Source organism: Brachyhypopomus gauderio, chromosome 2, assembly GCF_052324685.1.
Source record: "Brachyhypopomus gauderio isolate BG-103 chromosome 2, BGAUD_0.2, whole genome shotgun sequence".
In the NCBI taxonomy this organism is placed as follows: Eukaryota; Metazoa; Chordata; class Actinopteri; order Gymnotiformes; family Hypopomidae; genus Brachyhypopomus; species Brachyhypopomus gauderio.
In genome coordinates, this window is record NC_135212.1 from 28,993,513 (window position 1) to 29,137,691 (window position 144,179).

At 41.5% G+C, this 144,179-nt stretch overlaps 5 protein-coding genes and 2 long non-coding RNA genes across 17 annotated transcripts in view; 3 read left to right on the forward strand and 4 right to left on the reverse strand.

The window, feature by feature from the left end:
* Positions 1 to 1,271, forward strand: part of srgap1a (SLIT-ROBO Rho GTPase activating protein 1a) — a 69,434-nt gene extending 68,163 nt beyond the window's left edge. For both annotated transcript variants that reach the window (XM_076993619.1, XM_076993629.1), the window contains exon 22: positions 1 to 1,271. This exon is cut by the window's left edge and continues 1,679 nt beyond it. The gene's annotated coding sequence lies outside the window, so the exon portion shown is untranslated.
* A 20,876-nt stretch (positions 1,272 to 22,147) lies between these two features.
* On the forward strand, positions 22,148 to 70,647 carry slc12a1 (solute carrier family 12 member 1). Its single transcript, XM_076993641.1, has 26 exons — positions 22,148 to 22,591; positions 23,418 to 23,555; positions 23,666 to 23,741; positions 28,913 to 29,008; positions 29,209 to 29,348; positions 29,638 to 29,748; positions 31,495 to 31,606; positions 31,862 to 31,989; positions 32,335 to 32,419; positions 40,531 to 40,682; positions 40,875 to 40,982; positions 42,152 to 42,275; positions 42,424 to 42,525; positions 42,683 to 42,838; positions 48,957 to 49,056; positions 49,317 to 49,428; positions 49,538 to 49,678; positions 50,249 to 50,355; positions 50,475 to 50,557; positions 50,831 to 50,962; positions 56,191 to 56,319; positions 67,620 to 67,731; positions 67,984 to 68,070; positions 68,171 to 68,306; positions 68,510 to 68,577; positions 68,954 to 70,647. Exons 1-26 carry the CDS (start codon positions 22,349 to 22,351, stop codon positions 69,087 to 69,089), a joined length of 3,114 nt encoding a protein of 1,037 aa, XP_076849756.1. The 5' UTR covers positions 22,148 to 22,348; the 3' UTR covers positions 69,090 to 70,647.
* Positions 63,753 to 65,657, reverse strand: LOC143497986 (uncharacterized). Its single transcript, XR_013125940.1, has 2 exons — positions 65,430 to 65,657; positions 63,753 to 64,901 (listed from the first exon to the last, which is right to left on the reverse strand). It is a non-coding gene; the product is annotated as an uncharacterized LOC143497986 (long non-coding RNA).
* Positions 70,648 to 87,678: 17,031 nt separating the features above from the next.
* On the reverse strand, positions 87,679 to 91,590 carry dut (deoxyuridine triphosphatase). Of its 3 annotated transcripts, none has more exons than XM_076993680.1 (7): positions 91,332 to 91,590; positions 90,353 to 90,515; positions 90,166 to 90,257; positions 89,988 to 90,032; positions 89,688 to 89,762; positions 89,528 to 89,598; positions 87,679 to 87,801 (listed from the first exon to the last, which is right to left on the reverse strand). In XM_076993680.1, the coding sequence occupies exons 2-7, from the start codon at positions 90,508 to 90,510 to the stop codon at positions 87,745 to 87,747; spliced, it is 498 nt and encodes a 165-aa protein (XP_076849795.1). In that variant the 5' UTR covers positions 90,511 to 90,515; positions 91,332 to 91,590; the 3' UTR covers positions 87,679 to 87,744. The 3 variants fall into 3 exon arrangements, with proteins under 3 accessions (XP_076849795.1, XP_076849792.1, XP_076849793.1); XM_076993677.1 differs by having other exon boundaries at positions 91,229 to 91,590; XM_076993678.1 differs by lacking the exon at positions 91,332 to 91,590 and having other exon boundaries at positions 90,353 to 91,158.
* Positions 91,591 to 93,024: 1,434 nt separating this feature from the next.
* On the reverse strand, positions 93,025 to 106,025 carry slc24a5 (solute carrier family 24 member 5). 3 transcript variants are annotated; one of them, XM_076993676.1, is made up of 9 exons: positions 105,814 to 106,025; positions 104,978 to 105,157; positions 104,806 to 104,889; positions 102,518 to 102,621; positions 102,257 to 102,357; positions 97,914 to 98,197; positions 96,689 to 96,895; positions 94,061 to 94,162; positions 93,025 to 93,842 (listed from the first exon to the last, which is right to left on the reverse strand). In XM_076993676.1, the coding sequence occupies exons 2-9, from the start codon at positions 105,042 to 105,044 to the stop codon at positions 93,520 to 93,522; spliced, it is 1,272 nt and encodes a 423-aa protein (XP_076849791.1). In that variant the 5' UTR covers positions 105,045 to 105,157; positions 105,814 to 106,025; the 3' UTR covers positions 93,025 to 93,519. The 3 variants fall into 3 exon arrangements, with proteins under 3 accessions (XP_076849791.1, XP_076849773.1, XP_076849782.1); XM_076993658.1 differs by lacking the exon at positions 105,814 to 106,025 and adding an exon at positions 105,496 to 105,791; XM_076993667.1 differs by lacking the exons at positions 96,689 to 96,895; positions 105,814 to 106,025 and adding an exon at positions 105,496 to 105,791.
* Positions 106,026 to 109,729: 3,704 nt separating this feature from the next.
* LOC143498046 (uncharacterized) lies at positions 109,730 to 114,480 on the forward strand. Its single transcript, XR_013125943.1, has 5 exons — positions 109,730 to 109,869; positions 111,217 to 111,357; positions 111,876 to 112,083; positions 112,279 to 112,357; positions 112,618 to 114,480. It is a non-coding gene; the product is annotated as an uncharacterized LOC143498046 (long non-coding RNA).
* A 2,821-nt stretch (positions 114,481 to 117,301) lies between these two features.
* On the reverse strand, positions 117,302 to 135,557 carry sema6d (semaphorin 6D). Of its 6 annotated transcripts, none has more exons than XM_076993682.1 (20): positions 135,405 to 135,548; positions 134,720 to 134,796; positions 129,669 to 129,830; positions 128,966 to 129,077; positions 128,643 to 128,703; positions 128,449 to 128,511; positions 128,087 to 128,188; positions 127,507 to 127,597; positions 127,087 to 127,206; positions 126,673 to 126,761; positions 125,760 to 125,977; positions 125,513 to 125,644; positions 125,121 to 125,276; positions 124,618 to 124,791; positions 123,936 to 124,076; positions 123,466 to 123,543; positions 123,236 to 123,294; positions 122,862 to 122,918; positions 122,111 to 122,281; positions 117,302 to 120,836 (listed from the first exon to the last, which is right to left on the reverse strand). In XM_076993682.1, exons 3-20 carry the CDS (start codon positions 129,778 to 129,780, stop codon positions 119,551 to 119,553), a joined length of 3,222 nt encoding a protein of 1,073 aa, XP_076849797.1. In that variant the 5' UTR covers positions 129,781 to 129,830; positions 134,720 to 134,796; positions 135,405 to 135,548; the 3' UTR covers positions 117,302 to 119,550. The 6 variants fall into 6 exon arrangements, with proteins under 6 accessions (XP_076849797.1, XP_076849798.1, XP_076849799.1 ...); XM_076993683.1 differs by having other exon boundaries at positions 134,720 to 134,793; positions 135,405 to 135,541; XM_076993684.1 differs by lacking the exon at positions 134,720 to 134,796 and having other exon boundaries at positions 135,405 to 135,557.
* Between the last annotated feature and the right edge of the window lie 8,622 nt (positions 135,558 to 144,179).

Consider the following 144,179-nt stretch of genomic DNA (forward strand, 5'->3'; position numbering starts at 1 on the left):
GTATGAACACCTGTCTGTCCACCCATGCATTCTGAAGTCTTGTAAAGTCAGTCTTGTGCACCTGTAGTCAAATATAACTACACTCAGCTGTACACATGCACCCCTTTAGATATATCAGTGATAGTATGTCAGAAATTCTTCTCTCTCTCTCTCTCTCTCTCTCTCTCTCTCTCTCTCTCTCTCTCTCTCTCTCTCTCTTTCTCTCTTGCAGACCTCTTAGCTTTAGAGCATGTAGAGCAATTATATAAAACTTTAGTTATGATATGCAAGTAACTTTTTAAGTCTTTAGAAAAGACTTCAAAAAGACTCAAGGCAATATTTCTATAGTTTCACCAAACAAAGGAATGATGCTAATAGCCATGGACACACTGACTGTTACTGTAGAAATTCTATGTCGTCATCAACTCTAAGCTTTTTGAAAATAACTTGTGTCTGAAGTGTTTTGTAAACAACATTTCACAATGCACACTTACCAAGTGTACATTTGGATAAATCATATTTGACATTCATGTTAAGATCTCTTTAAATATCAGTAGTACAAGTAAAGGTTAATTTGTTAATCACAGTGAATAAAATCAAACACTGTTGGCATAGATTGAGAACATCAGAGACTGCATGTGTGTGCTCATGTGTGTTTCCACTTTTTTCATTCATGTACAAGTGTGAATCATCTCTTGTTGAACTAATGTTGCAAGCTTAACAAGGGGAATTAAAATAATATCTTTTGCTTAAATTTCATAATGTATTTTATACATTACTATTATTTTCTCTTTTGAAATACTAACTATTACATTGTAATGATAACATTTTAATATAGGTTCCTTTTTGTAAGACGGTGTACTGTACAGTGCATTGCAGGCAGAAAAATGATTTATTATATTGCGTATTAGTTTCAGGGTTTCATATGGACCTTGGGAAATGATTTCTCCCTACATAACTGTACTTTGTAGCAGAGCCTCTACTTGACTGACGTTCTGTCAGTGTGTCCATGTACCTCTGTTGTATGGAGTTGTGAAAGTGCCTTTAAAATCTATTTTAGAGGAACTTCAAGCAAGGGCACTTCAGATCCAGGGCAGTGCTTAAGAAAAGATGGTGAATACATTATTAATTAGTAAGAATGATCAAATAAATAAACTGCTGATTCATAATGATGTTGCACTTTTATGTATAGGACTGTATATTTGGCATGTAACATCTAACAAGTAGTAGAGCTCTGTGGGGTGTTCTCCATGTATTGTGTCTTTCTAATAAAGAACATAGTTTGGTCAGTCTGTTGTTGTCAAGTGTAATATGATTTCACTTGCTCAATCCTCTCAATCACATTTAAACAGGAAAATGTGCCCATGCTTATCTAAAACAAAATTACTTGCTCTGAAAAATGTCCAACAAAGGTAAGAGATTCCAAATTGCAGTGAATTATGCAGTTTCCAGAGAAAGAAGATGTTTCAGACATCTTTCATCACCTGTGCAATGTGCTTCACCTCGGTGGTGAACCTGAGGGTAGAGAGGGATCCATACGGAGGTGTAATACACGTTGATTTTAATATAAATATAAGCAAAAAGCAGACCCCGTAGGGAAGGCAGGCAGCAGCACAAAAGGGCAAGGCAAAAAGGGAGAGTCAAAAACCAGGCAGAGAGTCAAAAACCAGAACAGTCCAAGAGCGGCAGGCAGAGGTACAAAAGGGCTAGGCAAACGGGAGAATAATCACAAAGGGCAGAGCAAGGATCAGTAACCAGGATATCAGACAGAGTATAATGAAACACGGCTTGGTACGCAACACAGGGAGGCAATACTTCACACTGGTGAGTTGTGAGAAGAGTCCTTATGTAGGGTGTGGTGAGTAGCTGATCAGGGTCAGGTGTGCAGGTCAGTATTCTGGTGATGGCACCCTCTGGCGGTCACGGGCGTGATTGCCATTCCTGACAGTGCTTCTGCATTAGTACTTGAAGGAACCTATTTATATTTAAAAAAGGCTTAGATCGTAGTTCCAAGAGGGTAAAAATTCTTTTTGAGTTTCCTAATGCCATCACTGCCATAGGAACAACTGGAAATGCCATTTCAGTGTTAAAATGTGATTAAAATGCCTTGCCAACAAGAAATTTCAACAAACAACAAATCCTTAATTCTGCTGGTCCAAATGTGTTCAGCAAACCGATATTGGCCTTGTGATGTTGGCTGGCAGGGGGCGACACAGGAGTGTGAATTTTTCCCATGATACAAAGGAACAATGAGTACAGTGTCGAACTGGCTACAAAACAACAAGTAAACCAAATATGCAGGCAATTACACTGTAATTGAATAGATTATAATTATCCACACATTATTTAAAACATACTCAAGTTCACTGTCAGGCCCGTGATACCTACCTGTCCGGTTATATCTGTGCCTGCCACATCGGACGAACTGAACTTCGCTACCCAGAATACCGCGGGGGCTCATGTGACCCCCCGGCGTTCAGACTCACCTTCATACTGATGGAATCACCTGTTCCACTCCCTATATATTTTGGGAACGAGTGGTCATTCTTTGCTGAGTATTTGTTGTGACGCATGCGTCTCTGCTTTACATTTGCCCGTCTCTGTTTATTCTGGATCTTAGTAGATTACGTCTTTAGTTTGGTGCTCTGGTGTTCCGATCCTATATTACATTTTCGTTCTGGATTGATTCTCGACCCTGTTGTTGGTAAGCCTGTTTAATAAATCCTGTCCAACATCTGAGATGTTGTCTGCTAATCTGTCTGGTCGTGACATTCACCCATTCATCCATTCATTTTCAACCGCTTATCTGGGTTCATGTACCATGGTCTCAGTTTTAAATGTACTGATTCTCATCCCAGCTGTCTCACACTCGGCTGCAAACTGATCCAGCGAGAATTGTAGGTCCTGGCCTGATGACACCTACAGGGCCACATCATCTGCAAAAAGGAGACGCAGAATACTGAGGCCACCAAACCGAACCCCCTCCACCACTTTCCTACACCAAGAAATTTTGTCCATAAAGGTTATGAACAGAATCTGTGACTAAAGGCAGCCCTGACAGATTCCAACCCCAACTGGATATCTGTCTGACTTACTGCCGGTTATACAAACCAAGCTCCTTCTCCATTTGTACAGAGATTAATTATCCTGTAGCAGCGGGCCCAGTACCCTATACTCCCAGAGCACCCCCCAGTGGAATCCCTGAGGGACAAAGTGGAATGCCTTTTCCAAATCCACAAAACACATGTGGACTGGTTGAACAAACTCCCATGCACCTTCTAGGATCACAAGGGTGAAAAGCTGGTCTAGTGTTCCCCAACTAGGATGGAACCCACATTGTTCCTCTTCCAACCTGAGACTGATACTATATAGCTGAACTATAGACTGAACTCTCTTCTCCAGTATCGCTGCATAGACCTTAAGGGGGATCTGAGAAATATGTTCCCCAAATAGTTGGAGCACACCCTCTGGTCCCATTTCTTAAAAAGGGGAACCACCACCCAGGTTGCCAATCCAGTGGCACTGCTCAGCCAGGACAGTCCGACAACATCCAGAGCCTTAAGGAACTTAGGGCAGATTTCATCCACCCCCAGAGCCTTGCTGCCAAGACAACTACCCTGGCCACAAGGCCCACTTGGACTTAATGTCTCCAGCCTCCCTCATGATGTGGTCAAAACTCTGCCAAATGTGGGAGTTAAAGATCTTTCTGACAGGTACCTCTTCCAGACATTCCCAGCAACCCATCACAATACATTTGGGTCTGCCAGGTCTGTCCGATATCCTCGCCCACCATCATATCCAACTCATCACTAAGTGGTGATCGGTTGACAGCTCAGCTACTCCCTTTACCCAAGTGTCCAAGACACATGGATGCAAGTCTGATGACACAATTACAAACCGGATTCCAAAAAAGTTGGGACACTAAACAAATTGTGCATAAAAACTGAATGCAATGATGTGGAGGTTCCAACTGAACTGAAAGGATGTATCATTTTAAGGGAAAAACATGTTTCAAAATTTCATGGCATCAACAAATCCCAATAAAGTTGGGGCAAGGCCATTTTTACCACTGTGTGGCATCCTTTCTTCTTACAATACTCAACAGACGTCTGGGGACAGAGCGGACCAGTTTGTCAAGTTTAGAAATAGGAATGCTCTCCTATTCATGTTTAATACAGGCCTCTAACTGTTCATCATCTTGGGCCTTCTTCGTCGCACCTTCGTCTTTATGATATGCCAAATGTTCTCTATAGGTGAAAGATCTGGACTGCAGGTTGGCCATTTCAGTAACCGGATCCTTTTCCTACTGTATGTAGCCATGATGTTGTGATTGCTGCAGAATGTGGTCTGGCATTGTCTTGTTGAAAAATGCAGGGTCTTCCCTGAATGAGATGACATCTAGATGGGAGCATATGTTGTTCTAGAACATGAACATAGTTCTCTGCATTAATGGTGCCTTTCCAGACATGCAAGCTGCCCATGCCACAAGCACTCATGCAACCCCATACTATCAGTGATGCAGGCTTCTGAACAGAGCGTTGATAACATCTTGGGTTATCCTTGTTCTCTCTGGTCCGGATGACATGGCGTCCCAGTAGTCCATAAAGAACTTCAAATCGTGACCACAGAACAGTCATCCATTTTGCCACACTCCATGACCCCTGGCCTAGTGCAAAGGTCTGAGCTTGTGGAGTTTGCTTAGAAATGGCTTCCTCTTTGCACTATTTCGGCTGGCAACAGCGGATGGCACGGTGGATTGTGTTCACTAACAATGCTTTCTGGAAGTATTCCTGAGCCCATTCTGTTATTTCCTTGACAGTTGCATTCCTGTTTGAAGTGCAGTGACATTTAAGGGCCCAGAGATTGTGAGCATCCAGTAGGGAGCATCCTGGTCCTCTTCTCAATATAGAAGATTGAGAAGAGGACCAGGTATGGGGAAAAAAACAAAAAACTAGGAAGTACACCAACGTGAACTAAACAATCACAACAGGAGAAGATGACTGATAACTGATAACGACGAACTGCAATAAACTACAATACAATAAAGTGAACACAACGTGACTAGGGAACATGCAAAACGAATACACAGAGTATAATGAAGCTAAAATACATAAGATATGGGCCAAAATGAGAAAAGTAACCAGGATATATAAATATACAGTAAGAGAAGAGGAAATGGGGAGATAACAGGGGAACTTATAATCACCGACAAAGAAATACAGGACTGGAGAAACTAAATACACTGAGACTGGGAACAAGGACGAGACACAGCTGGTGCGGGTAATCATGGGGGGCAGTGAACAGGGGTGTGACAGACAGAGGGAAACCATGACAACAGATAACAAGGCGGGATCAACAAGCAAGGGAAACACAGGCACATGGAACAGGGGACCGGAGTGACAGCTAGAAGAGGGGGGGCAGAGCCCTACGTGACATGATGAAACACCAGAACGCAACTCGGTGCCAGCAGGAGAAGGCTCAAAGCAAAATACTACCAACAACTCAGCAGTGATGGACTGCAACTGCGCTTCCTAAATAGGGAGAAAGGCAGCTGCAGCCCATCACCGCTGATTGCGCTGATGGGAAGCGACTCGCAAACTTCCCCTGGTGGCGACAGGGGGAGCCGTCCTGGAGTCAGACCTGACACCTCCCACCTTAGCTCCTCCAAGTATAATGAGTAAATGCAAATCGAATTCTGTCACCTGCATGTATAGGCCAGTTCCTTTTGTTTATGATGGTTGGTGATCGCTCACACAAAGCCCATTTAGGTTAATCACATCTTCTGGTTCCACAGCCAGAGCCATTGCGGCTCATTCTGCTTTGCATGTTCATGTGCTAAATAAGTGAAATGATTCATCAGAAGAAGCCAGTAATTATGTTAAAAGTTTGACTGGAAGGTAAACTCGAGGTGTTGCTGATCTGTGCTGTTATTTGAGTTTTAGGTCAAGTAGCTTTAACACTGCAGTGTTATATAGTTATATATTAGGGTGATCAGTTAATAATTGTACTGTTTATTCACAGCATTGTTTCTTTTTCTTGTTTTCTATTTCAGTTTATTTAATATTTATATATAATAAGACTCAGGTTTTGTATTTTTATTTTTATATATGGGTCGATAATTTATAATTTTGCTGGCTTTACTATAACTCTCTGATCACCGAGATAACCGGTTTTATTAGAAGTCTTATTTATTTTGAGGTGGTTTAATATCTAGGGTTTTGAAGTTTTAGGGAATGTATATATGCATATGCAGGCATATGTGTAGTTTATTATTGTGCGCATATTGTTTATTTATATTGAAGTCAGTGGGAGGGTCTTTTCTCTCCTTTTTCTTTTATTTTGCTTCGGATAGTTTTTGGGTGGGTCTGCATGAACGACCTTAGCTTATTGTGGGTAGCACTGCTGTCTCCTTTGTTTGTTTTTATGGAAACTTGGTGAATTTCTGTTTTGGGGTATATTAGGGGAGGGCATCCTGTCTCTGCTTTCTATGACCAATTACATTTTTGTCATTTTTTAAAATGTGTGTAATGATTCATAGCAATATAGATCCCAGGGGCCTCATGTACAAAGACTTGCGTGGATTTCTTACTAAAAATTGGCGTACGTACAAATCCAGAAAATGGTGTACGGAAAAAAATCTGGATGTATCAAACCGTGCATACGGTGGAATCCACGCACATTTCTTTTGTACATCCCAATCAATGTGGAATTAAGCACACACGAGAGAGTGGCTGACTCTTCCTGTGACACGCCCCCTATAAATATGCAAATTCATTTAAATTTGCCCTGCATCGGAGAAGTTTCCTCTCTGATCTATCATAAACCATGTCTAAACGGGGAAAGAAGAGGAACATCACCGAATGTGAAGTGGAGACGCTCCTGAATGAGGTTGAGGCGCGGAATTATTATTTTTTGGCACATTGTGGCATTACGGCAAAGCGCAAAAGTTCTGAGTGGGACAGCGTGTGTCAAGCTTTAAATGTTGTGGGGTGAGAACAATGCACACTGGCAGAATAATATAATGCACCTAAAAAATATCAGTCATGCGCTCACTAGCATCAGCGACTCAATAAAAGAATTGGTTAAAATTTGAATGCTGTCGCTTACCTTTTTATATTTTAACTATGATTTGTTGTCTTGCTTGTATGGAACCTGGCCACATGTCCTCACAATGCGACACACCTTCTCTGGCCGATACAGGAGCATTCCCTTGGTCCTGTCCAGCCAGCGCCATCGGCTTTTCAGCTGCCCAATTGCCCTCTCCACGTCTGACCGGGTGCGAGAATGGAGAGAATTGTATCTCCGTTCCCGGTCAGTCTGTGGATTACAAAGAGTCATCAGCCACGTCTTGAGCGTGTAGCCGCTGTTTCCTAAGTAATTTAACAATTACACATGTTTAAAATTAATTATTCTAAGCTGGAAATGTCAATGCTGTTATTTAAATGCTTTAAATTTGTTGCTTACCAAAAACACACCCATCACACACACTGCTAGCTTGTAATCTTATCCCAACCATGCTGTTTGTAAGGATGTACGAATCATTGGGTTGATCCAGGTCAATGTGCCACTACATTAGTAAGGCACATGTTTGCATCACAGATTATTTGGATGTTTATGAAATTAAAGTGCTTTTTATTCACATAAACAAATTCCTCCTCAGATGGTGCCTTTATAGAAATGTGTGTGCAGTCGATCGCTCCGATTACATTAGGGAAACCGGCTATTGCTGCAAATTGCACTTTCATGTTTGCCTGGTCAACCGCTTCATATGGGAACTTTATATACCTAGCTGACATGCAGATGATCCCATCCAAAACAGCTGGCATGGCCCGGCTCAAAGATGACTGGGATATCCCCGGTCTGCCAGTTCTCTTTGAAACGAGCCAGTTGCCAGGAAGCCGAGCGTTGTCGCTTGCAATGCGAGACTCCTCGCGTTTCTCTCTCCAAAACTGGACCCAACTCAGCACAAGAGGACAGTTCTTGGAAATCTGAAACGGCTTATAAGCCAATCATCATGGGCCAGAAAATCATGATGAAATAATGAAATAATGGTCACGGAAAACGCGCTCTCAGCGAATTCCGCCATTAGCAATATCTTCCATTATACCACAGTTAGTTCCGACCCTACAATGTGATTGGCTGAGAGGCGATCTAGGAGTGCCGATATTACATGTTATAGCACTGTAACCGAAGCTCTCCATGTATTACTCCGCCACATACAGGTAACCTAGCAACGAAGCGGCGTTTACAAGCCAAACCGCGCAACTACAAACAAGTATCAAAAGTATCAAAATGAATTACACGGATTTAATTAAATCTATTGGCTTCGAAACCATTTGTTTCGATCTGAAACTGGAGGATGACGTTATAAATGACCAGCCTGATTCCTCCAATGAGCCTCCAAGGTTTGTCATGCTTACAAATAATGATTTGGATGAGCTGGAAATGCAGAAAAACGAAATTAATACCGTTAAACAAACGTCCTGGGCTCTTAACGTATTTACATCCTGGTTAAAGAGCAACAACACTGCAGTCGATTTTAGTATTATCAACAAAAATGAAATGAATCAGCTTTTACGACGTTTTTATGGATCCGTCAGAAACGTGAAGGGAGAGTTATATGGCATCAGCAGCTTCGTTGATTTAGAGCTGGACTGAACATATACCTGAACGAATCAGCCGTGGATGGTCAATAATTGTACTTTATTTTTAATAAATACAACTTTATCAACAGTTGTTTTTGTGTATATTTACCTCTATAATATTTATTGGGTAAGGCTGTTCGAGTGTTGTGTAAGTTTAGCAGCGAGCCATTGAATGGAACTATTTTAACTGGCGGAGTGTTTTTAACCAAACAGGTCGTATTTTCTCGTCCTCTTTTACTCAAAATCTTTCAATAAACAGCGATAATGGAACTGTGGTATAATCGCAATAATACACTCGAGGTTCGTGCTATAACGGGTAATATCGGCACTGCTGTGCTGATCTACGGCACTCGGCCTGCGGCCTCGTGCCTACGACCGCAGCACAGCAGTGCCGATATTACCCGTTATAGCACTCCCTCTCGTGTATTATTGCGTCAGTAATGCCAACGCTGCCATCTCCCAAGAACTCCAGTGCAACATTTAATGCATGTTTATATAATCTAGGCTAAGTGGAAACACGTTGAATGATTATTTCAGTAAGGCAGTGAAATTGTCTGATTAATTTACTGTTTAATATTCTGAATAATTTACTTTATTTTACCCAATAATGGCTTGTAATTTCAATGCATCACCTCTAAGTGTCGCTAATTGACGAAAATACATTAGAAACATGCGTACGCCTGAAGTGAAAGTGTCGTGGGTATACGCACTTTCTCACTTTCAAATCACATTTCGTACATCTGACCGTTTGCGTGAAACATAGCGTACACAATGTTTTTGTGCGTACGCACCATTTGTACATGAGGCCCCAGCTCTGCTTGGTCAGGCACAGATGTCAGATTTACAGGTACATCATAGTTGCTGGTACTCTAATGCAAAGGAGGGTCTTGTTGTATGTATATGCCCCAAATTTTGATGATACTGAATTTGTTAACAAGTTGGTAAGTAAAATCCCATTCTTAAATGCACACCTGCTGATTTTCAGAGGGGATCTAAATTGTGTTTTTGACCCAGCTCTGGACCGGTCCAATCCACTTAGGTTGTCTCAATCTGCAATGTATACTGTATTCTCTGATTTCATGAAACAAAATAAATGGTCTTGTTGGCCCTTGGAGATTTCGTAACCCATCTTTAATTTTATTTTTTTTTCTCTCAAGTACACCATTCATATTCCAGGATTACTTTTTTATTGACAGTGCTCTCAATTCTCATGTAAAGTCTACTGAATATTCAGGTATTGTAATATCTGACCATTCACCTTTATTACTAGACATTCAAATTTCTACCTATAAACGTAGCCCACCACTCTGGAGATTTAATACTCGTCTTTGGGCAGACAAAGTATTTTGTAAATATATCTCAGATTCAATCAATGAGTTCTTGTCTTTCAATCAAAATGAATCTACGTCACATTCATTGCTGCTGGGAGACACTTAAGTACTACCTGAGAGGTCAGATTATTTCGTACTCTGCTCATTTAAACAAAAAGATTAATACTAGGCTTAATGAACTTACATGTGCGATTAGTGATCTAGATCAAAAATATCTCCTGAATTTGTTTCCATCTCCTGAATTACTTAAACAGTGTCTTGGTTTGCTAGCAGAATTTGATCTAATTTCTACTAGAGAGGCAGAGTGTCTGTTACTACATATTCATGGTTCATACTACGAATATGGTAATAAGTCGTCTGCTAGCTCATCAATTACGACGTCAGGCCACATCGTGTTTGATGCCTAGTATAAAAAACTCTGTGTACTATTATTACAGATACCATAGCAATTAATTATATTTTTAAATCATTTTACTCATCATTATATAAATCTGAATCTCAAACAAACAAGACAAATTTACAAATTTGTCAAATTTACAAATTTGTTTGACAAACAAATTTCTTCAAAATCTTTCAAATCCTGTAGTAGACACTGATACTGTCGGGCAACTAGATTCCCCACTTTCCCTTGTAGAAATATTAAATGCAATTAAATCCATGCAATCCAACAAAGCACCAGGCCCAGAATTGAATTTTTCAAGACATCTGTCGGCAAATTGGCTACATTATTATTTTCCGTTTTCAATGAATCCTTGGATGTGGGTTCATTGCCACCAACTTTGCACTTTGCCAAGCCACTATTGGTCTTCTTCTCAAAACATACAAAGATCCTACTTTCATTCCAAATATTCAGACTTTCATTCCATGTTCTCAGGTTTCATTTCATAATATTCAGACTTTCATTCCATATTCTCAGGTTTTCATTCCATATATTCAGACTTTTGTTCCACATTCTCAGGTTTCATTCCATATATTCAGGTTTCATTCCATATATTCAGACTCATTCCATATTCTCAGGTTTTCATTCCATATATTCAGACTTTCGTTCCATATTCTCAGGTTTCATTCCATATATTCAGACTTCATTCCATATATTCAGACTTCATTCCATATTCTTAGCAGTCATTCTATATATATATATATTTCCTGAACGGCTTGCCATAATATATATATATATATATATATATATATATATATATATATATATATATATATATATATATATATTAGGGGTGGGCATAGATTAATTTTTTTAATCTAGATTAATCTCACTGAAATCTTGAAATTAATCTAGATTAATCTATATTAAAATGGCTCATATGCGTGCTACCCAAGTAATGACTAAAAATCAGTTTTTGAGATAGGGTTTCTTAATACAGAGGGTGCATTAGACCAGGGGCTCATCTCCTTCCAAAATGCATCAATGACTGCTTGAGAAAGCTGTTCTACTTTGATATTTGAAGAAAAACATGCTCAATAAAATGTAGGCTACTTGTGTTCAACGGTTTATTCAGTTAAACATGAATTTGTAAACCTACATACTGTACATTAAAAGGGGTTGATAACATGTTTATTCAGCTAAACATGATATTTGAAATGTAAGCCAACATGTAGTACATTTAACCTCACAGACGTAATTTGGGGGGGACTTTTTCAAAAGCCGGTTTTGATCCTCTGCAGTTTTAATGGTTAAATATAAATATTTAAATAGCGACGAATCTAGCGCTAGAACCATGCAGAAAACGACCGCTCCGAGCTCCGCTCCGGTAACACTTTACATTCCTAAAAATGAATTTTCCATGAAGCAAACCTGGCGACTTCGTGGCTGCATCCATACAAACACACGTACGATTTGTAATTCACAGGTTTGAAAACTCGTTCTCGCCCCTACCGTGCAATCTGGTTAGGAATACAGCCGAGCTAAACTATCAAGTTGAAAGTCATCATAGTTTGCTTACCCATTTTGACCCAGTTCCCAACCCAACTTTAAGAATAGATTAACGGCGATAATTTTTATATCACCCAATAAGATTATCAAATTAACGACCGCCGTTAACGCCGTTAATGGCCCACCACTAATATATATATATATATATATATATATATATATATATATATATATATATATATATATATATATATATATATATATATAATTCGTTCATGGAAAATCAGTAATGAAAAGGTTGAAGGTGGCACAAAATTGAGTTACTAATTGTATTTCATTTGTACATTTGTAGCTCTTACGATGTGTTTACGACCAAGGCATGATAATAAAGCGTTGTGAACCATCCGTTTGAGAGACCATCTTTTCAACCGGGATGCTATATAACTCAAAAGACGCGGAGTACTCAACGTATAAAAACAGAACAAAGGATGCCAGGGGAAGTACCGTATTTTCTGGACCTCAAAATGAGCCGCACCTACCAAGTTTTTATTTTTTTTTATGAAAATTGTTGTATAAGCCGCACTGGGCTATAAGCCACATATATCTACTGAACTGAATACAGTGAGTCTCCGCTTAACAACGGGTCTGGTTAACGACGGATCGGAGTCTTTTTTTAATTTTGCACGGTGCGCGGAGGAGCAGTGGCAGAACAGTTGAGTGTTGTGTACGATAAGCTGAGGCAGCACAGCCTCCACCACAGGGATCTCGGCAACGTGATCGCTCTCTCACGCTGTACACACGCACAAGAACATTGTTAGTTTTTTCTACACTGTATTTACAATCAAAGCGTATTGTCACGTATGGCCTCGCCCCTCCCTCAGCTGTCACTCCGGGTTCCCTCGTGTCTGTGTTCCCTGCTTGTTTATCCCGCCCTGCTCGTTGTCTCCGTGATTCCTCGTTTGTTACCACGCCCCCGTGTCATTGTTATCACCTGTTCCTTGTTTCAGTTCTATGTATATAAGTCCCGGTATTCCCCAGTCTAGTCATCCGTGGTTTTGTGCTTTGTGCTTCGTTCATGCTGTTGGTTCGTGTTTGTGATTCTCCTGCTTTCGTGTTGCTTTGTTCATGCCAGTTATATCCCGTTTGTAAGTACGTTTTGTTATCGCTGCCCGGTCGCCCTGTGTTATCTGTTTGTTTCAGTTGTTCTACGTTTTACCCGTGTTTTGTTTTCCAAGTCTTTAGTCATGTCGCTCAGTGTTTCATGTTCGGACTCCCTCTCAGATCTGGCCTCCGCCTTCTTGTTTGACCCTGATTTTGGTATTCCCTTTATTAAATCTCGCTCATCTCAGCAATTGTGCGCGTCCTCTCGCTCCGCTCCGCTGCGCGTATCTAAATCTAGGGTCACGCTTAACGTTATGACAGACTTTTCAGTCTCTAACCAGAAAAAAAGTAGCGGCTTATAGTAGAGGTCTGCGTGGGACTGCTTTTTTAAACCCGGTCCTGCCCGTTCCCGCTTGTTTTAGTCCCGTTACCGCCCGCTCCTGCCAAAAAATGGCTTGTTTTAATCCCGCACCCACCCGCCACATACACATTTCTGTTGCTCCTGCACGCAATCCTAATATGAATGGAATTAATTAAATTTTGTACTTGAAATTTTCTTATGTATTTATTAAAACAGCAATAGCGATGGATTGCGCTGTCCCATTTCTTACCACGGTCCAAATGCATGCCATCAGGTGAATTGAAGATGCTGAAATTGTCCCATCGGTGTCTGTGTCGGTCCTTCGCATTGGTATTTATCAGTACTATCTTGAGACTATTTGTTAATTTGCGGGATTTTTCTACATGTTTATGTGTTCCCGCTCCCGCCAATAACAAGGAGGCGGATACAAATGCGGAGGAGAGCCAGATTTCACAATCGTGGTCAAAATCACAGGCAGGGGTCAAAACGGGAGAGCCATCCAGGTGAGACAAATACAGAGGCATGACAAAACAGATGGTAATGAAACAAAGCAGGGTACCACAGAACAAAGCACAAACAACGGAGATAGCAATTTACCACAAGGCAGCAATGGCAGAACAGATCCACAAATCGAACAAACAACCAACAACGGGCTAGGGAAACATAGGGATCTAAATAACTAGGACTAAACCAGACACAGCTGAAGACACTGACGATATGGGCGTGGCAGATCGGGAGGAAACCATAGAAACAGACCAGGCGGGATCAATGAGCAAGGAACAACAGACACGAGGAGCAGGAAAACTGTAGTGACAGCTAGGAGAGGGGGGCGTAGCCCTACGTGACAGTACTCCCCCCTCTAAGCATGCATGCAAAGGCAGACAGGACAGGGGACCAGACTAGGACAGGGAACTACAGGACACGGCGAGTGACAGGGACAGCAGACATGGAACAGGACACTACAGGACAGACCGGAGGGACAGGACCGGGCAAAGCAGGGCATGGAGAACAGGGCATGGCAGGGACAGGAGACGCAGAGACTGCCAGAAGCTGGGTGTGGACATGACATGACAAGGGACAAGGGGAGACCTGACAGGGCCAGGGTGAAGCACAGGAGTAGGGCTGGACGAGACAGGACTGGGAGCGGACACAGGAGTGGGGCCAGGTAACAGGGCTGAGGCAAACACAGAGGCAAATATACTATGAACAACAGAGACAGGTACGTGCACAAAGTGGGTCACAATCTGGGAAACAGACACGGGGACAGGAATAGAGATGAGACCACCGGACACGGACACGGGAGCAGGAACACGAACTTGGACAGACACAACTACGGGAACAGGGACCAACACAAAACCAGGAATGGGACAGGGGACCAAGGAGAACATGGGCACAGAGACAGAACAACCATAGGGAGGAGCAAACAGTACATGAAGTCCATGCCCACAAGTGGGCAACACAGTCTCCGGTGAAACAGGATGGACGGGGACCAGCTGACGTGCTGCGGCGGGACAGGCTGGCGGGCAGCAGGAACAGGCGGGGCCGGCAGGCAGGCAGTGGGAACAGGCAGGGCCGGCTGGTGGGCAGCGGGGACAGGCGACGACCCCCTCCAGGTTGCGGGGGCAGGAGGCTGAAGTGACCCCTTCCGGGTCGCAGGGACAGGAGGCTGAAGTGACCCCCTCCAGGTCGCAGGGACAGGAGGCTAAAGTGGTGAGATGTCCTCGGGGGGCGGGACTGCCGAGCTGATGTCCTCAGGGGGCGGGACTGCCGAACTGATGTCATCGGGGGCGGAGCCGCCAAGCTCACATCATCGGGGGCAGAGCCGCCAAGCTGATGCCCTCGGGGGGCGAAGCCGCCAAGCTGATGCCCTCGGGGGGTGGAGCCGCCAAGCTCACATCATAAGGGTTTCGAGTCAGCCACTCTTGAGGAGAGTGGCTACTACTCCCCCCCCGAAATTTTTTTTGGCATCTCTAGGGGAGAGGCTGGCAGGATCAGAGGATGGAGGTCTTCATCAGTCCAGGGACTGACCTTTTGAGGCACTAGGGCGGCAGGGCTCAGCTTTGGGGGCGTGGTCTTCTCAGTTTGGTTTGAGCCTGGAAGAACATACAGACACAACCGCTTCTCTGTGGCTTATCGGAGGCAACGGGAGTTCACAATGACTTTTGAAAGCCAACAGAGAGCCAAGCCAACGCTCGTCTGCATATTCATTTCGCCTGTCTGAATCTTGCAATACAGGTCGCTCTTCCCTGTAGGGGAAGACGGGCAGACACATAACACTTATCAGGGAGCTCGTCATTAAAGCTAGTTGAAACCGAAAGTATCTTCGCTTTGTTCTTAGAGCAACAACACTCCCCTGTATCCACAGCGCAAGGGGAATTCCTGTCTCTGGTTCATTCGCTCTGTAATATTGGAGAGTTAAACTGAATTGAAGTAGCCAACATCTCATTACAGCCAGAGTTTGAAAGCCAAACTTACCAGAGTCTCGCTCCCTCGCTGTGTTCTTGCTTGGTCGGTTCTTATGTAACGCAGCTCGCGCTGCGGAGCGAGGAGGTGGACACAAATGCTGAGGAGAGCGAAATTTAATAAGGGGAATTCCATAATTGTGGTCAAACTCACAGGCAGGGGTCAAAACGCGAGAGCCATCCAGGTGATACAAATACAGAGGCATGACAAAACAGACGGTAATGAAACAAAGCAGGGTAATACAGAACAAAGCGCAAATAACAGAGATAGCAATTTACCACAAGGCAGCGATGGCACAACAGATCCACAAATAGAACAAAACAACCGACAATGGGCTAGGCAAACACAGGGATATAAATACACAAGACTAAACAATACACAGCTGAAGACACTGACGACACGGGCGTGGCAGACGGGGAGGAAACCATAGAAACAGACAACAAGGCGGGATCAACAAGCAAGGAACAACAGACACGAGGAGCAGGAAAACTAGGAGGAGTAATAGCTAGGACAGGGGGGCGTAGCCCTATGTGACAATTTTCCAACATTACAGGCTTAAACTACTATGCAAACCTAGTTTGAACGCGTAAACCAAACCTTAATACTTGCTTGGAAATGCATTTGTATCATTGCAAACATGATAAAACAACTTGTTTTCACATGAAAACACTGTTTTATAACAAAATGTGGGTTTTCAAGTCATTCCACAAAAGTTGCACTATAGTATTAATTAGTTTTGTGTTGAAACGTACAGTCATGGCCAAAGGTTTTGAGAATTACACAAATATTATATTTTCACATGATCTGCTGCCCTCTGGTTTTTATGTGTGTTTGTCAGATGTTTTTATCACATACAGAAATATAATTGCAAACATATTATGAGTAACAAGCTTTTATTGAGTTAATGCAGCAAATCAATATTTGCAGTGTTGACCCTTCTTCTTCAGGACCTCTGCAATTCTCCATGGCATGCTCTCAATCGACTTCTGGACCAAATCCTGACTGATAGCAGTCCATTCTTGCACAATCAATGCTTGCATTTTGTCAGAATGTGTAGGTTTTCGTTTGTCCACCCGTCTCTTGATGTTTGACCACAAGTTCTCAATGGGATTAAGATCTGGGGAGTTTCCAGGGCATGGACCCAAAATCTCTATGTTTTGTTCCCTGAGCTATTTAGTTATCACCTTGGCTTTATGGCAAGGTGCTCCATCATGCTGGAAAAGGCATTGTTGATCACCAAACTACTCTTGGATGGTTGGGAGAAGTTGCTCTCGGAGGACATTCTGGTACCATTCTTTATTCTTGGCTGTGTTTTTAGGCAAGACTGTGAGAGAGCCGATTCCCTTGGCTGAGAAGCAACCCCACACATAAATGGTTTCAGGATGCAGGATGCTTTACTACTGGTGGTAGTGCTCACCTCGTCTTCTCCAAACAAACTGTTTTCCAGATGTCCCAAACAATCTTTACCCCAGTCCTCAGCATTCCACTCCCTGTACCTCTTGCAGATTATTAGTCTGTCCCTGATGCTGCCCTCCTTGAGACCAGGCCTTGCTCCAAGAGTCTCCGCCTCACAGTGCGTGCAGGTGTACTCACACCTGCCTGCTGCCATGCCTGAGCAAGCTCTGCACTGCTGGTAGCCCGATCCCGCAGCTGAAACACTTTTAAGAGACGGTCCTGGCGCTTCCTGGAGCTTTTTTGGCAACAATGGAACCTCTCTGCTTGAAGTTCTTGATGATGCGATAGATTATTGACTGAGGTGCATTCTTTCTAGCTGTGATACTCTTCCCTGTTAGGTTATTTTTGTGCAGTGCAATGATGACTGCACGTGTTTCTTTAGAGATAACCATGGTTAACAGAAGAGAAACAATGATGCCAAGCACCAGCCTCCTTTTAAAGTGTCCAGTGGTGTCATTCTTACTTAATCATGACAGATTGATCTCCAGCCCTGTCCTCATCAACACCCACACCTGTGTTAATGGAGCAATAACTGAAACAATGTTAGCTGGTCCTTTTAAGGCAGGGTTGCAATGAAGTTGAAATGTGTTTTGGGGGATAAAGTTCATTTTCTAGGCAAATATTGACTTTGCAATTAATTGCTGTTAAGCTGATCACCTTTTATAACATTCTGGATTATATGCAAATTGCCATTATAAAAACTGAAGCAGTAGACTTTGTAAAAATTAATATTTGTATCATTCTCAAAACTTTTGGCCATGACTGTAGCTAACAGTGTTATGCTCAGAAACACTGTTTTGGATGCTTACAAGGCCAAAAAACTGATTTGAATGCTTAAATTCAGAACTTACTACTGGCTTGGAAATGCAATTGTAACATAGCAAACATGATAAAACAGCTCGTTTTCAACTCATTCTGCAAAAGTTGCTCTGAAACACCATGTTAAGCTGAGAAATGCTGTTTTAGTCATTTAGATGGTCAGAAATGTTGTTATTACTTGCTTGTAAATGCATTGGAAACTTTGCAAACATGATAAAACAGCATGTTTTCACACGAAAACACATGTTTTCAAATGAAGTATGTTTTCAAGTAATTCTACAAAAGCTGGTCTATAGCACTAACCTATGTGCTATAACTTAGCTATAACAACGTTATCCTCAGATACCAGTGTTGCGAATAACGCCGTTAAAAATAACAGCGTTAGGTAAAGGCGTCATTTTGTCAGTAACGGGATAATATAATTAATTTCTTTTCCTGTTGTTACAATGCCATTGACGTTACTGGTCATTAAAAGCGGTGGATTACTATATATTGATATACTAACAGTAATCCTAGCGGACCGCTGCCCAGACTAGTGAGGAGTAACAGATCTCAATAGGTCACAGTTCTCAGTGTAACACCTGTTTAACTTAACAAGTCAGTAAGCGATTGGCTAAGGCAGCGTTATGGTAGCCAATCAGAGCCAGTGTTTTTACACGCGTGCCGAAGCACACCAGTGACACCAAACGGAGAAGAGGCAGAAATGGTGAGTCAGGAGCAAGCTGAAGAAAAGTGAGCATTTTCAAGGTGGTGATATAAACATTATTTAAGAAAATACTTAAATAATAGAGGTTTTATTGTTAAGTTTACTTCTGTTGTGAACAAACCAGTTGTCTCAGGTTGAGAGAATTCAATTTAATTTGATAGATGTAAATGCACTTTATATAGTGTAACTGTAACTGACTGTGAAAACTGCTTTTTCAAAAAATCCTTATTCATTGGCATATAACTTTTTTTTCTTTTACTGTAATGCAAATAGTTACTTTCCCTGGTAACGAGTTACTTTTATTAGAGTAATTCAGTTACTAACTGTCACGTTGAGGACCCCGGCCCCTCCCTTTTGGGCGTGTGTAAACGTTGTCCACGGGCTCTGTCTGCGTTTTCGGAACTCCGTGGTGATAGCTTTGTTGTGTGAATAATGTGTCTCACCTGTGAATCGTCTCGTAATCACATGGGGCTAATGTGGTCTGTCTTATTTAATGTGCGCTCGCGCAGTGTCCTGTGCTCGTCGTTGTCTAAGTCTGCACGTAGTGCACGTTTTGTGTGTATGTTTCTGTTTACTGTTGCGTTATTGCGCAACACTTGTGTATTAAAAGTGACGTTTGTGACGCAAAGACGGGATTCTGTGTCTCATCCTTCGTCCAGCCGACAGCGTCACACTAACTCAGTTACTTTTTTTGAACAAGTAGTGAGTAGGGGTGTATTCAACTAAGTATTTTCATAGTCGAATCTGATTCGTCAGCTTTTCCCTTTAGTCGACTAATAGTCGAATCAGGTTTTTTAAATTTTTTTTATTTAGAGCATCTTTAACGGGATCCTGTTCTCATTCAGGACTTTTTTCCTCTTCAAAGTAAAAACCTAAAACACTCAGATAAATGAATAAACACGATAGGGTGGCTTTATTCAGCTTTTATTTATTTACTTGTTTATTTTTTATGAAACGTTAGAGAACATTAACCGTCAGTGCGCATTGCGCATATCGAACTGTCAGACAGGCACTCTGCAAAATGTCAAAAATATTTTAAATAAAATATGCCTGCCTGAAAATATTAACAAATTGACACACAACAGCAAAAAATATATAAGGAAAGGTTCAAGTAACGGGGTTTAAAAGCAAACAACAAAAAATGTCTATAGGCCTACTTGTCAAGACGCACCGCGACGAGACGAGACGACACGACACGACACGACCGAAACGACAAACGGCTGAACTGTTTTTTCCGCCTTACGCGTTTTAAATGGTATGCCATGTTGGTTGTTGTCGTGCGAAATGAAAGACGTTGATGACATAACTTGCACTTTACCTTGTTTGATTCATCTTTATCTTTTTCAAAATACTTTTGAAGTTTTTTAGTAGATGCTGACTATCGTGTAGCGTGTTCAGCTCCGCTCATTTGGATTGTGCAACAGCAGGGTGTGATTTATTAATGTCTAGTAAGGAATATGCCTATTGTTAATGCGCAGACATAATTTTTAAATATTTATTAACAGAAATTAGGATGATTTTATTTGACAAAAGGCTATATATAACGAAAACAAAGACATTTCATGTAACAACTAATGCTTAGCAGCAGGAACCTCCATGCAGTTAGAATGGTACATTCGACTATGACGTTCATAGTCGACTAGGGGGTATAGTCGACTATAGTCGAATCAGCGACTATTGCAGGTCACCCCTAGTAGTGAGTAACTATAACTAATTACTTTTTTAAAGTAACGTTCCCAACACTGTCAGATACACTGTTTTAGGTGCTTAGAAGCCTAGAAAACCCTGTTTTTTGAATGCCTAAATGCAAAACTTACTATGTGCTTGGAAATGCATTTGTAACATTGCAAACATCATGATACAGCTTGTTTTCACATGAAAACACTGTTTTCTAACAAAATGTGTTTTCAAGTCTGTGCAAAAGTTGCACTATAGAACTAAGTTATGTACTATAACTTGGCTATAACAATGTCATGCTCAGAAGCACTGTTTTAGGTACTTGGAAGGCTAATAAACACGGTTTTATATACTTAAATGCAAAACTACGTGCTTGGAAATCCATTTTACCATTGCAAACCTCATAAAACAACTAGTTTTCACATGAAAACACTGTTTTCTAACGATATGTTTTCAAGTAATTCTGCAAAAGTTGCTCTGAAACAGTTATGCTCAGAAATGCTGTTTTAGGTGCTTAGAAGGCAAGAAAATGTTGCTTTCAATGCCTAATTGCAAAACTTGCTTAGAAATGCTTTGAAAATGCTTTAGAAACATTGGAAACAATGATAAAACTTCACAAAACAACGTTTTCACATGAAAATACTGTTTTGTAATGAAATGTGTGTTTTCAAGCCATTCTTAGCATAACACCAAGTTTTAGGTGGTTAAAAGGTGAGAAAGTTTTCTAGGCTTAAATGCAAAACTTCTTCTCTCCCACATGTGCATTTTCTTTCTCACACACTTTTGTGCTTTGATACTTACTTCCATCCTATTTTTCATATACAACAAACACCATTATTGCTGCATCACTCTTACCTATTCATTCTTCTTTAACATATTGCTAATTCTGTTAAGTACATTCTCAAGGTCAGCTCAAGGGCCACAGTTGCTTCTCAGTGACACCCTGCACCAACAAGCAATAAGGAAAAGGTTCTACATAGTTCTGGGTGAACAGCAAGTGCCCAGAGCATGTTCCCGTTATTAGTGGCTTCACATTAACTTGGCTCCAGCGGGAAGTTTCACATGACTCACATTCAGTTCAACACCTTACAGTGCCAACGCCACACCTGTTACAAGGACCATTAACTTCAATGAGAAAGCATTCTCATTCAAACATGTAAAATGTTACTTTGCAAATTTAAATTTATATATATATATATATATATATATATATATATATATATATATAAATATATATATATATAGTCCTATCATATTGAGGTATGATATTGTCCCCATCATGCAGTTGTCTAGAAAGCTCTGAACACTAGAACTGAATGAAATTTTCCCAGAATTAAGCTTGATCAAGTCATTAGCTCAAACCCACGTGATTTTAACTACTCTTGTTTTATGATTCAGCAGGATATTGTTAGATATAGAATCATAAAACAACACAAGACATCATGAACTTTCTCTAGCCGCAAAACTTCACACAATGCTATTAATAATCAATGTTTTTCACCTCAGCTCAGAGCCTCATTATCTTCCCTTGCCGTTTATGGCCAGGTTAAACTTTAAGCACATCTCCTTTGATGGAGCAAGGACATTTCTGTGCCCCTTGCTTAAGCAATTAGGCCAGCAGGTACAACCAATAGCCTCTCACCTGGGGCTCCCGAAAGATACAGTATATATAAATACCTACAGCTATGTCATAAAATTCAATGTTATTGTTCGGGTATAAGACCAATTTCTGAAACAATCTCATCTCAGACAGAACTGGCAAAAGCTTTTCACCAAGTGTTTTTGGAGCCTGTTGAACTGCAGATTCTAGACTGGACTTTTTGCAGCATTGTTTAATGGATCTTTGTGTGCTGTAGGATTAACAGAACTTTGTATCAGTTATTTTGCTACTGATCTGAAGCAAGACCTGTCAAACAGTTCCAGATGGAGAACCCAGCTTTTGAGAAGTCCAAAGATGATCCTCCTCTGTACGAAGAAACTCCATTCTCTAGTAATGGTTATAGTAATGGAGAACACCGGTCACTCAGGCCATCAGTTGTTAGTGCATTTGGCCATGACACACTGGACCGCGTACCTAATATTGACTTCTACCGTAACGCGGGGAGTGTGAGTGGGCAGCGTGCTATCAGACCCTCACTGCAGGAGCTGCATGAGGTCTTTGAGAAGGTCAGTGTCAGACAGTAACAGCACAAAGGTTATTAAGGGATCATGTTTCAGAGTTTTAAGTTTTTTCTTTTTATAAAATATACAAGAGAAGCTGAGTAAATTAGATCACTGAATGTTACAATGAAGAAACACTCAGTAATTCTTAATATGATTTTTAGGATATTTGTTGAATATTTCTTCTAAGAAAATCAAAGAAAAAAGGAACTAAAACATTCTAATTGGAACAGGAAAAATTCACATAAATATGTAGGCATTGTGAGAGAATGAGAAGTCAACATTCAGTGCATTTCTGCTATGTATTCCAGAGGAAGATGTTAATTTTAACATTCATTTGCATATTCTGTGCATAGACTAATTATATAAGAAGTTGATGGAATTGGCTTCCTGCTATTTTGAGTGGTATTCTTGAGAGCATTGTGAGGAGCCACCATTCTGCTGCCTAACCAAAAAAAGTGGTGAGGAATAACCAAATGGTTATGATGAGATCAATACCTCAACCCATCACAATTAGAACGTGAATGCCACAGATAAACATTTAGTTAATAAGTAACAACGGAATAATGTATTGATCTGTTCACTCTGAATGACATTATTAATGCAAACGAAACCTGAAGGTGGTACTGATTCCAGAGAGTATGGACATGTTTTAATACTGCAGTGTTCTTGCAGTTCTTGCAACTTGGTTTGATTAAGTACACACAAGAATTTGTCCTGTTTGTGCTAAAAGTAATGTTCATGTAATTGGATTGCATCTTCCTTGTCCACCTTTGAGAGTCCTAAAAGCCTCAAATGTGTTAAAATTTTAACATTGCTTATTTACTGTCAGAATGGAGATCTGGATGTTCCTGATACAATGGATGATGGAGAGGGAAGTGATGTCTTACCAAATGATGATCTCGAGGCCATCACTTGTCCAGAGGACAATGGAGGGGTGGTTAAATTTGGCTGGATTAAAGGAGTTCTGGTGAGTGTTACACACTCTTACATTAAGTCAAAACTAGTTTCAAACTGTCACCCATCATTTGATCATGTTTGAGCCATGGCTAATTCACTTGTGTTGCTTTTTCTCCAAAGGTGAGGTGTATGTTGAACATCTGGGGGGTGATGCTCTTTATTCGTCTGTCTTGGGTTTTTGGGCAGGCAGGATCAGGTGATCATGCACACATACCACATTTTTCTTATAGTTGCATTCTTTTTTAGGGCTGTTTTATTTTGTTCCTCTCTTTGTCAAAGCTTACCACAAGTTGAATGCCGTGATCCCTGTGCCAACTATGACACCAATGAACCACCAATGATTATGCTCTGCTGATGAGCTTATCTCTCAATTTAATTTTACACTGTGATAACTTAGTATTTTTCATCATATCCCCTTAAATTATTTGTGGCTATGTCACTGTCCCCCAATAATACATGGCAAGGTCAGCATAGTCTCAGGGACAGAGCCTTCCTGTAAAAGCTATAATAACCCAGCCCTTCAGCATATGGTCAAGGTGCTGGCTGAAAGAAAGAGCAAGATCAGCCCGCAGGGAACAAACATACCACACCTCAGGTGATGAGGAAACAGTTAGTAGCAGCAGCAAGCATAGAGAGAGGTGCTGTTCTTCAGAGGCCATTGGTTCAGGAAGGCATTCTTTTGCACTAACGTGCACATGTAGGCAGCCTGTCTATAGCTGCAGGGCACTTAGGCATTTATACCTAACGGTAGAGATAGAGTCACTCTTGCAGGTAATTATTCCAAGGCTCTATGTGAGGATCAGGATCAGGAGCCTCACAATGATCAGATTCCACTTGGATTTATGTGGTGTTTGAAGAGACTAATGACTGTATAATCACAATATAATAAATTCTGAACATAAAATAGGCCCAACACCATTATATTGACAAACTGGAGCTGCAGTGTAAATTGGAGCTCACTCAGACCATCAATGTAGCTAACTGTGATAACTGTACCTAAACAATTGTACAATTATCATAAAAATAGCATCCGTGAAACCTAATGTTTAAAAATTGAAATTATATTCATATCCATTGTGTGACATATTCAAACTGATAATGGTTATTTGGATGAAGCACAGATATATTACATATTTTTTACACATCATTCAAGGATAGTTTATGAGTTAATATTTATTGCTTTAGTTATTGCATGCTTGATTTTCAGCTGTTTTTTACCCCCAGCATGAGTACACACACACACACACACACACACACACACACACACACACACACACACACACACACACACACACACACACACACACACACACACACACACACACACACACACACAGTCTCTTTCTCTCTCTCTCTCTCTCTCTCTCTCTCTCTCACACAGACACACACACACACACACACACTCCTCACTGTGTGTACACTTGTACTATGTGTTTCTTCACACTAGTAGGAATTAAATCTGATAACAATTACAAGATCGCTATTCTTGCTATTAAGAACAGGGTTAGCTGGAGTTTGCTGATTCTTCAGGTTCTTATTCAGATTTTCCAGAACACCTTAGGGAGTTTTTCCTAGGGATCTGGACCCTTACGATTGTAAAGCTGCTTTGTGAAAACATGTGTTGTAAAAAGTGCTATATAAATAAATTTGATTTTGAATTTGACTTTGACCTTAAAACTCAACAGCTCTTACACTTCATCATGCAGTTTGAATATTCAAAAGCCATAAAGAAATTAATGTAATGAATGTAGAAGAGAGTGCTTTCAGGTTTTCTTAAGAATGTTTATCCCAATAACCAAATCAGCATATTTGGTTAATATCAGTGCAATGTGGTGTCAGTCCCACCTTTAGTATTACTGAAAAGTATGTGCAGAATGCCAAGGAAAACATTATGAAACAAAATGAAAGCAAAAACAGAATTAGTACAACCTCTAAGAATTATACAGGCAAGGACTTCATGGCCTGATCCTTTGCCGCAGGTCACATTTAACCGTAAAGCACATAAAAACAGTAATCTTTTTTAGCATGTGATTGACATGGAAGTGTTGAAATGTACTAAACAATTTTGGAGAAGAATGTTATCACGTGGTCAATTGCATGGAAAATCTTTGGACTTCAAACCAATGGCAGCATGGAAGTCAACGTGGTTCGAAATGTTTGATTGCAACTATAGTTAGATTTGCATTTCCTGAAGGAAATACGAGAGGGCTCCTAAGTGAGGAAGTAAAAGGTCAGTGCCCTGCCTGGGACCAAGATTTAAGCCGCTGGTTGCGAGAGGATTACAGTGTAATGTGTGTGGAGTCTAGTGTGTATTAACCTATGTATGGTGTGTGGTGTGTATATGGTGTGTATGAAGGTGTGTAGTGTGTATGGTCTAAATGTTCTTTATTATGTATGAAGGTGTGTAGTGTGTATTATGTCTGAAAGTATGTATGGTGTGTGTGTGTGTGAGAGAGAGAGAGAGTGATTGTGTGTAAATGATGTTGTGTATATGGCATGAATGAAGGTGAGTGTGTGTGGGTGTACAATGATGTGTGCATTGTGTTTGAAGGTGTGTACAATGTGTGTGCAGTTTGTGTATATTGTGTGTGTGTGTGTGTGGGTGTGAAAGTGATTGTGAATGAAGTTGCATATATGGCATGAAATAAGGTGAGTGTGAGTGTGTGAATGTCTCTGTGTGTGCAGTGTGTATGAAAGTGTGTACAGTCTGTGCAAAGTGTGTGTGTTTCTGTGCAGGTGAACACCTCCAGGTATGTGTCTGTGTGGTGTATGTGAGAGACAGAGATGTCTGTGAGTGGGTGGGAGGAGGGAGCTGCTGGTTGTAAGAGGATTAGAGTGTAGTGTGTGTAGAGTCTAGTGTGTGTTATGATGTGTGGGAATGTATGTGGTGTGTATGAAGGTGTGCAGCATGTATATGGTGCATATTGTGTGTTATTTGTTTGTGAAGTTGTGTAGTGTGTCTGATGTCTATGAAGGTGTGTATTGTGTGTGGTGTGTATGACGGTGTGTGCAGTGTGTATAAAAATGTGTACAGTGTGTGTGTGTGTGTCTGTGTGCAGGTGAAGAACACCTTAGGTATATGTCTGTGTGTTTATGTGTGGTGTGTGTGAGGGACAGTGATGTATGTGTGTGTCTTTGTGTGTGGGGGGGCTGCTGGCTGTGAGAGGATTAGAGTGTAATGTGTGTAGAGTCTAGTGTGTGTGGAAATGTATGTGGTGTACATGACGTTGTGGAGTGTGTATGTGGCATATATGATGCATATGTTGTGTGTATGAAGGTGTGCAGTGTGTATTGTATGTATGACAACACCTCCTTAGGTATGTGTCTATCTGTGTGTGTCTGTGTGTGAAAGAGAGTGGGTATGAGAGAAATGTATGTGTGTCCGTGTGTGTGTGTGTGTGTGTGTGTGTGTGTGTGTGTGTGTGTGTGTGTGTGTGTGTGTGAGTGAGAGAGAGAGAGAGAGAGAGATATGTACTGCATGTGTGTGGGGGAGAGTCATTCAAAATAATTCATTCTGTCACTGCTTCTCTTAGTGGAGAAGCATTGTTTTGGTCCAGTTTGGTCCAAGTCATAGTTCAGGACATATTTAACTTATTACTTGTTGCTATATTGCTTAACTGAAGATATGGTGTGGGAGAGGACCCCTTGATGATGATTTTGGTGTAACTGTGTGTGGTTTGACATAAAAATCTCTTAGGGCGTACTCACACTAGGCACGGTTTGCTGGTTCCGTGCTCGGGCCCGGTTATCCCCCCTCCCCACTCCCCCTCTGGCCTGCACTCACACTGCCTTCATCAAGCCGGCCCGAGCACGCTTACATCATCACAACGCCACTTTATTTGGAAAAAAGCGCACTCGCACAACACTATGAAGTTCCCAATTCTCTTTTTATTGTATTTTTGGAGTCGTTTTGGGAGTGCAGAAACACGGTGCAAGCACAGATTTATCGACCATTTGTCATTTGCCGCCATGACTGTTTAACGTGAGCGTCGCATCATTGACGTCATGTTTGAGTTCCGGCAAAATGAACCAATCAGACGAGGCACCAAGCGGGGCCGGGCACGGATAGCACTCACACTAGAAGCGAACCGTGCCCGAGTCCACGCGAATCCGGTTAACTGGGCCGGGCCCGGGCATGGTTCGGAGCGATCACACTAGTCAAACGAACCGTGCTTCGGCAGGGAACCGTGCCTGGGCCCGGATCACAGACCCTAGTGTGAGTACGCCCTTATTCATGTCAATTTAAACACAATGACAAATTGTGAAAAGCCAATTCTGATTTTGTGAAATCTAAATCAATCAATCAATCAATCAATCAATGAATCAATCAAAATTTATTTGTATAGCGCTTTTCACAACACATGTTGTCACAAAGCAGCTTTACAGGATTTACAAGGTTAACAATACTATGGGTCCAAATCCCTAATGAGCAAGCCAAATGGGAGCCAATGGGGCAGTTTTTGGTGCCAATGGCCAAACAAATGCTCATAACTCTGAAAGGAATGGATAAAATGATGAGATATTTTGGCGTGCCACTGCCATTTATATTTAAATGGAACTTCTAGGTGAAGATTTAAGGATTTTACAGCAGTTAATCCAGGAGGTTATTTGATTCATGACAGCATGCTCTAACTGGCAGTTATAATTTGAAATTCTATCATTCATTTCTATTGAGCTTTTAAATTATTTAAACTTAAATTTATTAAAAACTACAAATCCTATCTACTCAAAAAATACGCACAAGAAGAAAAAGAAGCAGCATTGAGATAACAATAATTAGATTAGAAAAAGAAGAAGTAGCGGAATAATAAGTAGTAGTATGGGAGGGCTTTTCAAACCCTCTAATAAAAAGTATGAGGGATAACAATAGAGGGCTTTCAAACCCTCTAATAAAGCTAACTAAAGAAAACACTAGCAAACACTGGTAATAACATAATGTATCCTTGTATGAACCTATATTTCTAAATTTTACTGAAGTTGAACTAGATGTTTTTTCTAATCTGTTAATGAATATTGTAATGTGCAAGAAAGGCAGGATGCAGAGATCAGTATCATGAAATATGTAGAACATTTAATGAGTTGCGGTATTGTAGATAGCACATAAAGCACATGAAACACACAAAGGTGCAGACTCTAACAAAGACAAGCACGGGACACTGTGTAAATGCACATTGTTTAGGTCAACTAAACAAGACCCAAGTGATGACAAGACTAGCCACAGGTCAGATGGATGAACACATGCACATAGAACCACACCAAAGAAAATACACATATGGACATAACCAGACATAGACTACACCAAAGAGAGGGGTCCGGGGCTGTATTGTGAAAAATATATCAATGTTAATAATGTTCTTTGTGTTTTAGGACTAGGGATTATCATTATTCTTCTGAGTATGGTGGTGACCACTCTCACCTGTTTGTCTATGTCAGCTATCTGCACAAATGGTGTAGTCCGAGGAGGTATGCAGGCATATACAAACACACACACACCTAAATATATAAATTGATAAATACTGAGAACAAAAATACAGAAATATTACCTACTGCATACTAGAATATTAACAGGCACAACACCTGCTGGTTGTGTATGTCTCATTGTGTACTCTGTATTCTCATAATGTTGCTTTGTTTAACTTGTTCCTGCATTGCTGCTTTTCCAGGAGGGGCATACTACTTAATCTCCCGTAGTTTGGGGCCTGAGTTTGGAGGTTCAATTGGTTTGATCTTTGCTTTTGCTAATGCTGTGGCTGTAGCCATGTATGTGGTCGGATTTTCTGAGACTGTGGTGGATCTTCTCAAGGTACAAGCTCTAAAACAGCAGTATTGTCTCTTGTTTGTTTTTCTTTAGGTTTGAAAGCTTCTTTTAATTACATAAATAGGAAGAGCTCAGTCTGACTATGCTGACACCTCTAATGGGCCTCTTATACTAATTTTTTATGCTCTAAATCACTAGAAAAAAGTTCTCAGATTCTCATTTGTAGAATGTGAAAAAGGAACATGTTAAATTTGTTCATGAACAATGATTTCTTTATTCTGTAAATTGGTGTCAGTTTATTAGTGCTGCGTTTGTTTTTTTATTTATTTTTTAGGCAAATAATGCCATCATGGTGGACGAAATGAATGATATCAGGATTATTGGCTGCATAACTGTGGTGCTCCTGCTTGGGATCTCAGTGGCTGGGATGGAGTGGGAGGCCAAAGTGAGGTCCCCACATATGCTGGCTGTACAACCACCATTATTTAGATTCATTCTTAAGGATAATTGTTGTGTAATCTATAAGGAGTAGATTGGTCTTGTATTGGTCTTGACTGTCTAGGATGTCAGGTTCAAGATTTTTATATACTCTAGTGATATTTTTAGATGTACAGTGAGGAAAATAAGTATTTAAAACACCCTGCAATTTTGCAAATTCTCTCATTAGAAATCATGGAGGGGTCTGAAATTTTCATCTCTGTTGTATATCTACTGTGAGAGACAATCACAAAAAAAATCCAGAAATCACATTGTATGATTTTTTAATAATTTATTTGTTACTTCTGCAAATAAGTATTTGAACATCTGTGAAAATCAATGTTAAAACTTGGTACAGTAGCCTTTTTTTGCAATTACAGAGGTCAAACGTTTCCTGCACTTTTTCACCAGATTTGCATACACTGCAGCAGGGATTTTGGCCCGTTCCTCTACACAGATCTTATCCAGATCAGCCAGGATTCTGGGCTGTGGCTGAGAAACACGGAGTTTGAGCTCCCTACAAAGGTTTTCTATAGGGTTTAGGTCTGAAGACTGGCTAGGCCACTCCAAAACCTTGATATGTTTCTTACAGAGCCACTCCTTGGTTATCCTGGCTGTGTGCTTTGGGTCATTGTCATGTTGAAAGACCCAGCCACAGCCAATCTTCAATGCTCTAACTGAGGGAAGGAGGTTGTTCCCCAAAATCTCACAATACATGACCCAGTCATCCTCTCCTTAATACAGTGCAGTTGTCCTGGTCTGTGCAGAAGAACACCCCCAAATCAAGATGCTTCACAGTAGGGATAGTGTTTTTGGGATGGTATTCATCATTCTTTAACCTCCAACCATGGCAAGTGGAATTAAGACCAAAAAGTTCTATTTAGGTCTCATCTGACCACAGAACTTTCTCCCATGACTCCTCTGGATCATCCAAATGGTCATGGGCAAACTTAAGATGGGTCTGGATGTGTGCTCATTTAAGCAGGGGAACCTTATGTGCCATGCATGACTTTAAACTATGACGTCTTAGTGTATTTCCCACAGTCACCTTCGAAATAGTGGTGCCAGCTCTCTTCAGGTCATTGACCAGTTCCTCCCTTGTAGTTCTGGGCTGATTCCTCACCTTTCTTAGGATCATTGCTACACCACGAGGTGAGATCTTGCATGGAGCCCCAGTCTGACAGAGATTGACAGTCATGTTTTGCTTCTTCCATTTTCTAATAATTGCTCAAAAAGTGGACAGGAGGTAGACTTTTTAGAAGTGGATTAACAGGTCTTTGGAGGCCAAAAGTTTTGCTCATTGGCAGGTGTTCAAATACTTATTTGCAGCAGTAACACGCAGATACATTATTAAAAAATCATACATTGTGATTTCTGGATTTTTTTTTAGATTATATCTCTCACAGTTGACATGTACCTAAGAAGAAACATTTCAGTCCTCTCCATGATTTCTAAGTGGAAGAACTTGCAAAGTCGCAGGGTGTTCAAATACTAATATTTTCCTCACTGTATTCATTGCTCATTTTAAGAAGCACCAGGAAAATATATTTAATGTTAATTTCACGAAGTAATACTGATCCCACCTGATAATAAAAACTAGAATTTGACATATGTACATAATTGACATGGGTAAAACATAAGTAAATATTTCCCCCTCAGTGGGTGCTCTTAAAATTGTATTGACAGGTGTCTCTTGCGCTGTCTTTCTCTGTAGGCTCAGATTGTGCTTCTAGTGATTCTCTTGGTGGCAATAGCAAATGTATTTGTCGGCACAGCTATCCCTGCTACTGAAGACAAGCGTGCCAAAGGCTTCTATAGTTACCAAGGTGACTGAAGTTGCTGTAAAACCATATTATCCAATGTTAGTAGTTAGTTTCACATTTCTGTGCATGTGCCCAGATTTTCTGACACACCATATATAAAATTATTTTTATGTAAAGTTTGCCCTAAGTAGTTAAACAATAACAAAATAAGTAGAAATAAGTAGAAATGTATATTTATATAAATAAATTTAAATGCAAATATATATAAAAGTACTGCATATAGACCAATATAAACTGTATTCTGTGTCTTCATTGCAGCATCAATAATGGCAGAAAACTTCACACCAAGCTTCCGAGATGGGGAGACATTTTTCTCTGTTTTTGCCATCTTTTTCCCTGCAGCAACAGGCATCTTAGCAGGAGCCAACATCTCTGGAGACCTAAGGGTAGGATACAAACACACATTCCTTAATATTCTCCAAATTAAATGTCATCAGAAAACATTCCACAGTTGAATGAATCCGGTTTTAAAGGAAGCCATACCAACAAAACACAGGTTCCAAGGCAGCAGATGGCACTCAGTGTCTAAAGTGGTATTTGTGACAGTTATAGCAGGAGAAACAGATGACTGTAAGAGTGTGGGAGAGGGTAAGTAAACTTTGGACTAGAGTGCTGTGCAGGTTCCATAGGTGAGAGAAGTGCAGGCTCCATAGGTGGGAGAAACCAGACCTGTTCTCACTTTTGCCTGTTCTGATACTGTTTTAGTAAAACTAATATGTATATGATTACAGGATCCTCAAGGGGCTATACCCATCGGCACTTTGCTGGCCATATTTATTACAGGAATTACTTACCTTGGAATCGCTCTGTGTGTCAGTAAGTACAGACCCACAAAACCTCAGACACCAGTCATAGCTAACCATGAAATAATCAGCTGGGCTAATCATACAGAATGTCAACAGGTGCTGGTTATAAAATTAGAATATCATGAAAAAGTTCATTTATTTCAGTAATTCCATTCAAAAAGTGAAACTTTTATATTATACTCATTCATTACACACATACTGATATAGTTCAAGTGTTTATTTATTTTATTTGATGATTATAACCTAACCAACAAATAATGAAAACCCCAAATAAGTGCTGGGCGGTATGGCCAAAATTCTATAATCACGGTATTTTTCAAAATGATATCGGTTTCACGGTATTTGACGGTTTTTCCCCCCATGCATGATGTGTTAACTGCATTGATTACGAAAAGAATTACTGCAGTAGAGTGGTTAAGAGTACCCTATTCCACCGTTAGAAAAATGTCTCCACCTAAGTATTACATGTAATACAGATGTGCATGGCCCCACATGATCAGTTTTCAAATGTTAGCACTAAAGTAGTGAATGAATCATATAGCATGACAGTTGCAGTAAAAATACAAAACCTTTTATTTTTTAAATCTCTTTTAATGTGATAAAAAGCGAATTATTTTGAATCATTTCGACCACATGTGTATTTGTATAAATATGTAACTTAATTAAGCTGAATGTGCTGGAAAATATTGAAAATGGACCTTGAAAGTTCCGTACAAGTGCTTGAATTCCACCTTGTAAAGGTGGATGAACCCTGCAAACATAACAGCGCAAAACACAGCGCTGAAGAGCGGAATGCGACCTCGACACTCCACAGCGGAGCTCCTGCGATTGCGATTGCTACCCGTATTTTCCGGACTATAAGCCGCTACTTATTCCCTCACGCTTTGAACCATTCGACTTACAATGAGGTGCGGCTTTTCTGTAGATGTTTCTTCACCCATCAGGGGTGTAGCAGAAAGTTAATCAGGTGGTAGGACAAAGTTGTAAATCAAAGAATAAAGTGCTCATCTTCATTTAGCACATGCAAGCAGCAGGCACGATGGAGAATTTTTTCCAAACGAACGTGTTGTGCCGAATTCCGACTCCCCTCGTTTGCACACTGTGACAGAAATTATATAAAGACGCTACAGATGATATTAGGGAGTTACAGTGACTATAACTTAGTTCATTGAGCACTCTAGTTTTGTCCTAACTAGATATTTAGACATAATACTGCTTTAATACTGCTAAGTCATGTGGTCAGAGGTGAACTTCGGTATAGCCAGTGTGTATTTTATTTAAAATAATTAACACCCTTGAGCCAGTGTGTCTTTGGACATAGATAATGCCGTTTGCTGTAATGGATAATTAAAGTCTACCTCTTATTTATGCATAGAAACGTAAATCGAAAATATCATCTGTAGCGTCATTATGCATGGATAAACGAGGGGAGTCAGAATTCGGCACAACACCGGCTGAAAGCCAAAACTGTCACACATGAAATGCACCGTTCAGAAACTGATCAGTTCAGTTATGTTATAACCCAGTGTGGCTTATAAAACATTTTCCATTTTTTAAAAAGCATTGTAGGTGCAGCTTATATTGAAGTGCACTGTATAGTCGAGAAAATACGGTACTTCCTGACAACAGACACGGCTCCTTTCTTTGGCAAAAGTTCCTTTGGGGCATCATCTTTTACTTCAATGTTTGGGATAATTTGTGGTTCAGAACGTCCTTCGTTTTCAGCAAGCTAGATTTGTGCTCTGTTGCATGTGTGCTTAGTGGTGTAGCACTAAAAAGCATCCCTTGAGAAACAATTAACAACCGTGCAGTGTTCCGGACATGGTGCTGCGTTAAGAACAGGGATACCATGGTCCTTAACAACAGAAGCATCAAGCGCTGTTTTTTTTACCACCGTGAGATCTTACTAGAAGCGTTGCATCTGTTTGACATATACTTCTAGCGCTGAGTGCCGGTCATTTGACTGCAGCAGCGCTATATATATTCATATATATATTGAAAGGAGGGTTATGAAGTTGGATCCAGTGCAAAGATATATTTGCACTGGATCCAATCCCTCCTTTCATTTCAAAATTGTCCTTTTGATAAATTAGCATTATTACATTGTTAACATAAACCCTGTACAGTCTAATCGATTTCGCTCATATCTCTGTAATTTTGCCGTAATCACCTGCAATTCAAGACTGTGACACCAGTGGGTGTCACAAAAATTCATGTCATTTAATATTTAACATAAATAAATAAAGTCAAAGTCGACACATGTTGTCACATAGCAGCTTTACAATAGTATGGGTCCAGATCCCTAATGAGCAAGCCCAGTGGAGAACCGTCAGGGCCCTCTACGCCCTCTCAGAGAGCCTAAAATATTCTTAAAACATAAATATATATAATATAATTTATCCAATTTTATTTTATCTACTTACAGTTTGACAATCGACATCTAAACAATTACAAAAATATAAGCAAATAAATTATTCACCCGTGTCTATTCAATCTGTGTTGGAAGGTGAGGGGTTAAGTGGAAGCCTGTGAGCCTGTGTCTCCCCCTATCAGGACTGTGATGCCCGCTGTTCGTTTCCAGAGGGCCTGGTAGTTATAATTCAGTGCAATACCAGTTTCAAATGACAGTAAAATTGACCAATCATATCTTCCTTCTTAGTGGGCGGGCTTAACTGTATGATAATTTCCACCTGCTGTGGTGCCGCTAGCTGTCGTTAGCGTACCACCGCTAGCTAGTTTTGAATAATTCCTTTGATGTCCTCATGCGCGTTGTTTACATATTCCGCTTCCGAGGAACACGGAGCTGTGAACCTTATTTTGTTGGAACCTTATTTTGTTTTGCTTAAGAAGTAATCTAGTACAGATGTTATTGTTTATTGCGTTTCTAAAGCTGTACTGTCATCTCAGCTTTTTTTAAAAATTGCAGTTAATTAGGAGAGGAAACTTTTTTTTCGATGGGGGGGGGGGGGGGGTGTGGATGGGAGCGAGCCCAGGTTTAATGGTCACGGTTCGCTACTGAGCAAGCCAGAGGCAACAGCGGCAAAGGAAAAGTCACTGTAACGCAGCTCGCGAGATTTAATGAAGGTAATTCCAAACTTGTCGTCAAACAGAAAAGCATAGGTCAGATTATCCAGAGAATCAGAACATGAAACACGGAGTGACATACTGAACAAACAGGGCAGGGTAACACAGAACAGGTGAGAGCAAAACAAGTGGACGGAACAATGGAGATAGCAAATGACAAAATAGCCGTGATCACAAAAAACACCAATCCACAAAACAACCGACAACTGACTAGAGAAAAACAGGGATTATAAATACACAGAACTAACAAGACACAGGTGGAGACACTGATAAGACGGGCATGGCAGATGGAGGGAAACCATGGGAACAGACAAGCAGGGAACAACACAGACACGAGGAGCAGGAATCCGAAGCGACAGCTAGAGAGGGGGGGGCGTAGCCCTATGTGACAGTCCCTAAGATGACAGGGATTAGGAAGAAACTTTCAGTGGACCTTCAGTGGACCAAGACCACATCCACTGGCAAGCCAGACCATCTCTAGGTGCTTGTATAGAATTGTCTTTGGTAGAAGCATGCAACCATGATATAAAATACAGGTTGAGTATGTGAACATCAATTTAAACAATGATTGATTTAAACAGACATACATAGCTCACATGCCAGTGAATAGCATGTGTATCTATAACAACATAACTAAAGGGAGGGGCCTGGATGTGACCACAGTCATGACGGCTCACTGAGACATTGCTTTCCACCTAAGTCATTGTCGCAACTAGTGATCACATGACATAGCGAGAGGACAGCATCAACATTCCAGATTACCAGAAGACTCAATGACTGCCCCCCCCCAAGCTCCACATCTTCACATGTAGAATATTAACTGAAGGCTTGATGCCTTATATGTCAACAGAAGAATGTTTAAATCACTGACTGAAATCTTTACACTGGACCTCAAGCAATGTAGATTCTGTGTCTGTCCTCTCTTCCTCCAGACTCTGGAAACTTGATTTCCAAAGTATATCAAAATTTAGATTCATCAGAGAACTTAACTTTTGACCACTCAGCAGCAGTCCAGTCCTTTTTTGTCTTTAACCCAGGCGAGATGCTTCTGACACTTTCTCTTGTTCAAGAGTGGCTTGACACAAGATATGCGACAGCTGAAACCCATGTCTTGCATACGTCTGTGTGGTGGTTCTTGAAGCACTGACTCCAGCAGCCGTCCAGTCTTTGCGAATCCCCTCACATTTTTGTTTCACAATCCTCTCCAGGGTGCGATTATCCCTATTGCTTGTATTTTTTTCTACCACATCTTTTCCTTTCTTTTGCCACTCTATTAATGTGCTTGGACACAGAGCACTGTGAACAGCATACAAATATCTGACCAGGGCAATGGAGGTGGGGTGAAGAAGGGGGGGGGGGGGGGGGGGGGGGGGTTATCGGGGGTGTTGGGAGGTGCCATAGCAGCTGAGACATGTTGAGACGAGTAACAGCAGCACATCAGGAGTAGGATTAGGTGTCGTTCATCCTAGCCCCACCTTGTTTTGTCGTTTCCTTGGTTTCCCCTCAGTCTGTCAATCCCTATTATTATCGTTCCCAGCTGTGTCTTGTTTAATTCCCATTTAGTCTGTGTTTATATTCCCTGCGTTTCCCCTGTCTCCCTGTCGGTCATTGTATGTAAGTTGATCTTTTGTCCAGCCCTGTTCTCCCTCGTTAGTTAAGCTAGGTTTATACTTGATGCGTCATGACTGGCGCGAGGGTCCGCGCGCCGAAAATGACGTAAACGTGGTGATTTTGCTGTGTAGCTCTTGTTTTCCTTGTCTCTGGTTTGTGTAGCATTTGTCATTGTAGTGCTCGTTGTCTCTGTTTCCCCGCAATTCCCGTTCCTAGCTCGTTCTGTGTTTCTTCGGTGTTTGCAGTTGTTTCCCTGTCAATGTAGTTCGTTTCACCACTGCCTGTGTGTCTCTTGGTTTGTTCTTAGTTTTTCATTGCCCTTGTTCGTTCTGCTGTTTCATTTATCGTTTGGTTTTTGTCGCATTTTCTTCTTGTTATGTGTACGTTTTGTATGCATTCGAGTTTGTCACTTTGTCAATTGCTTGTTCTCACCGTTTAAGTTTATTATCACCCCATTGTCTGCATTCCCCTGTACTTCGTTCTTTGCTTCTGTTTAGTGTTCTGTTGTGTGTTTTAATAAATATTCAAAAACCTGCACCTGCATCACCCCTGCCGGTATGAAACGTTACAGAACGTCTTATTCCGGGTATATGCAGAAATACTGAAGTTCATTTCCAATACATTTTTTAAAACTTTCAAAAGACCTTCCTCATTGCCACTTTAAGTTGTAATCAGAATGTGACATGCGGAGGAGGCAGGCACGATGAACGAAGATCTGGTGCAACACACAACTTTATTCACACAAAACGTGAAGCTCAGCGCGGCAGCGCAAGCACTTTGAAATGACACTCACACAGGCACGAAGCTTGGGCAAAGACGAGCACAAGACATTGGGCGAACGCACATTATATAGGTGATGAACACATACCCTCGTGATCACGAGACAAGGCACAGGTGAGACTACGAACACGCTCACAGACGACCCACACCCACAGAACTATAAACATGGACATAACTGCACGCAGACAACGTAGCAACACACCCACATGGAGGGGTCCGGAGCTGTCACTGTGACACAGAAGCACAGCTGTAAGGGAGGAGCCAGAAGATTGCATGGGTATGAGGTCTCCCTGGGGCATCAGAACTCTGTCAACAAACATGAGTGACAAAAGAGGTGAATTGACAGCATAATATCCCACTTTTGTAATATCCCACAAAACTCTTAATGCCCATGAACCCATAGATTACCAAACATTGACAGGGAAGTTATTCCATAGCATGAGAGCTTTTATAGGAAAAGGTTCTGGCCCCTGCAGTTTTCCTTATTCTAGGTTATAATAAAGAGCCTGCACCTTTTGATCTAAGCAGATGGGTTGGGTCATAGTGCAGCAGGAATTCGCTGAGATGCTGTGGGGCAAGACCGTTCAGTGCGTTGTAGGTCATTAGAAGTATTTTATGATCAGTAGAAAATTTGAATGGGAGCCAAAGTAATGTAGCTAAGATAGGGTAATGTGATCAATAGAAGCACCTCTCTTTACTCTTAAGTACTTTGATCAGCACTTTCTCTGTACTTTAATGAGGCCTCAACCCAGACAGAAAGAATTTGTGTATCTGGATCAGATTCTGGTGTGAGCTTAGTTGCTGAGCTAGAGTTTGTTCAAAGATCTTGGAAAAAAGGGAAGGTTGGAGATCAGCCTATAGTTTGTAATCTGACATATACAAGGTTAGCCTTTTTGATAAGTGATCTGATTACTCCTAATATCGGTGACTTAGGTACATAGCCAGTGTTCATGGAAAAGTTATTTAAATGTAGTCAATTGCTACAGGGAATTTTTTTTGAGAAAGTGTGTGGGCAGTGAATCTAGTAAGCAAGTTGAAGAGTGTAGGATCAGAAATGCAAGTTCTGGCAAATGAAAAGGAGTAAATTATACTATTGCCTTTATTGGAATGCTTGTTTTGGGTTCAGTATAACTTCCAAATGCTACACCAATACTCCTGTATTTCTGGACTACCTCGATGGCATTTACCCTTTTGATGGTAAATAATATAGAATCCCTTAAAAAAACACTGAACCACATTATACCCATATGGACAGAAACACTGGAGCTATTGATTAAACTATTTTAACACAAATAAAACAAAAATAAATAATTACAAATTAGTCCTCAGTAGTTTCCTAATATTTCTCAGAAAAACTACCATTTCAATACAGAAACTAATCCAGCTCCTCCCATAAGAAAGTTCCTATACTAACCCTCTCAAAATTAGTAATCGCTCTACCAATTGCTTTTACATCAAGTAAAATATCGTCAAATTCACAAACATAAAAAAAAAAACAATAACATCCAAACACATTCAAATCCCCTTAGGAAAACACCAGACAGTACTAGCCGAGTGTGTGAAAGTGCTTATAACGTTGGGGCCCATTTCGTTGGTGCACTTGCGCAAATCCCGTGACGTAAAGTGATTCAATGTGTCAGAAAAGTCCTTTGGAGAGATACTCAAAGGTTCAAACTTCACTTGCGTTTGGCTGAAGCAGCAGTTCGGGCTATCCAGTAGGTCAACAGCTCACTTGTAGCGGACGAAGTTCTGGATGCACTTGTCTCCAACTTTGTAGCGGATGCACTTCTGGATGCACTTGTTTCCAACTGGTGCACAAAGCTAGGTGGAGTTCATGAAACTTGTTCCGATGCTACACCGCTCACAGTTCAGTATCCTGCTCCCCCTCTATAGCAGGTATAGGCTACACTAATGAAGTAAATCTTGCAGCACAAGCTGGTTGCTACATAAACAGTTTGGTAAGAAACTGACTGACTGAAATGGTGCTATTTGGGTAAATATACAAGGTATATGAAGTTGCCAAACTTTGCTTGAGTGTAGCAAAGTGCTAAGAAAAAATGGACACAAATTAAGTATTATATCGTGATAGATTGTTTGCCAGTGGTTGGCGCCAGAGCGAACTAGTAACTTATTGGATCATAGATGTAGATCGGAGATAAATAAACTAGATTTTTTTTTCGGCGTGAGAAATCGGATGTGTGGCGTGTGAGCGTGTGTAGACAGTCAAATGCGTGTGTCTCACGCTCATTGCATGAGAGTTGGCAACCCTGACATTATACTAACATTATTCATAATTATTCAGATGCTTTTATCCAGAGCAGTTTACACATCACTGTGTCCTCTACCAGTTTTCCTATCAAAGTACATTACCATCAACAAATGAACCCACTCCATAGACAAACACTTAATAAACACACACACAAAGAGCACAGCACAAGAATGATCCTACAACACACACATTCTCAGGCACCCGTGTGCCTGTGGAATAGACCTGGTATCAGTGGACTCCTTTCTATTCTTAGAATATTAGGAATTACAACATTTATGTATTGGGATATTTCTAAGCAGTTATAACAGGATCATGATAGGGTGGAATTTTCAGATGCAGGTTCTTAGTGACATGAATTTCTGACCATCCTACACCAGGTGGTACAGTTGTCCGTGATGCGACTGGAAACTTGAATGACACCATCGCACCAGGGGCCTCATGCAACTTCTCCACTGCATGCAATTTTGGCTATGATTTCTCCATCTGCAGAACCATGAAATGCAAGTACGGTCTCATGAACAACTTTCAGGTGAGGGGTCAAGCAGTCATAATATAAAAAAAGTCCAGATGGTTTAACCTGGAACAGTAACTGGGTGTGTCTGAAGAGGATAACCATGAGAAGAGATCTGATGACATTGGGTTGTAATTGTAGATGTTGCAGGTATTGATATTGAAGAAATTGACATAAATTTCTGTTTCTTTGTATGTGGGATGTGTGTAGGTTATGACAATGGTATCTGGGTTTGGACCCCTCATCACAGCAGGAACATTCTCGGCTACTATCTCCTCAGCCCTTGCTTCTCTTGTCAGTGCTCCTAAAGTCTTCCAGGTAAAAGAGCAGTACACCACTGCACAATGACATCTTCACACACTAGCAAACTTTGTTAAGCAGCAGTACTCGTGCACTGCAAACTAGGGATTTGCATTTGAAATGGTCGAGTATCCAAAAAAGTAAAAACTACAAATGGCCCCAAAACATGGCTAAAATTGATAATGGAGACTTTACATGACAGCACTGGTGTTAAGAGGCTATAAATCTAGAAGCTTATTTGAAAGCACATTATTCAAAATTACCCCATATCCGTTTTCTAGAGATTTCTCATTGTAGTATAGACAGTATTTATTTTGTGTGCACAATGTACTACATTGTGTATATTAATTACTTTAACATGTTTATGATGTACTAAATAGAAGTCATGAAATAACAAAGAAAATCACGTACATTTTTTGTGTGCTCATTTTTTGGTATTTTGAGTTCTCAAATGGCATCAATTTTGGCTCATGTGTTCACTAATTTCATCACATACCTGATACATAACAAGCTCCCAGTATGACACATTATGATAATGAGACAAATGTGTGTTACGCACACATAACCACACCCACAGGAAATACAGTACATGTATGGACACAAACAGAAGCAAACTACACATACACATGCCCAAAGGGAGAGGTCTTGAGCTGTAATGTGACACATTTGGCATACATATATACTTTTCCTGATATGCAGAAATGCAACTATGCATAAACTCAAAGTTATCACAGAATAGTTGGCCTGCATATTTGCTCTGTTGTCCTGTGATAAAATGTAACAATATCCTAATAGTTTTCAGTATTCAAATCCTGTCAACTTGAATGGTTGACTTGGCCTGATTACATAGTTAAATGGAAATTGTGTAAATGAGATTTTTTGCCATATCTTTTTAAAAACTTTATTACACACACTATATTACCACAACATCAGTTTTTCACTACTACTCTGAGAACTTTACTAGCATGTTGGAAAGTTAGTATCCAATCCTCACACACTGCTAGCCAGTCCACTGGCACAATTGTGGTCCTACAGCTGGAGTAGGATAAAAGGATGTGGAGAGATTAGAGATCTGTGTGGACTGGGCAATGATCCATGAAGTAATATATACGAGGTAGGTAGATTAAATAGGGTCCAGTTCACAGCACAAGTTTTAAAAATGTGCATGTCTGCTACTCTGTTTCTAGGCTCTGTGTAAGGACAACATTTACAAGGCCCTCCACTTTTTTGCCAAGGGTCATGGCAAAAATAATGAGCCTATTCGCGGTTATGTGCTCACCTTCATCATTGCTGTGGCCTTCATCCTCATTGGTGAGCCTCATAACACACTACTAAAACCATCTGACAGTTCTCAGTCTGCTCACAAGGGGCTTGATAATGTCTTTTTGTGTGTTTTTAAGTTTTAGAAGATAATTAAATGATTGATCACTGCTGTGTTGCTCTCGGTTTCTCTTTCTAGCGGAGTTAAATATTATTGCTCCCATCATTTCCAACTTCTTCCTGGCCTCATATGCTCTAATCAACTTCTCCTGCTTCCATGCCTCATACGCTAAGTCTCCAGGTCTGTATCCTCCAGCCTACACCAACCTTTCACTGACATTAATGTGAGCACTGTTTTGTTTAACACAACTAGACGTATTAGTGTAAAATGCAATTTGTTAAAGACCTTTTGTGTATTATGTGTGATGATTTCAAGTGTAACATGTATGTTTGTACAGGTTGGAGGCCGGCGTATAAATACTACAACATGTGGCTTTCTCTGTTTGGGGCTGTGCTGTGCTGTGCTGTCATGTTTGTCATTAACTGGTGGGCTGCACTTCTCACCTATGGTATAGAGTTGTTCCTCTACCTCTATGTTACCGTGAAGAAGCCAGGTAGGAATTTAAGACATGTTTTCATTCTAAGTATATACCGGTAATAATGTCTGTAAAAATGTATTAATAATAACTAGATTTGCATTTCCTGAAGGAAATACAAGAGGGCTTGAAAAGATGTGCCCTGTCCTGACTAAGTTTATGGCCAATACCCCTAAGTGAGGAAGCTTAATGTCAATGCCCTGTCTGGAAAGTTTTGAGTTGCATGTTGTGTGAGGATTACAGTGTAATGTGTGTAGAGTCTAATGTGTATTAAGCTGTGTATGATGTAGGGGAATGGATGTGGTGTGTATGAAGATGTGTTGGAAAAATGTATGAGGTAGTGTAGTATGTATGGTGTGTATGTTGCATATGTTGTGTGTATGAAGGTGTGCAGTGTGTATGACAACAACTCCTTAGGTATGTGTATGTGTGTGTGGAGTGGGTATGGCAACTCCTTAGGTACCTTTATGTCTGTGTGGAGTGGGTATGAGAGAGATGTATGTATGTTTGTGTCTTTTGTAGGGGTTTCACCTACTAATCCTATAATTTGTTAATCAGTCACATTAATTTATAATCGGTCTCATTCTAATTATACCAGAACCACAACATTTAGTTATCAACTAAGGGTAATTAATGGTTTGGTATCTGAAGGATTTAACTGTGAATTGTTTGGAGGTTTTGACAACAACCACTTTTGAATGATATTACAGACAATTTGGTGAAAATAAATGATACATTTATTTACAACCAACTATTCTAAAACACAAACAGCATCAACAAGGATCAGTATATTTACAGTGAAGACTCAGTATCTAGTGTGTGTGAATGTGTAAAAAGGGGAGGAGAGTAAATGTGTGTGTGTGCGCGCTTGTGCGGGCGTGCATGTTTGAGGAGACAGGAGTTGTAGTCTCAGTTCTCCTATGGAGAACAAAGCAACTGAAATGGCGCCAACTTTGAACAGTAGAGCAGCGCGGCTGTATGTGAATGTAGGGTGACCAAATGTCCGTATTTCCCGGGACATGTCCGTATTTCACGTCCTGTCCTGTTTTTTTAAGTGAGGAAATGTCCTGTTTTTTAAATTACCTACATTGGACCATTACAATTTAAATGTACATGCACTAGGGCACTGCGCACGGCGATGCGTGTGACGTGTCAGCGAGGGCAGCCCTGTTCTTAATCACAATGTAGGGTTTCCTCAACCCCCCCCCTCCATTTGCTGTTAGTCGTACCAAAGTTTGTGTGCTCTTACAGTTTTTCTCGATTGTTTACACACATTGTCTGAAAGCATGCCTCATACTCTCAAAACTCTACACACAAATCAGAAAAACACACACACAATGGGCAAAACCCCTCAGTTCTCTTTCAAAATGAAACTTTACAGTCAGAACAATATTATATCTTCTCAAAATGGTATTTTGTTCTCAGATGACACACACAAACCATCATATGAATAGACATTTATAACAACTGGTTGAACACTGATGTGCTCAATGTAAAACACTATGATGAATGGAAAACACTTCTTCTCCATTCATCATAATGACTTTGGCCTTTTTTGTGCAGTGTTACACTTACTACAGACAGGAAATACATAAGTGCATTGTAAAATATTTTAGAATAGTGTTTTTATACTCAGAACACACATATACAGTAACAAATATATTTTATTTTTTCCCACAAAAGCAATGTACACAGTGTACATCCCACCCAACACAAAGTTGCACATACAGTGGCCTTCATACAAAACAGAAGAATTTACTGTATACAGTTACAGTAAAAAAAAAAAAAAACTATGTTGCATCCTCTCTTGTGTTTCGGTCTGGCCACAGCACCTCATCCACATCACAAGCAATGTTTTCTCTGGCCAAGCAGCGGGGGAAATATCGCCTAGCATGGCGAATCCAGCCATGAAAAGCATCAACTGCTATATCTCCACATGCGTCTTCCATAGCTTGGTGAAGGGGTATACGTGTTTGTGAATGTAAGTCATACACTTTCCATCTCCAGGCAGAAAAAAATTCCTCAATAGGATTGAGGAATGGAGAATATGGAGGGAGATAAACAACTGAAAAGCGTGGGTGGGCAGTGAACCAATTATGAACCAGAGCAGCCCGGTGGAAACTTACATTGTCCCAAACGACAACGTACCTGAGCTGCTCTGGACCGTCTATCTGATCTGGTGGAATGAGTGTGTTGTGTAGGGTGTCGAGGAATGTGATTAGATGGGCAGTGTTGTAGGGGCCAAGGGTAGCATGGTGATGGATGACGCCGTGGTGGGTAATCGCTGCACACATAGTGATGTTCCCTCCGCGCTGGCCAGGAACTTCAACAATGGCACGCTGGCCGATGATATTCCTTCCCCTCCTTCGTCTTTTTGTGAGGTTGAATCCAGCCTCATCAATGAATATGAATTGGTGCTCCACTGCAACCACCTCTAGCTCAAGGATTCTCTGCAACACACATGACAGTATCAGAAATAGACATGGAGGAGTCACTATTGTGAAGCACAATCATTATGATTACAATACTGAAATATGTATAATTTATACAGTGTTGAGTGTATACATCAGTTGTGAGATTGTATAGGACTTACTTGCACATAGTTATATCTCAGTTCTTTGACTCTTTCTGAATTGCGTTCAAAAGGCACCCTGTAGACCTGCTTCATCCTCAGGTTATTTCTGCGCAAGACACAGTCCAGCGTTGATAAGCTTACCCTATCAATATTTTGAAAGATCTCGGTGTCTTCTATTATTTTTCTTTGTATTTGCCGTAATGTTATGGCATTATTTACTAGGACCATGTTCAGGATTTCAGTTTCCTGTTCAGGAGACAAAAGACGTTCCCGTCCACCTCGTGGTGGTAACCTTTCAGTTCTGCAATACAAATAGTAAAATACTGTAAATAATGTGCAGGAATACATTTCCCAAATACTTGAAACATTTATATTTATATTTACAGTCCTACAAAACAGTCCACAGGCAATACTGTACTCATTGAGTACTGTATTGATATGCAGTCCTGCAGTTTCCTACTGAGTGCTGATTTCTTACCTGTTCTCATTACGGAAAGTCCGGATGATGGATGCTACAGTGTACCTACTCAAATTTGGCTGTACTCTTTGCCCAGCCTCCCTCATTGTTAGACCATGGTTGACCACATGGTCAACCAAAGTGGCTCGGATCTCATCAGAGATTACGGTCCTTGGCCTTCCTCGTCCTCGTCCTCCTCGTCCTCCTCCTCTTACTCTCACTCCTCTGGCTCTGCCTCTGTTTCCAATGTTGGCATCCATTGCTCCAAAACAGAAGAGCTCACCTTTTGCCATTTTATGCTAAAGCTCTGATTGCTGATTGTAAACATGTGAGACAGGTGTTTGCTGATGTGATGAGTCAGTGTGCATAATAGGACAATTAACTTTAGAATTTTGAATAGCAGTGTGTTCCTTGTGAAAACAAGAGATTTTCTTCATGAAAATTATGCCAAATGCAGAAAATTGTGTGTAGTATTTGGAAAAAAGTGTGTTTTAGAACTGCAATTTGAGTGTAAAACAGGAATTGTGCTTGTAGTTTAGTAGAATTGGTTCAGGGGGTTGGTGCAATAGTTACATGTTGTGGTCATTGTGTCTCAATTACCAGTATTAGTGTGTAAACAATCGAGAAAAACTGTAATAAGGAAAACCGGAGAGAGAGAAATGGCGGAACCTCTCTTAAATCAGTCTAGCCTCCGTGACGGGCAAACCAGAGAGAGAGAAATGGATGGCTGATCAGGCTCTTTAAACTTCTGGATACCACATACTTTAGCCACACCCTGACTGAATCTGAAATGCCGTACTTAAGCAGTAGGCATTAGATTTCAGTGCAGTACATTCTGCTCAAACGTTAAAGCAGTGCATTCTTTCAGTAGGCGACTGGGCACTTTTCATAACCTCGAACATACTACTAACATAATAAATAATTAATCATGCCTGTTTTTAACATATTGTGTCTAATCTAAATCTTTAGGTTACAGCATTTTCTCAGAATATTAATAGAAATTAGTTTTTTATTTCACTATAATGATTACCTGACTTATTTATTATTAATTAATTTAAAGATTAATTATTAAATATTCTAAATATGGTACACTAACACTCCACCCCCACCCCCCCGCTCAGAAAAAGTTCAGGCTCAGGAATTTTTCCCACTATCACCCCTGCATACTGAACAGGAGGGAAGTATGGCATTTCGGACGGAGCCCCTTTCTTCCGTCAAAGCAAACTTGTTCAATGTGTTGCCATTGGTACTGCCACTTGCTGGTTCAGCATGGTGCCTACACTGTGGTGGGTGTGTGCAGTGGGTATGACAACAACTCCTTAGGTATGTGTATGTATGTGTGTGTCTGTGGTGTGTGTGTGTGAGAAAGATGTATGTATGTGTGTGGTGTGTATGGAGTGGGTATGAGAGATGTATGTGTGTGTCTGAGTGGTGTGTGTGTGAGAGTGTGTGGGGGGAGCGTGCACTGGTTGTGTGAGGGTTAGAGTGTATGTTTGTAGAGTCTAGTGTGTGTTATGGTGTCTGGGAATGTATGTATGTCTGTCTGTGTAAATGTGTGTTGTGTGTATGAGAGAGATGTGTGTGTGTGTGTGGAGTGGGTATGAGAGAGATATATGTGCGTGTGTGTGTGTGGGGGGGGGGGGTAGAGACATTCAAAAATAGCTGTCACTCTGATACTGCTTCTCTCAATAGAAAAGCTGTGTTTTAGTCTGATTTACACCCTCCAAACAATCCTTAGTAGTTTTAACCTATCACTTAATTGAAGAGATGGTCGGAGAGAGGACACCTTGTTGATGGTTTTGGTGTAATTGTGTGTCGTTTTACCAGGTACATTCTGATTTATGACAAGTTACAGAGCCAAATTGTAAAAAAGCCAGTTTTGATTTTGAGAAATTTACATGGGAGCCAATGGGGCAGTTTTCTGTGCCTATGGACAAACACATGCTCATAACTCTAAAACTACCATTAAAAATTTTAATGGAGCTCCTAGGTGAAGGTTTAAGGATTTAACAACAGTATTACAGCAGTTTTATAGATTTTTGCTTGACTGCACACACTCTAACTTGTAGTTATTCCTATGGGGATTTTCAACATTTTAAAGTTAAATTAATAAAAAACTACAAATCTTATCGATTTTAAAAAAGCACAAGTCACAGCGTCGAGACCTTTGAAACACAGTTTGAACAGTGTCCATATGTTAAGCGGTTCAGGCTGTATTAAATGCACAAATGTGTGGAAGAAGAAGAAGTATGAGGAATAACAACAGCGCTTTTCAAGCCCTCTAATAAATAATGTCCATACCGTGACAGACCAAAAAAGTCAAACCAATTTCTGATCAAGGCAGTTTCCAATAAACTGAAAAGCAGCTTACATTTTACAGGGCACTGGACAAAGTGGAAATTTTTAAGCATTAATACACTCCCAGAGCCCACACATATACATTTTTGATTAACAGAAACTTTTAATCACATATACATATAATACATTAGTGTAAACTAGTACTAGTGTAAACACTAAATAGTGAAGTTGTCACGTTGTGGGGGGCCCCCTGCCGGTCGCCCCCGGTTACAGCGGCAGCGGTCCTGTTTTTGGTCATGTGATGTTCGTCCCTCAGGTGGGCGGGACCCGTGATCCGTCTCACCTGAGGGTCGTTTGTTCGTCTATATATGTCTTGTCTTCGTACCAGTTGACTGCTGGTTATTATTTCCTTCATTCGTAACAATGCACGGGTTTTTGGTTTGCACACTTTCTATTAAACCATCCTATTTCCCTGAGACTTGGCGTGATCGCTTCCTTTTTTAGTTGCTCACCCTGCCCGTTACAGAAGTAATGTTGTAAAGTACTATTTACTAATGATTAATGACACACTGATGGGTTTTTGATTCAAGGTTATTTCTAATTGTGTTAAGATAAATGTAGATAAAATAATTATAAATTAAATTAAATAATTAGAATATTACAAAATTCTGTCTTTTCTACATGTGTAGGAACAGTCTCTGGAGAGTACAAAAAAAACATTTGCAAAGTAACATTTTTGTCAGATGTGCAGGTGGTGCAAAAGAGATCTCACGTAATGTTTAAAATTAATGTTTAATTTTCTGTAGATGTGAACTGGGGTTCCTCAACTCAGGCTGTGACCTTTGTGAATGCTGTGAAGAATGCTCTAACATTATCAGGAGTGGATGATCATGTCAAAAACTTCAGGTAGCTGATACTTCATTAGCCTAATACATTTACTCAGATTAAAAGCAACAAGTTTTGGACTTTTATTTTGTCTGAAATACAAACATGTGACGCAATATAATCACTTATAGTTAATTCAGAATATGGCTACATGACTTAAAATGACCTTTAAATGTGATGATAAATTAATTTCTACATTATTCTACTTTTTTTTGGCATGTTTATACTTTTGTTCCTTATGGTGTTGTTCATATAATACTATGATTTGTCCTGTTCCTCAGACCTCAGTGCATGGTGTTGACTGGACCTCCCAAAACACGCCCAGCTCTGTTGGACCTGGCTCACTCCATTACTAAGAACTATGGCCTCTGCATCACGTGTGATATACATTTGGTGAGAAACAAAATAGCTTTCATATGATATGAATAATATAAATGTAATATGTGCTAAATATGTTACGATCTTTTACCCACATGACCAAGACAGTGTTTTGGTTCACCAGGGTTCCCGCCTGGAGCAGCAGCAGACACTCACTGCAGCCATGGAGCAGAATCAAATGTGGCTGAATCAGCAGAAGAGGAAAGCATTCTATGCTGCCGTGACATCTAGCAACTTCCGTGAAGGTGCAGATAGCATGCTGCAGGTTAGACCAACAGTACCATAAAATAAATTGTAGTGGAGATCAGACAGACTTACAGAATAATGTATATAAAAATGACAATGTCTAGTACTGCAAACACAGACTCAAAATACGATAAGAAACCATAATCTTGTAAGATCAGACAGAGCATCACTAAAGCCGAGGCAGCTTGGTGAGAGATCATTTCATTATCATGCTATCCACCAGTACCACATCAGTCAGGATGCCATATCACAGTCCTCATGGGGCCACTGACAAAAATAATTAAAGAGTTGACTGAACCTCTCATTGGAACACAGTGTTCATTTAGCTTGTCTGACTTTGCTCTGTGTTTTACATTACATGAAAAGGCATGGCAGCACAGTAAAGGGTTAATGTTTGCATTTACAACCACTTGTGTTATCAGCAGAGATACCACTGCATCAGGACTTAAGACTGAGGTGAGATTAGGAGCTGCAGCTGGCTGATGGCCTGAACAAGAAATCAGGATAAAGAATGTAAACTGCAATCTGGCCAGTGACTGTTTTAAGGCCCTATAAAAAGTGTTCAGACATGTGCCTGTTCCTACTGCAGGCTGCAGGACTGGGCCGACTCCGACCCAACACAGTGATACTGGGGTTTAAGAAGGACTGGAGGACTGTGCACACAGTCAGCGTGCAGGAATACGTAGGAGTGCTGCAGTATGTTACGCACACACACACACACACACACACACACACACACACACACACAGATCTTGTGTTCAGTCAGTGACAGCATTGCATAAAGATGACAATTCATCTTAATTTTTTGTCACCAGTGATGCCTTTGATTTTGAGTATGGTATGGTGATGCTGAGGATCAGTCAGGGACTAGACATCTCCCACATCCTTGCAGCGGAAGGTACACAAGAACAACAAGTACTACACTTGGAGGGCAAAACTAACACAAACACACCTGGGAACACAGAACATATGCTAAAGTAAATCTGACATACTTATATTAGTAAGTAATATAATCAGAGCCTCATTGACCTGAACAGTGAGTCTAATGTGTTCTAGCTCATCAAGCCCCTCATGGGTGGATCAGCTGTGTTTACAGCAGAAAATCTTTTGAACATCATAAACATTCACTGTCACAGTGCTTTACAAAATGTGTTTGTGCTTGTTTGCTCAGAGGAGATGGAGAGGGTGCTTGTGGAGCAGCAGACCTTGGAGAACGAGATAGAGGAGAATGGCTTCCAGGATGGAGGAAAATACTTTTTTAAAAGATCAAAAAAAACATCGCAACAAACGCACACCACTAGAGGTATTGCTGGAATATGACAAATTATGTCACTGTTGTTTTTGCCTGTTAATTTTGTGTGTGTGTGTGTTTGTGTGTGTTTGCCAGAGGTGGAGATTCCAGGTTCAGAAAGTAAAAGTCCTCACCAAGATTTTGCTCAGGCTTCCAGGATTGTGTTGACTCCACTAATTGTACCTGGCTTGCACTAATTAGAAAATCCAGCAAGCTTGAGTAAAATCCTGGGAAGGAGTTTTACTTTCTGAACCTGGAATGTCCATCTCTGGTGTTTGCATCTGGGTCTGTTTATGACTCGGTTCATGATAAAATGATCCTCAGACTATGAGCTTTCATTGAAAAAATAATGACCCAAAATGATATTCTTCTTACTGTAATTTTTATCACAGTAATAGGGTGCTGTATAAATATATTTGATTTGTTGTATTTTCTATTACAGTAATTATTAAACTACTGTAAGAGATTTACAGCTTAAAATTACTGTATTCATTTTAATATAGTAAATTAATTACTGTAAAAAGGATCATATACTGTAAAATGAAAACAACATTGTTGTCCCACAAAATTCAATTTATTGTTAATTTTTTTTAATTAATTTAATTTATTCATGTGTGTTCAGAGTCTCCAAAAGTCTCCAATAACACCACAAAAAGTTGCTAGATTTGTCGCTAGTCACTCTAGACGGTCTGAAAAGTCGCTAAATATAGCGACAAAGTCGCTAAGTTGGCAACACTGGTCTTCCGTACTTGGTACTCACAGCTAGCAAAAAAACGAGTGACGAGCATCACAAAATGCAGCTAGCTGGCACACCAACACATACATGCTTGCAAACACTAACGTTTATGCAGTAACGTTACTCCTACAGCAAACTGATGATGTTATCCACTAAATGTCACAAAATAACAAATTCTATCAAAATGTCATATAAAATGAGTAAGTTTTGGTCATTTAACTCACAATAGCATGCAGCAGCTAAGGAAGGTGCCTCTCTAACATTTCCCTCTCCCAGTGCAGTGTAGGATTATGTAGCAGAGCAGTATCTTAGAATGGTGGAAGTGAGAGCTGATAAACACTGGGTTCATGTTCATTTACATTATACTGGAATAAACTGATGAAAGCAAAGCTTTCAATGTTATTTATCTCGCTTAGTACCAGTTACTACCTCGACACAGACTGACTGTTTATTAGCTGAAAGATGCGAGCTAAAAAGGGCTCGGCTAATAGCGTTAGCTGAGCTAACCATTAGTACTAGAAGACTGGCTGCTAGTGTTGCCACCTGTCCCGGTTTTCAGGTGCCTGTCCCGGTTTTCATGTGCCTGTCCCGGTTTTACCGGGCTGTCCCGGTTTTTCTTCTTTTTAATATTCGGTCCCGGCAAAAAAACTAGGTTAGTTCAAACCACGATTCAGACTGTTTCTGCACACTTCAAATCTGTTTTTTTTCCCGCTGTGTCCATTTTAAACCCGTCCGGTAACATTTTACGCCACCCCCCCGTCAACAGATTACACTCGCCACCCTGTGTCAGTATGACAGTGTCCTTGTTTTTTGTCAGACCTAGGTGGCAACCCTACTGGCTGCTGGTGTACGTGCATAAATAAAAAACACGCGGTTTAATATAAACCAGCGTTAATTTTCATTGTGGATTTATATATATATATAGTTATACAGCGAACTACACAGCATGTATCAGCTATGAAGGCTATAAAGACATTATCCTCTGTCTATGTGAATGTTGCCTACCATTAGCAAAAGTGGATTTCTGTTTAAATTGCTGAATAAATCCCGCTCAAAATTACTGCATTATGATTCACAGGAAAATTATATTTACTGTAGAATTCACCCGCCACTGAATTTTGACCATCATGCTTTGCAGATATACAGTAACATGCTGTATACAGGTTCTACAGCAGACCTGGGCAAACTACGGCCCGCGGGCCACATCCGGCCCGCTGTGCGTCCCTGTCCGGCCCGCGAGAGGCCAATCATAAATGAAACAAAAATATCTATCTGCTTGCAATACAACTGTGACGCTTTTATTTTGAAAGCGCTACGTTTGTGTTAATTCCGTGTGGACGTACCTGCATGTGTGTGTGAGCTGTGCGAGAAACACTGTAGGTGATCAGCGACAACTTTCAGGAGTGAACGTTGCACCTCGCACGAACCTCCGCAAACGGCGGAAAATTTACGTGACGAATTTTAATTGTGCATTGTGTTCCAGATTTGAAAAGTGCTGGAATTTAAGCTAAAGTACTTGAAAATGCTTGAAATTGTAACTGTATTTCGATTCACAACAAATAGCGGACTGAACAGGGGGGTATTCCAGAAAGCGTGTAAGTAAACTCAGAGTTAACGAAAGCTCAGGTTTTTCGTTCCAGAAACCGAGCTTAGAGAGAACCTGAGTCAGCTGGGAAATATTGAAATGGACCTTGAAAGTGCCGTAGAAGTGCTTTAAAGCTAGGTTTAAGCCTGGTTTATACTTGACGCGGTGCGAGCAGCGAAAATTATGTAATCGCGGTGGCGGAGGGCCTCGCGCTGTCGATTCGAAAGGTTGTGTGCACCTCTCGAATTTTGTAACTTCGCGCGCATGCCGCGCTTCAGCGCAATGAACAAAGTCATGTTTGCAGGGTTCATACACCTTTACAAGGTGGAATTAAAGCATTTATACGTCACTTTCAAGGTCCATTTCAATATTTCCTAGCACGTTAAACTTAAGTTAAATATTTATACATATATTCGAAATTATCCGAAATAATTCGCTTTTTTTATCACATTATTTAATTGTTGTTTATTTTCAAAACGCCCAATCTTAACGTCTTCACGTTCTCTCATGTTTCGTCCTGGAATTACAAGAGGCTCATATTTGTTAACGTAATACAAGAAAACTGTTCATTCAGATGACTATTTGTTGTGAAACGAAGTAGTTACAATTTCAAACATTTTCAAGTATTTAGCCTAAATTCCAGCACTTTTCAAATCTGAAACAAAAAGCAACATTAAAATTCGTCAGGTAAATATTCCTGCCCCTGTTTTTGAGGGGTGTTTCTTTATACCAACACACATTGTTTCGGAGAACACTGCACAGAATGTGACGCGGCAAGTATAAACGCCTTCGCCATTCGCGGAAGTTTGCATGAGGTGGGTGGAGCCACTGTGATGACATCATTATTGTTTGTGTGGCCCTCTGACACAATTCAGGTTTCTCATGTGGCCCCTTGTAAAAATTAATTGCCCACCCCTGTTCTACAGTAAGATTTTGATCATTTTACAGCAATAATGCTGTGAAAACTACAGAAATTGATTACAGTGTGGCCTTCAGAAGATCCAACTGATGCAACTTTCTCTTGAACATGTGATGTGTTTTCAGATGTGTTAGGGTTTTCAGATGTTTTTTTTTTCAGATGTGTTAGTTTTTATGTTTAAGTTTTCAGATGTGTTAGGGCAGGGCTATTCAACTATATTTTTCTGCGGGCCGCATTTGCCAGAGAGCTCTGACCTGTGGACCAGACAAATTTCAGACCTATACCAATACTTTCATAGTGGATGTAAAATTGAAGCGAACATAAGTTGTTGACGAGTGGGGTGGGGGTGGCGAATGTAATTTGTTGACGGGGAGGCGTTGTCAGGTGGCGAACGTAATTTGTTGGGCCAGTACAAGTTCATTATAGGGCCGCCAGTCGAATAGCCCTGTGTTAGGGTAACAAAACTTGGTGAAAACCTAGGGACACAATTAAAATGTGTATTTTTACTTAAATACTATGTATTTCTTATGAAAAAAATATTTTAGAATTTAGATAGGATTGAGTCACACAATAATGCAAAAGAATTACATCTCTGAAAATTTTTCAAAAGGTCTAACCAGTTAAATAATGTTCCTCCATAAAACCATTTGTGCTGCTATAATCTAATAGCACACTCATTATCCCTTAGAGACAGGGAGGAGCCAGCAGATTCTGTGTGATGTATTAGATATATGATCAGTAGGCCTGTGTTGAAAAAATCGATTTTCCTATTCAGAATCGATTCGCATATGATGATCTGATAATCGATTCGTACGTCCAAAGATCGATTTTTTAGTGAACTTTTACCCCTGCCTCGTCACTGAATTCACGCAGGCGTGCTCGGTTTAAATAACTGTAAAACAACATGGCGTCGGATAGTGACGGTAACGACGATAGTCAAATCGGAAATCTAAAAGCAGAAGGACAGTTTATCCAGTGTCAGTGACTATTTACAGTTAGTCCATGTCACTGACAGTTTACCCAGTGTTTTTACAGTTTAAAAAAGTTAAAAATGTTCTTGTAACGTTGGGCGCAATGCGATGGACGAGACAGAATCCTTTGCACTTTCCAAATCGTTACGTTTATTACATTTACCGAAGCGCAGACAGCGCACATAAAACACGTTTACATAGAACGTGTGTGACTCAAACAACGACGAGCACAGGATGCTGCGCGAACACACAAACCCCACGTGACGAGACGAGCCACAGGTGAGACGGACTATCACAAGAGGCACCCGCACCCACGGAGATCTACAGACGCAGACAACGTTAACACACGCCCAAAAGGGAGGGGTCGGGGACCGTAACGTGACAGATCTGTTCTTATATTCGCACTTTAAAGAAAAATACACGTTTACATTTTATACTTTCAGTTTATTAAGTGTGAGCACTTTTAAAATAAAAATGCATTTGGTAGCAACAGCTTTTGGGTGAATTCTTAATTATTTCAATCATAATAATAATGCACTGGTTAGTGTCCCAGTAGGAGTCCACTGTTGCAGACATAAACACCTCAAAGATGTCCTCTGTTTATTGTCCTGTTTATTACCTTTCTTGAAGGTAGATTTATGATGACCCTTTTCACCAGTCTTCCAGCCATCAGTAACTACCAACTACCAGTAACTATTTGCTGATTAATATCGATATAATATTAGTTTTAACATGTTGCTTCTGTACATAGTCAGGAAACAGCTCAAATACATTTTTAATAACACTAAACCCCGAATTGGATCGAATCGGATCGAATCGATTAAAACGGATTAAATCGAAATAAATCGATTCTTAATCTTCGGAATTGGATCGATTCTTGGAATTTGAATCGATACCCAGCCCTAATGATCAGCATGGTGCTATGAACAACCTAATATACTGAGCTACTGCCCATCATTCACCTTTATTTCTCTAATTTTGTGCCTGGGTTACTGTCAATGATCTCAGTTTCTCTCATTCTCCCCCAAGTTGCCATGGAAATGCCCCACTCCTCTGATGTGGCAAAGATAAACCAACGCTTGGTGGAAGCCAGCTCCCAGTTCAAGAGGAAGCAAGGCAAAGGCACCATTGATGTGTGGTGGCTGTTCGATGATGGAGGTATGAGGGGAAGACATTTGCTGCTGTTTTGTAAGCAACTGTGTCTTGAGCTAACCAAATGCATATTGTCCACTTTGGCTTATGGAACACAGTCATTTATAATAAACACTGTACTTATAATACAGCCCCTGCATCCCTCCTGAACCACTACTGTAAGCCTAATGTTACAGCTGTTATGTTTTGCATGCCAAATTTTACTGGTTTTGTTTAACAAATATAGATAGGTAGTTCAAACCTGTTTGCGCATTACCATGACAAACATTTTTTAGCTCAAAGTAAATAAAGTCAAAGTCAAATGTATTTATATAGCACTTTTTACAACATATGTCACAAAGCAGCTTTACAATCGTAAGGATTCAGATCCCTAATGAGCAAGCCAGGGGCAACAGTGGCAAGGAAAATCTCCCTATTTTGGCAGGGTTTAGGAAGAAACCTTGGGAGGACCAAGACCAAAAAAGGAACCCATACTCCATAGGGTGGCCCGCTAGTTGAAGTCCACATTTATAGTTCTATATTCCTAATTCTAGTTCTAATTTCAGATAGTGAAGATGCCCAGTGTAATTTGTGAATGAGGGGTGCTGTATAACATAGTCTGAGGGCAGCAGAAAGACAGAGAGATGGGGGTGGCTACTGGATTTATACATTGCTGTTACATTTTGGTCTTACAATTAATCCACATGTGGGAGCTATACCTGGTAACAAGTACAAAACACTGGTGGATGAAATGTTATTAAATAATATTGGGAGCTTGAAAATAAGCATGAAATGACCTAACATATTTACTAACAATGCAACATTCTCACAATGTTTAAAATAACTTCTACCAAATGGTGTCAGAATCTACTGATGTATCTAACAGTGCCTAACAGACAATGTGGTATATGGGGACACCTGAGCCTTTGGGCTTTTTCTGGGGGCAAGCATCCAAATATCGACTCTTTGTGGTACATAGGGTCGTGGAAATTTCCTGAAGTACAAGACATGGTTAAAAGAGAAATAACTGAAATATCAGTTGTACACAGAAATAGCTGATGGCTCAGTTTCTACCAGATGGATGACAGCCAGATAACATAGTGCTTTCTGTCTCTGCACATTCCTCTGATGCAGGTTACAATATATACACACACTTACACAAGTACATGATTACATACTGAATTACACTATTCACAGTCTTTCTGATTAGCATATAGACATTTACTAAATCATATTGTTCTTTTGTAATCTTAAATGACATAAGCAAAATGGCATAATTTCTCTCACAATAGACACATGTACACAACCCATAGACACAGCCTCCATTTTGCTAACAAGCTGGCCAGAGTTGAACTGTGGTTTGCAGTTGCTCTCTGAGATAGTGAGATGGAAGGGATTCACAATACTACGACTTACTTGAGCTGTATGAAACATTCTGTCTGTGCACCTGTGCTGTCTTTAGACCAGTCAAAGGGTTCTATGTATGTATTTGTGACTCTCAGTTCACATTGACAAAAGACTATTCAAATTCTGTCACAAAGCAGCATTCTTTTGCACAACAATTAGACTAATAATAATTATAACAATAGACTTACATGGTGCTTTTCAATAATCCAAAGATGCTTAAATATGAGCCAGTAAAAATACAACAAGAGGATAGAACACAACAAGGGTACAGTACTGGGCAAGACCAGATATACGATAATTTAACATTAAAAGGAAGCCAGACCACATGGGGATCCAAATGCAGAAATTAAACTTTATTTATGAGTCTTGTAGGACGAGGAAACTCAGCCATTAGGGGCGTACTTTAGAAGGCAGTGAGAGAGAAGGAAAGGTGTGGTGCTTGGAGTATAGGGACTCTGAACGTGGGGACAATGACTGGTAAAGGCAGAGAGCTTGCAGACACGATGGAGAGAAGAAAGGTATAGATATCCTGTGTGTTCAGGAGGCCAGATGGAAAGGAAGCAAGGCCAAGGACATGAGGTGGATTAAAACTGTTCTGTCATGGTGATGATAGGAAGAGAAATGGAGTAGGGATAATTTTAAAGGAACAGTTTGTGAAAAGTGTTCTGGATGTAAAGAGAGTGTCAGAAAGGATCATGTGCTTGAAGTTGGAAGTGGATGGTGTAATCTTGATTATTGTCAGTTCATATGCACCACAGGTTGGTTGTCAGAGGAGAAAGAGAAATGTTGGTGTATGATGAATGAAGTGGTAGAAGGTGTCCCTAGAGATGAGAGATTGGTGATTGGCGCAGACTTTAATGGACATGTTGGTGAAGGAAACAGAGGAGAGGAAGAGGTGCTGGGTATGTATGGTGTGAAGGTCAGATGCAGAAGGTCAGATGGTTGTAGATTTTGCAAAGAGAATGGAATATTTTCATATTTTCAGAAGAGTGAAGAACACAGGGTGACATACAAGAGTGGAGGGAGGTGCACACAGGTGGATTATATCCTTAGCAGGAGATGCCACCCAAAAGAGATTGGAGATTGTAAAGTAGTGTTAGGGGTAAGTGTAGGAAGGCAGCATAGAGTGGTTGTCTGTAAAATGAGATTAGAAACAAAGAAGAGGAAGAGAGTGAAGACAGCCAAAGATTAGATGGTAGAAGCTGAAGGAGAAGGATGGTTGCATGCAGTTCAGGGCAAAATTGCAACAGGCCCTTGGGGGCAGTGAGGACTGGGAAAGTAAAGCTAATGTGGTGAGAGAAACTGGCAATAATGTGCTGGGTGTTTCGTCTGGCCAGAGGAAAGAAGACAAGGAAAGTTGGTTGTGGAATGAGGAAGTCAGTGGAAAGCAAGGCAAGGCAAGGCAAGTTTATTTAGATATAGCACCCTTCATACACACTGGCAATTCAAAGTGCTTTACAGAGGAAAAGAAAGAGGATTATTACGACCCGAGGTCTATCACCTTGGGAAGGTGTTGCCCATAATAGAAGAAGAAGAAGTGAAGAAGAAGAAGAAGAAGAAGGCAGCAAAGTAAAGAAAGTCTAAAGGACATGTATCATTGGGCTAAAAGAATGATATAGCTAGAAACAGCAGCTTAGGCTGATAAAGTATAGAGAGGGAATTGTACTAGTGTGTGAACAGAGAGTGTTGAGTAGATGGAAGGAATACTCAAGAATTAATGAATGAGGAAAATGAGAGAGAGGAGGACAACAGGGGGGAGAGATTGTGGACCAGTAAGTGCAGAAAATTAGTAAGAGGTGAGGGCAGCTTTAAAAATGATGAAGAATGGAAAGGCAGTTGGTCCAGATGACATACCCATGGAGGTATGGAGATGTTTAGGAGAGAATGCAGTGGACTTTTTGACCAGGTTGTTGGAGAGTGAGAGGATGCCTGATGAGTGGAGAAGTAGTGTACTGGTCCCCATTTTTAAGAACAGGGGTGATATGCAGAGCTGCAGTAACTGCAGAGGTATAAAGTTGATGAACCACACCATGAAGGTATGGGAAAGAGTTGTTGAAGCAAGGCTAAGGCAAGAGGTTCAGATCAGTTACCAGCAGTTTGTTTTCATGCCCAGAAAGAATACCACAGATGCAATTTTTGCATCGAGAGTGTTGGTAGAGAAGTACAGAGAAGGTCAGAAGGAGCTACATTGTGTATTTGTGGATATGGAGAAGGCATATGATAGGGTGCCAAGAGAGGAGCTGTGGTACTGTATGAGGAAGTCAGGTGTGGCTGAAAGGTATGTGAGGGTGGTACAGGACATGTATGAGGATAGTGAGACAGTGGTGAGGTGTGCAGTTGGAGTGACAAAAGGTTTCAAAGTGAAAGTAGGGTTACATTACAGATGGGCTTTGAGATGGTGATAGACAAGCTGACAGATGAGGTCAGGCAGGAGGCTCTGTGGACCATGATGTTCACAGATGACATTGTAATCTGTGGTGAGAGTAGAGAGCAGGTGGAAGAGAACCTGGAGAGATGGACGTTTGCACTGGAGTGGAGAGGCATGAAGGTCAGTAGAGAAAAGACAGAATACATGTGTGTGAATGAGAGGGAGGTAGGTGGAAAGGTGAAGATGCAAGGAGTAGAGGTCATAAAGGTGGATGACTTCAAATATCGTGGGGCAACCATCCAGAGCACGGGTGCCCATTACGTCGATTGCGATCGACCGGTCGATCGAGAAGGAAGTGTCGGTCGGTCGCGAAGGAATGTGCGTAGATCGCGTGACATTAAAAAGTAGTGGATGAATCGCCCATCTGCACTGACGGTTGTATTTTGATTGACATTGATGGTAGCCAATCTGCAATCCGCTCATCAAATTATGTTCGCCACCCCCAACCCCCCCCGGACAAAATATTACGTTCGCCACCTCACAACCCCCAACCCCCCAGTAGATCTTTCTGACTTGGTCATCTTATAAGTAGCTCGCAAGCTGAAAACTTGTGGGCACCCCTGATCCAGAGCAATGGACATTACAGAAAAGAGGTGAAGAAGAGGGTGCAGGCAGGATGGAGTGGGTGGAGATCGGTGTCAGGGCTGATGTGTGACAGAAGGATAGCAGCAAGAGTGAAAGGGAAGGTTTACAAGACAGTACTGAGACCTGCTAGGATGTATGGTTTGGTGACTGGAGCTCTGTGTAAAAGACAGGAGGCTGAGCTGGAAGTAATGAAGATGAAGATGCTGAGATTTTCAGTGGGAGTGACAAGGATGGGCAAGATTAGAAATGAGCAGATCAGAGGGACAATGAAGGTGGAGCAGTTTGGAGATAAAACTAGAAAGGCCAGGCTGAGGGGAGGAATACTGAATATATTAGACAAAGAATATTGGAAATGGAGAGAAGCTTCAAATGAAAGCTGAAACATGGATGACACACAGATTACGAACCAGATTAAAAAGAGAAACTGTTGGGCAAGTTATTGAAACAGTTAATATACGAGTTGAATGAGCTCAGTATTTGTTTAACATGGAAAAAAAATCCACCCAGACTTTTTTTTTCTGATATACAAGATTCCAGTGTGAAATGGAGGATATTAGCAGCACTTAAACTCATGTAGGGATAGATACTGGAAAGAGCACCAGTATCAGCATACAATAACAGGTCGTTAGAAAAAAGAATGTGGGCAGTTTTGGGGAGAACTGTGCAGAAAAATGGAAAATGGAGATGGGATGATAGCGAATTAAATTAGGGATGATGAAATTATTAGGGTCTAGGCTATAATTTTATTTTATTATTTTATTAATTCAATTCTTATTTGATATGTTGCCACAACAGAATAATTAAGCTAAAATTTAAATACAAAATCACAATGCCTCTGGTTTTCATACTAATATCCTTATTGTGGTTAACACCATTTCTAACCTGGGATTTTTTACTTTCCTGTATTTCTGTATTTTGTGAGCATCTTTTGTAAAGTTGCGAGACTTTAGTCAGGTTTAAGTAGTCAGCTGTAACATTGTGCAAACAAACCAGATGCTTGCAGATTATAAAACATGTTTGGTTTGTACTTTCGTGTTCAGCGCAGTCACAAAAGATTGGGCCAAGGACAAACCCACCATCCAGTGCTCAGTGTCAAAAACACTCCTAAGCAAAAAAACAAAAAAATCAAAAACATACTAACTGACAAAGAGAAGAGGTCAAAAGAGAAGGTCAAAAATAGGTAATACTGCTAATACATGACTGCTAAAAGGTTGAAAGATAATGCTCAATGTACAACAAGAATAACTGGCAATACTTTACAATGACAAACTGAACTCCAGGTTGTAATACTTTTAAGAAATTAGATTCACATGTGGACTCCAGTCCTAACAACCTTGGACATGTGTTCAGTTCTTTTTTAAATGTTGAACATTCAGTCGATTTAGTACATTTCTCACAACATGGTTTACATTGGCATCACAACAAGTGCATTTCTCAAAACAGTTAGTGCAAACATCAAAACTCAATTAAATACCTGCAAAAGCACATACTTTACTCAGAATTCTTTGTTTTTGCTTCAAAAGAAAATATTTAGGTCAATTAATTTGTCATTGCCAACAGAATATCTAGTCTGTGTGTCATTGAACAAGGCAGTCAAAATACTTAGTCAATGTTGCCAGTGCAACTGTAATTCAGTCAGTGCAGTACACTAGCTAAGCTTTTGATTTCAAGATTACTGTACATTCTGTGGTATATCAAATGAAACAATACATGTTACTCACAAAATACAAACTTACACAGAATGCAAAGTTACACATGACCAGGGGCGGACTGGGGAGAAAAAGTGGCCCGGGAGTTCCTGACAGACTGGCCCACTATATATATATATATATATATATATATATATAGCCTATATATGTGTGTGTGTGTGTGTGTGTGGTGTGTGTGTATATATATATATATACTGTATATGAATCTAGTGTGTGTATATATACTGTATATGAATCTATACATGGCACATAGTGTATATGATGGCGTTTGTCATATGGACAATATTAATTCCAGCAATATTATGATTACAAAGGCTTTTAAATAGTCCATCATAAGACCACCAAACAAGTTGTTTTACGCAAAGTGCATCCTAAAGAACAACCTACAACTCTAACGTGGGTATTTCTTCCTCTTACCTATTTGTGGTGGTTAGTTTTAATCTAAGAATTTCAATAGCTTAAAAAAACAGTGCACAGTGCTCTGGAACCTTTAAGACCGCCACTTGCGTCCGTGTTAACCGTGTTAAGGTAATTTGCACATGGTGCCTTAGACGTTGCAGAGGCGACAGCAGTACATTTAAAATAACATGTTATCTACCATTTAAACTGCTGTATGTTTTCGTAGTCCGGCCCGGATTTTCTGGGACAAGTTGGATTTTTTTCTGATCTCCGCTGCATACCGTCAGCCCGCATCAGCTGGCCCAGTCCGCGGCCGCTGTCCAACTCGTTCATGTGTTTACAGGCTCAGTCCGCGGTCGCGCTGAGCAGGTTAGTCTGACTGGAGCGGGGGAGGTAATAGGCACCGTTAAACAGCAGCGTGACTACGGGCCGGGGCCGCAGTGCGCGGCAGTGGCTCCTCCACGGGCTGGGTTAAACCCAGAGCCGTAGAAAGAGAGAGTTGCGACACTCTGTGATCTCGCCGCTCAGAGGTCACGTGGTTCATGGAGGCCCGTATAGTTCCAATCAAACACGAGCACTGAATGGTTTTAAGCGTGAAAGACATCAGCGGTTACCGTATTTCTGGTAAATATTACAACACAATATGCATTAATTATCATTTTCCACATACGAACAACTTGATAATATAATTTGATAATTTATAACTTGATAATAATAATTTTAATATATATATTAAAAAATATATATATTTTTTATTGATAATATATATATATATATATATATATATATATATATATATATATATATATATATATATATATTATAGTATCTTTGAACAAAACTAGAGTTACAAATAGCCTGTTGAAGCAGCCTGCACTATTAAAGGTTCAGGCATAGATTTATTTAGTCCACAAAACAACACTAAAAACACATTTAACATTTAATACATAGATTTATTCTGTAGTCTACACTACAACACTAAAATAACATCATTAAATACATAAATTAATTCATTAGCCACATTACAACACTAAAATAACATCATTATGGCAACATCCACAATATTGTCAATCCAAGAAGACATGCTGGCCCAGGGACACTTTTTTTTGTGTTGACAAGCAGGTGTACACAAGACTGTCTTGAAAACCTGTTTAGCTGCATAAGACAGAGGAATCCAGTCCCAACTCCTGTAGAGTTTCACCGGGCACTAAGATCAATATCAGTTGGACAGTTTCTTATTACACTAAAATCAGGAAGCTATCAGGAGGATGACAGTAGCCTATTGGCAGACTTCCTGGATGCTAAAGAGGAATTTCCCAGTCCTGGCATCAGAGTGGATGACCTGTTGGAGCACAACCCTGTGCCTACACCCTCACCTGACTACACAAAAATGGAGACCTGTGCTCTCTATCATCTGACAGGCTACATTGTGAATCAAGTAATCAAATATTCCAAAATTTGTAATGAATGTCAAATTGCAATTAAGCACAGAAACGAGAGCCCTGAAGAAGAGCACAGTATTTTACTAAAGTTGAAGGAATTCAAGTCAGGTGCACTTTGTCGACCATCACAGGAGGCTTTTGATCTAGTTTGGAAAATCGAGCAATTGTTTCAAACTAGGACCAGTGCCTCACTTATGGCACTCCCTAATGCAAAACATTTAATGGAGATAGAGGCTAGGCTCTTAGACAGTAGGCTTACCTCATGCCATGATGTTAAACAAAAAATAACTAACAGATACATCAGGCTGAGGTTGAGAATCGCAGCAAAGCACATCCAGGCTGAGAGGAAAAAACACACACTGTCCAAAACTGGGCATTTTGGAAGTAAAAGCCAGATGAAAATGGCTAAGAAAAGCCAGCAAAACCATGTAACACCTGGAAATACACCCCCATCAAATACTTTCATTGTTACCATGAATGTGCTTGGTCTGTCTTTAACTCCTACAAATGTCCTGCCACCCAGTGGTACTTAAACTTCAGTAGGTATGGAGGATCTGTTTTTCTCATCCCCACTCCACCAGTTACTGCAGTAATCACCAATCTACATTGCTCCACTGGTCTGGTCATCACACCACCGGCCTAAAAAAAATATTTTAAATGTTATGATGGTAATGACAATCCTAAGCATCATACGTAATTAAATAAAAATTTGTTACTAAATTGTGTTGAGATTATATATAGACCTGTTGATTGTTGCATCCTGTATAAATAGTGGTCATCCATGTACAAGCTGCTGGTTATATCACCTGTCACTGAAACACTAGCTAATTAATTAATCAACTAAAGAGCAACTTCACTACAATCCAACCATCTTTTCTACTTCAGATAGTTACCATTAATTACAATATGATCAAATCTATATAGGTATTACTGAATTTAACAATTATCCTAATGACTGAATACTCTGAGGCTAATGCACCGCTAAGCGATTCCTGCTTTTAATAACATAGCTAATGCTAGCGAAGTGTAATTTAAGCTAAAGGTATTTAAAATGCAGAAATAAACTAACAACAAGACTAACAACAAGTGACCACTTAACTATAACAGTAATACTAATCACATTTATGGAGGATTATATAGGAAACGATGAATAATTCATTAACTTACCAGAAAAACAGCCGCGGAAATGCTTCAAATATACGCAGTTCAATGCTGGAACTATAGCATGTTTGGAACTATTGGTCTCCCCATGGCACGTTTACTTCCGCATTCCTGAATTACAATAGGAGTCTATGGGAGTGTCGCAACTCTCTCTTTCTACGGCTCTGGTTAAACCACCGGCGGCCCACCGGCCCACCGGGGAAATCCCCGGTAGCAATGTATGCCAGTCCGCCCCTGCACATGATTGTATGTGGGAGACTGGAATTGGACTGGAATCAAATATATACAGCAATATTGTTTGACTGTTGTTCGCGATGTAATTTGACAAAAACAAATCTGATTGAAATTCAGAAAAAACAGACAACTGTTTGACTGGACTGCAAAAACTGCAAAATTAGAAACTTACTCTACATATTCAATACAACCTGAGTACATACAGCCTACTCTTGTTGAGGTGTGAAAATGGGACCTTTGTCCTATATGGTATAAGAATGCAAAAATGCAAAACATAAAATTGAATAACATTTCAGAATTTGTCAATGTACAGCATTACTGCAGAGAGCACATTTCTGAATTACATACATTTTCTCTATGAAATATTTGTACGATTGAAGACACAGTTATTCTTCCAATATTTGGTTGCACACAACGACCAGCTTCAGCCATTGTACGACCATGACTTACATGTAAAACATGGTCCACAATTGTTGCCTTTATTTCACCTGGGACAAACCTCTTCCTGTTTTGTCCCCTCAGCCTTACAGCACACAGTCTTATCCATCTACACCACAGTCTTACCCCTCTACACCACACAGTCTTACCCCTCTTCTTGGCTCTTCACCCTGTACTTGGACTTGTCTTTCCATTATGAGACTGATACTGCAGTGTTTAGCTTCTATAAATGTTTGCCAAAAACAGTAAAGGTTCATGAGATGCACCTCTGAACTATGGTTGATACCATTGGTTCATCTAAATCTTCACAAATTCCCTGTCTTACAGTAACAAAATGTTCACCTGCAAACAATTTAATCAATTTAAGATAAATTACCAAAATGTAACAAAAAAAGAAATGTAAAATGATGCCTGAGAGATTTACATGTTCAGCACTTTTGCATGTAATGACCTAGGCAATAAATATATTGCCTAAATATTTTGGACGGTAAGACAATTCAACAGACAATCTGTAGAACACATTTGATAAACATGACATAAGCAATTGATAATGTAAAAAACAACAGACAATTGTCCATGACCATTTGTAAAATGTACAAAAGCATTTGCAAAATGTGAAACACAATGAGAAATGCAATTATGATGTGACAAGGAGATGTGGGGGTTGAATCAACAGAGAAATGAGCCAAATCAACTGAGAAAAACTATAATTGTGTTAACTCTGCAATGCCACATTGCTGCAAGTAGCCTACATAAAAATAGAAGAAAATGCAAAAACAATTTTGTCAGCAGTTCTGTCAACAGTTCCTTCTCAAACCACCAGATGTCCTCCTCCACAGAGTATTAGGCTCAGATTGCTGGTAATTACTGCCCTATGTCACCATGTCAAACTGAACAACAAACTTGATTCAAGTAATTTATGAAGCAAGTTAAAGGAAGGATGCCGTGTCAAGAGCGCTTTTGATTAATGGTAATTGAATCATTTTCTTAACACTTAGTACATGGAGACACACGGGCGGGGCTTAGTTAAAACATAGTCTCTCATAATTTTTGTGTTTTTCTTTTTTATATTCTGCATTTTTTTTACTGCTCAATTCTTGTTTAGGATGACACATGTTTGGGTAATTGCAGAAGCCAAGTTTGCTGAAGCAAGCAATTGAAAGTTTGCAAAAAGCAAAGCCCCTTGCATTATCCTTACATCAGGCCCGTTGACAGTCTTGCTGGGGCCCAGGACAAGAAAGTTTGTTTAAAAATTATAGACTTTAAATAAAAAATAAATTGCTGGGCTCTTTGATAAGCCCCCCTGGCCCTGGGGCCCGGGACAACAGACCCGGTTGTCCCCCCCTGTCGACGGGGCTGCCTTACATCAGTGTAATGTATTTTATTTGTTTTCCTTTATGTGCTGGTGTCAACTTAATGCTGATGAGGCGATCTATACATTTTTGCATTCTTGTGGTTGGTTTCTAATTTCTGTTCTGCTCTGTAATTGCTGCAGTAATAAGGGAATCTCTGTGCTATTCACAGGTTTGACTTTGCTCCTGCCATACATTCTCACCACAAGGAAGAAGTGGAGGGAGTGTAAACTGCGTATATTTACAGCAGGCCAGTCTGGACGCTTAGAGCAGGACAAGGAAGAGTATGTCAATCCAGAATCAACTGTGATGCAAACAGAGCTGCCACGTCAACAGTTGCCTTGTATATACCACTGCAAACAAATTTAAATACTTTAACCTGAATAAAGACACAAAACCAACACCAGCCCCAGCTAATACAATAAAACATAATTTGTGAAAACAGCAATGCTAATGACGTGAATTATTGGTCTTATTATTGTGTTTGTCTTAGGTGCAGACATGGCTGCCTGATCCTCTGTATTTGTATGTTTCAGAATGCAATCTCTGCTGAAGCGATTCAGAATAAGATGTACTGACATCAGTGTCATTGCAGACCTCAACATTCGACCAACCTCAGAAAAGTAATCAGTTAAAACAAGGAGGCATCCATATGATGAGAGACTAGTATCAATATAACTTTTCTCTCCATCTAATTTACTGTGTGTGCATGATATTTCACAGCTGGAAACTGTTTGAGGACATGATTGAGCCTTTCCGTTTGCATGAGGGCTCCAAGGACACTGTACAGGCAGAAGCACTGAGGAAAGAACAACCCTGGAAGATCACAGATGCTGAGTTAGATCGATTTGAGGACAAGGTAGAAGAAGAAAACAATTATTCAATGAATAAATCAGTTAACCAATTGGATAGATTGGTGGATAGATAAGTGAATGGATGAATGAATAAGTGTAAGTGTAATGAGTAAGTGGATGGGCTGATCAATGAATGCACAAATAAATGAACAGTCATATATGTATATATTGTAGTGAAGGTGACGTGAGCTGCAATCTCTTCTTGCAGACGAATCTTCAGGTACGACTGAATGAGCTGTTGCAGGAGACTTCTAGAGCAGCTAAACTCATCATAGTGTAAGTGAAAGCATGTTCCTTACCCATCACATTACCCTTTACATCTTCTCATTATGCACCTGCCTCACCACACCCTTACTCTTGTTTCACTATCACTTGAATCATGCCTGCACACATACATACACACAAAATACTCTATAAAGATGGCCCTGTTCTTGAGCAGGGCGCTGGCAGCATGGTTCAATTCTCACATACACCGTTATAAATAAAGTCACTCTGGATAAGATCAGTTGACAAATGCTGTAAATAAGTGTGTCCCCTGGTCTACATGGTCTAACATCATGGTCTGTGGTCACTTTTAAACTGTGGTTATGGCAGACATTTGCAGTGTTTTGTAGAGTCCAGAGGATTATGTAGTCTTATGTGTGTTTTGCAGGAGTATGCCCATTGCTCGGAAGGGCTCTGTTTCAGACCACCTGTATATGGCTTGGCTGGAGGCCCTCACCAAAAATCTTCCTCCCACTCTGTTGGTCCGTGGGAACCACAAGAGTGTGCTGACCTTCTACTCCTAATCTTGCTCTGTTGGCACACCCATCCACACATAAAAATGAACAGATATTTTGATATGTGCATATTTTGTATATGACCACAATATCCAATAGTAAATAACAGCCAGGATGTGAGAACACAGTGTAATGTTCATTAATACCTATCAGTAAGGCTGTTAGTTCATCTGAATTATGTAAAATATAAATGTGGGCAAGAACACTGTCACTTAAATCATGTAGAAAATATAACAAAGGAATGTGGGGTAAAACCAATTAAAAGCAAAGGAGTGTTAGTGTGTTTTATAGTTGGTACTATACAGCTTGTATATAATGTGTTCATTTCCATCATCGGTTTGGTCAACACAATATAGCTAGTAAAATACAGTAAGGAAAATAGACCAGCTGTGCAAGCAAAGTAAATATTTAAATCAGAAAATTCATTCCATGTAGTTCTAAAATTCAAAGAGTGTAGATGATTAAATTGACAAAATTAAATCTTCTTCCATAGCAAAAACCAGTAATAACAACAGACACATCATTAATATAGTGAGGAATTTGAAAATCCTGCTACTTTGCATGTTCTCCCACTTAGAAATCATGGAGGGGTCTGAAATGTTCATCTTAGGTGCATGTCCACTGTGAGAGATATAATCTATAAAAAAAAATCTGGAAATCACAATGTAGGATTTTAAAAATAATTTATTTGTGTGTTACTGCTGCAAATACGTATTTGAACACCTGTGAAAATCAATGTTAATATTTGGTACAGTAGCTTTTGTTCGCAAAATTTGAAACACAATGAGAAATGCAATTATGATGTGCACAAGTGACAAGGAGAAGTGTAGATTGAATGAACAGTTTTGAGAATTTCAATTCTGATATGAGAAATGAACCAAATCGACTGAGAAACTATAATAACAGTTGATCTTTTTCCACCAAGCTGCTTGGCAATTGTCCTGTAGCCCGTTCCAGCCTTGTGGAGGTCTACAATTGGCAACTCTTTGGTCTTAGCCATGTTAGTAGTTGGAGTTTTACTGATTGTGTGGGGTGGACAGGTGACAGCTAACAACCTCAAACAGGTGCTTCTAATTTAGAATAATAAGTGGAGTGGAGGTGGACTTTTTAGAGGTGGACTAACAGGTCTTTGAGGGCCAGAATTTTTGCTGATTGGCAGGTGTTCGAATACTTATTTTACTTATTAAAATCCTACATTGTGATTTCTGGATGTTTTTTTTTTAGATTACCAGTAGGCCTATATCTCTCACAGTGGACATGCACCTAAGCAAACAATTTCAGACCCCTCCATGATTTCTAAGTGGGAGAAGTTGCAAAGTCACAGGGTGTTCAAATACTTATCTTCCTCACTGTATATTAGTATTAAAATTCTTGCCAGAGAAAATTACAAATCCATCATGCTGATTGTACAACAGAATTTAATAAAACAGTGGAATGTTTTTTTTCCATGTATCTTGCAGGAGATAGTAGTATAGAGTTATTATGACAGAAATACACACACATTGCTTTAATTAAACAATGATTGAACTAATATGTACGGGCTATTATATTTATAGTGAATATATTGTTATTTTGGTGTAATTTACACAATAAAAATGTAGATCCAACTAACGGTGTGAATATGTGGGATTTTAGAAGCAGTGTATATTCTTTTCATTACTCTATGCTTTTAAACTCATGCTGTCCACAGCTATCAACAGCAGAGATAATAAATAGAAATAGGATAGTGCTAATGTAATATAGGTGCTGTTTGCTAAAGGCACAGAACAGTGACAGGTTTGTGACAGTGCGATGAGGGGTAGGGAGGATGCTGAGACCGAGGCGATGGTTTCAACACACTCTGTTTATTAACAACAGCATGTTAATGCTTATCAACAGAGAACATGAAAAACACTCAACCAGGATTGAACTCAAATAAAGACGAGCAATAGGCACAACATTGACACCCATTAAATACTATTACATAAATGACACCCAAGTGCAACACTCACACTATCGGTGCGACGACTGAATACACACATATTCATACAGACTCTCTTGGGGGTCGACTACCTTTCATGCTCAGAATTACAAGAACACTTTACATATATTTTAATTCTCAGGCCAGGAGCATACTTACTGTATTGAAGTTCACCTCTAACCATGGGACTTTGCAGTAATACTTTGTTGCTCGTCGTTACTGACAACCAGTGGCGTGCACAGACATTTTGGGGGGCAAGTGCTCAGGGGGGAAAAAGGCGCTTTTAGCACACGTGAAACACTTCATTATAAAAAAATTACACACATATATTGAATGAAATTTGACTTTTATTTGTAACATTCTCTAAACGTGAGTTTTCAATGGAAAAACGTCACACCACCAACTGATAAAATCATTGTTAAGTCCTTCTAGGGCTGGGTATCGATTCAAATTCCAAGAATCGATCCGATTCCGATTCTGAAGATTAAGAATCGATTTATTTCGATTTAATCCGTTTTAATCGATTCGATCCGATTCGATCCAATTCGGGGTTTAGTGTTATTAAAAATGTATTTGAGCTGTTTCCTGACTATGTACAGAAGCAACATGTTAAAACTATTATTATATCGATATTAATCAGCAAATAGTTACTGGTAGTTGGTAGTTACTGATAGCTGGAAGACTGGGGAAAAGGGTCATCATAAATCTACCTTTAAGAAAGGTAATAAACAGGACAATAAACAGAGGACATCTTTGAGGTGTCTATGTCTGCAACAGTGGACTCCTACTGGGACACTAACCAGTGCGTTATTATTATGATTGAAATAATTAAGAATTCACCCAAAAGCTGTTGCTACCAAATGCATTTTTATTTTAAAAGTGCTCACACTTAATAAACTGAAAGTATAAAATGTAAACGTGTATTTTTCTTTAAAGTGCGAATATAAGAACAGAACTGTCACGTTACGGTCCCCGACCCCTCCCTTTTGGGCATGTGTTAACGTTGTCTGCGTCTAGTCTGCGTCTGTAGATCTCCGTGGGTGCGGGTGCCTCTTGTGATAGTCCGTCTCACCTGTGGCTCATCTCGTCACGTGGGGTTTGTGTGTTTGCGCAGCATCCTGTGCTCGTCGTTGTTTGAGTCACACACGTTCTATGTAAACGTGTTTTATGTGCGCTGTCTGCGCTTCGGTAAATGTAATAAACGTAACGATTTGGAAAGTGCAAAGGATTCTGTCTCGTCCATCGCCAGAGGTGGGCAGTAACGAAGTACATTTACTTAAGTACTGTACTTAAGTACAGTTCTTGAGTATTTGTACTTTACTTAAGTTGATTTTTAAAAAAATACTTATGACTTTCACTTCACTACAGTTGAATAACAAATACAGTACTTATCACTCCACTACATTTCTGTCCAGCTCTCGTTACTCGTTACTTCCACACACAACTCTCCTCTCCTCCCCCGATAGTATTTTCACAGGTGACAGCCTATCAGCAATCAAGGATGTGTCTGTGAGGTGTAAAATCAAGTTCGGTATCGCTAGTCGTTCTTTTCCTAAATAACAGCAACATGAGCGGAGACGGCGGTGATGGAGCATGCCAGGGTTGCCAACTTTTCAAGATCGCTTGGAGGGAGATTTGAACCTGGACTTGGTGGCGAGTGTAAATTGTTGATCGGGGGGTGGCGAACGTTATCGGGCGGTGAAAAATGGACACAAATTAAGGAGGAGTTTTTCCTCGCCACTGTCGCCTTTGGCTTGCTCATTAGGGTTCTGGACCCATAGAATTGTTAACCTTGTAAACCCTGTAAAGCTGCTTTGCGACAACTTGAGTTGTTAAAAGCGCTATACAAATAAACTTTGATTGATTGATATTATATCGCGATCGCCGGTGGTTGATAGATATAGATCAGAGGTAAATAAACTAGATTTTTTTTCGGCGTGAGATATCGGAACTGTGCCGTGAGAGCGTGTGAAAACGGTCAAATGCGCGTGTCTCACGCTCAATGCGTGAGAGCTGGCAACCCTGGCATGCTCTTTTGCACCCATGGCCGTATCTCGACAAAATGTTCCAGTTTTCTGAACGGATGAATCATTCCTATCGTTTTAAATGCATGCTTTGTTTGCCAAAAACAAACTATATCACTGCATACCAAAATTCACCGTCCCACCTGAGGAAGTATATTACGGTATGCAGCCTAAATGTTTTGTTAAGTGACTATGTAGTCAGAGGAGCTTTGCAGTAAGGCTAGTGAAATGACTTTGCCTGCTCACTCCACTGCTAGGTCTGCTAGGATCACTATAAATAATGTTAACATTATATTGGCAAGTAATTCAAACTACGCAAACATCAATAAGGGAAACCGTGTGGGTTAATCGAATCTTGTCAAATAATGTTTCCATTCTAATGTCAGTGTAGAATTAATGTCAATAATTCTAATGTGGCTGTGATTTCTAGTTTGAAAAGAGTTAGCGTGTTGGGTGGCATGGAGTTGGTGGGCTTTAGCCATACTGCAAAAGGTTGTAGCAAGGTTAGACTACCAAGATGTCACACTGCTAATTTTACTTTGTCTTTGTTTATATTGACTGTAGAATAATGTTGTATTGGATGACTGAATACCTAACTAGCAAAGAGAGAAAATCGTCATTTTATTATTGACTTTTAATATGGTAACATAATTTGCTTAAACAGGTTAGGCTAGGCTAATCAGTGAATTGTGGTTTTAGAAAATGTTTTTGTTCCTTAAACTAAAGTGTAGGTTAAACTTTTCTGCTACCACTACCTGAATGATGTACATCATTGGAATATGCCTTATGGATTATTATCAAAAACTGTATGAATATTATGCCCAAAGAGGATTTGGTAGGATGTATAATACTTTTAAACTATAACTTTTTTACAAATGTGACGGAAGGTGTACTTTAATACTTAAGTATTTTTAAAAGCAAGTACTTCAGTACTTTCACTTAAGTAAGATTTTGAACATGCAACTTTCACTTGTATCGGAGTAGCATTTGACCAGTGGTATCTGTACTTTGACTCAAGTAATGAAATTGAGTACTTCGTCCGCCTCTGTCCATCGCATTGCGCCCAATGTTACAAGAACATTTTTAACTTTTTTAAACTGTAAAAACACTGGGTAAACTGTCAGTGACATGGACTAAGTGTAAATAGTCACTGACACTGGATAAACTGTCCTTCTGCTTTTAGATTGCCGATTTGACTATCGTCGTTACCGTCACTGTCCAACGCCATGTTGTTTTACAGTTAGTTAGACCGAGCACGCCTGCGTGAATTCAGTGACGAGGCGGGGGTAAAAATTCACTAAAAAATCGATCTTTGGACACAATTATAAAACAAAGTCATTAAAGCGGCGCGGTTTGACCCTGTGCCGTCGCGGCCGCTCGCCCAGTCCTACCTCTCGAACGTGGAGATCTTCCCCTTGTGTCCCGCAAGTCCTTGGGCAAAGACGCCGCCGGCGCCAAGCGGTCCCTGTGGACCACCACAAGGCGCTGTCTAGTGCGGACCCGGTACACAACATCGCTTAGCCGCTGAAAAATTGGAAAAGGCCCCTCCCAGTCACTCTGAAGTTTCGGGCTCTTTCCTTTCTTGCGCTTGGGGTTAAAGAGCCACACCACTGACCCCGCAGCGAGTGGTTCCCCCCTAGCGCGTGAGTCATATGCCCGCTTTTGTCGAACGCTGGCGACTGCCATCTGCCGCTGAAGCTCGTTGATGTAGCCTGGCGCGTCGTGTTCAGGTCGTTCGTCCAGTGCCGTCCCGAACACCAGCTGTGTCGGAGTCCGGAGCTCCCGCCCGAGCATGAAGTGTGCTGGCGTAAACCCACTGGACTCCTGCACCGCCGTCCGACATGCCCAGAGTACAAGCGGCAGCTGTAAGTCCCAGTCGCTCTGATCAGCTTCCACTGTCATCGCCAACTGCGTTGCCAGCGTCCGGTTGAAACGTTCAACCAACCCGTCACTCTGCGGATGGAGGGGAGTCGTGCGTGTCTTCTGGATGCCCAGTAGTTGGCAGACCTCGTGCATGACGTCGGCCTCAAAGTTCCGCCCCTGATCGCTGTGCAGCTCTTCCAGTGCCCCGAACCGGCTGAAGAACTGGTCGACCAGGCAGCGGGCTGTGGTGACGGCGCTCTGGTCAGGGACCACGTACGCCTCGAGCCACTTTGTGAAGTAGTCGACCGCCACCAAGATGTATCTGTTCCCGCGCTCCATAGCGGGAAACGGCCCCAGCACATCCACGCACACTCTCTCCATGGGCATGCCAGAGCGCAGTGACTGCAACGGGGCGCGGGAACGTTCCGGCGGCCCCTTCTTCGCAGCGCAGACAGGACAACAGCGCACAAATAGCTCCACGTCCCGATGACAGCCGGGCCAATAAAACGCCTGCCTCAACTTGCCCAGAGTCTTTGCGATGCCGAAGTGCCCCACGCCAGTTTGACCATGCACAGAGTCGAACACCGCCTGCCGTAGTTCTCTCGGTACTACCAGCTGTAGCACTGACGCTCCCGGTGTCGGACTCTCCCACCGGCGGTAGAGGACGCCGCCCTGCTCTTTTAGGAGGGACCACTGTGACACTAACGCTTTCGCCACCGGACCGACCGGTGTCACAGCGGTCCACTCTGGGCGGACGCCACTCACCAGCCACTGGAGAACAGGTTGGATCTCGGGATCGCTCTCCTGGGCGGTTCGGAGCTGATCGGGACTCCACGGCGTCACTGGATCCGGACGTATGGCAGCACAGTCTAGTCTAGTCTGTCGCAGTAAGCGCACGACAGCTCAAGGCAAGGGCGGCGGGACATCGCGTCGGCGTTTAAGTGTTTCTTGCCGTCTCAATGTATGGCCGTGAACTGATATTCTTGTAGCGCCGTCAGCCAGCGGGCTACCTGACCCTCAGGTTCTTTAAACCTCATTAGCCAGGTCAGGGAGGAGTGATCTGTACGTAGCATGAAGGGGACGCCGTACAGGTAGGGTTGAAAGTGTTTCAACTCCGCTACCACCGCCAACAGTTCTCGCTGCGTCACACAGTAGTTGTGCTCAGGTTTCGTCAGACCGCGGCTGAAGAAGGCTATCACCCGTTCTTGTCCCTCCTGCACCTGGGACAACACCGCTCCGATGCCGAAGCCGCTCGCGTCGGTGTCTAGGATGAACGGGCAGCCAAACTGTGGGAGCGTCAGTACCGGTGCAGAAACCAGCGCTGCGCGAAGAGATTCGAACGCGGATTCCTGTTCCTCACTCCACACAAACTTCACCTTCTTTTCCGTCAGCCGGTGGAGTGGGGCTGCCTGTGTTGCGAAGCCACGAATGAAACGTCTGTAGTATGAGGCTAGTCCTAAGAAGCTTCTCAGTTGTTCCAAGTTCGCCGGAGTCGGCCAGCGTTGAACAGCGTCGACTTTCGCTGGGTCTGTAGTCACGCCGTCTGCCGTGACGACATGACCGAGGAACGTTACCCTCCGCTGCATGAGGTTACACTTCTTGGGGTGCAGTTTTAACTTTGCAGCACGGACAGCCTCAAACACTTATCTCAGACGTTTAAGAGCTTCGTCAAAATCCGGGGCATGCACTAACACATCGTCTAGGTACACCACACACCGGTCTTTCTGCACCTCTGCGAGCATGCGTTCCATGAGCCGTTCGAATGTCGCTGGAGCGTTGCACAGACCGAACGGCATGACTCGGAACTGCCACAAACCTCCTCCCATGGTGAATGCCGTCTTCTCCCGCGCCTCAGCCGCCAGCGCTACTTGCCAGTAGCTGCTGCGGAGGTCTAGCGAGCTGAACCATCGCGCACCCGCAAGCCAGTCAAATGTGTCGTCGATGCGGGGCAGCGGGTACGAGTCCACCTTTGTCACGGCGTTAAGTCGCCGATAGTCTACACAGAACTGCCAGTCACCAGTCTTCTTTTTCACAAGCACCACTGGTGCAGCCCACGGACTACTGGACGGTTCGATGACAGCCGATGTGGTCGCAGTTTGATTGGCGCAGCGTTGCCTGTGTCGATGCGGTGTTCTATCATGTTCGTTCTGGTGCACTCGGATTTGTCTGCTGCGAAGATGTCTGCGAACTCGTGGAGAAGTCCCCACAGATGTCGCCGTTGTACAGTGTCTAGTCCCTCACAGCTCGTCGACCACAGCTCATGTATTGCTTTTAGTTGAGCTGTGGTCGTCGCTTCGTCGCTCGGGTGCGCTGCCGTCAGCATCTCGAGCCTTCTCCCGCTCACTCAGTGCTGCGTGTTCAGCTCCTCTGAGCGAGCGGAGTCCAGCCCGAGAGTGCTGCCGTGTTGCTCGGCTCGCATCGGGGTCCTCGCCACCACCCGGCGCTGCGTGTTCAGCTCCTCCGGACGGTGAGACTTCCCCTTTGCGAGCCGTGCATTGACACCGGCCGGTGTCATCGCTCAGTTGGTCCGACGCCTCGTCGCGTCGCCCCCGCAGTGGTACCGTCTCAGCTCCAATCTTGAGGGCTGGACATAGCGTGCACACCTTGGCTCGACCGCCAGCACACCTAGCCTTTTGCCGCGATGTCGCTTCCTCGCTCTCAATGCTAGTCGCTGCTGCTCGGTGGGTGGTGTCTGGCTGAATCGCCGGCGGAGCGCTGCCTTCAGCGCGACTAGGTTGCCGTGTTGATATGCCGGGAGATCAATCAGCACCTGGAGTGCTTTGCCCTCCAGGGCGAGGCTTAGTTGTAATGCCGTCTCATCCGCCGGCCATCGGTAATGCCATGCCGCTGCGTTGAGTTGCGCCTCGTAGCACTCCCACTGCACATCGCCGTTGAAACGAGGGAGGCGTGCTGGGGGTGGGGTAGCATAGACTTGGTTGCTGCCGTCGCTGTCGCCGCCGCGAGCGAACCGGGGAGGGCTGTCTTCTTCGCGCCGACTGTCGTGCTGGGTCTCGGGGGCCACACCGGCAGGTTCGCGAGATCTCTTCACCCGGGGGGTGCCGCCTTGCCTCCGGCGCTCTTCCGCTTTGATCTCCTCCGCGACTTCGTCTAGGGCGCGTTGGATCTCTCCGGCCGGAGAGGTGTGCCTATCCCACTTCTGACACCAATGTGACGAAGCCAAGAAGGAGGTCAGATACGGGTAGCTCATTTTCGTGTAGTTTATTTGGGAAAATCAACAGTGCAGTCTTTTTGCTCTTTTAGGCTGCACTAACCACACACTACAGTACACATATACGCACTCGCGTCCACACTCCTACTGAACATCAGGGACAGAGTGTCCGAACATGTAACTCACAGAACATCATGGGAGTCGTGGATACTCCGCCAACTTACTATACCCGCCCAATCACAGAACAACAATAACACCCTTGCGACGCTACAATATATTTAAATTATGGAATGGAATTATTAAATCAATAGGCCTACAATTAAGACAATAAAAAGACCAAAAAGTACGAGAAGGAGTTATAGGCTACTGAGTGTTGTCATTACATGAATGCAGATGGGCATTTTTCACAGGTAATGGGGAACTTCCCGTTTCTTCTTTCACAAATGAATGTGTTAATTTATGTTGCCTAACAAAATCTATACAACAGAAAATGTTCAGCTTGACACATAGATTTACAAACTCTACCTTAATTATTTGTAGGCCTATGTGGTCGTCCTCACGTTATCTATCATTGATTTAGGCTAGAGCAACTAGTTTATCAGGTGACTAGTCGGCTAAAAATGCTTAGTAGTTTGGTGCTGTATGGGACATTTAACTGCACAACAAAATGATAAGTTGGGCTTAGAGGGCAAACGGTGCGATTTTACTTGATGTGTATGTTACCTGGCTGGTGGGGCACGGGAGAAGAAGCCTATCTGTGACTGTGCATGCTGTGCTGAAGACGCTTCCTTCCATTTGCTGAACTGAACTGCTGCAGCGCATCTGGTGTAACAAAGGAAGATAGAGGTTGGGTGTGTGCGAGGTGGTGGCTCATTTCAGGGCATTGTTTTTAAAAGAGATAGATTAAACAAACGAGTGTAGGAGCATACATTTAAGAGGTTATTGTTTCCCATACTGATTTTGTGAATGTAAATATATATATATATACAGTTGTGATCAAATTTATTCAACCCCCACTGAAATAAAGTGTTTTGGCCAGTTTGACATTGATTTTGATCATTTCAGTCATCTTATTTACAATTATATCAAAGAGGCACTTATAAATTAGACAAACATAACATAATATTTATGATGGAATAACCACAAATGTCTTTACTGTGCTCACATCATTATCAGTTTTATTCAACCCCCTAGTGACATTATTTTTTAGTACTTAGTACAACATCCTTTTCCAGTTATGACAGCTTTCAAGCGTGAAACATAGCTTGACACAAGTGTCTTGCAGCGACCTATGGGTATCTTAGCCCATTCTTCATGGGCAAAAGCCTCCAGTTCAGTCACATTCTTAGGCTTGCGCACTGCAACTGCCTTCTTTAGGTCCCACCAGAGGTTCTCAATTGGATTTAAGTCTGGTGATTGCGATGGCCACTCTAGAATGTTCCAGCCTTTCATGTTCAACCATGCTCTAGTGGACTTGGATGTGTGCTTCGGATCATTGTCCTGTTGGAAGGTCCAACGTCTCCCAAGCCGCAGGTTTGTGACTGACTCCATCACATTTTCCTCCAAGATCTCCTGGTACTGAAGGGAATTCATGGTACCCTGCACACGTTGAAGCTTTCCTGTACCATTAGAAGCAAAACAGCCCCAAAGCATAATTGACCCCCCGCCATGCTTCACAGTAGGCAAGGTGTTCTTTTGTTCATAAGCCTGGTTCTTCCTTCTCCAAACATAGCGCTGGTCCATTGTCCCAAACAGTTCTAATTTAGTTTCATCTGACCACAGTACACTGTTCCAAAACCTTTGTGGCTTGTCCACATGACTTTTGGCATACTGCAGTCGACTTTTCTTGTTCTTTGGAGTCAGCAAGGGGGTGCGTCTGGGCGTTCTGGCATGGAGGTCTTCGTTATGCAGTGCGCGCCTTATTGTCTGAGCTGAAACTTCAGTGCCCACATCTGACAGGTCTTTTTTCAGTTCCTTAGCAGTCACGCGGGGATTTTTCTCCACATTACGCTTCAGGTAGCGCACAGCAGTCGCTGTCAGGATCTTCTTTCTGCCACGACCAGGTAACGTTTCCACTGTGCCCTTTAACTTGAACTTGCGAATGATACTTCCGATAGTGTCTCTTGGAATATTTAACAACTTCGCAATCTTTTTATATCCATTGCCATTCTTGTGAAGAGCAATAACCTCTTCTCTTGTCTTCTGGAACCATTCTCTTGCCTTCACCATGCTTGGAAACACACCAGTAGATGTCTAGAAGGAGCTGAGTATCACAGTCCTTTTAAATCTGCCTAATTGGTGCTTATCATGCTTGATTGCTGCTCATTGACATCCACAGATGTTTTCAATACCTGATGGAAAACACTGGAATGAACCTCTGTTCTTAGGAGTGGTAGTCGTAAAGGGGTTGAATAATTGTGTCAATGAAGAAATCACAAAAAAGCCATTTAATACTTTATGACAAAAAAAATTGATGCTATCTTAGTTGCATTTAGTTCTTTAACAAGTCCTTGTAAGATTTCATTATGAACACAATTACAAATGTGCACTGAATTCCATAAAACCCTTCGCAGCATTGGGGGTTGAATAAATTTGATCACAACTGTATATTGCCAGTTAGATCTGTTGGGCCAGGCTAAAATCAGGTTTGTCGTACACCTGTTATGTATGATTCATATGAGTTTTGTCTGGCCCGACACCTTTGAGGCATACAGCAAGCCTCTGAATTTGACCTCCTGAATCATGCAACCTGGGCGCAACAATATACAATAGGCCATATTGCCAGTTAGATCTGAGGGCTAAAGTGATGTCGGGTCAGTCTCAAACCAGGTTTCTCTTACATATAGAAACTATTTGTGTATGATGAGTTTTGCCTGGCCCAAGACCTTACAGGCATACAGTAGGCCTCTGAACTTGCCCCTCTGAACCATTACACCTGTGCGCTTAACTACTCAATATGTCATGTTTCCAGTTAGATTCAAGGCATAAAATGATGCTGGGCCAGACCAAAATCAGGTTTCTCTTACATATAGGAACTAGTTATGTATGATGAATTTTGAGATTTGCCTGGCCCAAGACCTTACAGGCATACAGCAGGCCTCTGAAATTGCCCCTCTGAACCATTTCACCTGTGCGCTTTACTCAATATGCCGTGTTTCCAGTTAGATTTGAGGCATAAAATGATGCTGGGCCAGGCCAAAGTCAGGTTTCTCATACATATAGGAACTAGTTATGTATGATGAATTTGAGATTTGCCTGGCCCAAGACCTTACAGGCATACAGCAGGCCTCTGAAATTGCCCCTCTGAACCATTTCACCTGTGCGCTTTACTCATTATGCCGTGTTTCCAGTTAGATTTGAGGCATAAAATGATGCTGGGCCAGGCCAAAGTCAGATTTCTCATACATATAGAAACTATTTATGTATGATGCATTTGAGATTTGCCTGGCCCAAGACCTTACAGGCATACAGCAGGCCTCTGAAATTGCCCCTCTGAACCATTTCACCTGTGCGCTTTACTCAATATGCCGTGTTTCCAGTTAGATTTGAGGCATAAAATGATGCTGGGCCAGGCCAAAGTCAGGTTTCTCATACATATAGGAACTAGTTATGTATGATGAATTTGAGATTTGCCTGGCCCAAGACCTTACAGGCATACAGCAGGCCTCTGAAATTGCCCCTCTGAACCATTTCACCTGTGCGCTTTACTCAATATGCCGTGTTTCCAGTTAGATTTGAGGCATAAAATGATGCTGGGCCAGGCCAAAGTCAGGTTTCTCATACATATAGAAACTATTTATGTATGATGCATTTGAGATTTGCCTGGCCCAAGACCTTACAGGCATACAGCAGGCCTCTGAAATTGCCCCTCTGAACCATTTCACCTGTGCGCTTAACTACTCAATATGTCATGTTTCCAGTTAGATTCAAGGCATAAAATGATGCTGGGCCAGACCAAAATCAGGTTTCTCTTACATATAGGAACTAGTTATGTATGATGAATTTTGAGTTTTGCCTGGCCCAAGACCTTACAGGCATACAGTAGGCCTCTGAACTTGCCCCTCTGAACCATTACACCTGTGCGCTTAACTACTCAATATGTCATGTTTCCAGTTAGATTCAAGGCATAAAATGATGCTGGGCCAGACCAAAATCAGGTTTCTCTTACATATAGGAACTAGTTATGAATTTTGAGATTTGCCTGGCCCAAGACCTTACAGGCATACAGCAGGCCTCTGAAATTGCCCCTCTGAACCATTTCACCTGTGCGCTTTACTCAATATGCCGTGTTTCCAGTTAGATTTGAGGCATAAAATGATGCTGGGCCAGGCCAAAGTCAGGTTTCTCATACATATAGGAACTAGTTATGTATGATGAATTTGAGATTTGCCTGGCCCAAGACCTTACAGGCATACAGCAGGCCTCTGAAATTGCCCCTCTGAACCATTTCACCTGTGCGCTTTACTCAATATGCCGTGTTTCCAGTTAGATTTGAGGCATAAAATGATGCTGGGCCAGGCCAAAGTCAGGTTTCTCATACATATAGAAACTATTTATGTATGATGCATTTGAGATTTGCCTGGCCCAAGACCTTACAGGCATACAGCAGGCCTCTGAAATTGCCCCTCTGAACCATTTCACCTGTGCGCTTTACTCAATATGCCGTGTTTCTAGTTAGAGGTATTAAATGAAATTCAGGCTAAAATTCAGGTTCCTCTCTTAAGGAGTGACCTGTTCTTCATGATGCATTTGTTATTTCTCTGGCCTACCATCAATAAGGCCTTCAATAAGCCTCTGAAACTGCAAAAAGCACAGAAAATACTGATTTATTATTTTACCCAGAATCGGAACACGATTGTGCACTTGTATGGCACATAATGGTTTATTTAACTGTAAGAAAAGCAATACAAAATGTACATTTTCTGTACATGTACATTGCACAATAGCTATTATTTAACAGTAACAAAATGTGCTTTTCACAAATAATGAAACATTTTATGGAATATTTCTGTTAATATGAGTATTTAACATTGGAATAACGTAGCCTATTTTTTTCAGAGAAGGGATGTCATACATATTTACGGTATTTTACTGTTACAGAAACTGTATTGAACGTTTTTAGAGTTTAGTCTTTTACAGTCATGCTTACAGTTTTTCACTGTAAAATCTACATTTCCAATCAAGTTTACTGGAGGGTCTCTCGCTTCACATACTAAAAACATGCTTATGTACAACTATGATCAGTCAGTACCATGAAATGGAAGTATCCACACAATATGATTAGGGTATTTCTATGAGGTTGTCGCACGAGGGCATTTATATATTTCATAATTTGTCACTTTATTACATTATTTTATTGTTTGTTTCCTTTTTATCTTTAATTTCCTTTACCATTTTCTTTTGGTCTTATCTTTGCTTCATTTTAATGTTTATTTTTTATTTATTCTGTAAAGAACTTTGAGTTCCATGTATGTATGAAATGTGCTATACAAATAAAGATTATTATTCATTAGCTTGCCCTACTGTAGGATGAGTCTGTGAAAAGTTATCAGTCACATACAAGTGCATCTCTCCAAAATAGAATATCAACAAAAGAAGAATTTATTTCAGTAATTCAATAAAAAAGTGAAACGCATATTAAATAGATTCCTGACAGAGTGATCTATTCATGTAGCGTTACGAATGACAAGACATGAATAGATACAGCGGCATCTTTTGCCGCGTGGGAGGACCCGAGAAACGGGCGAAGACTGACTCAGGTGGTAGTGCCACAGTGTCTCCGTGACACTGTGCTGCAAGCGGTGCACGGGTTGCCAGGTTCAGTGCATTTCGGCATCACAAAGATGCTAGGTAGGCTGCGACAGCGGTTCTGGTGGCCAGGGTGCTGTGCTGACGTAGAACTCCATGTCCACTGCTGTGACGTCTGCGCCGCAAAGAAGGGTCCTGCTAAGGCTGCGCGCGCTCCCCTCCAACCGATGCAGTCAGGCTCCCCCATGGAAAGGGTGGCGGTGGACGTCCCCGGTCACGGACACGGGGAATACGTTCGTCATTGTGGCCATGGACTACTTCACCAAGTGGCCGGAGGCCTACGCCGTGCCGGACCAGAGCGCGGTGACAACGGCAGAGGCCCTGGTGAACAATTTCTTTTGCAGGTTCAGCGTCCCTGAGGTCCTGCACAGCGACCAGGGGTGAAACTTTAAGTCGGAGGTGATGGGGGAGGTGTGCAGACTCATGGGCGTGCACAAAACGCGCACGACTCCCCTTCACCCGCAGTGCGATGGGCTGGTTGAGCGGTTTAACCGGACTCTGGCCGCTCAGCTAGCCATTGCCACCCAGGGGAATCAGCGTGATTGGGACAAGCGGCTGCCCATTGTGCTGCTGGCCTGCCGCTCAGTGGTGCAAGAAACCACGGGGTTCACGCCAGCCATGCTCATGTTCGGGTGGGAGCTGCGGTCCCCGTCGAGCTGGTCTTCGGAGCGCCGCCAAGGAGCGAGGACGACGTGCCGCCCGGACCCCCTTTTGTTAGGGACTTGTTGGGTCGGCTGCGTGATGTACACAGATGGACCAGGGTGAACCAGTCTGCGGCTGGGGACAGGCAGAGGCGCGCATACGACATGCGATGCTACGGCGCACCTCTGCTTGTGGAGTCGGAGGCCTGGCTATACAACCCCCAGTGGAAAAAGGGACTGTGTCCTAAGCTGCAGTCGGCCTGGGTTGGGCCATGCAGGATCCTCAGCCAGTTGGGAGAGGTGGTCTACAGAATCCGTTGGGGGCGACGGCGCCTCGTGGTGCACCGCGATCGCCTGGCCCCATACCGGCCGAAACTGTTGGGCGCTGGACGTCGCCCAGACTCTCCTGCCCCCATTTCTCCCTGTGCTTCCCCTGTTACTCCCCCCTCCGTGTCACCCGTGATCGAACCGGCCAGACCGCAACGCGTGCGGAGACTGCCGCACCGCCTGCAGGACTACGTGTGAGTAGCCAAGTCATGCTATGTGTGGGTTATGGGGAACTACTATGGGGATGTTAAGGTGTTATGCTGCGTGTTACATGACTGGTCTGTCTTACTGTTTTGCTTTGCAGGTGTTTGAAGGAAAAAAAAAAAAGGCGAGCTTTGTTATTGTTGGTGCTCCGTTGTACTGCGCTGTTACTGTTTTTATCGTGCTGGGGATTATTGAGCATTGTTAAATACTGGTGGTGTTCTGCTGACATACTGATGCGTCCTGTTAGTCGCCGAGGACGGCTGACCTCTTGGGGGCGGGGGGGGGGGGGGGGGGGCTGTGTAGCGTCGGCCCAATGGGGGATGGCACTACTTTCCCATGAGCCCCTGCGGCTCCAGTTTTGGTTCATGTTATATGTAATGCTATGATGTGTGTTATTGATTATGTATCTGATTATGTGTGTGTTATGTAGTTTGAGCCACCCTGTATTAGTTTATGTAGTTGTGCATTGTCTGAATCAACCTGCCATGTGTGTGTGATGTTACTGTGCCAATGACCTGCCCTCATGTTTCATGTCTTATTTGAGTTTGTTCCACGTGATCATTCCCCAACAGTCTGATTACGATTGATTTAAATAAAACCAGTCTGTTTTATCAAATGGATCAGTTTACTGCCTCTCCTTCCTGTACCACACCACAATTCTATGAATTAGACATAGTAGACATTAACAGACTCATTAAGACCATCAAGAAGGTTGGCTGAGGCTCAAACTGGACCCACATGAGAGGCTGATGGAGAGGGGAAAGATCAGCAGTCATCGTGAGCAAACCCACACAACCTTTATGCAGAGATAAGCATGTAGGAGGGCACATTCAACAGCAGCCTCCTACATCGGTGCAGAAGAAAGCACTTCTACAGGTTTTTTGTCCCTGCAGCTACCAGAGTGCTCATCCATCGTATATGGGCTTTACCCCACCTGCAGACTCCTCTACTTGGTCCAAGTTCTGCTAGACAGTTATACTCATCTGGTCATTATTACTGTCATGGCATATTTATCTTGTATCTAGGTGTGAGTAGCTTGCTTACTTTCATAGAGTTCATGTTTATGTGGACTGTAAATTGAATCAAGCATATTTGGGATATTGTTGGGACATAATGTCATGGGACATTAAGTACATGTACATTATACTCTTGCAAATCCTGTTTCGTATCTGAGTTTTTTGTAGCTCATGCTGTCTTTTGCAGCTGATGTATGGTTTAAAAAAAAAAATTTCAGAAAAAATACATTGACTAATATCGAGCTTTTTACATACTTGTTATGCATTTGTATTTGAGTAACAGTAATTAATATTTATACAACAGGCCTATTTTATAAATTAAATAATCACCAAGATTCTAAAATAGTCTCAAGCTTAGCCCTATTTGTTATTTAATGATAAATGTGCTCTCAAAACCATTGGTGCTTTGCAGAAAACAAAAATGTGTATAGTAAATTTACATATAAATAGCACTATATACTAAATTATCAAACATCAGCAACAAAAGCATTCTTTGTTAGTTATATCTGACAATATTATTAACACTTTTTAACAATTATTAACATTATTAACACAATAGAATTAACACTAAGATTTCTCAGAAGTCCTACAACTTATTTTTTCATGGCCTAGTTCAGACTGCTCAGGGAATTGAATGAATGAATATTCAATTTTATATAGAATATTCTATATTCAAGATACCCAAGGTTGCTTCACAACTCCAACACAGGTACAAGTCTTACACAACCAATCACACACCGGCGAGAAGCGGTAGCCAATTGCGCACAGCATAATCTCCACCAGAATCTACAGCCCCCTGGGGGACTGAATGGAGTGCAGGAAGAGTACAGACCCTAGTGACAGAGCAGCATCCACTACTGGGCATACAGGCACACACACATTCATGCAGACACTCAAGACAACTACTTTTATTGAACAGACACACACTGAGGGAGAATTTGGCACGGACTGCCAATTTACCCAACCTCCATGTTTTTGGACTCAGGGAGGAAACCCCGGAGGAAATCCACACAGACACGGGGAGAACACGGAAACTCCACTCAGATAGGCACTTGAACCCAAGACCCCCAGTGCTGAGAGGCAAACATGCTAACCACCAAGCCACTGTATTGCCCAATTAAAGAATTAAAGCAAAGCTGGAATGAAAATCTCATTAATGCTAGAATTTTCTTTGACATTTGATTAGAGCCCACATTTAAGCAATGGCAAATAGTTTCATATAAGGTAAATTCTTTAGGGTACAGCATCTTGAGACTAAATACAGCTTTTTCCTTCAAGACACACTGTAAATTAAACTCAGAATGGGGAACACATACATTGTGGTGGCCCACATCTTAAGCAGGGGCATGTTTGTAAAGCAGAAAATGTAATTTAGTTTTAAGTGAGGTCCAACATGAATGGCTCATCTGTCCTGTTAGACATTGCTTTTATTGAGTTCAGCAGGCCAAGTGAAATTATAACCCCTTGTATCTTGCTGATGAACAGTGGTACTCAAGTTGAGTACCATTTAGTGACACTGCAGTAATGCATCTTACACTTGCACCTCTTCCCTCATTAACATTACATGAGTAAACAGAATTGCAAGCTTTATTCAAAAGGATTTATTCATATTAAAACAACACATAAAATAGGTTAGCATAAAAGCAATCAAATTAGTTTCTCCCAGTAGAGCCAAATCCTCCAGAGCCCCTCTCTGTCTCTTCCAGAGTCTGAAAAGTAGAGCACAAATTAACAAGTGGGACACAAAAACAGCACTTCAGGCTTAGATGGAAAATGATCTACCCACTTTGAAATGTTTACTTTGTTTATAGAGGACCAACTCCTGTTCCTCATGAGGGTGTACCAGTGTTTGGGTCTTAACCCATGCATTTCAAACATTTAGCCCATAGGCAGGGGCTGACCAGATTATATGTCTGGCCCACCAAATAAATCTAGAATGTTTTAGATTAATCATGTTGACACATTTAATTGAAAGATTTCATTTGAAATGAAAAAGCCATAATTCCACTTGGGAACAAAAAAAAGCAATAACCAAAATGATGTTCATTACAGGAAATCTTCATTATAAAGCTAAGAATTTGATATCTTAGCTAAGCATGTATCAAAGATTTTAGAAAGCTTGTTGGTAATAAACTGAAGTCTGTGTACTTTAAATGTGTGTTTTAGATAACTATTCATAAACTGGTACATTTAATTGTTTGTTAGTATTCCTTAACTGCATTCAGGCCAACTTGAAACTAGACTGAGGTGTGTCAAACAGAGTTTGACATACCTTGTCCAAGCCAATGTACAGGGTTCATACACTTTTTTGACAATCAATTTCCATGACTTTTCCATGACTTTGAGGCAAATTTTAATGACTACACATTCTCTAAACATATGTGTAGACATGAAAAATAAGAAAAAATCCAGGCCAAAATTCCACAGTATATCATAAATTAATGACAAGCCACGTGGTTTAATTGAAAAAATAAACATTTACCGTATTTTCAATATCAATATAAACCGGAGTTACGACCTACTTTTTTTTTTATTTCGCGCGTGCACGGAGGAGCAGTGGCAGCACAGTGGAGTGTTGTGTACGATAAGCTGAGGCAGCACAGGCTCCACTGCAGCCCATCTCGGCAACACGATCGCTCTTTCTCGCGTTGTACGCACGAGGACATCGTTAGTTTTTTTTCTATACTGTGTTTACGATCAAAACGTATCTAAATCTTTTCAGTCTCTAACCCCATCGTTAACCGTGCACATTTTGCACGCCCCGTGTCCTTGTCTTTCACAAGCCATAGCTTGTATTTGTCCAACTGAAGCAGTCATTGTTTAATCGGCATTTACCAGCATTACGCTGATTTACATCAAAGTACAATCTACAGCTCCGCTTGGAGTCCGACGCTAACGCAGTGAACTAATGTGTGAAGTTACGTTAGTGGTCCGCACAATGAAAAAAAATGGCTATACTATATTTATTAATTTTTTCTTCCGGTTATCAGAACAACATACATTTATTGTGTCAAGCAAATTTCCATGACTTTTCCAAAACATTTGAGTATTTTTTATTTTTCCAAAACTTATCCAGGCCTGGAAATTGCTATTTTCAAATTCCTTAACTTTTCCAGGTTTTTCATGACCGTACGAACCCTGAATGTAACAACCACTCAAAATCTTCAGAAGGCCAGACACATTTGGGTAGTGCTGTGCTGAGCAATACTAACATTTTACAATAATTTCAAATATTACACTACCTGGATATACATGTTGGTGTAATGACGAGGTTATTAAATAACATTCAAAATTCAGTGAGTAAAACCTGCATATACTTTATTGCATGACACTAAATTGAAACGTATTTACATGGGTATAAAAATAACCACTGCATCAACATCCCATAGTCCTTTAAGTGCAAGAGGTTTTAGTTGCAAGTTCACAGGCACTTACCTGTAGTTCCAGCAGCTCAGGGTAGAATATTCTTTCACAAACTAGTTGCGCCACTCTATCCCCTTTTTTCACTGCACAGAGAAAAATATAGTTCTTACTAACATACATAACATTATCCATTTTAATTTTCTTATTTTGATTTGGATTCGAGGTCAAATACCTTCAAATGCCGACTTGCTGAAGTTAAAAAGAACCACACCAACATTCCCCCTATAGTCCTCGTCCACTACGCCAGCTGGATACACACACTAGGGGCATTAGCCAGCTACTGTAGCAATAGCTTAACGCTATCTGTATTAGTGAGCAATTCTAGTAAATATACGTTAGTTTCAGCAGCTATATCTATGCGATCCATCCATAATCCAAGTAAACGCAAATTGAATGGGCAGACGTTAGTGCTCGTGTATTTTAAACCAAATTAAGAACTCAACAGTGCAACTGAAGAAACGTTATAACTTACCGCCGACATCGATGAAGTTATTAGCTGCGAGACCAGAGCGTGGGGCTTAATAGCAGAAAATAATGGCGATAAATAAGCAGTGCCTAAACACTTTATAACAAGTTACTTATATAGCGCCTTTCACAAACCCATGGACGCTTGAATTTACTGCCAAGAAAGTATTCGTTATGTAACTCACCTACTCGGCCATAGCAGCCAGCAGGTACAGCGATCTGGATGTCCGTGAGCACAACGGCTTTATCCATAGGGCCAACAGTATAATCATAGGCGCTGAAAACAAATCGTTTATAAGACTGACGAAATTAGTGTCCGTTTTAAGTAGTATTTTACTTATTTCTAACTTTTCATATAATTCTACTACATACCTGTATAGGTCGTACCCAGCTGATTTTGAAGATCCTCTTGTCGGAGTGGTGGCGTGTTCCGAGAGTTTGGCGAATTTTAGTACGACTTTGTCGTTAGTGACCACATCGGTTTTGGTCTTCTTCATAGGACTGACTGCTGTGGTTTCTGAACAGGGCATTCTGCCTATAAACGAACGTTACGCTTAAAATTTAGTATAAGAATAAAACATTCAAAATAATATAGCAGCAAAATGCCTTGTCTAGCCAACTTATTTAACGCCAACAATACAGTAGTCTTGCTTGTTCGCGCCAATATTTGCAACACGCGCTTTTAAAAGCCCGCCTCTTCCTTCCTTCAAAAACCAATGAGATCGTTTCTGATCAACTCGAGTCCTAACGCCATAAGCGCTGGAGGACAGATTGGCGATGACGCGTTAAGCCTTCAGTCACGTGATTATGTTCCACTTGATCACAAGGCACCGATTTCCGCACTCATTACTTGGGTCTCTGAACTACAAACTGCATAAACAGTCTGCCAATGGGCTATAAAGATGATTCTGCCAAAATCAAAGACCCAGTTAAAACTATCCAAATAAGTTCTATAATTAAAATTAGTTTATTTTAATGCCGCCACTAATCTCGGTAGCCAACGTTATCAAAAATTCTTCCCATGACGAGTGGAGAAGCACAACATAATTAGCTATTCTTTCTGTCGAAATCTCGTAAATGCGTAACATTTGAGAAATGTTTGCATGGAAACCTGATTCTTTATAAAAATAATTGCATGCTGTATTTTGTTTTAGACCGTTGCTAGCTATACTTAGCATCGTTTTATTTTGAAACAAATGCTGGCGTCCAATAGCAAACTAGCAACAGAAAGTTAAGACAGCAAGGTACCGCTTGCCAGTGGAGACCATCCAATCTGCACGAGCCTGTGTAAGTTATAATGTCCTCTCTTTGTAATCACAGTCAAAAATAATGCGCACCAGTTTGAACGTACTGAAAACATTGTGGTTCTGCCGGAAAACCAACCCTCTCCCCTGCAATTCAACGCTATTTAAAGAGGAGCTGTTTGGCTGGCTAGCAAACTACCCAGATAGAACTGATGTAGGCTTCTATCCAGCAAGGTCACTTAAGCGAATTACTTAATTTAGGGTTTAGATGCTATAGTAGTCCTTGGCAGCACGGCTGGAAATGAGAAACGTTTGCCTTGTCTTAGATATGCTGTCTAACCCTGCAACCAGTGCAACTCCTCAGTAAGGATAGTCGCTATTGGCTGTCCCAAGAGTCACAAGAAATCGCTGAATTACGTCATAGCCTAATTTGCATACTTCTTGAAGGTATAAGGAATAACGTTTTGGGAGAGAAAAAAACACCATAAATATGCTACAAATTATCTCTGAACAAATCAACAACGTCTGTTGCCTTTGAAATAGGCAGTCACTTAAAAAATAACTTACTGACTTTAATGCATTGTATAAATTTTTTTTTTTACATAAATTACATAAATCAGGAACTGCTATTCTACATTCAATCCTCCTTCTTTATCCGGGCTTGATGTCTAGCTTTTCACAAAGAGCTGTGGATTGTGGACGAGGTGAGTGACTGAGACTGAGTTAAATGCAGTGATTTCTTTTCGTGTCATACTGAAGACGCATTTATATCCCGCTCTGTAAACACGGGACGGAGTCAGTCAGCGGCGGCTTTGGGCATGCGCAGTTCATTTGCAGCGAGACCTTGGAGCGCTGTGGGTCTGCTGACTGGGACTGCATTTTGAGTGAGTGTTGTGGGACGGGGCTCACGCTGCTCGCTGAGGACAGTATCTGAAGAGCATGTGTGTTCATTTCAGAGTCTCCAACTGTCTCCAGTAACACCACAAAAAGTCGCTAGTCACTTTAAAAAGTCACTAGAGAGTCTAAAAAGTCGCTAAGTTGGCAACACTGTTCGTGACGCTTGGTCAGGTGATCGGTTTTCCCTACCACTGCACATGCGCAAAATTGTAGCGTCAGTCGACGTCGTCTGCGCGTGTGCAGCGTCACGTCCGATACTGATCCAGTGAATGGCTAAAGTGGGATTTGCAGAGTGAAATAGTCATGCAGAGGTAAATGAGGAGATTTACACGATAACACTGCCAAAGTAATAAAACGACTGGTTGAACTATATACCAGGTTATTTGATTTTAACAAAATGTCTTATCTAGTGCAAATCAGTCATACATTTAACAGAAACAGGCATCCTGTAGTAAAATGACATTATAAAACAAATCCTACCCAAATAGGACTATAGAGTCTGTGATCACCTCCTCCATCACAATGTGGTGCAGCAATGCCACCAATCATGAAAATAAAAAAGATAGCACAGCATCAGGTCTGCAGAAAAGACCACTGTTCGTACACATTCAGATTGAGTCTTGTCCTTGTTCCTTGCCAGTTGTTAAGACTTGTCATGCTGTGTAAATGTAAATTTGAAAGCTGTCATTTACAGTGTACTGTCTGTTTTGTAGTTGAAGTTACTGTGACCAAAGACAAATTCCTTATGTAAAAGCAATACAATAAAACATTGAACAATAAAGCATTTTTCTGATTTTCTCATGCATAGAATTCAAACTTGTTATTGATACTGTAAGTGGTTTTACCTCACTACACAGAAACAAGTAACTTAGAGATCAGTGATTTTATATCAAAGCTCACGGATACAAATGACTTCAAACAGTGAAAAAAAATGCAACAAACCACCCCAAATTAAACTTCATTGTTATTTTCACAAAATGTTTAATATGTGGATGTTAATTGAAGCCAAGGAAAACTTGCATGCACAACATGGTGTGATGAGATTATAAAGCAGTGCAATACACACAATACACACGCCTGACTACTTAAAATGAAATGGTCCATTTTCCATAATCATTTGGTCTAAGTACGTATATATAAAACATTCAAAATAACAACATTCAAATAAAGAGGGAGATAAAAGGTGTTCTGGTTTATTATTAATATGCCACATATTACCTACTGTGTAATGTTGTTTGCCCCTGCAGATCAATTTAACTGAATTGAATTTGGCTGGGTGCACTTAAGATTGCATGCTTTGGTGTGAGTATCAACATAGGCATGTATGAGGTCAGTTTGTTCTTGTGAACCACAGGTGTTCAAATGCAGAGTTGACACTAAACATAGTTGTGAGGTCAATTAATCATGGCAGACCTGAATGGGGATGTTCCCAATGATGCCCATCTCATAGAGGATGGATAATGAAGCAAAGATGGTATAGCACAGGAGGCATGTAACTCCCAGCTTCCAGTCCAACTTCCAGGCATTTATGTGCACAGCCACAAAGAGAAAGATTATGGAGAGCAGGAGGGTAGAGGTGACAAAAACCAACCCAGTGCTATTCACCACCACTGGGACTGTTGGGTCCACGAAGGCTGTCTTTATGAACCAGGGCAGGCCCAAGCAGAGCATGTCGAACACATTTGAGCCCACAATGTTGGACATGGCCATATCGCCTTTGCCTGCATGGGGGAAACAGAGCCTCATCAACATTGCATAATGAAGTACAATAGCTAATCTTGCATTAGTGTCATAGCATCTTTGTATTATCTTTGTATTCATTCTTCTTATCTGAGGTGTTTTGTTAATGTATATATATATTTATATTTTTATCAGTAATATTTTTTCTGACCATGTTGATGGTCATTGTATATTTTTCTTATATTTTTTCAGTCTTTACCCTCTCGAGCCACCATGATGCTGGCGATTGTGTCTGGAATGCTGGTCCCTGCTGCTAGCAGTGTGAGCCCCATTACTGTGTCAGGAATTCCCAGCGTCTCTCCTGGGCACATATACATACATATGTTGAGAGAGACACAATGTTGCATGTGCTACTACCATTCTTTGGGTCCAAAATTATTATTTTAAGTTTAAATTAATATACAATGTGTTTTGTTTTTTTGTTACACATTGCCAGTGATGTGTTAGAAGGAATGCTCAGGAAGTGCGTGTACTGTTATGGCGCATTTCCACTAGGGCCTGCTTGGCGCGGTACGGTTCAATTCGCGACGGTTTGTGAGTGTTTCCATTAGTACCACTTCCCAGTGAGCCGGCCCCTTCGGGTACTATTTTCGTACCGACTCGCTCGAGGTTCTACCGTCCCGAAGCGGTACTGTTCTGTGACGTGGAGGAACAGCATGACACTGATTGGCCAGGGAGTGTCGTCACAGGTTGCGTCAGGAGAGCGACTCCTCCGCTATGCTATGGACTCCTCAGCCATTTTTAAAACCCAAGGAGCGAAGTCTGTTCCCTGGTCAAACGCCGAGGTACAAACCTTTCTGTTAATAATCAGCGATCAAAAAATCCAGGGCGAACTGGACGGGGCCACTAGAAATGTAAAGGTTTTTAGCGAGGCTTCCGCGCTAATGGCCACTCATGGCTACCAGCGGTCCATTCAGCAGTGCCGGTCGGTCCAAGCAAAAAAAGCTTAACGCGATTACCGGGCGGTGAAGGACCATAACGGACGCAGCGGAGCAAACCGCAAAGACTGGAAATGGTTCCAGCAAATGGATGTCATATACGGTCACCGGCCAGCCAGTAACGGAAGAGAAAACGTGCTGGACAATGTCGGTGCTGGAGGCCACGGAGAATGGTGAGTGTATTGTGATTTCAGTTTTACTACTAGGCTCGTAAAAGATGTAATATGAACGGAATATGAACGCATCTATTGTAAACGCAGGAATTTAGAGCTGTGTTTGTAGTTAATTTTACCACCACAGTCACTACTGTACAATAGCTAGCTCTTAGCCTTGCTAGTTGCTAGTTAGCTGTAGCCATAAACAAAGCACGAGCAGCGATGACGTGCTACACATTTTGTGCAGTATATCGTTGTTGCTTTCACGGGAATGCTTGTGTTTAATATTTGTTATTTTTTACGTTCAAGATTCCCCTTCCACTGACGAGGCGAGCGGAGTTGGCGGAAAATGTTTCTTTCAACCAGGCTTTCCTCGGGGTGCTTGGCGAACTTGTGAACACCATGCGAGACAGACGCCAGTAAAAGCACACAAAATGTTGCTTGTAGTACTATAAATATTTATTTCATATAAAGCTATACGTTATTTTTAGGTAATTTGCTTTTTGCACTTTTTAAAACTATAACTATATTATTTACATATGTTGTACTTTAAATATCTATATTTCATAATAAAGTTTGATTTCATTTGATTGTATGACTGATGCTTTTTATGCAGGGTGTGTTCAGCCTGTTTGAGTAATACCAAATTATCAATAATTAGAGCAACCACATACAATAATGAAGATAAATATAAATAAGATACAATAATGCTATGTGTTAAGGGGCATCGACCGGTGTTGTGGTCGCATACAAATGATGTCACGACACTACAACCCGCGCGCCAACAGCGACTCCACCCACATTGGGGTGGTTCACCATTGTAATGGAAACACAACGCGACCGTTCCGTTCTGTTGCGAATCGACCCGTATCGAACCGTACCGCGCCAAGCAGGACCTAGTGGAAATGCGCCATTATAGATGGACAATATTGTATTATATCTCAGAGCTTGTAGACTTGACAGAAAACAACAAAAAAGACTTGACAGACTGATTTGTGCTATAAAAGACAACATGAAGAAACTCCTGCAAGAGAAATACATACAGGGGTGGACATACATACACACAGAATCCCCAAGGGTTTCCTCTCTTTCAGTACCTGCCCAGTGTAGCAATCTTTGTACTCACATGAGCCCTCACTCATGTGACACTGCATGCTCTTTTGCTGCACAATTATCCTATTATCCTTCTGCAAGACCCCACTAATCACATGGTCTCCGGCTAACCCCACAGGATTTAGCAGGCCATAATCTCACACAGAGATGTGAGACTATGTTTCACAGAACCCCAGGATAGAGCATTTCTACATCATGAAGGGAGTGGAAAAAAGCATGTGACTTGGCTTGTGACCGAGCTGCTCAGAAATGGACCACTTTGGATCAGCAGTATATGGTAACTGGTTACCTATCAAGCTGAAAACTAAAATATTTAAAGGGCAAACATCCTTGAAGATGCAGTAGCAAACATTTGGCTATATGAATACAGTAATAATCAGATTCTCAGATATTTCTTCTGCCATCCTGACATTCTGAAAGTGTTATTACTTGTTACTGAGCACAGTTGTGTCTTAAAGCACACATCATGAGTGTCAAACTGAAGTTAAGAGAAACACACTACATCTAAAACAATTGTGTTAGATACATAGCTGAACCAGTGATTGCAGAGCAAGGGAAAACAGGGTAAACAGTACATTGCACAGATATTATATTAATGAGTGAAAGAGAAGCACCATTTACCCACTACAGTGACCATCCAGACTAACACATAGGTGAAGGCAGCAATCCAGATAGCAGACATGAGGAAAGTCAGCATGTACCACTTCTTCCAATACTGCCTTCTGCAGTCAGGTACAGTCAGGTACAGCAGCACGAGTGCAGGAAGAGACAACACCCACAGGATGCGCTTCACATCATGTTCTGGCATGCTGAACACACTTTTCCGCTCTGACATACATACACACACACACACACACACACACAGGGTAGCACCCAGTTCAGTATGGGTAAGCTCACAGATGGATAGGCTCCAGAGAACAGGAACATCACTGAGCACACATAAAGAGCACAGATGTTTGTGTTTGGATTGACTCCAAACAGGTGATGCCCACAAGGAGAGATTTACTCTGGAATCTAACACTTATACTGACAAATCCACAGGTGTTCAGCAAATTGAAAATATGGAGAAAGCACTACTTTACTGACATATTTATCAATAGCAAATCTTGTATTTTTGTCACGTTGAGGACCCCGGCCCCTCCCTTTTGGGCGTGTGTATACGTGGTCCACGTGCTTTGTCTGCGTCTGTGAAACTCCGTGGTGAGGGCTATGTCGCGTGATAATCTGTCTCACCTGTGAATCGTCTCGTAATCACATGGAGCTAATGTGGTCTGTCTATTTAATGTGTGCTCGCGCAGTGTCCTGTGCTCGTCGTTGTCTAAGTCTACACGTTGTGTGTACGTGTTTGTTATTCGTGCGCTGATTGCGCAATAATTGTAGTAATAAAGTGACGTCTGTTAAGCCAAATACGGATTCTGTGTCTCGTCCGTCTGTCGCCGCCCAGCGTCACAGAACGACGAGCCAACCAGAGAATTGGTGGCACAGAGTGCACATTATTGGTGCCAGTGCAGACTGTGTTAGTTGATGATGAGGCCAATATGGATGTTACAGGTTAGAAAGTGATTGCACTACACTGCCCCTGAGATAAAGGGAGATAAAGGTTGTCTGCTGTAGGTGTAGTATAAAGCCCCTATGGAAATGGAGGCTCTAAGCATGCCTGAACTGTGTCAGTGGGGCAGGTAGGTCAGTGTGGGTTTACATTTAAAGAGGCATATTTGACCACTGAAATATAACTTCAAATCAAATATTTCTTTTAGTTCAAAACTATTTTCAAAGAATCTCTAACAGAAGGTGTTAGCATTGTTACTCAGATGCACATGTAATAAATTATTATAATGTTCTGTACCTTCAGGTATTTCATTCAGGCCATGGAGGCTGAGAGACAGATGTGAATATCCAGAGTCTTCCTGGAAGATTCCACTATCAGCTCGGGAAGACCGTGGGACTCTGAGGCTCATGTCATCATTCCAGCCCAAGAGAACTTGCTGCTCAGAGTGCTTGTCTGCACTCTTGATCAAACATGTGCAGCATGGGCTGAACTGTCGCATCATATATTCGCTGATCCGCAGGTCAAAACACAGAACTATGATGTAGACTCCATACACCATCAACAAGCATGAGGCATCATACCTAATATGCACAGACATTAACATATCTTATTTAAGTAAAGGAAATTTCACTTGAAAATTCTAAGTTGAGAAAAAAAGCTATTACAGGCCACACATCATTTAAATTAACTTGTGCTAATTTAGTCTTTGCTAACTTCAAACATCACATTACTGTTTTGGGACAATTCATCCATGAAGTTAAGTGTTTATTCATTTGCAGAGGGATGGAGGTTATATTGTTACTGTAGGAAGGGGAAGAACTTTGGGCTGGCGTTCTGGGTTGCTTTCCTAGGTGGAAAAGCTGACCCACAGTTAGAAACCCCCCCCCCCCCCCCAAGCAAACATCAAAATAGAGGGGTTAGAAAGAAAGGAGAAGACAGGGAGGAGAAGGGTTGTTCATCACTGAGAAAAAGGGTGAATTAGGAATGCCAAATGGTAAGGGAAAATGGTGTAGTCCTTCTTAACAAACGTCAGTGATTTCAAAACTTTTTGTAGGTGCAGAGCTTAAATAGTAGTTTGGTAAGAATGGAGATGACTAATCTAGAGTTCTAGGCAGTCCCCAGAGTTTGGAGATGCTAGCCCTAAAGCTCCATGTGACAAATGCTGGAATGCTTTCTGAGGTCTATAACTTTGATGGGCTTTGGAGGACCAGTGTCTCAGTGCACAGCTGCAAATCCATGTGACAGTAGATGATGGCCTAGTACAGGCGTACTCAACTAAATTTGTCCGCGGTCCAATTTTGGCAGATACCTGTGACCTGAGGTCCGGTGCGGGGGTGGCGAACGTAAGTTGTTGAGCGGGGGGGGGGGGGACGGTGCGCGAACGGTGGAGGCGTTTATACTTTCGCGAGCGTCACTGCAGTGTTCTCCGAAACGATAGGCGTTTTGTCCGAAACGATATGTGGTAGAAACACCCCTCAAAACAGGGTAATGAACATTTACCTGACCAATTTTAATGTTGCTATATGTTTCAGGTTTGAAAAGTGCTGGAATTTAGGTTAAAGTACTTTAAAATGCTTGAAATTGTAACTACTTGGTTTCACAACAAATAGCTGTCTGACTGAATAGTTCTCTTGTATTAGGTTAACAAATACGAGCCTCTTGTAATTCCAGGACGAAACATGAGAGACCGTGAAGACGTGAAGATTGGGCGTTTTTTTAAATAAACAACCATTAAATAATGTGATAAAAAGCGAATTATTTCGAGTATATGTATAAATATTTACCTTAATTATGTTTAACATGCTGGGAAATATTGAAATGGACCTTGAAAGTGACGTACAAGTGCTTTAATTCCACCTTATAAAGGTGTATGAACCCTGAAAACGTGACTTTGTTCATTGCGCTGAAGCGCGGCGCGAAGTTACAAAATTCGAGAGGTGCACGACCTCGTGAACCGACAGCGCGCGAGGCACTCGCGCACACGCGGAGCCACAGCGATTACGTCATTTTCGCCACGCGGACCCTCGCGCCGCACGCGAAGCGTCAACCAGGCAGGCTTGTTGTTGAGCGGGGGGGCGAACGTAAGTTGTTGAGCGGGGGTGGCAAACGTAACACTCGTGACGGAGTGTTTTTTCAATAGCCCTGAAATAAATGCTACGTTTTTGTTTTGGTCCGTATCCAGTTAATCAGGAATGAGATTGGGTCCGGACAGGACTGCGTTCGGGTCCGGATCCGGACCGCGGTCCGCCAGTTGAGTACCCCTGGCCTAGTAAAACAAGATGCCATTCTAGTACCAAAGGTTGTAGGAGGCAGAACCACAATTCTGTGAGATAAGTCATCATTTGAAAGGAAAGGGGCACAATGAGACTTGGTGGTAGTTAAGGGGAGAGGGGATCTTGACATTGGGGAAGTCATCAAGGAGTTAAAGGATGAAAGGAAGCTGATGAACACTCAAAAGAAACCTTGAGATGTCCTCGGCCAGGTTAAATTTTTTTTAAAGAAAAATGTGCCATCTCAGCAAGTGATAAACAGGACCCAGAAATCATGGTGGAGAACTGAAAGTAGAAACACTGTATCATTTGGTGAGCCAAGCCCTGTGCCCAAACAAGCTTAATGAGAAAGAAGGTATGGGTATCCAAAATCCCTTTATTGATGTTTGGGTCTGCAGATAAGGATGACTGTTAAAACATGGATGTTGATTGATGTAGAGAGGAAGTAACTGGCCCTGAACTTGTTAGTTCATGGGGCGGCTGGGACAAAAGTGTCAACAGAGGGGCAGTTGGGACCCAGAGGGGCAGTTGGAAACCATTAGGATTAAAGTTATTATAAATAAACTAGCTTCCTATATACTATGGGGATTTTCCAGAGCTATAACAGATGCTGAAGTGGTCAAGTGGTCAAATTGAATTTTTGAGAACCAGGTGGTGATGTATGAGCTCAGATATCTACACCTTGCAAGATATGGTGACGCAGGCCGTAGGACACAGGTGTCAAACTCAAGACCCGCGGGCCAAATGTGGCCCGCTGCGTCATTTTATGTGGCTCGCGAGAGCTTAAAAGCTTAATTGTCCAAGAAAAAAAGTAAAATATATGCAGTGTTCAAAAACTACATTTCCTACAATTATGTTACCTGTGACGTGGAAGGGTGTTTAAAGAAAGTTGAGAAAACAAATACATGTTTGTGCTTCAAGGAGAAAAACTGGTATGTCTTGTGTTATGAAGCGGTGTCAGTTGTCAAAAAGTACAATCTACGTCGGCATTTTGAGACCAAACATGGAGCTAAGTATGCCAAAATTAGGCATCAAGAAAAACAACAAATTGCAAAAAAAAAATAAAATAAGAGACAAACTGCGATCGCAACAGAATGTATTCACAACCACAAACAATGAGGCATTAAAAGCTAGCTTTGTTGTGGCTAAATAAATCGCCGCACTTTTTGAAGCACAATTGCTATTTTCAATTATTTGATATTTCAAATTATTTGATATTTCAACATCTTTGATGTTATTTTTCTTCATTCACTTGGATAGTTTGATTGTTGATTGATGAAGTAATGTGGGTTTCATAACCTAACAAATTAAAAGCATTTATGTTATAATAACAGAGCAACAAGCAAACATTTTTTACATCTATGCAAAAATATATGTAATATTTGTAACTTGAATAAATAATAAATTCAGAGTTATTTAACATTAACTTATGGCCCTCTTTGTGCAACGATTATGCTCATGTGACCCGTGGTGAAAATGAATTTGACACCCCTAATGTAGGGGATCAGGAGATGGTTGAAGAAGGTACCTATGGGCACAGCAGGGATGGTAGAACAATGGTGGCTAGAGAGAAGTTGGATTCAGTAGCAGACAGCTGGGGCAGGAATGGGAGATATCTGGGAATGGGAGGAGTGATGATGCAGGAGGATGTTTGCTACTAGAGAACATCTCCTCTATGGATGCTGTGAGTTGAAGCACCATTATTAGTACAACAAGACAGACATTCCTGACAGACATTTTCAAAACATCTCTCATAAAGGCCACACTTAATAGTAACACAGTTACTGTGACTACCACTGGCTACTGTTACTCTCACTTCACCACAACTGCTTCGTTATTGCTTTGTATTTTTCTTAGTATTTTTTAAGATTGCATTAATATTGTTTTTGCACTTCTTTTGGTGTAAACACTGAATGCACAGTTTTGTTCCACCTCGTGCTGCATGTGATGCAAATAACAATAGTCTCCTTGAATCCTTGACAAACCAAAACTGGGTGAAAATATTAAGTATAAAACCTATGAGGTGAGAGATACTATACTAATGTTGCATAGTTATTGGGAAATGTATCAGAGGAAAAAGGAGGAATTAGGGATTATAAAAAGGGAGGAAGATCGGTGGAGTTTCTGGTGTGATCTTTCTTCAAAACATTCATGAAAACACTCTCCAAACAATCCAATAATATTTAAAGATCTTGCCTTACAATATTAGTCCTTTAATGAAGGAATAGCTTAGTAACACCAGCTTTCACATGTAATGGTGCGCTTGCTTCCAGTCTGAGAAAACAACTCATCAAGCTGCTTGGTTTTGAAATTAGCAAACAGGTATGAGGGCAGATATCATATAAATGTGTACAGAAACATAACACTTACCAATAGACATGGTTATCAGAGATTATAGCAATCACTGTAGCTACACTGATTGCATATGCCACACAGTCTCTGAATAGTGGCCAACAGGATAACCGACTCACCTGAATACAGAATACAGAACACATAAAAAGCTTTACAATTAATTCTCATAATATATATTACAAAATTATATACTCAGTAAATGTGGTAAAATCCATTTCTTAACCTAATAATATAGCATATATAGCTTTATGTATTTTTCAAAAGAGGACATTGACATACCACTGAGGTTAAGATTCCACATGCTGCACAAATACCCAGTAGGTTATAGACAGCTGAGCCCACTATTGTACTCACACCAATGTCTCCTTTTGTAACAAACACACCTGCACAAAAAAGAAAAAAACTATACAACCACAAATTGACCAATGCCTGAAGTAGACAATAGAAGACAGTGTGACAGTTCATTTGATGAGTGACAGAAATAATGCTCCTGAATAAAAAAAAATTCATCAGTGCTTGAATCTACAGTCAGGGGAACTTCATTTGTGTTGCATTTATATAAAATTATTATTACACTAATGAAATTTCAGTACTACACTTTTAGGATGCTTCGGTTTCCAAATAAATCCAACAACTAAGATCATAAAGGTTTTCTCTCCACTGTCAATAAACAATCCTGCTGATTCTTGCTTTCGATTTGTCATTTTATGATAATCATATTCAACTGTTTAGAGAATCTTCGCTGATACTTTGCTGCTCCAAAATGTCTACTGGTTTAATTTTGTGACAGATACAGACTCCACTGATATTTTTTATTAAACACGCCTATATTGTCAAATAAGCTACTGTTTGCTAGCCATCTTGTAAACCCCAATGTTATCTTTACTAAAACAATCCAGTAATCATTAGTAATTTTTACTTAAAATCTTACATTATATTACCAGTACTTGGAAATCAAAGTTGATTTCACTTTCTTAGCCGTTAATGTTAAAATTAATTGTGTTTTTGAGTTTTAACTACACAAAATAACAAGTTTTAAAATTTATTACATGATATTTGCTCTGATTGGTCAACATTAAATTTGAAATGTAACTTCCCACCAAGAAGAGCATGAACAAAAAGAGCGCGAGGTAAGTTGTCTGTATAAATCTGCTGTTACTGATTTCTCAAAATGTGTATGCATGCATAAAATGTGACCTAGGATGACATATTATAGTAATAAAAGATTACATGGATTGTTATGGTGAAATAACAGCTGTGATAATGCAGACACAAGATAAAGACGACTACTGTATTCTTCATCACAGCCGTGGCGTTATGGCGAAATATCCAATCGGTTAGAGCACTTCTTAACCAATTAGATTGTGTGGCAGGAACGAACTGTTTTATAGATGTGTTAGCAATGTATTAATTTGGATAGATTGCTGATAATGCTAGCTTGCTGCTAATGTTAGCATTCAGTAAATGTGTTGCTGTGCATGTTAGCAGTCGTAAAAAAAACTGTAAAGGATTTCTTAGAATTGAGCAGAAATTTTAGTTAGAAATACACTCACTACCAGCAGGATGTAAAGTTGGTGTTTATTTTAGCTTGGTTGAAGTAAATAAATGAAAATGCTTCCCCTCTCTTTCTCTCTCTCTCTCTCTCTCTCTCTCTCTCTCTCTCTCTCTCTCCCTCTCTCTAATTTTATGTTGCGCAAGGCAAGCATTTTATTGCTCAAAAATAACTTTATTGCTTAAAAGCACTGATTTGAAGAATCTTTCTGTTCATGTCACGTTATAGCCTGTGTTGTCATTCACTTGATCTTTTGTATGAAGCACACTGTTTTGCTTTTGACTGAAAGCAGTAATTGTTTAAATGTTATTTGATGCCAAATGATAATAAACAAGTTCATATCTATGAAACCAGTGTTGCCAGTGAAGTTCATTTACAATAATTATAACAATTAAGTATTAATAATAAAAAATCTCATAAGTAAAAGTATTTAAAATTTGATGTATTAACAAGCAGTTATTTCTTAATAGTTTAAGTTATTTGTAATTGTGTAGAGTTAAATTAACAAGTAAAAGCAACTGAGTAATTTTTAATTGAGTAATTTCAACTTTTGATTAGTTCACTCTATTTAAATCATAAGTATGAATTGTATCCATACAACTCAATTATATTAGTTTTGACAGAAGCCATTACTTATTTTTTTGAGGCAACGAGTTACCTCTGTTTTTTTAAGTAGATTGAACTTATTAGGGTTAACAGTGTAGGTATTCAACAGTTTCTGACCCCAGGAATGCTGTAGTCTGGATATTTTAGGGTTGTGAACCACTCTCAAATCAGCACCAACACCACTGGTGTACACACCAGCAGCACTGCCTGACAGTATAGCTGCTGTATGTTTTAAAATATTTTGTCATCCAAATAACTACTGTCAAAAGTGGTCCTAGGATTAGAAGTGAGGTCTTAAGTGAGATATAAACCCACTTATGTGTACCTAAATATGTGGCTTGTGACGGAGGTAAAAATGTTGCATATCAAAGTGATCAAACAGCCCAATATATTAATGTAATTTGTATACCTAGAAAAGCTGTAACTAACTCAGGCGCAGAGCTTCCGGCCGCCATGAATGTTGCCCCCGCAACATCTTGGGAGAGCCCGAGACCTGAGTGAAAATGACGAGCACGAATTAGTCACACGCATCACTTAAAACATTTAGCGAGAGCCAAATTGACTAATTTCGAAAAACTTACGGTCACTGATGACTTCAAGTGACGGCAGGAAATAGTTGTCACAAACTATAGAGACTGCCAATAGCATGTAAAAAACGATCAAAAAATATATAATGATTCCACCGTCTTTACGTTCCTGTACTGTGAAAAAACCCTTCGGAAATTCGGAGGACTGCGCAGGAATGCACTTGGTTTGATTCCCTGTAAGACGGAGAGAAGAAAAAGGAATACTAGCGACAAATAAAATAACTTGTATAGATACGTCTAATGTTTATTATTATGTTTATTATTATTTGTAACATATGCATATTTAAATATAAAACTGACTCGGATATAAATATAAAACGTACATACTCGGAACTTTATTTTTAACTCTACATGTATTACTACAATATGCTGCAGTTAGCTGGAATATTCTTCGAATATATCAAATGGATTTTTACTAATTCACCTACGCATTTATCAGTGGACCAAGCTTCAAAATGTAGTTCTGGAGTTAACCGTACAGATGTGATAAAATGTTTTGTTTAGTATCTTACCCACATCCCGACGTATTCTCGAGGGTTTTAAATCCTGAGTTTTTGTAATGTAGAAAACCAAATAAATACTACAATATAATGCTATTACTACTCCGAGTATTGAAATCAGTACTTCTCTTCTCTTCCTTTTGTGGGGAAATGCGTCTTTAATCATTCTCCTCGATGTTGTAAATGCTTTCTAAACTAATAAAGCTAGATTAAAAAAGGGTGGTCATAAGATCACTAACCCTGAAAAATGAAAACCCTAGTGCATCTAGTCTCATAGGTTGATAAGAGGGAAAGCATCACTTGCATAACGCTGGTGCACCAGATACTCACGAGGCGCATTATCCCAGCTGAGCAGACCTCATGTCGCTTCCTATTTTTCCAAACCAAGAGCCTCAGAACGAAGAGGTGCCGGTACGAAATATAATCTAGTAGAATGCCAAAGTAATGCATATTTAGTCATGAAAAGTAATGTAAATTAAAGGTTTGAAATACAGGTGTAGGCCTATGAAAGTTTCTTTTCAGAAATCGGAAGGTCTATTACAATTTGTTGATACTACAGTTTGTGCTGGCGTCATCTGATTCGTTGACTTTCGTATGACAAACTTTTTTTAGTGTACACACTGTTATTTACTGTTTTTCAAAAGTATTTTAAAGCTTGTTAAACAAAAAAAGACATACTATGAAGAAAAAATGGCACAGATTAATATACTTGCTAATAATCTGCAAGTATATTAATTCATGCACATATAAATATTTGCACGTTAGGCTATATACAAATCAATTCACTCCACTACGACCATCCCAAGATAGTATTGGGCCAGTTGTAAATTGCTGCCGCCTTTGTCCCTTGATATTTACGCGTGGCTCACTTGAAAATGAAAACATTAAAAAAATATCTGTCTGGCACGTCTGGCTCAAACCAGCTTTCAAGTCGATATTTTTTGGGAGGCTGTTAGTCTTTTTCCTGTAGCTGGAAGTTAGGGTAGAGTCATCTTCCAGCAGGAACCTGCCTGGACACAAAGGAATGTTGAAATCAGTATGACAGTACTCGCACAACACATTTCCAAAATAAATGACATCACGGCATTGCAAAAACATGTGAATGTACTCCCCAACTGCACCTGAATTGCATTTAGTCATTTCCTGTTTAACAACCCATGGTTTCTGCTCCCTCTCTCTATTTCACATGCACTCACAAAAACACAGGCCTCCCTATAGATATCACATACACACTAACTGTAACAGTGGTGAACATAAGGGTAGAGAAGGATCCATTAGCAGGTGAGTAAGATCTGGGGATTTATTGAAAAGACTCAAAAACAGAGGTCCCAAAATGGGACAACCCCGCAGGGTTACAGGCAGCAGCACAAAAGGGCAAGGCAAAATCGGAGAGTCAAAAACCAGGCAGAGAGTCAAAAACCAGAATAGACTAAGGGTGGCAGGCGAGGTACAAAAAGGGCTAGGCAAGCAGGAGAATATCAAAAAGGGCAGAGCAAGGATCAGTAACCAGAATATCAGACAGAGTATACAATAACACGGCTTGGTATGCAACACAGGGAGGCAATACTTCGCACTGGTGTGTTGTGAGAAGAGTCCTTAAGTAGGGTGTGGTGAGTTAGCTGCTCAGGGGCAGGTGTGCAGGTCAGTATTCTGGTAATGGCGCCCTCTGGCGGTCACGGCCGTGAGTGACATTCCTGACACTAACCAGTCCCACCAGGATTTCGCGGGCCTTTTTTGTGATTGTTGCGGGCTAAAATGTTTGATGTTGCGGGTGTTTTTCAAAAAAATTGCGATGGAAGTTGCGGTGTGTTTTTGCTTTTTTGTGAGTACATTGCAATAGGGAGTAAATGTTGTATGGTTTCCTATATTTAGTAGTCCATTTTAATTATCTATTTACCTATTTATTCAGGGTTGCCAACTTTTCAAGATCGCTTGGAGTGAGATTTGAACCTGGAGGGGGTGGCGAACGTTAATTGTTGGCGTTGTTAGCGAATGTAAGTTGTTATCGGGCGGCCTGTAAAATGGACACAAATTAGGCTAAGTATTATATCGAGATCGATCGCCAGTGGTTGGCGCCAGAGCAAACTAGTAACTCATAGATATGGATCAGAGATTGACATATGTGCTCTATGTGGTATGAAATAGTTTGGGCAGGAATGATCCCTCTCAAGATTTTGTATGCCCCGCCCCCTGAAAGGTGTTGGGACCATTGATCTATATTAATCTATAATATAGATCAATGGTTGGGACCAGTGGCGGACTTAGCAATTTGGGGGCTCAAGGCGAATTTAGCTAGGGGGCCCATCAACATTAATATGCGAGAAATAAGTTAGCTAGTCAGGGGGCCCCTACAGTGGGCTGCAGTGGGAGGGGCCCAAGGCAATTGCCTAGCAATGCCTCTATGCAAAGACCGCCTCTGGTTGGGACAGAGAATGCACAATGATCCCTCTCACTTTCTTGAAATGATCCCTCGAAGTGCAACAGCTCGGTGGCAGAAATGGACTTTCCGTCTCTTAAAAGACTGAAAAATCACTTGGAGTGGATGGGCTGGTACTAGAAATGTTAAACTTGTTGGAAATACATGTATGAACCCATCGTTGTGAAACAATAAAACACTGAAAAAAACTCATGCTGCTTTCAGTCTGCTCCTCTTGAACGTATATACCAGTGACTGTATATATAATGGACGGTACATCACTGTTGACTCCCATTGTGAATTTTTGAAGCCACCAAGATGGCCGCACGAACACCGCCATCTTGGATGCGCTTGCGCAGTAGATGAAAATTGGAGCCAGAGCACGCGCATTAGAACCGGTAGGCAGGACAGTATCTCCGCCAGAGACCTTATCTCCGCCCCGACATTTGTTAGGATACGCCCACCAGTATAGAAACTTTTGACGTTTTACAAAATAAACAAAGGTAAAAGATTTTAATACTGCTGTCGAGAGTTTTGCTGTCGAGAGTTTTGATAGAGCTTTGCTGTTGAGCACGTTCACGTTTGATTAGATGTCAACCAACGCAGCTATTAACTGTCAATCACCTCATCGCCACACCCCTTTAAATAACACTTAATAACTTCTATAAAATCTGTTTATCATAGAGAAAAACACTGGGAGAGATACTAACGCAATGGGTGTTATAGAATTGACAAAATATAATTGCTCAAAAAACTTATTTTACGTGTAATAAAAATTCAAAGTTCACTTACATGGGAATGGGCGGGGTTAAAAGTTGTACTGCAGCCAGCCACTAGAGGGCAGCTGACACACAGAGGCTTCACTTTTACTTTCACTTTACTTTCACTCGTGTCGTCCAGTCCACTTATATATACGGTCTCTGGTATATACGGAAGTAAAGCGGGAGTTTGTCGACGTCACATCAAGACGACATCAGTGATTGGTCAAATTTGCGGGAAAGTTGCGGTGATTGGCTGAAGTGGCAACACCGCCCTGAATTCGCGGGGTTTGCTTGAATTTGCGTTGAAGTTGCAAATCGCAACATCGCGATTCTGGAGGGTCTGACTAACTCTAACCATATCTACCCATTACTCAGTGACTAATATACAGATATTTAGCATCTTTATGCTTCATTTGGGTAACATGGTGGCTTGGTGGTTAGCACGTTTGCCTCTCAGCACTGGGGTCTTGGGTTCAAGTCCCTATCTGAGCGGAGTTTCCATGTTCTCCCTGTGTCTGCGTGGGTTTCCTCTGATTGTCTGTGCATGAATGTGTGTGTACTTGTATGCCCAGTGGTAGATGGTGCTCTGTCACTAGGGTCTGTCCTCTCTCCCTCCTTCCTGTACCCCATTCAGTCCCCCAGGGGGCTGTGGATCTCAGTAGAGAGTACGCTGTGCGCAATTGGCTGTGTGATTGGTTTGTAAGAGTCGTACCAGTATTAAGAAATCACTCTGTCAATATTTCCCCAACTGTAGGGCCTCTACTTCTGTTGTATTCATTGGCTCAAGCCAAACAAAAAAGCCTCAAGAACCCCTTATTGCTTACAAGAAAAAGCATACAAACACATATATACACACAAAGCTAATCTCAGCATGAACATGTGATTTACTTCTATGATCTGAATCATTTTGCCAATACAATTTCTTTTGATCTTTTGGGCCTTTAGTGCCTCCATGTTTTGCACTTAAGTAGCTTTATTTCACTTGTAGGTCTAAATGACTCTCCATGTATTACTCCGCCACATACAGGTAACCTAGCAACGAAGCAGCGTTTACAAGCCAAACAGCACAACTACAAACAAGCAGCAACATTATCACAATTAATTACAGGGAGTTCGTTAAATTTATTGGCTTCGAAACCATTTATTTTGATCTGAAACTGGAGGATGAAGCTATAGAAATGACCAGCCTGATTCCTCCAATGAGCCAAGGTTTGTCACGCTTACAAACAATGATTTGGATGAGCTGAAAACGCAGAGAAACGAAGTTGATACCATAAAACAAACGTCCTGGGCTCTTAATGTATTTACATCCTGGTTAAAGAGCAATTGCAGTCGGTTTTAGTATTATCAACAAAAATGAAATGAGTCAGCTTTTACGACGTTTTTATGAATCCGTCAGAAACGTGAAGGGAGAGTTAGATAGCATCAGCAGCTTCGTTGGTTTAAGAGCTGGACTGAACAGATACCTGAACAAACCTCCAATCAGTCGTGGATGGTCAATAATTGTTGTACTTTATTTTTAATAAATACAACTTTATCAACAGTTGTTTTGTGTATATTTACCGCTATAATATTTATTGGGTAAGGCTGTTCCAGTGTTGTGTAAGTTTAACAGCGAGCCATTGAATGGAACTATTTTAACTGGCGGAGTCTTTTTAACCAAACAGGTCGTATTTTCTTTCAATAAACAGCGATAATTGAACTGTGGTATAATCGCAATAATACACTCGAGGTTCGTGCCAATATTACACGTTATAGCACTCCCTCTCGTGTATTGCTTCAGTAAAAGACCAGTGGCTACATATACTGAAGCCAGAGCCTAAATACTCCCCTGGGCTAGCATTAGAGATGGCTGCTATCTGCAAATGGCATATGCCATATGTGTATAGCTGAAAAAGTATCACAGTTTTTAAAAATATGCACTTTTTGTAGATCACATGGTAGCCTAAATGCAGGTGTTGAAAATACATTTGTGGTAATTTTGAGAACTTACTTGACACTTGCTAGCTCCTGGGTGAGTTTTACACAGCAGTGTAATTTATGTAAAATTTGGTGTGAAAGTGGAGGTGATAGTAAAATAGTGATAGTGAAAGTGGTAGTAAATATCAACACAAGCCCCCCCTGCTGGCAAAACAGGCACAGCACAAGACATCTGTGAGTCTGTAAAGTTACAAAGTCCAAAGTACATGCCAGAGTGTGTAACTCTGTCTCACAAAAACACTTTTGTCAGCTGCCTGAAACACTGCGTTGGAATTCCAGCCCTTTTTCTTTGTTATAAATGATGTAATCTTGTAACACAATACTTACTGCCCGCCTACCTGCAAACCCCATGCACCCTCACATAAAGCATAACATGTACTGAAGACTTAAAAACACGGGCTTTAACTGAGCATTTCATGAGAAAAAATAATATATGAGAAAAATAATGATTTTGTAACAGTGACGCATGCAAATCCATTCTAATAGACCCCAAAAAATGCATCATGGGAAATGATGCAGTTAGTGAACATATGTTGGTAACTGACGTACAATAGACCTTTCCCCTTTTGTTTTTAGATTTCTTTGACAAGACTTCAAGATCACCTGCAAGCTACTGTCCTAAATGTAACCAGAGTGAAGTCCCTGAGAAAAGCTAACAAACTCATAGATATGAAGAAGGCGGCAGCTACCTGTTTGTATCCAGGCAAAAGTGTAAATGTACTATCATCTCTTAGTGCCCAGTCTCCTTTGACTCTAATCACACCTTTATAAAGGCTTTTCTTTTCTTTGCTTTTTGATGTCTTTTACAATATCTTTGTGGTAATTGCACAAGTACAACATCTGTAGTTTTTGTGTGCATATATACTACACTACTAGTGATAAGTACTACTGATGTCATTTAATAGTTTTAGCTTGCACATTCTAGCTTGACTTAAATTTTAAAAACAACAATATATTTTTATAAAAAATGTAAATATTCAGTACTTGAAATGCACAAACAGTATGTAACAGTAGCTGCTTTGTCTCCTCCCTTAGGCATGTGTGTGTCTGTTTCACCTCTCCCTCCTCTTGTTATGTGTTGCATGTGTGTGTTGTTATTGTCAGTATATTTAATTAAGTGTGCATGTTGTCTGTGTCGTTTGTCGGTATTTGTCTGCATGTTTTTTATTAGAAATAGAACTGTTAAAACTGTAACTAAAGCCTCAGAATTCTGCTTGCCTTACCTTCTGTGACAGAGACTGAGCTAACAGGCTAACAGCATGCCTGTGTTGGTGAAAGCTGTAGCCTCAGGGGTGGAGTACTGGAGCTCCTTCCCCAGGTTCGACAATCAGACCTACGTGCACAAGAAACACCTGCTCATATTAAAGATGGACTCCTGATGGGGGGGAAGACTGGTTGGTTTAACTCCAACAGGACATCTTTGACCTGCTGGTCAGAGAGGAGGTAAACCTGACCGTGAATAGGCCACCCCTCATTGAGGAACTCTGGGGTGGGGTGTCTGGTGTGGACAGCTGGTACTAGGCACTTTGGGAGTCCACCCTTGTGTTTGTGTGTTCTGTGATGCATGTGTGCTTTGTTAGTGTAAGTGTTTTAAAGGTTTTTATTAAATTTCTTTTTGTCTGTCTTTGTTTTTGACAGTCCTGTACTGCATGTTCGCATCTGTGTTGCTTGTTAGAAATCCTAATGCCTCAGCATCCAGTTCGCCTTCTGTGACACAGTAATGTATAATTGATCATGTTTATTCATTAATCACCTACACATTCAACTAAAACACATTAATAAATATTATACAATTATTAAATTATTATATGTTAGAATTGTTAATTTATGTTGCTTATAGTTAATTACCAAACCCCAAATTACAGGTGTCATATGATTTCTAGTGACCAATGATTTGAATAGATTAACATGCATGTGTGTTTAGATGTGTGCATTTGTACATGGATTTTGATTTATTTATTTACTTTTTTTCATTAGAAGGTTCCAAAGCATCCCCTCCACATTGTTTCTGACCACACCTGAGGCAGAATGGTAAACAGACACACTCTCCCCTGACACAGTAAATTCTGTTATTGGGTTTTATCGGGCTAAAGGTGTCACAGACATAAACACACACACAGCCATTAGATTGGTCTGAACTAGTTCAGCAGCCTGGATCATTTTTCCAAGGTGGATTATGTGCTAGTGATTAATTTTCCTTCTGCTATGAGTGTGTGTGTGTGTGTGTGTGTGTGTGTGTGTGTGTGTGTGTGTGTGTGTGTGTGTGAGAGAGAGAGAGAGAGAGAGAGAGAGAGAGAGAGAGAGAGAGAGAGAGAGAGAGAGAGGGAGAATATGTCGAGACAATAACTAAGTTGTGTATGTGCGCATGTGTGTGTAAGAGAGAGCGAGAGCCTGTAGAGACAGTAATTAGGTGTATGTGTCTTCTTTCCTGTGGTGGGGTTTCCCTCCTCTTGGCACACACATTCCCCTTAGACACAGCCCAGATGAGGCTACGCCATGGTAACAAGAGACCTGCTCGAGCCTGTTTCACACACACACACACACACACACACACACACACACACACACACACACACACACACACACACACACACACACACACACACACACACACACACACACAAACTGCCCTCTTTGTTACCTGGTTTTGGTTACCCACCCTTTACCTCATGGTTTATGTTACATATGGTGTATGTGGCCTGACTTAAGGACATTTTAAGAGAAAATAAAACTGTCAAAACTAATAAGACTAGAATATATTACAAATGTATTTTTAAACACTTGGGTCTGACAGTTCACAATCACACATAGAGTTTGCAAATTGAGTATGTTTGCGTTGCATATTTAAAATCCTCCGTGTTAGAGAACAGTGACAGTTGGCAAAATACCTACTCTGCAGAATATCTCATGAACATGATTATATCTGTGTCCTTAAGTCTGCTATGAGAAAAAGCAGAAAAGAGTGGTATTTAAAGGGAAAAGACCAATGAGAACACCATCTAGTTCTCGGCTATAACAAGTGTAGCCCCTTTAAAGTTTGTGCAAATCTATCTACGTTTCATATTCATACTGTAATACTGTGTAATAAATTGAAACTTTTCTGTTAAATATACAAAGCATTATATTTCCATAATATGAAACACTCCAAAGCGCTGAACATGAAAGCCTTATATTAACTGTGAGGGAGGCAGTGTAGTGGAGACTTCTGCACTGCCTCGGGGCCTGGATGGGTGTCAGTATCTGAAGCATCTACAAATTAAAAGGCTGTATAGGCAAACTCCTCAGCTGAAAACAAGAATTGTTTAAAGAAATATGCCAGACGTTCTCCCAACTGCTGTGCACAGCTGATTTTCAGTTGGTGACTAAAGGTTTTACATGTTTATTCATTTATTTTGTATATGTTTTTGTTGAATAAGAGTTTATTTATTACATAGCTTTTGTACTGCACATGCATAGATTTGTCTTAGAATACAGCTGGGAATACAGCTGCTTTCATACACACATCCTCATGAAATTCCATTGGACCACTGGAGAATGCTGGTCTTTGTTCTTTGTTTCTAATGACCCCATTGGACAGGTCTGTCCAGTGCAAAACACCAATCACCACCCAAGCTCCCTTATGGAGCTTGTCACTGCATCTTTCTAAGCACAGGACAGCTCACCTTGCTAGGAATAAAACATGCTAAGTCCCAAATTTCTCATGGCAAATATCAGTGTATAAATCTGCTGATGAGGCTTAACAAACCTCCTGAATTTCCACCAGAAATTTTGTTTTTACCTTCGTTTACAACCTAATGAATGCATTTATATAAATAGAAGGCACCTGATCCTTGAACAGAAGTCTTACTCAGACAAAATAAAGACTTAAAAATGTCAAGTAAATGTTGCTTTATTTCTGATTGATGCAACAGTTGAACAGCACTCAGTGCCACATGGACGTGGGGAACACTCTCAATGTCTCCTTTCTCCCAACATTTATTTCGGACCACATTTTCTTTTCCTTCCCTGTTCTACTGTCTCTGTCACTCTCTTCCCACTCTTTCTCTCTCTCCCCATCCTTCTATCTGTTCTCCTTTCCTTTTTCTGCATGCAAACAGACATTTGAATCCAGCAGTGCAGTGTGACAGTGTAGTAGGTGATGCCCAGGAGGTGCACTGCATAGTGCAATGCACCATGTATATAAAGACATGAGAAGCTGTCTCCCTCTCTCTCTCCCTCTTTCTATGCCCCCTCTCCTCCTCTCTCTCTGTGAGACAGTATACATTCAGTATACACATACATAGGACTTCTAGAAATCCAGAATAGAGTTCCATTGCATATTTGTTCAGATTTTTTTTATTTTGTTCTTTATTATTTGACATTGTTGCTAATGTGGTGTCTGGTGCAACCAGAAGAGGATGGGCTCCCCTTTGAGTCTTGGTTCCTTGGAAGGTTTCTTCCTCATGCTCTGGGGATTTATTCTTTTCCACTGTTGTCTTTGTCTTGCTACTGTAGGCATGGACTTGGACATCTGTAAAGCTGTTTTGTAGCAACAGCTGTTGTTACAAAAGCAGATTATAAATGATTTTGTCTTGACTAGCCATACATGCATTTCTGTGTGAATGTTTGTGTTTATGTCCTGCTCTTCCAGACGGATGATTGTACATGGTTTGCAAAATGATTGCATATCCTATTGTAATTATGTATGCACCAGTGTAACATTCATGTCACATTATGGCTGTCATTGGGAGCACAGGTACAGTGGGGTACAAGCCATAAGTGTAAAGGAAGTGTGGCTTTGCAGATCCATGTTATATTTACACCTGTAGTTTGGCTGTGGTCCAAGGTGACGGAATGATGGCTGAGTATTGATCGCAGAGTCAGTCTCATGAGTGTAAATCATTTCTTTTTGGTGTGATACTTTAATATATTCAAGACAACTGGAATCCTGGAGAGCTGAATCATCAATGCATAATGACTTCCCCACATTTACCTACAATCACCACTATGGTTTTGTCATGGAATATTTGTGCATGTTTGTAAGGACATGCATTTAATCATACTTCACTATGCAGGGAATGTACATTGCTTCAAGAGAGATGGGGGAACAGGACAGCAGTCCCTCCAGGCTCTTACTATATTCAAATCAAAGAAAGCATTCATGCCAAAAAGAGGGCCAGCCTGAACAAACATACCAGACAACACCAGACATGTCTGACTGTTTATGAGCCAGGAGTTCATACCCAATATATGCTGAGATTGTTTTACATGGTTTAGGCTTGTATTTAAAAGCCTGCTATAAGTGCAGATTGTACACACCGATTCTACAGTACAACTAGGTTAAAATAGAATAATTCTTAATGACTGATCTTTCTCACTTCACAACAAGTAGGTATGCATATATGTGTGTGAGTTTGTGTGTTTACATTCGCATTTGCATTTTGGTAGATGAAATAAAAATGAGTGTATGGTATATGTTCTGGTAATCTCAGACAGTTCGAAACTGGTGTGCTTAGCAATGAGAAATGACTGTCTGTGGGTGCTGAGCTTTGTAATGGTGAGGTGTGTGTGTAGCATGTTGTCAAACTTCATTAACTAATGCTTTGTCTGCAGCTGCAACAAAAACTCCATGAATCACAGCCTATGAGCCTAAGGACAATGTGTGTGTGTGCCCTTGCTGGGCAGTGCAATTTCACTTCATCCACTAGTTTCAACACTCCAGTTTTAAAATGCCCATGTCTGTTAAATCTGTAGCAAGTCGAGTGCAACTTCAACTGTAGTACTTGCAGATCTAATCAGTAGCAACTTATGTGTGAATGCATGAGAAAGACTGCAGTGTAAAGGGCTGTTGGCTGAGTCAGTGAAGCAGATGTTGGTCACTTGGCTCTCAGATGACTCTGGAAAGTTTCCCAGTGATATCTGGTGCAGTTTTATCTTGACTGTGCCACATCAAATCAAGACTGTTCTATAAATAACATCTATGTTTAATAGCCCAATCTAGTGTTGGTGCTCAGGTCCTTGAAGAGTATCAGTAAACATTGTTATCCTGAATCATCTCCCTCAAACGGTTTGAAGATTGTGACAAACTTTTGGACTGCTACAATATACACAGTAAAGTTACTTTAGTCATCTAATTGCCCTCAAACACCAGTGGCCTTCACTTCCAGTTCAAAATGACTTCCTGAACCGTATTTGTGTGCTTTTCCTGATCATTCATGCCTTGACAATACACGTGTGGTTAATAGCTGTCCACAATGTGCACGGAATCCACAACACCTGAGAACAACTGCTTCATGGGTCTGTTCTTCAGCTGAAACGTGAAGATTCAATTTGGTCAATTTTGATCTCTAGGGAGGAGATCACCCGTAGGGTTGGTTCAGTTCTTTCTCTGATCTATTCCACTAAGATGCCATAACCTATCTAAAGCTTCATTGGGGAATCAAATGAAATCACTGAGTGCTTGAACACTAAGAAAATTGTTCCTTGAGTCAGTGGATTACTATAACTGATCACTCTTTACACCTTGTGGATGTTTGATATAGTCACATAGAAGAAAATGACTATGAAACAAGAAAAGTTTCTCTTCCCCAATAACAGTTTTGTAAAGTTGCCCTAATCTTCAAAATCCTTTATTAAAGTTGGATCAGTTGTTTGGGGTCAAAAAAAGAATAACACAATCAGATTTCCTGTGCAGTAATATTTTATTTCAACTATACATGCTGTGTTAAAAAAATCAACAAAAATATTCTTAACGATGACGGTAGTATTTACAGTTTCACAGTACAGTTTTGCAACATATCTACACATTAAAATACTCTGAAAAACAAAACAACTGGGGTTGAAATGGCCCAGTTTTACACAGTATATAAAAACCTAGGTAGGTTAGGAGGCTTCTCTTTGCACATAAAACAATTGACTGAAATGTGAAGGCTTCATTTCAGATTGCAACAGAAAAAAAAACAAAGTTCATATTGCAATATACAAGGCAGTAGAGCAGGTCTTGCCTCGGCAGGCGTTTGGGGTGGCACCATGACCCATGCAATGGGTCCCCCAGCTCAGTGCATCGGCAGCTATTTAAAATACAATCATCACATGTAAACAGAAGGACAGCTTCAACTCACTGCATGCCTTCCCCAAGAGGTTGCCACACAAGCTGGTATGGTTTATATTCCTCTCTTCTGATGAGAGCATAAACCACATTTGCCAAATACCCCATTACAGCTAAAATCAGCAAATGTAGCTTTTATCCTGTGTGTTTTACTTTTGGGTCAAGGGGACAGTTTTGTAGAATTAAAATGTACAGAGTTTTTGTTTACATCCCAGAGTAAGAATACATTCCCAAACGTGACACCTCACCCTTTAACACAAGAAAATCGGGAGCTGGCAGGACGTTTTATAGTAAATTGCAAATGCACAAATGAAGTTCAATGTTCTTTTTGTCTTTCCCATTTTGTCTTCTTTTTTCTTGTTAATTTTGTTCAGCCTGAAAGTAATGTGTTTAAATGGATGCAATTATGTATTCCTAAACCAAATTAAATGTTTTACCATGACGAGGCTTTTAATAAGGCACAATATACACAAATTGAGGTACACTTGCCTCTGAAATATCCATATTCATATATTTATATATTTACAGTAATGTCATTGCCAGCATGACTCTGTAGGAGACATTGGTGCATCTTACAACGATTATGATAATAGATTTAATGGCCATGTGGCCCCTGATCCATTCACTTGCCTATGAGCTCTCTTTTTGTGGTTTTTATGAAATTTAGAGATGCTGTGTGCACCCGGCATTTACCGAAGGCTTTTGACACACTAGGTAATAATAATTAATACCTTATTCACAGAAGCAAAAAGGTAGTTTGGGTCCAGCAATGCCTAGAGCAGTGTCTGGGTAGGAAGGGATGTGTTTTATGAAGCAAGGGGGAGGGAGGAAGAGAGAGAGTGAGTGAGGGAGACAGAGAAAAACAGGGAGATTGAATAGGGGCAGTTCAGGACTTGTGGCAGTTTGTCATTGGTGTTCAGTCTGCAGGTTTTGCTGTGCCTCCGTCTCTCCCAACAAGGAGCAAACTAGTGCAGAATTTGACACAACAAGATGGAGTGCTGGGCCTCCTTCTGGGCAGCCACACCCACGAAGGACCGGGCTCAATTCCACAGCCAGGGTGTAAGGGCTGAGATGATCAATACACAAGCTTCCCAAACACACCATGCAACATTTCGTGTAACCCAGTAGCAGCAACATCTGTTAACATTTTAACATTTTCCCCAGTGAAATTTAAAAAGAGTTACCTAAGTAGGCATGGGACTCTGCATAGAAATGTCTGATTAACAGTTGCCTCACAATGTTAACATACCCTGAAATGGGTTTCAGTTTACAACATACATGACTGGAGCTGGGGAGAAGTCAGTGGTTAAGTGCATGCCTTTTAACTGCTTAACTCCATAGGGCTGTCCTCTGAAAATGAAAAACCTCTCCATCCCGCTATCTCTCCACCCTGCAGCCTTCTCTTTACCTAGACACAGCTGAATGCAAGAGCTACCATGCTGTCACACTCTACCCTTTTAGCCTCTTCAAAACACACATGTCCAACACCCCTGCCCAATTGTGCCCTGATCATGGGAGAAAAGGGCACTACAGGGTGGCAGCGACACTAGCAGTGTGGAGGGCGAGGCTATTTTTCAAGTATTCCATCAACAGTTCCTGCCACCCGACTCAGCCCTCTGACCTTAGATGACCCTGCCATCCGGAAGGCCAGAGACTTAACTACAGAGTAGTGCAAAACAGGTGGCATGGTGTGGCTCTTCTGTGCTGCTCTTCTGAGTACACAGCAAGAGGGCATTCAGACAGAGGTGGACCCTCCTGCTTAGCCAGAAAGCTTTGTACTCCTACTGTCCTTTTCACAGAATAAGTAACCCAGAAAGGGCACATCAGTAGCTGTATTTGTTCACTAGCCTCATCTGAGGTGTCTGTGGCACAAAGCTGTTGGGTTTGGGGGGCACATCAGGTTTTAATGAGGCTGTCCGTTTGACAGAGCTCCGGGGCAGCGAGCCGTGCCCACTGTAGCTGCTCTGCCGGGAGATAGAGGGTGTCACACCCACCGGTACCCCGTGGGAGTCCAGTCTGGAGGGTGGGGTGGGCGGCATGTACCCACCCCTACTGAAACTGGCCTGGCGGTTCACCATCACCCCACTGGGTGAGTGAAGCCCTTTGGGTGGAGAAGACAGAGAATGACGCTGGGAGGAGCTGCGATGGTACCTCTGCCTCTCCAGGGTCCCCATCTGCCCTGTAGGAGATGTGGGAGTGGTGGGTACATCCACACGCTTGGTGGGGCTGTTTCTGGGCAGCGAGGACGATGGTGAGTAGAGAGACGCTTCCCGGCTTGGGACCTTGGGTGGGATCTCTGCCATGTTGCCCATGGGCTCCAACATCAGGTGCTGTCGACTGTGGGGCGGATCCACTATGATGGCCTTGGTGTTGTTGCTGCTCTCGTTGAGGTGTTTTAGTAGATCATTTAGTGTGTTCCTGGCGTCCACTGAACGGTGGTGCTCTTTGCGACTGGACTTGGTGCCTGGCTGTTCACTGTTATGAACTTTCTTCTCTGGCCGAGAACCATCAGGACTTGGCGTGCGATGCTCGTGCGTGGCATTGGGAAGCACCACGGCACTGGGGATGTGGGGGTTCCCCATAGCCGGGTGTGGAGGGGGGCTTGAGGGTAGGTACTGTGGGCTCTTGGGTGGGCCATCCTTGCGGGACATGCACAGCTTGCCCTGGGACCTCTCCCATTGGCTCATGACTGGCTGCAGGGTCTTCTGCTGGAGCACAGGTGTTGACTCTGGTGTGGGTAGTGCCGCCAGCTCTGGGTTCTGCCCACCATGGATCGTGGTCTTGGTGTCTGGTGATGGCAGCATGTCCTTCCCTGCACTGAGCAGGCCAGAATACAGCTTGGTTGTGTCCATGTCATGGTGGAACTCCTTCATGGGGCTTTCAAACAGCCCATTCAACTTGGCAAAGCTCCCTGTGGAGTCTGAGCAGGATGGTGCTGACTCAGCATCCTTGTGGATCTTGCGTGGCTTGCGCAGGAAGGCATCGCGGTAGCAGTACACCACCATGCCAGCGACAAGCGCCCCCAAAAGGAAGGCAGCAAAAACACATGTGATGAGGATGTTCATGTGCACCAACTGATTGGACTCACCCGACTGGATGTCCCAAACACCTGAAAGACAAACACAGCCTCATGTACACTTGTCACATAACTTGTATATAGACCTTTTTCCATCTGTGTCTCACAAAGATAGACACACACATGCATGCACACATGCGCACACACACATACACACACACACACATGTGCACGCACGCACACACACAATGTGCACACACACACGTGTACGCACGCGCACACACACACGTGCACACGCGCACACACACATGTGCACGCGCACACACACACACACGCACGAAATGCTCTTTTTCCTTCTGCTATTCCAACAGAGGCAGGTTGTCCTCTCCCTTTCTCCTGTTGGTATTTTGTCATTAATTGAAATTTTAGACTTGACATGATTAAAATAGAAATTTGAGCATTTTAAGTGTCATAAAATGTTCATGTTATTGCTTTCTATTAAAGAAAACAGCTGCTATACATAGAAAAGTTCAGTTCAGTTTTTCAGATCAGTTAGTGTCTAAAAGATACCCAAAAGTACATGAAATACTACAGTTAGCTGATAATAGGCTCTTAGTTTGAAGAGTGTCATAGCATGCCTATTGAGGAATAAAGGTGGTTAGTAATTTTGGATTGATCGCTTTCCTTCGATTCCTAGTAGATGATAAAGAATACTACATCAATTTAAGAGGAAGAAGTTATGCAGGATTTGTTGGAATTGGAGCTTGAGTGTTAGTGGGTAAGTGGTCATGTGTTAAGTACAAGACAGTTGCAGTGGTGGTGAGGGTAAGGCCTTTGCAACACTTGAAACCAAACAGAACTGGGTGAAAAACAAAAGAAGCCAAAAGCAACAACATGAATAAGAATAACAGAAAGCAGAAAAGATGAAAGACTGATCAATAAAGTAATCTTAAAAAAGATCTATGCAAAAAGATACAAAAGGGTGACTTGAAGAGATCAATGGTAAATAAAGCACATATAAATAATAAACAGAATAAAATAAATAAATAAATAAATAAATAAACAGAATCTGCTTAATCTAGAACAAATCGTGATGAGATAAACAGCAACATAAAAAAGATAATGTAAGTGCCTTGTGAGCTGATGGAGAGCTGAGCATAGCTGCTAGCATCACCTGAATATGCTGCCTGGCCTGTAGCTATGGAATGATAGTTGAAGAGAGCCACAGCTGTGCTCAGCTAATGTACCAGCAATGGTGACATGTATGGAGTCACATCTGGTTAACAAATAGAGCCCATTTGTCGCTAGTAGCAGCTATGACCCAGAATTCCATGCAGCATTAAGGCATGCTTCTGTTAAGGCCTTACCCTCCAGCACCCCTGGGACCGAGTCAATTGATCTGGAAATGCCGAGATCATCTTGGAGAACAAATTTCCGTGAGCCAAAGAGGTGTGGAGGCAGTGAGGGGACAGTTTGGGGTGACTGTACAGGGCCTGAGGCAGTGGATGGCGTGAGTGACGGTGTGGGCAACTTCATGTCTGTGGCAACAAACAGATTATTAACAAAGCTGATGTTCACCAGTTACAAGACAACAGTTGAAAGCTCTGGTTAAGAGTCGCAATATTGGCTTCTTTAAAGGTTTTCTCTAAGAGGAAATCTAGGCAGTGCTCATTCTACTTTTCTGACAGAATGTGACCAGAGCTTATTAATGTACAATTATACTTTTAAAATGGGTCAAGACTTAAAATCCTGATCAAGCTGCAGTAAGATATAACTATGAGACACAATACCACAAAAAGGGAGAGTGGGTGAGAACAGCCTCCAGAAAAGACAGAAAAATGTGGGGACATGGAAGAGAGGCAGGCAGCTACAGGCCATGTAGGAGATGGAGGGAATAGAGAAAGAAAAATAAAGGCTGAAAATCTGGCAGATGGCAAAAGTGTAGAGGGTCTGACTAAAGAATCAGAGCCATAATGTTGACTTTAGCGAAGATGATAATGACCCTGATGAGGAGAATGGTGATGAAGAGCTGTGACAGAAGTGGTGAAAAACGAAGGATGCGAGACTGTGAGACTGCAGAACTCAGGAAACAAAATCAGTCAAGTTAAGAAAACTAACCAGAGGTCGGGTCGCCATATGATTTGAAATCTGGTGCTGACGCAGTAGTCAAAAACTCTAAAGGAATTAAAGAAAAATAAATGAGCATAAAATAAGAAAATATAAAATCTAAAATGAAAGAGAGGACGGGAGTCTTCATTAATGTCAAAAGAAAAATATGTGTTTGCAGTGACTCGGCTCCACACTGACAGTGAGTAGTAAAAGGCAGGGAATGTTCCTCCGTTTCTGCTTCTAGAGTCATTCCAGCAGGGTTCACACACTCTTTGTGTGATAGTAGCATGTGCCATTTGCGTGTGTATTAATCTCTCTCAGTACTATGTGGTGAAGGGTTACTGTGTGACATGTGAGCTGAAACACAAATGCAATGATCTCACCGTGACAGTCACCAAGTCCTGCAGTGTTGCCATGCTCAATGTCCTGCTCAAAACCAGTCCTGCGAGAGGGAGAGATATAGAGATAGAGGGAGAAAGAGAGAGACAGGGAATTAGAAAATACTTTGACCTTTTTTTATTATGAATAAAATCATGTAGAACAAAACACATGTATAAATTAACCAAAAGTGCACAGAGTTGTGTGTGCGTGCGTCTGTGCATTAACAACGTACTGCTTGTCTGCTGGAATCTTTTCACAAGTTCCATGGGGCATCCACCCACAGTATGGGTCTCGGGACGCAACACATGACCTGTGACAAACAAGACAGGCATCACACATGGCACTGTTGGTGTTTTACAGGGGGGGGTCCTTGCAGTGCACAAGTGGCAAGCAGGGATGCACTACCTGTAGGTGGGAGTTGGCAGGTGAACGTTACCTTGATTGTTTAAGTTGTAGAGTTTGTATGCCTTACTTATCTATTACTATTCATTCAGCTTTTAAATAATCTATTTGAGATTTATTAGATCTAATAAAATATTTAACATCTAAAATATGCCTTTCAATTTAAAATCTGGTTTTCTATTCTTTTTAGTTGTAGTAGTAGTGTAAGTACTGTAAGTAAGTGTGTGTGTGTGTGTGTGTGTGTGTGTGTGTGTGTGTGTGTGTGTGTGTGTGTGTGTGTGTGTGTGTGTTGGGACTCACTTTTGGCAGGAACGGTGCCTCTCACAGCGGCTTAGGGGAATTCGGACTACACAGCTGGAGAAAGCAACAAACAGTGTATGTGTGTCTTTGTCCAGGTGGAAGGACAGAACACGCCTGTCATCCTCATTACTTGACAAACACCTGCACAGTACACAGTACAGAGAGAGAGAGAGAGAGAGAGAGAGAGAGAGAGAGAGAGGGTGACAGAGGGGGGGTGAGAGGGAGAGAGAGGGAGAGCAAGGGAGCGGGCAGGAGAGGGTGGTGGGATGGGGGTAGGGGAGAGAGAGATATCAAGCAGGGGCAGAGAGGAGTGTGGATGAGTAAAACATCAGCTATTCCTCTCATTCCAAACTGTTATGGCTGAAATACAATAGATATCAAGAGGAATAAGAATTTGACTGCAGAAATTCACTGAAAAACTGCTGAATCAGATTTTCCTTTTGCTTTCTGATCAGTACAGTTTGATAGGAATTCTGGACAAAAATATAACACTGATGATAATATTTCTATAGATGTTTTCATACACAGAATATTGTTCAAAGACTGTAATTACATGAATATAATAAAAAAAGAAACCCTTTTAGCATATTTCAGAACTACATATATGGAAACAGAGAGTCAGGATCTGATAGATATTCTGATTTATACTGACACGATGATTAGGGTTAGGATTAAGACATACTTGGCCTGGTTAAAGACATCGATCTCCTCCAGCAGGACACTTTCGTTGAGAGACAGTGTTGTTGTCTTAGCCAGCACCTTCAGAACCATTCCAGCCTCAGAGCCAATAAAAACCACAGTGTAGTTCTTAAAGGGGCCTGCAGAACTGTCTACAGCCAGGGCCGTTAGTCTGGACCTTCAAGACATTTAAAGATACATTCAATGAGAGAACGTAAGATATCTGAATCCAAAGCTCCTGCAGCCTGGGAAGGTTTGACAACCAGGCTTTCCATCCAAATCAAGGCAACTGGATGTGCTGGCCGCTGAATAATTCTTTTAGCTTGAAAATACAGTAAAGATGGATGGGTCTTAGCAAGACCATGAATGCCTCAACTTGAAATGTGTGAAACTGCACAAGTAACCTGAGGTTTTGCCATTTACAGAAATGTAACCGAACTTGGGTCAGTAGGTCTCAGTAGGTGGTCTGGTGAATTACTGTAACCCTCCTCTGAGGTCAGTTCATACCTGACTCTTGTCTTGGTGAACCAGGGCTCATCTCCAATGGATGGCACGGCCATATCCATGAGAGGGTGTAACTTTATGAACTGCAGCGTCTCGTCCGGGAATTCGATGGAGCTTTTGTAGGATTCTGCTGATCCGTGACCTGCACAGCAGCCCGGTCTAAACACACAAAAACGCTGTCGTCACACTCCGCTGGTGACACAAAGCTGTGTTGCCTTGTGAACACCTGTAAGCGTACACCTTTCTTGCATGGCCACCATCCGTGCCCCGTAAACATATACCCGTCCCCATACAGGACACATGCGGCATGTAAAATATGTATCACATCTAATCATCCTCAATTAATTATTCAGTACAAAGCAATTGTTACAAGGAAGCGGGTGTGAGAAGCCCACCTGGGTTTGGGGAGCTTCTCCTCAGGGACAGGAGTCCAGACGGAATCTGCAGTCTTCTGCTCTTTAAAGCGCCCACGGAATGCCTTCTCGATGTCCGGCATGGAGAAAGCGCACACAGCAGATCCTGGGATGCTGATCAATGCACATTAACCCTCGTTAGCAACACGCTCCATGAAACCAACCTCCAGTGCAGTGACTGGCTCAGGGACAGGTCAGAAAAAATGCAAGGATTGCAAGGATGGCCTACCTGTTGAGTTGGGTGGTGAAGACACCCACCACAGATGGGACCCCGTTGATGTCGATAATGTCTGTGACCGACTGAAGGACGTCAAAGTAGAAGAAGGACTCTCCAGGCACAGAACAATTGAGCCTCGCCTTCACAAATGACGTCCAGTGCTTTTCCAGCACCCGCTGTGAGCCGCCCACGTCATTCTTACATATCCGAGCTACTCTAGAGTACACAGCCTGGAGAGGGAGAAAAGAAGAGGGGGAACAAGAGAATGAGTAAAGAGAGGGAGAGCTGGGGAAGGGGGTTGGGTTGTGGAGTGAAGAGAGGTTTTGGGGAGCTGGCATAGGTAAAACCCTTTCTGGATTGGAATAATAGATGTCTTTCATGTTGAAAAATGTTTTGAACCCTGCGGCTCCAAACAAACCTGTCCTTTGCTTGTGCCAGCCCCTAGTTGGAAACATGTTTAATCACACATATGTAGACAGAGCATCTCTCGCTTGCTGTAACTTGTTCTCTCTTCTGTGTTTTAACCCACACTCTTTCTCTGTGATTGCTAAAGTACAGTAAGCCAATGTAGGCAAGGAATAAGCCAAGTGGAACTGACTTAATAATTCACCAGCACAAAACATCACCTTGGCCAATGCGATTAGTGAACTAAAATATTAATTAGCTCTAGTGGGTCTGTGGTGAGGCACTGATGTCCTGACAGAGCCCTCCTCATCTTGTACACAGGAACTAAAGCCAAACGTGGAAACGCAGACACCATAAATCAAACTGAAACACACTGGGCTGATTGGAAACACAACACCACCCAAAACCTCAGGATAGCTAGTGACGGTTCCAGGGCTGGCACTTTAGTGGTGGCTGGGTTTCAGCGCATGCGTCTCAGTGTGTTTTTAAAGAGCTGCTGGCATGAGCTATTTTGCTGTACCTTGCCCAGGTTGTTGTGCTCTGCTGCAATCTCTCGGAAGAAGAAGTAAACATGGCTCCCATAATCCACTGCATGCAGGAAGTGTGGCTCTGAAGTGGTGGGGATTCAGGGAATAAGGGAGAGGCAAAGCAAGAGAGAGATATTCAGCCCTAACCTGAAGTGAAGCTTTGGAGATTCATTACATTTGCTTAGATCTGCAAGTCATGACTAAAATTACTGCTTGATGTGTGTGTGTGTGTGTGTGTGTGTGTGTGTGTGTGTATGTGTGCTTGTGTGTGCATGTGTGTATGTACTGTATGAGAATTTTTTGTATGTATCCTGCAGTAGTGACAGTCTACAAGATAAGTGCTGAGTGGTGATGGAAAGGAGGGCTGGTCTGTCCGAGAGAGAGACAACGAAGCAGAGATGTGATACCTTTTAACCACTTAGAGTCATATTTAATGGTTCTGAGGGCAGAACCATCTCCCATGCTACGGTAGATAACTGCATCACTGGCGAGAAAGTCTGCTACTGTAGCAGAGTATAGTTTACCATCTGTAACACACACATACACACAAACACATTAGTGATGTCACAGATGGCACTGATTTTTTCCTTAACATATAGATCTGTACAGCCATAAAGCATTAACATATTCATGTATTCCAAAAGGCACACATGAACTTCAGTTCCAGGGTCCTGGTCATTTGAGCAGCCAGTGTGTTAGCACTTGTACCACCGCCACTAGTGATTTATTTGTGTGATGAGACTCGGCTTTAAATTTCTCCAAAACCTTCCCAAAAGCCCGAGAGAGCTATTCATCACCCAGCCTTATTATCCAGAGATAGAGCGTACCCGCAAACAGGGCAACATTGGTCTGCTTGGCATCGAATGGGCAGCGTGCCAGGCCACTAATCTCCTCCCCATCAAACTCCAGATTATCCAGCTGAGGGAAGGAGAGTGAGCAAGACAGGGGGAGAGTGAGAAAGGAAAATGGATAGATAGATAGATAGATAGATAGATAGATAGATAGATAGATAGATAGATAGATAGACATAAAAAATAGTGAAAGTGCAAAGAACATTAAATATGTGAGAAGAAAAAGTAACAATACGCCATTTATTGTGCACTAAGCATAAAGCCATTTATATTTTTATTTAAAAATGTATATGTTTAAAGATAAGAAGGACTATATATAATATTTAAGATATGTTGAACACTATGCGACACACACACACACACACACACACACACACACACACACACACACACACACACACACACACACACACACACACACGCATTCAAGCATAAGCCATATTAATCTAAATCTGTAAGAGAGACAAGAGGAGAGGACAGAGAGGACATGTATGTGTGCCAGTAGGGGAGTGTGTGTGTGGGTGTGTTGTAGGAGGGAATGAGGGGTGAAGCCTACCCTATAGTAACGACACATGGGATTGAATCCGTTTGTTCCACAGATGAACACTAGATCGTCATTTCTAGGAACCAGAACTTTGATGAAGTTGTGGCATTCATCCTGCATGGGAGTGAGGGGAGGGGGGTTGGGCGAGAAGGGGGGCACAACAAGATTTATAGCACTGCAGCAGCATAAATAACTTGTGGTCTCTATTCCGCCAAAAGCTGGAGATAGAGCTGGGAAAGGCAAGAGCTGAGGGTAGAGGTGGAGGTGTAGATGGAGTTAGAGGTGTCGAAGGAGGTATAGGTGCAGGTGAATGTGGCGGTAGATGTGTAGGTAGAGGTGTAGATGGAGGTAGTGGTGTAGGTGGAGGCACTTACTCTGTGCTTGCCCTTCATGGCACACGTCTCCCGGTCTGCCTGGCCTGACCTCCATGTTAGCTTCTGCAATTTCAGAACTTTGTTACCCACGGTGATGTGGTGCTAGTCCTTCAATCCCATTCTCTTAAATGTCTTGTCTTTATGAGTTTGGTCAGACTTTTTCAGCTCCAGATGAGATTTGGCTCTAAACTCACCCTGTAGGGGATGATCTCATTCCTGTAGGACTCCCTCAGACTCACTAAATAGACCTGATCCCTGTTAGGAAGGGAGGGCAAACAGATTAATCAATTTCACTGCTGATGGGGGGGTTAGTTAACTAAACACTCATGTTTCCAAAAGTTAGTTGCCACTGGATGTCGCACTGTCCTCTCCCTGTTTGACCCTCTTGTGCCAAGATGTCTGATCAGCAGCTCCCTAGTCTGTGATGATCTCATGCTTTAAGGATGTTTGGTAAATTGGGCCTCTGAGAGGTCTGCACAGTGAAGAGTGTGGAAGGAACCAGGAGAGCGCCGTTTACCTGCCCGCTATGAAGAGTGTGTCCTGGATCTTGTTCATCAGCTGGAAGTCCAAACGGTGTTGTGATTCATTCCCGGAGGGCCGGCCCCGGAAAACCGGATACTGCCGAGAATCTATGGGAGGAAGACGCACGGGGTCCCTAAGGGTGAACAGCACTGTGTGGGACAGAGCTACACTGCCCAAAATGTTTTAGAGAATAATGTACTGCAGAGTATTTAAAGAGTTCTTAATTTGCACGATATTAGCGGTATGCAGAATGCTTTAAAGTATTCTTAACACCAGGAATGGTGATGAACAGGTGCCACATCAACATGATGTGTGAACATTTACAGTTGTCTAGCCTAGGGCAATGGACAATCAGAAGAAAGAATTTCCACCAAGGGACAGATGTGCACAGCTGTTCATTTGATTGGAATGTCCATTTAAAATCATCCAGAGATGGAGTTTTCCTTCCTTTTGCAGTTGGCATGCTAGTATTGTGACTAGACAATCCTCTTGTATCCAAAACTACAAAATATATTTGATGACTGGAAGCTCACAAACATTCTGTAGTTTGAAATAATGCTAATAATGCCCTTGGTTCATATGCAGTAGTCTTTCATCTCTGCCTCATCTAATATCTTCATATCATAAAAAATGTATGGGGATATGTTATTCCAATATGTCTGTGTTTTTATGGCCGTCCATGTGTGTCTGTTTCTTACAGTGTCGGTCCACATTGTCGAGGGCGACGGTGTCTTCTGGGAAACTGGCGGCACCATGATGAGGCGGCAGCAGGAGCAGTAGGCTGAGCACGGTCACACCACTCCAACACATCTCCCTCTGCCTGATACACACCACCGCTACTGCATGAACGTGGGTGTTACCTGTGCAACGTACACACACACACACACACACACACACACACACACACACACACACACACACACACACACACACACACCACACTTTTAGACAGCAGATACACTATGCTACTGCACATTTGTGGGTTTTACCTGCAAAAGACACACACACACACACACACACACACACACACACACACACACACACAAGCTGGATACCAGAAACACGCTGCTTCTGCTGCAGAAAGGTAGAACTTACCTCACAACACACACAGTTAGATGTTATATGCTGAATGTTATATTAGGAAACTGTTCTGCCTGACCTCTGTCATTCTCTCCCATACACACCACTAGTTTAGCCTGATGTTTCTGCTGTGTGTGTGTGTGTGTGTGTGTGTGTGTGTGTGTGTGTGTGTGTGTGTGTGTGTGTGTGTGTGTGTGTGTGTGTGTGTGTGTGTGTGTGTTGACTTTGAATGCATATGCAGTTTATCTGCAACCAATATTCATGATCAGGGAGATCTGTCACTCAGTGGAAGGTCAGACGTGTGGACAGAGTAAAACAGCCCGAGACAGAGGAAGGAGAGACACAGCTAGACAACACCAAATTAGAGGTACAATCAGATATATACACACAGGGCGGTGATACCTTATTGTTTGATATATGTCTCAGGTCTGTTTTGAAGGGAACATCTTTGCAGTAGCAGTGGACAGGTGTATACATACATACTAGGTGTGTTTTCATTTTGAATGATTTCAGAGTACTGAGACTTTGAAGGACACAACAAAGTAAGACTTTGAAGGAGATAACAAAATGAGAGACAGGCAGGCACACACACACACACACACACACACACACACACACACACACACACACACACACACACACACACACACACAGTGATGCACATGCATCTCCCTGGGGAGTGTGTGTAGGTCATTTGTGTCCTGGTGTGTTCACACATATTTAAGTATGTGCATGTATGTGCATATTAATGAACTTTGTAGAGTCAAATATTTATGAGCCTTATGAATGATTTTTATTCACTGAGCCATAACATACATAAACAATTTATTATATAATAATAACCATTCTGAGCGAGAGACAGACAGAAAGAAAGATACAGAGACATAGAGAGACAGAGAGACAGTGAGAGTCTCAGAGTGGACTAGATGGTGAATGCTGATTGCTCTTAACCCTCTACCCCCACCACACACACACACACACACACACACACACACACACACACACACACACACACACACACACACACACACACACTGGTACTGACACTTTTCCAATTAGCCCTGCTGCGCACCTGCATCCACACCACAATAGGCTGTCAGTGTTTGCCCTCCCCTGATCAATCAGAGATTGATCACTAATTTATAGATTACAATGACAGGTTTGACCGATTTACGTATTTGAGTGTGTCTTAATTTCATCATGGCTTTATGCTTTTATGTTTTACCATGATTAGTGATCAGTAGATGCTACGTGATCAATGTCATCTCTCTAATCAATGATAATTCACTATCAGAGAATGAGGGGTTAGTTTCAAGGTGGATTGAGGATAAACAGATAAGACCTACCGAGGGTTCAGTCTGACCCTGAGAATGCCAAGTTGATCTTCAGCAAGTCCAGAGATTGGTAGCTAATAAGATGTAATTATTCTAATGACAATGACAAATAAATCATGTGTTTCCTCTGACTCTGATCTGTGCTAAGCTGCAAAATTCAGCTTTGTCCCTTTCTCTCCGGCTCACTTGTATTCATTGGCTGTCTCTAGTCTCTATCTTTTCCTCCCTTTTCTTTTACTTCACTGTTCTACTATTGCTCTTTTCCTGCCCTCCACTGCTTCCACACAGTTCACGTATATGTTTATAAAAATGCAAAATGGCTTTAACTGAGGCCAGAGCCGATGGCTCTTTAAACAGTGCTCTGTAATGTCCCCTGCTGGAATATGGCCTGCAGACAGACAGACAAACGCCGTTAACCACCTGCAATATGTCCCCAGCAGATGACAGAGACAGCTCATGCCTTCAGATTAGTATTCACAGAAACAGCATGGCAGGCTGCTTCCAAGCTGTGCATGCAACACAATTTTCCTACAGTTCAGCACCCAGCACATGCAAAAGTCAGGGGAGAGGGGGATGGCAAATGTCTCCATGAGAGAGAGAATAAATGAAAGTGAGACTGAGAGAGGTAGAGAGAGACAGAGAAACCTAATGCAAGACAGAAACAAAGGACATCCAAGGATCAGTTGTCTAAATTGACTTTTCAGTCTGCACTATTGCAACGTGTTTGAGCATCTCAGTTTGGTTCCTGCCCTGGTGCATGAGCGCTGCTCAAGCAGATTCTAGTCATGTGACATGTCAGCGTTTAGTGCCCCCTCCCTCTCTTCTTTCTATGCGGGACTCCATCGCCCCTCGGCCTCCAGACAGTTGGTCTTGGCTGGGGCCCCTGGAGTTCTAGGAAAGGGCCCAGTGCAGCCCGTGGTAGGCAGTCCTGATGACTGACCACGTATGTGCTATCAGATCCACCCAGGACAAGCAGTGCAACAACAGGCAGAGAATATAGTGGAGAGAACGTAATGTGCAAAAGTGCCATGTTTGTGGGATCCCAACTGCTGTGTCTGATCAGGACATTATGTGTATATGTGTCCATGTTTGTGTTTTTGTATGAATAAGAGGATCAGTGTAAGTAGTGTGTGAAGTAATGCTCCAAAGCACCATGCTAAATATGATACATAACTGGAAAGCTCATACACACGCAGACACACACACACACACACACACACACACACTACAAGGACATCGAACATGGTGTCTTAAGTATATTAAATAAGCTTTTTTAATAAACAGTGTTGTGTGATTGAGCCTAGTGCTTCAATTCGACTCTATGACTGTGACTGACTTCCATTCCCACAAAGAGTGAAAATAACATTGCCTGACTAGTTCAAGCCATTTGAAACACGGATCTTCACCATACATAATGGCGGTGTATGGTATCATTCAGTGCTCTGTGGATGTAACCTGTCCCTGTTTACGGCACTGCTATGGCAGGAGTAGTCTGGACTTGCTGGCTGGCTGGCACAGGTACAGGACAACACCCTACCACTCCCCTCCCTTTCTAGGATATTGTGAAACATAAGAGGCCAGCACCCCCACTCCCGATGCCAGAGCCTGGGGGTGTAGGTGTGCGTGCGTGTGTGTAACAATAGATGAATGGGGGCAGACAGGAGGCCTCAACACTTTAAAGGTTAACCCAGGCCTGACCAAAGCCTACAGTGAAAGAAAAAAAAGAAAGAAGTGGGGTGAAAAGGGGACACAAATAATACAAGCGAGAAGAGAGGAGAGGAGAAGAGAAGCAGCTGTGTTGTTAACACCCGTCAGGCCACAGAGCTGCATGTAGTTGGATGTTATAATGTCGCCAGCTGCTCCAACCTGCTCCACACATGGGCGGGGTAATGAAACTAGCTCGCGCAGCCGAGATAGACCGGGCTCGAACGCATCAGGCACCATCACTACATTCGGCCGGGAGACGGAGCACGAGGGAGGCGCGACCGAGCGCTCACTGCACACACACTTCGTAATTGTTTATCTGAGCATCTGAACTGATGTATTTCACCCCACGCCGCAGCTATTCTCTGAGTTTGAACATCAGACACACAATCAGGCACTAAGGAAATTCACATTAGGTCAACGTGTACATGCTCAAACCTTAACCATACAACTCGCTAAAGGAGGAATCGCGCTGCCTTCGTCCCATTCTAGGAAGTGACCGAGAAAACAGCTGTTAACCGTCCCTTCTGTTAACCGTCCCTTCTGCTGACGGAGCATTACCATAGCTGTCAGTCATTTCTCCAACTAAATTTGGACCTGCTACATTATAAAGTTTCAATACGGGAGAGTCGGGTGTTGAAATCACGTTTAACAGTATAACTAGCTCATCCATTAACCAGTTTTCAAAAAAAAAACATGAAATATATTTTGGACTCGGAATCTTTTTCGGAGAATCATGTAAACAAGTATATCCACTATCAACCATGCAATGCGTCGCATTTTACAGAATTTTCTCAAAAGAGAAAATACAGAAAAAGTGTTAGAAGTGACTCTCGGCACTGACAGACGATTTTTTTACGTATGGGTGCGAGGCTGGATATATAGCCACTCCAATTAAGCAACAACATCAACACTCTCGACTCAGAATATTTTTAAATCCCATTCACGAAAGGACGGTCGATAAATTCTCATAAATATTCTCATGGATGGAGCCTGCGCAATCTCTCTAAGTGACTGCGGCGATAACGGCTTCCATCGCGAAGGACGAAAGTTAGATTAATTTGTAGCGCTGATCTGATCTTTCGCTTGGGCTTGACCTCATAAAATTCTATATCCCAACTCCATATCGCAAACTTGGGCTACTACATGAGAATGTAAGATTACGCGACCACAGTATTCAGAGTCCATTATCAGAGCTTCGGTTTCCGTAACATCGTGGACGCATCCAACATACGATGCTTTTTTGTTTAATTACCAGAATCTGCTCGTTAATCCATGTGATTTTAATGTAACTCGGATATGCTTCCACCGTCGTTGATGACATGTTCCCTTTTGCCATTTTCCCCAATCAGATTACTGTACTATTACGCTATTGTTAGGCACTGAGAATGCAAATCCAGATACGCGTAATTACATTCTGTATTTATTTTTTAGTTGGTCCATTGTCTTAAGCTCTACCAGTATCAGAGTTGAGAAAGATAACCAAGACTTTGACCAGCGCAGATTAATATGGAACAATGGAGTCAAGCCTATATCAGTTAAAATAAATTAGTAAAAGATTAACGATTCAAGTAAAGGGAAAACACCCGTCTCCCGCGTGAACAACTTTATAAAGAGCAGTGAAATCCTACCTTATTGTTTTCCTGAAACACGCATGAACGACTCTCGTAGGTCTTCCTCACGTATCCAAAGTGAGTCTCCTATTCTGCTAAATCCAAACGGGTAAAGATAATTAACCAGCGTGTGTTCCCGGTCGTCGCAAACGCCATCAACTACGCGTTTCTTTTATTCTGCCGCAGAACAAGAGATATAATTCCGAATAAAGGAGGGTTCATGCTCCCATTCCCGTGCAAAACGACCCGTCCTCAGGCCTGGGATAAGGGCTTTCAAATCTTCAAAGCTCATCGTCGATCAAATAGCACTAAAACAGACCCCTCCCCTTCCTGCCCCCACACCCATTAACTTCATAAAATCGGATAAAATAAAAACAAGTGCGCTCGGGTTGTTATTACCCCGAGCGACTATGTGCCATAAACGACTTGATCTATAAAATAAATTACTTTCAAGTGAAGAAACATATGACTACACCTTAAAACGGTAAAATCTTAGTGTATCAGAATGGGCTACGCGGTGAATAAATATAGATCGTCGTGGTCTATTTCTGATCGGACCGATAGAGCACTTCTGCAGTGTCCCCCGCTCGCCATCCTGCTATAGAGACGACTGGCAAATCTTTTTTTCTTTGTAGACTATGGTAAAACACGTTTCCCCATCTTGAAAAACACAAAACAATGAATTTCACGACAAACAACTCACCTCATCTGAATCTGTAAAATTGTATCCGGTTTGTATCGTAACAATTTCAAATCAAGCTTGAACTCAACCAACTTCTTTGCTCAGCACAGAGAAAACAAACTAATGCACGGTGAATGGTGTAATTCGATCCATCCCGAGTCAATCCATCAACACAGCGCCTCGCTGCCTACCAATAAGGATTACCCTGTCCCTAGTCCCTCCCCATTTCTCTCTCTCTCTTCCTTCTCTTTTCCCTAAATGTGGATTTTGGCTGCCTTTCTTTCTTCCCTGTTTCTTTCTTTCTATAACAGAGAAAGAGGCCTCTACATCTTGGTGACCCAGAGGTGGCCCCCTCCTCTTGTCCCCTCCCCCATGGCACTAAGCGGCTTGTTTTCCACAGAGCTATTTTTGAAAGGCAAAGAGAATATCACAGTTTTGCTTTCCTTATGAAAATCTTGACATACAATAGCATCCATAATTTGAAACATAAAAATCTAATTTTGCTTACGTTTTCACCATGTTAAAATGAACACACACACTTATTTTTTTTATTACAGTTTCATAATAAAAAAGACATAAGTTAACAGCTCATTTGTTAAGTTGGTAAGAATGCAGAAACTGCAGGATAAACAGCAAAATGTGCCCTATTTTATCAATTGTGATTTTTACACCTCAATCAAAATTTGTCCTCCACTTTTAACCCATCTGTGCAGTTAGAACACCCAGTTAGTGTGTGTGTGTGTGTGTGTGTGTGTGTGTGTGTGTGTGTGTGTGTGTGTGTGTGTGTGTGTGTGTGTGTGTGTGTGTGTGTGTGTGTGTGTAAATGCCAATAGAAACCATATTCAGCTGTGATATTGCTAATAAACCAAAATAATCAAACCATGATGGCATTTGTTAACAGTGAAAACCCTGTCTCCTAATTCAACAACATTGTGGGAAACAATTGCCTTGGATCATTACAGTTGTCCTAATTTAAACTGTCTGTGTAGATCACACTACCACGTGTATATTATACAAGTAAATTAATGTAGGACAACCTGTGGGTCAAAGCAATTACATTACCCATTAAGTATTGGAGTGAACCTAACACAGCATGGTATTCCAGAGAGAAGTCCCACACTAATTCAGAGAGCAAATCTATGTAACGGCATCTTTGTGCTTCAGACCAGATGCCTTAACACACATGCCACCACCACCATCACCTCCCCCCTCCACCTACCACCACATTGAATCTTAATAGTAATACAGGTTAACTGAAGCAAGCCCCCATGTGAAAGGTCTCTCACTCTGTGGCTCCATTCTAAGAATTAGCATTTGAATTAATCAGCAGAGTGAAGCAACGAGAGCCAAACTACAGCCACTGCAATGTCATTGTGTGCTATTGTTAGTGTGTGAGGAAGTGTGGTAATAAGTGTGTGCGTGTGTTTGGTGGAGGGGGGGGGGGGTAAATGGGTGGCTATTATCCTTTGCAGAATAATGACAAGGTGTGATAAGAACTAAAGACTGGATGAGGTGTTGAGGGGTGTGTGTTGATGTGTGTGTGTGTGGGGGGGGCATGTTTGAAAGAGAGTTAAGAGTGGAGATGTATTAAAGTGTGTGCAGATGCATACAGATCTGAAAGCTTGTCTGCGAGATAATCACGGATTTACTCATGTTCATCCATCATGAAAGTGTATGTGTATAAATGTGCATACATGTATAAACACCCAGGATAATTGCAGATGTGTGTTGTGCAGTTGTGAGTGTTGTGCAATTGAATGTTTGTTGATCCAGTCATACTGTGTCCCATGATTATGTGGTGTGTGTGTGTTTATGTGGGGCAGACAGCCAGAGGTAGGTACCTCTGGACTTTTGTGAGTTAGGGGAGATTTAGATAGAGAGAAAGAAGAGGAGAGTTAGACAGAGAGAAAGAGGAAGAGAATTAGACAGAGAACAAGGAGAGTAATAGTGAGAGAGAAAGAGGAGGAGAGTTAGATGGATCTGGACCCATATGATTGCTTTGTGACAACATGTGTTGTGAAAACGTGTGTTGTGTGTTGTTAGACAGAGAATGAGGAGGAGATGTAGACAGAGAGAAAGAGGGGAAGAGTTAGACTGAGAGAAAGAGAAGGTGAATTAGACAGAGAGAAAGAGGGAGAAAGTTAGACAGAGAGGAAGAGGGGGCAGGACTAGAAGTGTAACAAATGGGTCCCAGACCTGCAGCATGCCACAGACACACTTTTAATCAATCAGCAGACTACAGTGTGTGTGTATGTGTGTGTGTGTGTGTGTGTGTGTGTGTGTGTGTGTGTGTGTGTGTGTGTGTGTGTGTGTGTGTGCGTGTGTGTGTGTGTGTGTGCAAGGAGCATTTATTTCAAAGTTAATTCTTGGTTTCACTATACGCCTGTGTTGCTGTTATCTACAGTTATATATCAACTCTTATATGAGTGTGTGTGTGTGTGTGTGTTTGTGTTGTGTGACAGAGAGAGAAGCAGAATGAGAGAATATTATTGTCTTTAGGCAAATTGTCTAGCTCCATTTAACCCTTCCAGGTAGATGTTCTGTTATATCACAGTGTCACACTCAGTCATGTCCTCTCTAGTACCACATACCCGCTGTGAAATTCCAGCCACCATCACCAGAGAGCAAACCCAGGACTGCGGGATTCCCTGCAAATACTGCATGCAGCCATGTTTATGGCTGCTGACCCTCATTGGAAGCTGTCATGACTCGTCAGGAAACTACTGTGCAGAGAAGGCATGAAACTAGTGTGCTGAGAAGGCATGAATCTAGTGTGCAAAGAAGGCATGTTCAAAGTTAAGAGGTTATGTGAAAGAGGTTATGTGTAAGAGGTTATGATTCAGCAACTTCATCATTGTTTGTCTAGAGAGAGAGAAGTTATACCAGGTTAAGACATGCCAGCAGCTATTGCACAGTCACATAATCATTTACAATCCCTTCCCACACACTCCTGAGTCAGGGTGCAGTCGAACCCATACAGAGCTGCTTTCATTCCTCCTTCTGCTTCCTGTTCTGTTCTACTGGGATGTTTCCTTTGAAAGTGTGTGTAAGTTACACAATACTTGAAATAAAGTAACACATTTAATTGCAGATCTACTATCAGTTTGTGATCAGATAAATGTTTCTCTGAGATGTAAAATGTTTTGCCAAGGTGATTTTTCTCCTTCTTCATTGTTTTATGACTTGATGACTTGTTTGATTGAGGATGGGTTATCTGATGATGAAATTGAAGCTGATTTTGCATGTGGCCACTGCAGCTGGTGGAGGTCTGGGGTGCTAACACAATCTGGTTACTGAGCCGCTTTTCACCTCCATAGTTGCTGTATTGCTCCCACTCCTTTTGGGGAGTGGGGGGTGGGGCAGCAATGGCATGGGACTCCTCAGAATGCCACCTTGCTCCTCAGGTAATAGTCAGCCAACAATATAACCAACCAAATCAAATGCTAGCAAGCATGAACCCTGATTAAGAGGGTATGGATTTAATCGCTCTTCAGAAGTGGTTGTCTTTGTACAACATTATTGTAACGGTACGACGGGCCCCCCGTATACAGCGGCAGTTGTCTTGTTATTGCATTGTGTTCGTCCCTCAGGGGGGCGGGTCCTATAATCCGCCTCACCTGAGGGTCGTTTGTTTGTCTATATATGTCTTGTCTTTGTACCAGTTGACTGCTGGTCATTATATCCTCCATTTAGATCGTGTCACGGGTGATGGTTTGCATACTTTCTTCATTAAAACCCCCCTTTTCTCTGAGACTTGCCGTGATCGCTTCCATTTTATTTCACACTCCCTTCCCGTCACAATTATACCAACTCAAGATTGATGATGTTCAACTTCACACTTATTGTTAATTTCTCCAAACTATACTTGAGAATCAGACATCTTAGTCACAGTTATGGGCAGTTTTCACAGAGATATGACTGTAGTCGCATCAACTGACACTTGTTTGCAGAGAAGAAATTAGATTTCAAATTATTTATTGACAAATGCAATTTATAGCCAAGAATATTTCTCATCCAAGAACACCTCAACCATCTTTTCCAGCATTCATTCAGGAACTCATGAAGTCTGGTCTTTATGTTCCTCTTCTCCTCTCTACCCCCTCTACCTGATAAATATGCAAATCACTTTAGATAAGAGCAGCTGCCAGTACTGTAAAGGTTCTGAGTTGCTGAGGTTATGATATGAACAGATATTTTGCAGTATGTTAAAACCCACCTCGATAAGAGCCTTCATGACTTTTTCATGACATGGTCAAATACATGGTCTGAATGATTTTGACTAAAATTAGATCAAAATGAAACAGAGGGCAGAGCAGGGCAGGTCTTGATTTCTTGTTCTTCTGTGGTGTTGGGTGCCTAAGCCCAAAGACACTCTGAATCAGTCCTATTTGGTCTTTAGGAATTAGTGGAACTTGAGTAGTTAATAATTCTCTGGCCCTAACACTCATAAAAATAACAATCCATACTAACATAAATTCAACCACAACCACAGGGCTCAGATCCAAATAACTACCTCAAACTGTAGGCTGTGTCCTTTCTGCCAGGGAATCAGATTTGATAAAAACAAAAACACATATAAAACACTAATGTGTAATATATGTGTACCCGTGTACGATGGCAGTGCCTCAGTGGTTATTATACTAATTAAAGACAGGAAACACACACACACACACACACACACACACACACACACACACACACACACACACACACACACACACACACACACACACACACACACACACACACACACACACACACACACACACACACACATAAACACACTCTCAAAAATAATTAGATAGAGACAGAGATGGTCATGCAGGCAAGTGTGCAGCACAATATGCAGACTCCATCCAGCAGCTGTGTGTGGGAGTGTGTGGGAGGGGGGGTATCCCCACATTCTCAGACTGGTCTGCCATGCCAACAGCTGTGTTGGAATTCACCACCTACGTGCACTCTTGCTATTACCCCCTCTCTCTCACTCTCAATCACTTATTATACTCATGCACATATGCACAACCACACAGCAGTCTTAGTGATGATCATTCTGGTGTCATGGTTATTGCTTTGCCAGCACACACACACACACACACACACACACACACACACACACACACACACACACACACACACACACACACACACACAGGACTGAGCCAAGCTCTCTCCACACAACAGTGAGCATGAGAGACAGAGAGAAACCTCTCTTCTTTTCCTTTATTTTCTTATCTTCTCCTTTTTCATACACCAACCCAACACAGGCTATGTGTGTCTATGGAGGCTCAAACTCACCTTGCTGAGAGAATTGAACTTCTTGGAAGGTAGTGCTGTGTGAACAGGTGCATGTACGAGCTGGTGTGTGAGTTAGAGTGCATCTGCTGTTTTCTTGCTTTTCTGACCAAGATTTTCACAAAGAAATCACAAGGAGCACTGAGAATTCTCAGTAACTGGTTCTCATTACCCGTCTGCTGTTCAACATACACTCAGAGCACAGACCACTCTGGCAAGTCATGTTTTATTATTGTGCTCCCACTGTAGGGCAGTTCAGGCAAAACAGCAACGAGTTTGAACAGGCCCCTGCAGTTCTACAGAAAGGTCTGTAATAGATGCTCTGTTTAGAATAAGGTAATGCTGGAGACACTGGAGACATGCGCACACACACACGTATGCACACGCATGCACACACACACATGCATGCAAATACACACACACACTCACACCTAGAATAAAAGCCAGTTTGTAAATAAGGCATAGTACTGCAGATGATCTTCCAAGGTATGATGCACAAGCCTCTTAAAAAGACACATACACACTCACATGTAATTTCCCTGACAACACATGAATGCTATATTACCTTGACAACACATGGCACACAATTTGATATTATTCACTCATGGACACCGCCCCCCAGCACACACACCACACACACACACACACACACACACACACACACACACACACACACACACACACACACACACACACACACACACACACACACACACACACACACACACACACACACAGCATGACCCTAACAAATGCTGCATCCAAAACAGCAGGGAGCTTCTGCCTTCCTGGCAGATCGGCCTGAGAGAGTGGCATATGTCCCACATTTGCTGTGTGTGTGTGTGTGTGTGAGTGTGTGCGCGCATGCAAATGCATGTGTGTGTGTGTGCGCATGTGTGCGTGTGTGTGTGGGAAGGTCAGAACATCTTGTGGTTTTAGGCATGCCACTGTTAAGAAGTTAACAGCTTCATTATGAAGAATCTGCTCCAAATGCTGGAAGCCCATTGTATGGGCTTAGTGCATTCTTACACGAGAGCTACTGTACCTCTCTGGTCGCACAGTGACTGTATGCATGTATATGAAAGAGAGAATAATAGGGAAAGCTGTTGTGAATGTGTGAGTGTGTGTTTGAGTGAGAGAGAATATGTATGTAACCGTGAGTGTGTAAGGAGAATGAAAGGGCGTAGATTATTGGGACATTATTGTAACCCATGCCATACTGTAATTATGCTGTCTGCTCTGTGCTCTTTGTTCTGACAAACTGCTTTGTGTGTGAGAAAGCAGTGCCTTCTACAGGAGGCATGAGGGGGGTGGCTGTCCCGCGAGGAGCCTCTCCTCTCTCTCCACATGACGGAAATGTCACTCCATGTCACTCTGCTTTGACTTTCTCTGCTCCCACTAGGGGGGAGTGGACCTTCCGTAACCCTGCCTGAACCTGACTACATCACTATCCCTAAAGCTCCCAGCTGACTCCTCTCTTTTCCTCTTTTTCCATTGGGACATTTTGGAAAGGTTTTAGATGCTGCTTGTAGAAACACTATATAGAGATTGAAGAGACAGCATCTTGCAGCAAAATCATAACACAAAGCTCTAATGTTGAAGTATTATTACAAGACAAAAGCTCTGGTCCTTGTGTGTGTATGCATGTTTGTGTATGTGGGTTGTGTGTGTGAGTGTGTATGTATGACAGAGAGAGAGAAACAGAGAGAGAGAGAGAGAGGATGAGCTAGAAGAACCATAGGAATTAAGCCATTTAGCCTGTAAAATCTACATACATGTCTGTAGGACTTCTGAGCAGCATTTTCTGAGAGTTCTATATTTGTTTTATGGACTTGGATGAGGTCTCTGGTGAAGGAGAAAGCTCATTATTGGCCAAACCAATGAGATGCTTCTTCAGGACATGGTGGTAAATGGTGTCCTGTTTCCTGGAGCTCGGCAGAGTAGGGCTTGTCAGAGGAGTGGTGAAAACCAAGCTTGGCAGATATTAGTGTGGAAGCCCCCACTTTTTCGCCTCACTGAATTGATGATGCAGAACCCGCCAAGCCTGCCCTTATGACATGAGCTGACTACGCATGTGTGGGAATTGGTCCCAATCCTGAACTTTGCTAATTAGGTTCCCTTTCTTGTTAAGGTGGAGAGCTCAGTAAGGGAGTTGGGTAGCTCTGTGCAAAGTTGGAGCAAATACCTTTACATGATGTAGGTCAGCAGGATGGAAGTGATCAGAGTAGAGAGAGTAGTAGTAGTAGTAGTAGTAGTAGTATCCTTTATTTATTGAGATTAAAAATGTCTTTTCCAAGAGTGACCTGACCAAGACAGCAACATAAAACATACAAACATACAACCAATCAAAATAACATACCAGATACACAATACATATAACTCACATATTTAGACAGTAGGGCAATTACAAAAGCCAAGTAATTTTTTTTCTGTCCTTTAAAATTGACTTGAATTTTCCCAAGGTGACAAGACATGATAACTTTAAGTCCATCTGTAAGTTGTTCCAGGTGGCGGGGGCAAAACTTTTAAAAGTCCCAGTTCAGTTCTGACCTTTGTGACCTGTAATAAAATGATATCCTGAGAGTGCAGGCCATAATGGCTGAGGGTTCTACAAAGAAGTGAGCATAAATATGCAGGAAGGTGTCCAAGAATGCATTTATAGATAAAAACCAACCAGTGAGACAATCTACGATCAGTCAAAGATGGAATTTTCGCTGTAGCATACAGAGTGCAATGATGTATTCGATAGCTAGAGTTAGTTAGTCATGAAACACAGGGCACAATGATATACAGCGTCATTCTTTTTTATTGCAGGGCAGAAGCATTCATAAATAGCAAATCTCGATAATCCATCAGGGGAAGAATGGTTGACAATCAGGTGCCTTCTGACTTGGTATGAGAAACACTTTTTTTTTCTAAAGAAAACCCAAATTTGAGTTTTATCTTGGAAACCAGTTTATCAATATCTCCTCAATCAGAATACCTAAATATTAGTAGCATCTGAAAACTTCAATTTCAACCCCTTGAACAGTTAACAAGCTGGGGAGGAGAGGAGGGAGCTGCTAGTTTTTCTGCTTTAAGGGCTAGCTTTAGCCTAGCCAAACAGGACTGAACAATGTCAAAAGTAGATTACAAATGTTTAAATGCTTGTAAGACAGATGAAGATGAACAATAAATAACAATATAATCAGCATAAAGATGGGATTCAGCAGAAGGCAAATTATCACATACATTTTTTATGTTAATTGTGAACAACAAAAGCCCTAATAAGGAGGCTTGAGGCACACCTTTTAAAACAGGAAAGAGGGAAGAACTGGACCCATCAGCTTGGAAACATTGAGTTCTACCGGATAAATAGTCGTTAAACCATTTTGCAGTCTGAGCTGATAATCCAATCTTGTGGAGTATCAAGATGTTATGATACACAGTGTCAAATGTTTTGGATAAATCCACAAAAAGAGCAGCACAATATTTTCGACCATCTAGGGCATCTATAATGTTATT

Coding starts and splice junctions, on each gene's coding strand:
- sema6d (XM_076993684.1), bottom strand. CDS start 129,780: ATGTGTTGGAGTGGTGTGACCGTGCTCAGCCTACTGCTCCTGCTGCCG. Junction 128,512..128,642: donor ATGAGATCATCCCCTACAGG/GTGAGTTTAGAG, acceptor CTGAAATTGCAG/AAGCTAACATGGAGGTCAGG. Junction 122,282..122,861: donor ATATGGCGACCCGACCTCTG/GTTAGTTTTCTT, acceptor TTGTTGCCACAG/ACATGAAGTTGCCCACACCG.
- slc24a5 (XM_076993658.1), bottom strand. CDS start 105,649: ATGATTAAAGACGCATTTCCCCACAAAAGGAAGAGAAGAGAAGTACTG. Junction 105,158..105,495: donor GAGAATACGTCGGGATGTGG/GTAAGATACTAA, acceptor TCCGTCTTACAG/GGAATCAAACCAAGTGCATT. Junction 94,163..96,688: donor CTGGATGGTCACTGTAGTGG/GTAAATGGTGCT, acceptor ATATGTGCCCAG/GAGAGACGCTGGGAATTCCT.
- slc12a1 (XM_076993641.1), top strand. CDS start 22,349: ATGGAGAACCCAGCTTTTGAGAAGTCCAAAGATGATCCTCCTCTGTAC. Junction 31,990..32,334: donor ACATCTCTGGAGACCTAAGG/GTAGGATACAAA, acceptor ATATGATTACAG/GATCCTCAAGGGGCTATACC. Junction 56,320..67,619: donor GTGGCTGTTCGATGATGGAG/GTATGAGGGGAA, acceptor TGCTATTCACAG/GTTTGACTTTGCTCCTGCCA.
- dut (XM_076993677.1), bottom strand. CDS start 91,340: ATGTTTTCAGTACGTTCAAACTGGTGCGCATTATTTTTGACTGTGATT. Junction 89,599..89,687: donor CAGCAAGTCGGCATTTGAAG/GTATTTGACCTC, acceptor TTCTCTGTGCAG/TGAAAAAAGGGGATAGAGTG. Junction 87,802..89,527: donor CTGAGCTGCTGGAACTACAG/GTAAGTGCCTGT, acceptor TCTACTTTTCAG/ACTCTGGAAGAGACAGAGAG.